Raw genomic sequence first — 144,179 nt, 5'->3', positions numbered from 1 at the left:
GCATTTAAATCAATATATATATCTGTGGCAGCGCTCCGTGCGCTTACCGTGCGCTTACGGTAAGCTTACCGTACGCGTACGGTGCCGTGCGCGAGCGCGTTTCTGATTGGTTGTTAGATCAAAGTAAACATTCGAATCGGTCGAAACCAGGAAGTGTCGGCCGCCATTTTCTCTCTCGCACTCTGAGGGGGGGAGGAAAAACAAAGTTGGATAACATGAAAAGGGGCAGGCTAGACAGCTCCTAACCACCTAGCCATGGTTAGGATGTCCCAGAAGGACCCCAAGGCCAAAAATTAAATTTTATTTATTTTTGAAAAAACGCCGAATTCGCTTACCGTACGCGTACGGCAAAAAATTAATTAAAAAAAAACAAACTCCACATATTCCCCCCCCCGTGTGCAAAAGGTTCCCGCAGGGCACCTTTTGCGCATGGCATATCAATATGATTTGAACATTTAATAGATAACCTTTCACAACGAAGGGCATAATATGTCCTCCGTGTGCGGACGGTGCGCGAAGCGCATCGTGCGTACATGGCCCATCCAGCGTAACGTGGGCACGCGGTGCGCGTAGCGCACCGCTTGCCCACCGTGCGTGCACGGCACTAACTGCGTAAAGTGGGCGCGTGGTGCGCGAAGCGCACCGTGCGCGCACGGAACGAACTGCGTGAAGTGGGCGCGCACGGCACGAACGGCGTAAAGTAACTTAGCATTTAAAAAACCGTACAAATTCACTGAAAAAACCATAGGTTTCACACACGTTATAGTTAGGAATTAGCATTTAAAAAACCTTGCAAATTCACTGAAAAAACCATAGGTTTCACACAAGTTATAGTTAGCTGTACATTTCACTCGTAAAAAACCAATGAAATTCCACGTTATAGTTAGTGCAGGCAACTATAACTCACGCGACCGCAATCCTCTGCTGATGCTAATACTGTATTTAGACACTTATTTGCCCATGTCTTCTTCCATTAAATTTTAGCTATACATATATTACAAATATTTTTTTTTCATAAAGACACATATGTCATCAGCAGAGGATTGCGGTCGAGTGAGTTATAGTTGCCTGCACTAACTATAACGTGGAATTTCATTGTTTTTTTACGAGTGAAATGTACAGCTAACTATAACTTGTGTGAAACCTATGGTTTTTTCAGTGAATTTGCAAGGTTTTTTAAAAGCTAATTCCTAACTATAACGTGTGTGAAACCTATGGTTTTTTCAGTGAATATGTATGTGTGTATATATACATACATATATAAACATATATACATTTGCATATCTATATAATAAATACAAATATAAATGCATGCATACATATACATATATGCATGCATATGCATGTTATGTACATGAAAGTTTGAAAGACACTAATAAAAGCAAAGCTAAAAAGCCACCTAGTTACAAACAGAATTGCTTTAGCTTAAACGAGGGAGAGACGTATTGCTTTTTCAATGCTTGTGTTATTAAATCGGAAAAGAACAGCTAGGTGATACTGCCACCTACAGGTAGTGTTTACAGTCAGTTTGTTTGCTTGTGATCCTGATGCCACACAGGTATGAAGTTGAATCGCTGCTTGGTTGAAATTAGGTGCAAGGCGTGTGCGCGAGCCTACCGACCTGAGATTGTGCCTGAACCACGCTCAATTACATCTTCAGAATGTTCACCTAGTATATCTGCGGTGAGCCACCCGGTCAGCTATGACGCTCTGTGTGACGCTGGCGCCCACGTGGAACAAGGGGACACACACACACACACACACACACACACACAGCCTCATTCCATTTAACTGGAACTCTGCATAGCTGTGGTATACAGTTTTGCTCTCTCGATTATCTTGCGAGCCGCGCCTCATGCAAGCATTTACAAACTATACAGATTTAATGAAAGTTGGAATTTATTTGTATTATTACAAATGGCATTTCAATGTGCTGGTTTTTGCTGGACGTTTCTGAAGAGGTTCAACATGTTATCTCTCAGCCCTGTACGTCATAAGACCATTTTTAAAATGTATTTACCATATAATTGTTTTAACAATCTAAAGGCGTGCATTTTTGTGCCTGTGTGCGATTAAATGTAATGGTGGTTTAATAACTCATATAACCATCATCTAAATATTTGCAGTTCTCAAGAGAAAAAAATAATTTATTTGGTAACATTATGAAGCAGACGCATAAACTTTTACTTTTTTTTTGCAATTTACTTTATTACTGTATTTCATAACATATGTGTTTCCTTGATGTGTATAGTTTGGTGTGCCACAGAACTTTTAGTGTAGCATTTCTGGGGTAAATTGGTGAATATTTTAATTGTAGCATGGGATTGAACATAATGCACATACAGTTCACTTTAATTGTATTCAGTTTTGCTGATGGTCTCTTCCTTCCCTGTTTCACGTTGGATGTTAGTACCCTGTTCTATAGATAAGCTGCAAGTACTGAAGCGAGCCCTATTTGTTGTGTGTTCTCAGTGTGTGAGAATACTGTAGATGTGTAGGTGTGAGCTAGGGTTGCTTTGAACTCTGTTTCATGTCATTCTCCCTCAGGGGCAGGGAGGTGCTTGGGTTGTGTTAATCTCTGTTTCACATGATTCGGCCTCAGTGGTAAGGAACTCCATTGCTAAAACACAAGATGCCCTTTTGTGGGATGAGTGCGTGGGGTGAAAGAGTCCCATTTCTAAAACACAAGATGTCCTTACATGGGATCAGATTGTGAGTTGTAAGATACCTGTTGCTAAAACACTAGACACCCTTAGAATGGATAAGTGTGTGGGGTGAAAGATTGCCAGTATTAAAACATAAAATGCCCTTTCGTGGAATGAGTGTAAAGGAGTGAAAGATGCTTGTTGCGAAAACACTAGATACCCTTATGCAGGATGAGTGTGTGGGATGAAAGATACCTGTTGTTAAAACAGTAGACGCCCTTACAGGGGATGAGTGTGTGGGGTGAAAGATTCCCAGTCCAAGATGCCCTTTTGTTATGAACCCCAATGTACCCCAATCTAGGCCTAGGTAGCTACACAACCTTTTACCTATATTTGTCCTACCTTGCTCTGCATAACGGTTCTAGCACTGATCTTTTACCCAGTTATGTGCTGAATAAATGTCGATCAGTTTCCTTGAAACTGGCCTCATTTATTATGCATAAGGATTCCTAGTATCATATCTTAATTTCCTGCCCAGGATGTACACAGCAGGATTAACATATATTGTGAATAATAGCTTTGTACAAAAGTCACTTCTATTGTCATCCTTGGACGAGAGGCCCTCTGTACTGAATGGCAAACCATTACATATCTAGGTAGTGTCAGAGTCCCCCCAAGGCTTACCTTCTGCTTGGTGGGGTGATCCTGCAGAGGCGACAGGAACCACCACCCCGTTCCCCGCCTTGCCCTAGTCGAGGTTGAGCACCGTCTAGGATAAGGGGGTACCCGGGGTGGAAGCCAGATAGGAGCAAGTCTAGATGGCGCTGGACACCAAGCTGTGAGGGAAAGAAGGGAACACGGTTACCTTACTGCCCGTTCCTTCTCTTTCCTCCTCCGTGTCGTGCCCCGCCTATGAAACCCTGGTGTACCTGTTGCGATGTCGCGAGACCCCCCTAAGTGACTGGCCTTCACTTCCCGGTTCCGGAACGGCAGTGGCCGCAGGGTTGACGTGCAGCTCCACAGGAACCGAAATGAAGAAAACGAAACCAGCGCTCCTGCGCAAATGAGAACGTGCCCAATCCTGCTAGTTCAGATTAGTAACCAAAATCATGTGGACAAAACCAGCGCTCCTGCGCAAATAATAACGTGCCCATTCCTGCTAGTTCAGTTTAGTAACCAAAATCATGTGGACAAAACTAGCGCTCCTGCGCAAATAATAACGTGCCCAATCCTGCTAGTTCAGTTTAGTAACCAAAATCATGTGGACAAAACCAGCGCTCCTGCGCAAATAATAACGTAGGGTGAGAGACCCCACTCCACCGTACACCCTCCGGTGTGCAGTGGTCAGCCAAGTGTACAGAGTTAAGATGGCAGAAACAGCCGTCCCTCTAGCCTTGACGCGCCCTCGGTTTAAGACCGTACCTGTGCCTTTTGTAGTCCGCAGCAGCGTCCTTCCTTCGGCGGTTGTTTGTCTTCTCCGGATTGGCGTCTCTCCTTCCGTGGCGATGGCGAGAATTCAAAGCGGTGATTAGCCGGAGTTCCCGGCTGTTATGCGCGACCAACCGGAAGTGAGTCTTTCGGCCTTCCGTTGTTGTCCCGCAAGAACTAGACCGCTCACCCTTCTTCCTCGAGTGGCGGGTGGCTCGCGGAACCATGACAGGTAGAACGCCTGAGGGTACCTCTAGGGTATAAAAGAACCTTCTTCACTGGGTAACCAGAGGAGAAGCTTCCACGCTGACATAAGACACTGTGGTCCCTGCATTCAGAAGCTCCAGCACGCAGTGGTCTGACATCCCTTGCGGGGTGTCCAACTTGAGACCAAGACAGGGTCCTCTGTCTCTCCCATTGGGTAATAAGGGTGTGCTCTTTCCAGAGGGATTCTAGGCTTTACACCCACATACATTCTATGTATACTTAGGTACACTTAGATAGGGCCGCATAGTAGGAGTATGCTTGATTACTACCATGTATCTATATACCTGCATATAGTCACTGCTCTAGCACCATGGTAAAGTTCTACCTTTTATTTACTCTGACGGTGCTCATAATCTTATACATCTGTTTCTGTCTAATGATTATTGCAGCAAACATGTTTTATAATAGAATGACGCTGGTTCAATAAGTGCTTATTGAAAATGTCCTCAATGTTTATTCTGTGTATCTCTCTGAGACCAAGTGAGCATGAATGACTGAGCGAAAAGTACTGTACTGTTTCCATGATCCCTGAAGGATCAAGGGTTGTCATGTTCGATGGTTGCCAGAAGCTATTCGCTCCTTGGTAAGGTTAGGGGGCTTATAGTGGCACTGTGAGCTAGCTAGTCTAAAGGCTAACATATCCTGCAGGGGTGTCCGGAATCAGTCTTGACACCAATCCCTTAGTTTATGTTGTCTATACATGCAGATCCTACATACTTTTAGGAACTACACAACACTTTCATGGGAAGAGTGTGTGGATTGAAAGATACCTGTTGCAAAAACACTAACTGCCCTTACGTGGGATAAGTGTGCAGGTTGAAAGACACCTGTTGCTAAAACACTAGATGCCCTTACAGGGGATGAGTGTATGGGGTGAAAGATTCCCATTGCTAAAATACAAGATGCCCTTTTGTGGGTTGAGTGTGTGGATTGAGATATTTCTATTGCAAGTAAACAATGTATGAATATTGAAAGATACCTGTTTTTATGTCTGCGTTGTTTTCTTGGTTGTGTGAGTGGTTGTGTCAGTGTTTCTTGGTGTCTTGCGGTACTTAATTGTTTTGGAATTCTGTGTTCTACCACTGAGTTATGTTCATCTAGTCAACTGGTGTAATTTGGTGGTTAGTTGTAATAGTGGCATATTTTTGTGTTGCCGTTTTTACATGCACCTTTTTATGATGCTGTGAAATGTTGCATAGTCTGGTGTTGTTGTGGTCTATGTTTCCATTGTGTTTCTTAAGATGTGACGCTCTTCCTTTCTGTTTCAAAAGGAAGAAGATGTGTGGTGTCGTGTTGGTCAGATTACCCAATGACGTCTTGGAATGTCAGGGTTATGAGGGTTCCCTGGAGGGTGGTTGAGCCAGGCAGACCAGGGCTGAGCATCTAACTACATCTGCTCCTGGTGGGGTCATTTATGTATCCATTCAACTTACAATAAACACTCTCCTAATCTACTGGCGGTGTCTGCGTATTTCTACGAGCCAACCTGCATCACAACAGTGAGTTCCTTTGTCATTCCTGATCCGAAGAAGGATTGCAAATCGTTCAGAGTAGTCTCAATAGAGTTGAAGTAGGCTGCAATGCAATGGGTATCTGTGCTGTGGACCATGCTGTGTCGATTTACATGAGCGACATCATGATATAGTCAAGCTAGATTCTGGAGGAACACTTTGGAAGCAATCCTTCTTCCTTGTTAATCACTCCACAAACCGTCGGGTTTCAGAGTTATGTTTAAACAAGGGTCTCTTTTCATTGTCTGAGGCACACTCTTGTAACTCAGCAAGATCCTTTAAGATAAGAATGTGGACGTGGGCATGAGGGGATGAGTGATTTAGACATATATTCAGAGATCAGAACAGTTTGATGAGCAAAAGCGTTACTATTGGAATCTTCCTCTTGTCTGGTTTGGTGAGCAGCACATTTAAAAAATAGTAACTTTAGATGGCAACTGGACAGGGAACAAGCAAGCCCTTTATATAAAAACAGTTCTTGATTGGGGCTCCTGGAAAGGCGAGGAGCCCTCAAAGCATCTAGAAAAGCCCAAATCATCAGCAATTTCGAAGGCATATTTTGTGTGAGTGAAAATTGTTACAGTTCTCTGTGTAACTAGTATGCAAGCAAGGGAGAGAGCTGTAAAATCAGCCACTTAAGCAGAGTGTACATGGGGCAAACATTGAGTCACAAGAGCTGTGTCTATTGTACAAACCACAAAACCAGCAACCAGGGCTTCTTTATTGTTTTTGAGGCAAGAACCATCAACATTGTATTCAAAATCACAATTCGGAATAGGTGTGTCAATTAGATCAATGTGAGGCTTAGTTAGGTGGGCAGTGGTGAGTAAATAATGATGTGCCTCCCCATCGAGAGCCAGAGGGACAATTAAGGAGAGTGTAGCAACCAGGTGGGCAGTTGCCCAACCACGTGCAAGTGGAGGCAGCACTGAAGCAACATCAAAAACAGACGAACAGTAAACAAACTCTTTTTGCCCATATTCTTATACTAACACTCCCCAAGCTCATGACAATACAGTGTGAAAGGGTTACTGTAACTGCGCAGACCTAATGTCGGTGCACAAGACAGTGCTTGTGTCAAACACCAATGCAAAAAGAACAATTGATGGACAGACCCCAGTACAGAGACCTTGGCCTAAATCCATCGTTTTTGTGCTTCGCATGCCTTTTCAGTTCAGACCGAGCCCTATGAAAATCAGTCTTGACCCTGTTCTCCATGGGATCAGTCCGGCCTGAGCTGCCAGGCCAGGTCCTCCCTGGACTGGAAACAAGCATCTTGGGACCGGTTTTGGGGCATGAAAATTTCTGCGAATTTGCTGAAAAACTCAGTCGAATTCCGTGGAGTTCCGTGCGCAGGCAGAGCATGGCTTGGTCACCCCTTGTTCTCAACGGGGAGTCTCCTAAGAAGTTGGGATGGCCCTAAAGAGATTCGGCCTAGCGCCACGGGGGCTGCAAGAGCGTGCATTGCACCCCTGGTACCACCAACAAACAAGACAAAGACAACTTTATCACATAACCCAACTCAAGTACTCACCCCAAGTCTTTCGGCACCGCTGCATACCGTCCGTTAATCTAGTATCAGCGAGACCATTTCTTTCTGCGGCTCCTGCAGGTTGAGGTCACGGTGGTGTATTGGAGGATGTTGTTGGGTGGTGACAGTGAGCAGCCAGTGCAGCGTGCGCCTGGGCTGGTGCATCCTCACCTGGGGCTTGTTTCCCCGCCTCTGTTGTCTTGCTGGACTTTGGCGTGGCAGGCGGTCCCGCTGACACGGTACTCTCTTGGCTGCCTGGCTGTGCTTAGTGTTACTGCAGCTACGCTAGGCAGGTGGCTGCATGACCTGTGACATGGCATTGCTATTAGCCGTTCCCCGGGACACTGCAGCATCATCTTTGCAATCACACTCATTCTCCTTCTTCATGTCTGGGGCGGGCAGTTTTCCTCCGGGACTCGAGTCGGCAGTCGGGAAACTCTTCCTCCTAATTGGGAAAGTCGGACTCTGGACAGGGGCACTCAGCTTCACTGTCCATTTTGTCCATGTATGGCAGAGATTCAGCCATGCGCAGATGATGGGGAGCAGCAGATGTGGATAAAGCAAATGCAGTGGATGAAAGGAGGCCAGCTCACAAGTGCTTGGATGACGCACTAGACACACGGTAAAGACCAGATGGCTCTTGGTGTCAGAGCACGCCAGTGAAGCTGCTGGAGAGTAGTGTAAAAAGTTTAGCTTGCCATAGCATTGGGTGACATCAACATAGCGCCGAGTGCGCACCGGTAAACTCTGCTCCGCCAGCAGTTGGCAAAGACTTTCGCCCACCTCCGCGCTTTAAGCGGAGTGCGGAGTGGCCAAAACTCTTTGAACTCGGCCAGCAAAGCAGAGCCTGCCATGCATCCCTAGTTATTAAAGAAAAACACTTACAGTGGGTGCCACACCCTTAAGGTTTAGCTGAGCAGATATGACTGGGTGGATCCCTTCCTCTGCCTCGGGGTACGATGAATGTTGTGGTATGCAAGGAAGTTTCTTCAGCCTAATTGTAACTGGTTCAGCAGTTAAGACACATCATCACCCTATTTAGTGGAGGTGCCCAGCTGTCGACAGTGGGTGTGTAGGTGATGTGCAAAGGTCCCCAAGTCCAGGACTGCCTATACTTGTGTTCTCAAATAATACTATATCGATGATGTTGCATAGGAAACAAGATGGTGAGTAAATGGATCTGAGTCCTGTGCCTTGTGGGGCAGGCATGGATAGAGGCAAAGCTGTCTCATCAGGTAACGGTCCACAGTGCGGGCAGAGACGGGTCGAGAGGTTGAGGTGTGGATATGTTGATGTAGTGGCATGGGAAGGAGCCTATGATTTTTTAATGAGTAGAAAATTCATGTATCCTCCTGCTCCGCAGCAGCATTAGCAACAATATCAGCATGGGAATGAGTACCGTTGGCGGAAGGGGAATGGTCTGCGTGTGCAATGATCCGTACAGAGATGTGGACAGTGCCTTAAAAAAGAAACAACCAGTTACAGTGCAGACGAAGGCCTAGCACTGGATGGTATGATAAGCAGAAGAAAATCCAGAGAAACAACCCTTTAGAGGAGTGTAGAGTTGGAACATTAGTCCTTCCACTATCTCTACCTCAGGTTCCTAGCTTATCACCAGTTACTCTAACGAACAACATGTTATGATTACATTTGTTTGGTCTCAGCATTCTGCATTCTTTCTCTATGGTTGCCAACCTTGACTCTCTTCAGTTGGCGTTGGGAACCGCCGGAGAGAGACCTACAGGGTGTGGGCTCCTTAACATGGAATAAAGAAGACTTCTTTCTTTTTATCACTGGAAGGCTTCAGACTCTATACTGAAGGTGAAATCCCTCTTCATTTGGTGACGAGGATGGGATTTTCCCCAACAACCACTGACAACACTTCTTGGATTTGAGCAAACGGTTTAAGAGGTGGAGATAGAGACTTTTCTCTAGGTCATCCCTTTAACATCAGTTATTTAACAGTCAACAAAACTTCATCTTTATATAGGGAACCCCTCTTCATGGAGACAAGAAACTATCTCCACGGCTATTGCTAAAGGGGCTATGAATTGTTAGGAAAAGCGAACAGATGAGATGCTCCATTCTGCGAGGTAGATGAAAGCAGTTTCACAGTGAATAGTATTTCCTCTTTATGGTAATTTTGGGTTGTAGCCCTGTGCTAAGCAGAGTATACACCAGGGGATAATGCCTCTCTAGAGTTCTCTGCTGTAAGAAATTGTGTGCAATTCTTATGTAAGCACTACAGGGTAATAGGATACTTCCTGGTAGGTGTATTAATTGGGGGATTAGAATGTTGCCAATGGAGAATGGATAAACAGCAAGGGAGTACCTCTTTGGCATGGTGTTGTGACTATCGGGCATTAAATATAAGGAACATATCACTTTGACTCACCCATAATTTAGTGAACCTCTCTCTTATGACTCCCGGTGCTCACATGCGCTTGCTCACTGCCCCTTTGGGTGCTCCAACACCACAATGAGTAGCGCCACCCAACTAATGCCAATTATACCCAAACCATTGGGCTCAGACTTAGCCCACCAATACTCTCCCATACCGTCGGTGAGCTTTAAGCCCTGCCAATGAATAAAATGCTGAGCTGTTAATAGATAGAGACATTTCTTTATTCTCTTAAATTATTAACCATAAAAGTTGTTAATAGGAAACAATACATTGGAAAATGGTTTCACTTTATCGGTATGACCAGGGTCGGACCGGGACAAACAATAGGCCCCGGCAGCAAAATAAAAGTGGCCCGCATTAGTGTATTAGTTAGCTAAAAAAGTGGCCCTTGTTTGCAAATTGGGCCAGTTTTGACCTTGTAAAGACTCTTTATATGTTTTGAGAGGTATGGAAGACTGCATGGATTTGAGCTTGCTATAGACAATGTTTGTTTTAATATCAGGGCAATTAACAGTAAAACCTGGCCAAGCAGACCATAAAACAGGCCCACAAACAGCCAAAAAACGGCACACACACTGACCTGTCAGACCAGCACATCTGGCATTGCCTGATTGCCAGTGGTTAGTTTGTAACACAATAAGTGCCATGGCCCTCATCAGTAGGACATGGCAGCCTGCACCATCCACTGCCACTGCCAGCGCTACCAATTACATTACCAACACAACTACTAACAGTTCATACTATTCAAGGCCCCCAAAGCTAAAAGAACAGCTTGGGTGGCACGTATTAGTGGTTGTTAATGCATATTAAATTAATAAACAGCTGTTTTGAATTCATGCCCAAATTTGTCAGACAGTGCCACCATGTGGCAGACTGTCACAAGCGCCAGTGCTAAGAATTAAGTGCCGAGCTCCGGAAACCACAGGCTCAAATTAAGCACTGCTGATTGCCCTATAGGCCAATCCTAACCTATGAGTAAATGTATGCGTATTACCTTTGCTTAGTTCTTTAAAAATATTCTTCAACTTTGAAATATATTTTCTATGTTATGTACTGAAAATAGGGGACAGGTTTCCTGTTGTGCAGTTTATATTCTGTGAAGACACATCTTTCAACTCATCCTCGTTTCCACAGTGTCATCCACCTTGGAATCATTTTCATTCTCACTATAAGCCAAGTGGCACCAGCAAACCTGCACGCATTAGGTGCCAAGACAAACTTGTAAACAGCATTCGTGTAACCCTTCAAATGCAATCAAGAAATTAGGTTTCTATTTGTTGTAAAAATACAGCTCAAATATCTCTGCAACCACTATAGATGGATTCCTTCTCAGCAGTGCTGTATAAAGTGTCAGCAGCAGGTTACCAACACCAGTCATAATGAGACAGTGCAGAAAGTTGAATGTCTGCAGAAGAGAAAAATGTGCGGGCGTGTAGGTTGTAGATTGCAATTCCAGTAAGATGGTTTGGTGGGATAATATAATCTCTGCAAACATGTGCATGTATGCAAGTAAAATCAAGGTTGCTTTTGTTAGCAATTTGATATAACATGAACATGGTGCAGCAGAGTGTACAGAGAATAGTTTTTTGTCATGAGGAGCATTTCATCTTAAAGTGCTGCACATACAACAGTATGGTATGTGCCGGGTCTCTCTTCATCCATTGGTCTGTTGTTCTGTCATTCACATTTTGCATCTACACACTACAGCTTGTAGTTTAGGGCTATGGGTCAGCCTATTTTAGCCACTGGCTAATTTTACTTTGAGTGACTGTATTTAGCCCTTCCAGAAGGAGAACATCTGCACACAAGGTTGTCCCCTTCATCGCCAGTTCTTTTGTTTTTTACTTTATAATTATTAGGTCTGGCGTTAGGCAAGACCTTTTGATTTTACTAAAATTATATGTATAATATACTTACTTACTATTAGGTCTGGCATATACGATATACTTACTTAACGGGACTTTCAGACACTTCTCTTCATCCAGTGGTCTGTTGTGTCATTAACATTTAGGTTCAACCCGCTACAGCACACAGCATAGTGGATCAGTCAATTTCAGCCACTGGCTAACTTCACTATGACTACATTTAGCCCTTTCACAAGAAGCAAATCCGCATACAAGGTAGTTCCCTTCAGTGCCAGTGTTTTTATTTTTACTTTATTATTGTCTTTGTATGTAGAGCCTGATGTGATAGCAGGCCACTTTTCACCAGATATGCACACTGGGCACAGTCCAACTTCATCAGTTCCTCTCTCCTGCCAATGCTGTTGTAAATTCCTTTCGAAGTAGTCTTTGTTTATGCAACTGCTGCTTTTTCAAACTATACCAGACGCTCACATCAAATCTGAATATATACTTATGAGCAATGTTCCTCAAATTTGTTCTCTCTGTGTGCGGCAGTGTAAGGTCAATGTGCGCTGCAGTCAAGGCTATGTGCGCTAAGAACCCGACCGCGTGTGTGGGTGCAGCCACAAATATCATATCAACTATCTATATGGGCCTCAGGATGGGGGGGCAGGTAGGTGGTATGTAACTTAGGGCGGGGGTCGGAGTAGTGGCGACCTTAGCCACGCATACCCCTTTACCATTCATGCCTTTACCATGAAAATGCATGGTAAAGGCATGCGTGGTAAAGGAATATGTGGTTAGGATGCATTTGTGGTTTGGGCTGCGTGGTAGAGGAGTGGTTTAACCATGCGTGCCTTTATCATACAACCAGTCGAAGTGAATTAAAAAATGTATGGGAACTGTGGTGCTGTGTGAAAGGGGGCCGGATGAGTGAGGGTGTGGACGTGGCTAAAAAGCAAAACATTCGGTACATTTTTATTATTTTCATCTTTCGATAACTACATATAAAATAACACACAGCTTAAATGAAAAATAATAAGTTAATCATTGGGAAATACACTATCGTACACTTTGAAAGATCTATCACTTAATGCATTGCACCAAATTTTGGTTAATTCATTGGAGAATGATGACTTGTGTATGTGTAATGCTACAAAGTCCCAGTCTGTGACAGAATGCACTGTGAACATGCAAGTCATTATTTTAAATTTGCATTACACACAGTATAATACAGGCTGCTACAAAATGTGCAAAAGGTTTATGTTAAACAGCGTTTCCAAAATATAGGTTTTTTGCAGACAATACATAGGGCAGTTTTTTTTAATTACTCTCTTTTAACCGCACACACTTCACATCTTAGCAGGTAGCTCCCTTACAACACCTCTCAAAATTAATAAATGTGTGTCACCAGAAAGCTTCAAGTGATTCCATCAGTTAGAGCCAACATCGAGTTCCAGAAGCCCTTTACACTTGCAGATTGAGCATTTGTGCATATTTACATTTCATTGCCACTTCTTTCTTTATACTTCATCTGCCAAAAAGGGTTTTTTAGCTGTCTGTCCCTCCTTCAGTTTCACAGCTCAGGAGGCTCCCTGCATAGCACTTCAGTTGAAGTTTTTCAACTACTGAAATTAATCGTTCTGGGATCGATGACCGTTGATAAAAACTAGGGGAACTTAAGTCCTAAAATTAAAAAGGTAATGGCATGCTGAGCCCCTCAGACACCCCACCCCACCCCACCGCCCTCACCCCACCACTGCTCTAAGGCCTAGTAAAAATCGCCCTCTGTTTACGATCCCTGCAGCCGCCTCCTGTGAACAAAAGATTTGCAACAAGTCTACAAGCAGGTGTGCGTTCAGATGATTCTGAAAGCACACGTCCTGTTTGTAGACTTGCTGCATTCCTTTTGTTAATAGAATGCTGCTGTGGGTTGATTGTGTGCTTTTGTGAAACTATTCATGTTAATTTCAGCGCCTGAGCACTGCAATAAACATGATAACTTTCACAAAGTTACACAATCACCCACAGCCGTGCTCTATTAACAAAAGGAATGCAGCAAGTGCAGGAGCCACTTGCTGCTGAATGCATGCCCCTCCTTACCTGCACAGTCTCTCGCAGGATGTGCACTTGATAAAAACAATGCAGGCTTGGGGGAACACCTTATAGGGAACTTTAGTGTCGTCATGCCTGGCTCCGGCGCACAACGTCAGGTCAAGAAACCGGAAGGGAGGAGCTTGGGGAAGAGTTAAGGGTTTTGGAGATGTAGAATAAAGACGTGTAAACCCTGCTTGCCTGTCGGTCTCATTATTCATGTGGAGACACGAAAACTGGCGACGAGGGTGGGATTGGAAGGACCCACGAACCTGCGTGCATTCGGACAACGCACTACACTGCCTGCTGTGCGTCTAATTTCTGTTGCTGACGACGTGAACGCCCGCTGTGCAGTGGACCGCGTCGGTGTCGGGTGCATGCCGATGCTATCATCACGGCCAGCACCTGCAGTCACAATGAGTTTGCACTAATTCATGGACTCCAGAGCCCTCAAATGCAGCATGTGTCCAGCGTAAGCCTCACTACCACGTGCTTTGCCTGTAGCCTCGCACATGTCTGTCCTCGCCGGCGGCCATATTGAAGTCAGGCCCCATTGAAAAGACCCTGCCACCTCTCCGGCGGCCATCTTGCAACCAGGCAAAGAAGAGAAATACCAATATTTTCTGCAGACTGATATAAATGTGATACTGCTCCTGAGCATCATCTTTGCACTCTGCACCCTCACATTGCCAGACGCCTGCTCAAGATACCCTGCTGAGTTGTGGGAAGAGTATACAGAATCATTTGTACGTCATCATGTCAGTGTCCCCAGGCACCTCACAGAATGCGCAACCAGGCCCCATGCAAAACACGCAGCCAGGTCTAGTACTCCTGGGGGTGTCATTCCTACGCCCTCCAGAGCCTCTGATGTTAACATCTGGCAACAGAATGGGTCCTAGATGGCAAAGCTGGTTAGAAGACTTTGAAGACTTCATGAAGGGATCGCGAGTCATAGACCCCAACCAACAAGTTATCGCCTTGCGCAATCTGGTGGGCAAAGACGTTGGACAAATTATCAAAGAACTGTCACTGGCCGCATCCTCCTCCTATCAAGATGTAAGAAAGACGCTAAACAGAAAATTCCTCCACAAGAGAAACCTGGATTACAAACGCTACACATTCAATTTAGCGTCACAAGAAAAAGATGAACCGATAGGTGATTTTATTACGTGCCTTAAACGCCTAGCTCGCTACTGCGAATTCGACAATTTCCCTACCCAGGTTGCACTTCGCCTACGGATTATAGAAAGGTGCCAGTCCAAATCTCTATGCCGTCGCCTGCTGAAGAAACACTACTCACTCGATGATATTGAAGAACTCACACAAATAAATGATCAAGCTGAAGAACATGCAAAAAAGGTGGAAGTAGGCAGGACAGAGAAACGTGAACAAGCTTTCCGACTGCACTCTCAAACAGATTCACGGCACCAGGCAGACTACAAAAAACTTTCAAAACCCACAAGCCAAACTCGCAGTAGTAGCAGGAACAGCGATAATCAGAAACAACAATTGCAGTGCTATTACTGCGGTCAAGACTACCCTCACACAGGCCCATGTCCTGCTATGGGACAACAGTGCCACCGCTTTGGGAAAGAAAATCACTTTGAAACAGTGTGTCAAACCTCTTGCAAGGAGTTAAAGCCAACAAAACGAAATCCTGGACCTCGTCACCACGCTAGAGCGATAAGGGAGAGGAGAGACAGGTCAACTAGCTCATCAAGATCCAGTACACGGTCACACCTCACATATCGGTCTCGACGATCGTCCTCAAGAGAATCCTCGGCCCTCACTCCCATATCTCAAGACAGCGATGAATATGTATGCATGGTTTTGGACCCTGACAGACTAAAGAAATACCCAAGGCTGCACATTCAAATGGAAAATCACCCCGCAAAATTCATCTTAGACACTGGTGCGTCACTCAACTACATATGCGCAACAGAATACAAGAAAATGAATCCGAAACCTAAACTACAGAAGGCCGCTGTGCGTGTTTATACATGGATGTCCAAAGAACCACTACAATGCCTAGGACAATTGCGCACGTCTCTGACATATGAAAACAGAACAGTTCATGCACAAATCCATGTCATAGAAGGACCCGAAGCGGCTGACTGTCTTCTTAGCCTACCCAAAGCTGAGCGCTTAAAGCTAGTGTAAATACTGTACAAAGTTGACAACACGCCAGACATCATCAGCAAATTTCCAAAATTATTCTCTGGACTGGGAAAACTAGCTCAATTCAAAGTCCGACTGCACATAAACGAATAAGTAACACCTGTGGCTCAAGATCACCGGAAAGTACCTTTTCACCTCCAGCAAGCAGTGGATGAAGAGCTACAAGATCTACTGGGAGCAGACATCCTAGAGAGATCAACCAGGCCTACCCAGTGGGTATCACCAGTAGTAGTAGTGTCCAAACGGGGATCAGAGAACAAACTGCGTCTTTGTGTGGATATGCGAGCCCCAAATACAGCCATAGAACGTAAATGGCACCCGGGACCTCATATCAGCGACAAGATCACTCGCCTAAACTGAGCAAAAGTATTTTCCAAATTAGATCTAAACAAGGGGTATCACCAGCTCGAGCTCCATGAGAAGTCCCGGTACATCACCACCTTCACCACGCACCAAGGGCTTTTCAGATATAAACGCCTCAACTTCAGAATTTCCTCGGCAGCGGAAATATTCCGAGAGGCGGTGAGGTGCGTTATCCAGCACATTCCAAACTCGTTTAACTACAGTGATGATATTCTGGTGTTCAGTGAAACTGGCAAGGAACACGAGAAAGCTCTAGATCGTGCGTGTCACGCTCTTCTAAATGCCAACCTTACGCTCAACTGAGATAAATGCGAGTTTAATAAATCTACATTAAAATTCTATGGTCACGTGGTGGTAGTGACCTCCAATATATGAACCTTGGTACAATGATCACTGCTCTGACTGTTACTGTACAAGAAGCTCTGTAATTTTCCGTTATTGTAATAATCTTTATTTCCTCTTTTTTATTTTCTCCTTTTGTCTGCAATCATGTCTTTACCCGGGCATTGTACATGCTGTATTGGTTATATATTTATAAAAATCTAAATAAAAAAATAAAAAAGAATTCTACACTCACATCTTCTCCAGTGTCGGAATGGGACCTGATCCTGATTAAGTGTTAACACTAGCTGACACACCGTGCCCCCGAGATGTCAGCGATGTAGATCCTTCCTGGGCATGGCCAGCTACTGCGCCCGCTATATCAAGGACTACACCACCATCAGCTGTCCCCTGCGGGAACTCACCAAACAAGGTCAAATCTTTCAATGATCAACCACTAAAAGTGACGAGTCGAAAAGGAACTATGATCACGGCTGCATCTGAAACCAAGAGAACCACGCGAAATGTGTCACACTTCAAGAAATGCAATCCCACAGTATACAATCAAGCAGAAGAATCAGAACATGACACGGATGAATCAAGCCGAGAAACTGAGAACTGTGAAAAACCTGAAATTACAGCGAGCCCAAGAGAGTCAAGAGAGGGGCGCCTCTCACGCCGACCAAAGAGGACTATGAGGAGACCTACCCGGCTTATTGAAGAACTCTAAGTGAGTTAGAATTAAACATTTAAAAAGGGGGAAGATGTAGTGTTATCATGCCTTGCTCCGGCGCGCGATGCCAGGACCAGGCACGACAGTAAGAGGAAAGGAAGGAACCGGAAGGGAGGAGCTTGGGGAAGAATTAAGGGTTTTGTAGATGTAGAATAAAGACGTGTGTACCCTGCATGCCTGTCGGTCACATTATTCATGCTGAGACACAAAAGGAACAGTGCTTATGAGGGTGCTCTATCTCTGCACCCCTGTCTGTCTGTCATTTCTATTTTTTCCCTTTTTTCCTTCCTTCTTTTCTTCCTTCCTTCTTTCTATCTTTCCTCTTTCTTTATTACTCATTTCTGTCTTTCATCTATCTTCCCTCTTTCTTTTCGTGATTCCTTCTTTCTTTCCTTCTTTGCTTTTTTCTTTCATGTTTCCCTTTTTACTTTCTTTTCGTGATTCCTTCTTTCTTTCCTTCTTTGCGCCTTTCTTTTATTTTTCCCTTCTTCTCTCTTTTTTCTCTCTTTCTCTTTCCCTCTTTCTTTCTTTCTTTCTTTCTCGCTCTCTCTTTGTTTCTTTGTTGCCATTTTAATTATTTTTTTCTTGTCTTGTTCTTTCAGTCTTTCCTTCCTTTTTTGTTCTTTGTTTCTTCTATCTATCTATCTATCTATCTATCTATCTATCTATCTATCTATCTATCTATCTATCTATCTATCTATCTATCTATCTATCTATCTATCTATCTATCTTTTTCTTTCTTTCTTTCTTTCTTTCTTTCTTTCTTTCTTTCCTTCATGTTTTAGGTTGCAAGTTTGCTAAAGACATCTTGGAGACTTTCAGAAAGTTGACCTAGGAATTAATTTCGCCCGTTGCTTACCATTTGCTTTGTGGTTTGAAACTCACATTGTCTGGCTTTCTATTTTCTATCTTTATTTGCTTTAAGCTGTCCAGCTCGAGTTCGCCCCTCCCGCTGCCCTAATCTTGTTTACTGTTTTTTTCCAGGAACTCGCTTTCTGTAAACAGACCTTTAAATCTTGTTCTTATTTTGTCACTTTTGCTGTGCATTCAAAGACAGATGTAAAATGTCAGGCTGTGTCTCCCAGGGAGTTTGTTGTTTATTTTTCTTTCTCCGACTCATGTTGGCTACTGCGGGTCTGCTTGAGGAAGTCAATGCAATGTAAAAAAAAAATTCTAGCACACAAAAACATTTAAATGTCTGTAAATGAACTGCGCTGAATATCACATTAATGCTTTGGGTGATGACATTGCCACACAATATCGTAAAACTGTATGTGAGAGCGAATGTAATTGGCATTTCAATTGAAGATGTATTGTCTCTAATAGCAGTACGCTACCATGCAATGCACACTCCACGTTACCCTACTCCACTCTACACTGCACCAATCCACACCACTGCACTTTACTCTGCACCTCTCCATTCTACGCCACTCAACACTGTGTCACTGCACTCTTATCTGCACCACTCCACTCATTTCTAATCTACACCATTCCACTCTACTCTATGCCAATGTACTCTACCCTACATGACTTTACTATGCACCACTGTACTCTTTGCCACTGCACTCTACACCACTCCGTGCCACTCCACTCTATGCCACCCTACTCTGCAACACTGCACCCTGTGCCACTGTACTCTACACCAATGCACTCTACTCTTACCCCTCTACTGTACGCCAGTGCACTCTATTCTAGGCCCCTCTATGCCACTCTAGTCCCTCTGCACCACAGCTCTCTACTCTAAAACAATATACTCTATGCCACTGCACTCAGCACCATTGCACTCAGCGCCACTCCACTCTACTCTGCAGACTTTACACCATGGCACTATATGCCAATGCACTGTACACCACTTTACTCAAAACCACTGCACTCTACGCCACTATACTCTATGCAACTGCACTTTATGCCATTGTACTGTCACTGCATTCTAAGTCACCCTATTCTTCTCTGCACCACTGCTCTCTAGGCCACTCTACTCTATGCCACTGCACTCTATGCCAATGCACTCCAACCCACTCTACTCTACACCACTGCACTCTTCGACACTCTACTCTGCAAAACTTCACTCTCTGCCACTTTACTCTATGCCACTGCACACTATGTCACTGGACGATGCATCCCTCCACTCTACACCACTGCACCCTATGCCAATCCACTCTAAACCACTCTAATCTACTCTGCACCACTGCACTCTATAACACTCTACTATATACTACAGCACTATACACCACTTCACTCTGCTCTGAAACAATCTACTCAATGCCAATGCAGTCTACTCCACTCTATTCCACTCTGTGCCACTCCAGTCTATTCCACCCACACTATGCCACTCTATTCTACACTGCTGCTCTCTAGGTCACTGCACTCTACACCACTTTACTCAAAACCAATATACTCTACGCCACTGCACTCTATGCCATTCTACTCTGCACCACTGCATTGTATGCCACCAAATTCTATGCCACTGCACTGTACGCCACTCTATACCATTGAACAAATTGTCACTATACTCTGCACCCCTCTATACAACTGCATTGTACACAAATATACACTATGCCACTCTACTCTACACCACTGTACTCAACGACACTCTGCTCTGCAGCACTGCACTCTCTGCCGCTGAACTCTATGACACTCTACTCTTCGCTACTTTACTCTACGCCACTGCACTCTACTCTACACCACTTTATGCCACTTTGCTGCACTCCAAGCCAATGCACTCTACCAGCCTACACTCTAATCTACTGTGCACCACTGTACTCTGACAGTACACTCTACGCCACCTCACTCAACGCCTCTTTATTCTATTCTGCACAACTCTTCTCTATGCCAGTGCGCACCCTACACCACTCTACTATGCGCCACGGCCCTCTTCGCCACTGAACTCTACACCACTCCAGTGTAGAACCACGCCACTCTGCACCACTCCACTCTACGCCACTCCACTCTGCAACACTGTACTCTACGTCAGTGGACTTTATACTACTCTACTCTACACCACTCTACTCTATGCCACTCTACACCGCTGCACTCTATCCTGCATTACTCCACTCCACTTTATGTCACTTCACTCTATGCCACTATACTCCTTTCTGAGGCACTCTTCTCTATGCAATTGCCCCACTATGCTACCCCAATCTACTCTGCACCGCTGTACTCTAGGTCACTGCACTTTATGCCAATGCACTCTACACCACTGTGCTCAAACCAATGCACTCTATGCCATTGCACGCTACGCCAATGTACTCTAACCCACTGTACGTTACCCCACTTCACTCTAAGCCACTCTACTATTCTCCACTCTGACACTCCACTCCACGATACTCCACTCTAGGATGCTCTACTACATTAATCTCTGCCCCACTGAAACTCTACTCCACTCTATGCCACTCAACTCTACAGCACTCTACTCTAATATATGCCATTCTACAACACTACTCCATTATATGACACTCTACTCCACTCCACTCTATGCTGCTGCACTCTGACACTCTATGCCACTCCACTCTATGCCATTCAACTCTACTCCACTCTATGACAATCTACTTCGCTCTGCTCCACTCTACTCTCCAATACTCTACTACACTCTACACAACACCCTCAATGCCACTCTACTCTGCTCTACACCATCCCACGCCACTTTATGCCACTCCAGTCTATGACACTATACTCAACTCTGACACAATACTCCATTCTATGCAACTCGGCTCTATGCCCTTCTACTCTATGACACACTACTCCCCCATGACACCACAACACTGTATTCCACTCCACTGTATTCTACTTTTTGACATTCCATGCCACTCTCCTTTATCCCACTAACTTTTACCCATGCTGAACAGCAGACACTCTGGTGTACAGCATTATTTAAACATATTGTCCAGGCCAATAGCTCTTGCATAGGCAAGACCTATTGGCTTTGTGAATGCTTGTCCTCCCTCCCTCCCTCTCAGGTATGCATCAAGGTACAATGTGCCAGTCCACTTCAGCTGTTGGCTGATTACACTATGAGTTATGACTTGCTGCCGTTTCACAAGGAGCATATCCACACGCAAAGCAGGATGATTAAGTTCCAGGGAGTACTATTGCAATTGGTGCCGTTCTGAGACCAAAACAACATTTTTGCCATTAGCCAATGCATTTTTTTTTTAAATTAGATTAATATGTGCCCGGCAGCTTCCTGCACCATAAAGTTTTGCAAAAACCATGACAAAACGAAAGAAGGCTGGCAGCTACTGCCATGGCCTATTGGCTTTGCCAATGCTTGTTCACATTGCACATATTTACAATTTTTAGTATAAGACGGTGCAGCGATTTGCCTACAATTGAACAGTTTTTTCTCATGTACGTGAATTGTGATTAGAACCTAAGCCAAATGAGTACATTTCAATAATGTAATATTGAAGGATTATTCTATAATTCTTTTCTCAGTTTGACCTCTGTAACTAGCCCACTGTTATTTACAATGCCCCATTTTGCTAACCTTTTTCTTGAAATTTCCTTAGGAGAGATCCGCTAAACCACTCTGTAAACTGCATCTAATTGATTCATTTGTAGGTTTCACCTACATCACCTGCCTAATGGCTTTATAACATGCCCTTTGTCTTACCTATACTCTTACTTGGGAGGAGAGCTTTCAAGTGTACTTCTAATGCACACTTTACAAGTCGAGAGGAGGGGAATTTCTGCATGGCAACATTCATAAATTCCATCGCAAGTAGCCCGGGGCATATTTACAAGGAGTTAACGCCACCAGAACGTCACTTTTTCCGACGTTCTGGTGGCGTTAAGTCCTTTGCCATATTTACAAGGTGGCGTTAAGCCACTTAACGTGGCTTAAGGCTTAACGCTGCCTTATAAATAATGCCCCTATTCACAAAGTACTTAGCATGAAAGGGGCATGCAATGGGTGTTGTAGTGGGTGTTCCGCTGCAACACCCATTACAATACCTGGTCTTAAGAAGGCGATTTGAGGAGAAATGTTTTATTTCTCCTTGTATTTTGCTCTTTTCATGTGTGCTGCCATAGAAACAGCAAATCGCCTGCAGAGATTGTTTATGTGCAGGAAGGTGTCCCTGCCCGCACATCAACAATCACCCCTGCAGCGCAGGCAGCTTTGCAACATGGCGCAAGTGTGCCTGCGCTGGTGCTCGGCAGCTCCAGTAGCTCCAGCGCTAGTGGAAATGCAGTGGTGCACTGCATTCTTGTAAATATGTTACCAATTTTGGCGTAACACCGCGCTCCGCCAGTTTCTAGTAAATATATCCCTCAGTCTTCCCGCAACCGGGGGCATATTTACAAGCACCTATTGCCACGGACGGTCACCTTTTTCTGACGCTCCAGTGGCGTATCGCCATTTTCAATATTTACAAGGTGCCACCTTCTAAATATGCCCCTTTCTGCCGCAGTCCTCTGCGACAAAGAGGCATGCAATGGGTGTTGCTGTGGGAGTACCACCGCAACACCCATTGCTTTTTGATGCTGCCCCAGATTTACAAGAAAGTGTAAATCTGTGGCATTGCCAAAAACTAACGCCATGCTAGTGCAGGCGCTAGCATGGCACACAAGAGAAATGCTTTTATTTCTCCTTGTTTTTGCTTTTTATGTGTGTACTGCAGTCTGCAGCACACATAGAATGAGCAAAAAGTCATTAATGATTGTTTATGTGCAGGAAGGTGTCCCTTTTTGAGCATAAACAATTATTAAATAATGATGATTTGCTACTTCTATGTGTACTGTGAAGTAACAAATCATGACTGCATACCCTGGTTCTGAGGGACCCAGGGTAACCCCATTATATTTATTGGTGAAGTAACAAATAGCCAATATGGATTGTTTATGTACACCTTCCTGCACATAAACAATCAATTACTACAATGCACTATGGTGGCAGGATGCCTATGTTGGTGTTAGGCAGCTAATTTTAGCGCCAGCGCTAGAAAAAAAAAGGGATGTGCTGCATTGTAGTAAATACAGCACATCCATTGCGTTTGAAAATGTTACTGCCATATTTGTAAATATGCCCCTCGGTTTTCCTGGGAGAGAAAATACCAGACCCGATTTTACTGGCTTATAAAACCAGCCAATAACTCACATGATGCTTTGGCTACGAGAGCAGCTAGGGAGGGAATTGCATGCTTCTCCCTGCAAAGACACCCTTTTCCCATTCCACCTTATTCTCTCAACTCTCCACCCTTCCAAGAATCATCATTCCTGGATCTCGGAGCAGGTGGTAAATGTGAGCACTAAAGCCCACATAGTAAAATCCGGTCCGCAGAGTTATTCCTCATTCCATGATTTAACTGGTAATTGTACATAATGGCTGTGAGAAGTTGGCCTGGTATATGCTGTCCACTAGTTCTAGTGGGCACCTTACACCAGTCCAAACAACCCTTATTGATGATTAGGTTTAAGACAACCTTTATTGAAAGCTATCCTAGTGGTAGCTATGGAGAGCAGCCTTCAGGCTAAGTCTTGAAGGAGTGTAAAGCAGCTTGGTTTACCAGATTATAACCTCCTGAATGAGTAAATGAAAGGAGAACCACACCAGGTAGATATATATAAAATATATGTATTTATTTCTAAACACTCTCTACTAACCTCTTTATGAAGTTAGAGAGCAAGGCACACAATTACACAGTTATTAAACGACAGTAAATAGCACAATATACAATGGGTCCCATGGGGAGACCAAACCATATATTAAGAAAGTGGTATAAGAACCACCACTTGACTAAACACCATGCCTAGAGCACGTAGAATCACTGGGACCCCAAGGAACCACCCAAGGCAGTGACACAGGAGACCCACGGGGGACGGGTGCAATGTGAGAACACAGCCGTGAGCCCCGTACAATACAATAGGAAAGTCGCGGTTTGAATTTTAAAGAATAAGGACACTTACGAGAGGACTTTGAGCAAACCCCTTTAGACTTAGAGGGTTCTAGGGCCAGCACCCACGGGAGCACCGGAGTACTCATGTTACCTCACCCATGGAAGTCGGGTGCATAGGTGTCAAATGGTGTCGGGAATTGTCGTTGATTTCAATGGCGATGTGCTGCAAAGTGCTGCTGCCATTAAAAAAGGAGAAGTGTCCGGGGTGATCCAAGCCTGGATCGAAGATGTGAAGAACCTGAAAGCAGAGGGGACAGAGTCTGGGTCACTTGCCAGTGACCAGGGGCACTATAGACGAATGCCCATCAATGTCGGTTGCGTCAGGTGCAAAGAGGTGAAGCTTGACTCTGCAGCCACGAGGACCAGGAGGCGTTGACAACCAGGAGCTGGATTGGAGCTGTCCCACAAAGGATGTCGAGTGCTGCGGTGTTGGTGCTCGGATTGAACACAACAAGCCTTGGCAATAGCAAACCACGCAGGAAGAGTAAAGATGCTTCAGTGCAGACCAGCAAGGTCCTGGGGACTCCCCAAGTGATGGAGAGTCAGGGCATGTCTGGAGCAACCAGAGAAGCCCAATCAGAGTTAAAGTTATCTTCTCAGGGACCCACAGATCGACAGATCAGGGATCGCAAAGGGACCTTGAGAGAAAACTCACAGGGCCAGCTCACGGAACACTTGTGGAGTGTAGGCTGGCAATCTTCGGTGGAGTTGCTGCTCGGGGCCTGGGCTACAAGTAACCCAAAGCTCAGCTTCAGAGGTCGCCTCAAAGCTGATGCTTCTGCAAATGGTCGGTGTGTCCAGGAGTTCGGGTTGCACGGTCTCCACGAGGGATACAGGCCTCAGAGTTGCTGAGTGCACAGATCGACCTCAGAGACCATTGGAACCCACCTCCTGTGTTGCAAAATTCTTCGGAGTCCTCAGGGGCTTCGGAGATGCAAACCGGACAGATGCGTCTTTGGTGCCTGCCAAGCAGGGGAGTATCTCCTTTACTCCAAGGGAGATTCTTCAGTCATCTAGCGCCGTGTAGATCGTCGAAGTTCCAGGATTCTGTGTCAGAGTTTCGTCCAGGTAAATCTAAAGTCCTGTAGCCAGGGGTTCCTACTTTATACACAAGGAAGGGGTGGGACATTCTCTGGGGACCCACCTATGGGAGGGTCAGGAAAGAGGGGTGGCTACACCCATTTTCTTTGACCAGTTTTGCGCCAGAGCAGGGGCTGAGTGCCCCTGCAACCGGTTTGAGCAGGACCATGCACAGGGACACCAAATTTGCCCCAGTGCAGACTTCAAAGCACTCTTGGAGTGCACCAACACAGCCTCAATACACTGCTGGGGCCCAATTTTCTTGTTTACCGTTTATCTCCAAGAACCCACTCTGGCCGATTGAACCTTTTTACCTGCCCAATAGCGTGGAGGGAGCAAACACAATTATCAGAGAGTACTTTCCACAATTTGACATAATTAAGGACTCGAGACCCAATCTCTAGTGTTCTTGGGATTTTATTATCAACATAAACATCTGCAGATAAAGGCACCTCAATACAAGGCACAACAGGTAAATGGGCACTAACACAAATGCTACTCTACGAAGAATCCGCATACGACTAAATATAAACAGAAGTACAAATTCTAGAAGCATGAGGTAGATAACTACCAAGCCAATGTCGATATTAGGAATCATTAAACCAAAGCATCTCTGTCCCTACTCTATGCTAGATGGCATCCCTACTTAGCGTTCCCTTGAGACCCAAGAAATCATGGCAAGGTGTCAGAAGTGAAACTCCCTAAGAAGTCTTCACTTAGTGAGAGTCCGATCTAAAGTATCCCTTCAAGCTCCTCGCCCACCTCTTCTCTCTGTCTATGAGCTACTCTGTTCTGCTCAGCTGTCCTACTCTTGACTGCTCAACCCTCGGGGCGCTGTCCCTAATACGAAACCCCAGAACATAGAACACGCCCTCTGACACACCTCCTCGATCAGGTCTTCTTCCAGTACTTTTCCGACTCGTGCTGTCCATCTTCCATCGTCCATCAGCTTGGCCTTGAGTCCCAGACACCGTCGGCCCGAGGAGTTGCGATTGGAACATTCCAATGCACTCCCATGTCTGGCTTTCTCCATAATTCAACTCTTAGACATAGACCTTTTCTACTAACGAACCAACTGTCCTTGCACCTGCGGTGAGATCATGGGATGGAGAAATACTTCGCATCCTTTAACTTTTACAATTTACTGCGGCCTAAAACTTCTAACGAAATAAATCATTGCGGCCTACCGCATTCAGCTAACATAAGAAAATACCAGGCCTCTTCCCTAGCGATATATGTGCATTCAGGCCTCTACCAGGTTAAACACACTATTAAATCACATCCTAAGCCTTAGTACTTTTACTTTCACATACATAAATAAACGATCTACATGAGTTACTTCAATCAGGTTACACATAGCCTAATACATTGCATTGAACACGAAACGAATCATTATACATTTCATCGACTATATTCACGATGTGGTTTCGTATTTCTAACACTTCTATGTTACAATATGACTAACACATTTACTTAATACATTGTATACGATACATCTCAATATGCATTGATTATGTGCGGGTGCCAACTAACAGTGAATATAATGCACCCCTACAATTTTCAAACCTTTAGGCGCTACATCTGTTCCCCCCTTTGATGACAACTGTCATCACACCATCATTCTCATTCCTCCTGGAATGAAAGCTGATCTAAACTGCAGTCGCTATCATCCCACCATGTCGGATCCCTTCCATCCTTTTAAGATTCTGATATTGACGGTCCTGTAATCTCGCCATTCTCTGCTCATTCGCTCTAAGGGCCCTTTCGGCTCTATTCCCTCTGTACCATTTCCACGCTCTTACGAATCCCCACAAACAGATCACACATACCACTGCAATTATGATAGGCTTCAACACAGATCCAAGAAATCCCATTCCCAAGTTCGCAAACCAAGTTCCCACGCGACCAAATCCTTGACCAATCTTTTCCCACACATTCTCTTCTGTCAGATCTTGTATCTCCTTGTGAATTGTGGTGATATTGACAATGTATTTCTCCAGATCTTTACTATTGTCTGGAATATACGTGCAACATTCTTGAACCTTCAACAATTTACAGACTCCGCCCTCTTTTGCCAATAACACGTCTAACGCAAGGTGATTCTGCAAAACCATATTCCGTATCGATAACATTTCTCCATTCACCAACAACAGTGACCTCGCCGAATTCATTGCCAATTCATCCACCACTGTCGCCAACCTTCTTATTTTCACGTCATTCAGGACCACGCCCAAACTAGGTATAGTCTCTCCATATATATCACCAATCACTACTCCTGCACTCACAGCTCTACGCACTTTAGAATGACGTCCCGTCTCTAGCATCTTCAATCCTCAGCGTGATAAATCTTTGGGAAGATGATAGCCAAGTAACATGAACCATACCAATTCGCAGGCAATCTCACATAGGCATTCTTTCCACATACAAAGTACACGGTCGGAATCACCTGTACCGGAGTTTGCAAGAAATTCTTAGCAGAGTCCTCCATGGTAAAGGTATGATCACACGTACTCTGTCCCACTGGAACCTTCTCATAATAGGTTTGAGGACGAGCAATACACAACTTCCCCTTCTGTACTTCATCTAATGCAATCGGTCCATAACTTCCCTTAGATTTGTGCAATCTCTCCTCATCCGTCCAATCCACTGGACTATTTCCTGTATTCCGTGTTTGAGTCAGTTTTCTGTATCTATCCTCTATCTGAGCTATGAACTTCTGTTCTGTCTCGGACACCCAGCATGTCAAATTATGTCTATGCGCATAAGCTGTATCTAGCTTCACAGTTGGTATGAAATACTTCCGAAGCCTATCTTCAGACTTGTAATAATCATACTTATTCAAATGCTTGTATGCCGGGACTTCAGGAAGTACTGTATCATAATTTGAAAAGAAATACTCAAACTGTCTCCAATCATAAAACAAACTAAGCAATAAGCTACAAGAAATCCCATATGTCAGGGGAAGATGATGATACCTAATACCTTCGTCTACTGAAGCAGGCAACTACATGCACACATAACAATCCTTCGCATCCATCGCATCAACATACTCATACAACAGCTTCGCATAAGCATTGAGTTTAAAATCAGCACGAGACAAATCTATATGAAACAAACGACTCTCCTCAAGCATCTGAGCTCTCTGATCTCTACCAGTGACCCCTCCCTGTCTCGAAGTGGAAGGTGTGGGTGTTCCCTGAACCTCCCCCTCCTGTCTATGGGCCACCATGTATGAAGTTACTACTACTGCAAATATAACGGCTATCACTACCCCTAACAGTGTGCCTATCACTATTTTAGCTCTACGGTGTGTATTTCCAGGTTCCGCCATCTTTGAACCGTTCTCAATGTTCAGTACAGTCTCTGTTGACACAAGTCTCTTTCTCATCCAGCAATGTTCAGTTCAGCTACTCTCTTTATCCGGGGAACCGCTAGCAAAGTCCAATTACTTGTCTTTTCGGTCTGAAAGACTTCCTTACTCTCCAACGGAAATCCCTAAATTTATTCTTCTTCCACTCGGGCCTAGGTTATCTTCTTTTCAACTATATACGCCAAATTTTCAATCAGTCCAGAATAACTGTGGGTCCCAACAGCTGTAGGATCCCTTGCAAGATTTCAAGTTTAAGGGTTGTCAGTTCTTGGGGAGCTGGGATAACTGCAAAAGTCGGGAAGTCCAGCGTTTCCAAAATCAGACCACGGATGATGCTCAGAAGTGGCGGATTCCGAATATTGATGGTCAAGATTCCTTCGATCTCCAATCCTGGGATCTTCAACAACACTTCTACTCTCGGAAACGGAGTATTGCTGACCAGTGTGATCGATCTCAGCCGTCCCGTGGCCAGTAAACCTGTCTTCAGTCACTGAATATGCCCACTCTGGTGAGGCGTACTTCTGGCACGGCACTCTTGTCCTTTTCGATCACCTCAAAGCACCTTGGGGTTGATCTTCGTCACCTTGTTCTGCCTCCGATTCTTCAGAAACTGAGGCGAGATCTGTTCTTGGTGCCAATCTCAAGTTTACCCGTCTTTGACTCACGGGCCAAACCCTTTCTGCTTCGGTGGCCCCCCCAGTCTCCCTACTGGTACCCTGTGCACTACTTTCTCCTTCTGCAGGATTTGACTCGGCACTACCCTCTGCAGCTCTTTCTTCTTCTTCTGTTTCCGAGTCAGCTTCTGTATTACTTTCACGTTCTCTCTCGGCTTGGTTTAGTGCACAACCAGCTGCGTCAGCAACCCCTACAGCTTGACTTGCCCTCTCAGATGGCTCTGCCACCTCAGCTGGGTTTTCATTCCCGAGAGGGGCTGTTTCTTCCAAGGGTGCTGGAACTCCACGGGTATGGGAAGCGTGTATCCAGTTCGGAAGTCCTCCACACTTCACCGCTGTATTCGTAATCAAGATGACTTGGAATGGTCCGCGCCAGCGAGCATCCAGACAACTCTTCCTCACGTGTTTGCGCACCAGTACCCAATCTCCTGGGCACAAGTCGTGGCACAGATCACTTACAGCTGGAACTGTTGCTGTCTGCACCTGCTGAGACACAGAACGAACCACGTCAGCCAGGCCTTTACAATAGTCCAGTATCATATCATCAGTGACCGCAGGTTAGCGGTCTAGTGTTCCTTCGCCCCCTAGTATTTAATGGCAGTATGGAGGAAGCGCAGCGGACGAGCGCAGCGGGAGCGCCGACTTCGCGCCGAAGTCGCGCACAAGTCAAGCCCGTCTGCGCCCGTCCGCGGCCGACCAGGCCCAGGGCCCTGCCATAATGCCCAATTCTACTCATATTCCTCCTCTGACCTCCTGAGACTCAAATCCTCAGGACCCATTCCCGCCCGCGTTGCAAGTATGGCCCAGGCATGTGACATTCTTGTTCCCTCTGGTTGTCCGACACTTGATTCTCCCCCTAATCCCTCTCTCCCAACACAGCAGACCACCACCTCTTTACTCATTTATTACCTTAACACCCGGTCGCTCATCCGCAACCAGCTCGAGATCTTCCAGCTACTGCATCAGAGCTCTATCGATATCCTCTTTTTAGCAGAAACCTGGATCTCAGAAACTTCGGCCCCTGATATCCTTGCAGCAATCCCTACGGGATATTACATCATACACGCCAACCGGCCTGCAGGGAAGTCCGGTGGTGGAGTGGCGGCGATCATCCGCTCGGTTCACATCTTTTCCGAGATTACGGCAACCCCGATCCCCAAAACTGACTACTTAGTTCTAAAATTTACCTCTCCTAAGTTGTCTTTTATTTGCCTTCTTGTTTACAGACCTCCCGACCATATGCCCCTCTTTCCTAAACTTTTCAGCGACTCCATCGCCCAATTGGCAATTAGCCATGCTAACATTATGGTAATTGGCGATTTTAACTATTGGCCTTCGGACATCCATGAAAGCCAACTATCGCTGGAATTTACAGACCTTTTAAAAGGAATGAATCTCTCCCAACACATTCACACTCCCACCCACCAGAAAGGTCACATTCTAGACCAGGTCTGGACGTCCGACCTCGACATCTCACCTCCTTCAGTTTTTCCCTGTTCTTGGTCTGACCATTATTTTATTTCCTTTGTCCTTCACTTACACACTATGTGTCCCCCCCCCCGTATCAAGAATTTTATGGCTCGAAACTGGAACAGAGCGAATTTGTCCGAATTCTACGCCTCACTAGCCTCTACCGCACCTACCTCTTCGACCACACTTAAGGTTCAGGCGGACAATCTCGATACTTGGTTACGCCAGGCCAGTGACAAAGTAGCCCCTTTTAAGAAGATCAAAGCTAAGCGCCCTCATGACGCTCAACGCTGGTTCACGGACCAACTTAAAGTGGAGAAACTCGCCCTGCGGCAAATTGAACGCCGCTGGCGTCGCCACTATGACCCTCAGCTCAAACTAGTCTACACTGAGGCTCTGAAGTCTTACAAACTATCGATCCTGGCAGCCAAAACGGCATATTTCTCTAAACTTATCTTGGACTCCAACAACAATTCGAAAACCATCTTTTCTATCGTAAATGAGCTATCCCTGCCGGATAGGGTTACCCCCCAGCCTCTGCCGACTCAATCCCTCTGCGATTCACTCAACTCTTATTTCATAGAGAAAATCACTACAATAAAAAACAACATTCCGACCCCGGCATCTCCTACTCCCCCTCTCCTTCCCCCAAAAAACACCAGCTCCTTGTTTAAGTTTCCCCCCATCTCTCCACAAGAATTCGTCTCTCTCCTTCTTAAAGTCAGATCGGGCTCCCCTAATGATTGCTGCCCCCCTCAGATCCTGAGAGAAGCCTTCCTTACATGTCCAGGCCCCCCCCTTGCTCTTCTCAACAACTCTCTTGCCACAGGGGAGGTCCCTCTCTCCTTTAAGCAAGCATCCATCGTTCCTATCTTAAAAAAAAACCAACACTGATCCCTTAACACTCAGTAATTACAGACCAATTTCCCTTCTTCCTTACTTGGGAAAAATTTTGGAGACCCATGTCACCCGCTGCCTGAGTTCATTCATAGAGGAATCTGCCTTTTTGGACTCTCAGCAGGCGGGTTTCAGACCCCTCCACTCCACCGAGGCGGTCATAGTAGCAGTCATGGACACCCTTAGGAAGGGTGCCGACAATAACACCTCTCAGGCCCTCGTCCTTCTGGATCTCTCGGCGGCTTTCGACACGGTCGATCATACCATCTTGATCGACCGTGTCCGCAATGCCGGAATCCAGGGAGTGGCCCTTGACTGGCTCAGATCCTTCCTTCACCAGCGATCACAGTCCGTCCATCTCTCCTCTTTTTCCGCACCTTACACTTCCCTCCCTTGCGGCGTCCCACAGGGCTCTGCATTATCTCCTCTTCTCTTTAATTTGTACCTCCAACCCCTCCTAGCCTCTCTCCGCAACTCGCCAGTTACAACTTTCAATTATGCTGACGACCTTCAGTTAATCTTTTCTATCGATTCTTCCCCTTCCTCCCGTCTTAATTTCCAGTCTACTATGTTGTCCATTGCGGAATGGATGTATCATAGTCACCTGAAGTTGAACCCTACCAAGACTGAGCTCGTCTTGGTAGGTAGCCCCAATCATCCTTGGAACTCCTCATTCTGGCCTTCATCTCTGGGGACCGCACCGGCTCCTGTGCGCTCAGTCAAAAGCCTGGGGGTGATCATCTCTGATGACCTTTCGATGAAGCCACAAATCAACTCGGTCACCTCTGCCTGTTTTTTCCACCTCAGACGGGTCCGTAAGATCAGTAGGTTTCTCACCAAAGAAGCCCTGACCTTAGTTGTTATGGCACTCATCACCTCCAGGCTCGACTACGCTAACATACTGTACGCTGGCATCCCTGCCTGTCATCTTCACCGTTTACAGCTGGTGCAGAATCAAGCCGCCCGCCTGATCTTTCACCAGCCTAAATTTCAGCATGTCACTCCCCTCCTTCACAGTCTGCATTGGCTTCCTATCTCCAAACGCTGCATTTTCAAATTGGCATGTTCCACCTTTAAGGCCCTCTCAGACGCAGCCCCGGCCTTTATTTCCTCAAGCCTGTCTCGTTACATCCCTCCTAGAACTCTCCGATCTTCATCTCTCAACCTCCTTGAGATCCCTAAGTATAAAAGGAAAAAACATGGTGGCCTATCCTTTTCTGTTTTGGCTCCCTTCACCTGGAACTCTCTGCCATCTGCACTTCGCATCTGCCCCAAGTACGACTGTTTCCGTAGACTCTTGAAAACCCTGCTTTTCCAATCTGCATACGACTAATTCTCTCATCCTGGCTCCCTGTCATTTGTCATTCAGCGCCAAGAAACCGATGGTGAAAGTGCGCGGTACAAATATTTTTAACATAACATAACATATTAATCAAAGCAGTAGCAGGTATTGCTGGCAAGCGCATCGCCCTTCCCATAAGGATTTCGTGGGGCGATAATCCAGTCCTCCTATCAGGGACACTACGGAGACTCATAAGAACCAAAGGTAATGCATCTGGCCACTTCAGAGATGTCGAAGAACACACTTTTGCCATTCGTGCCTTCAAAGTCCCATTAACTTGCTCCACAATCCCAGAAGCCTCTGGTCGGTAACTACAGTGCAATCTTTGATCTACAAGGCAGCACAAAGCAGCTTGATGATTTCACTGTGGAAGCGCGTTCCCCGATCTGATTCAAAAGAGGTCGGGAAACCGTACCTCGGGATTAATTCCCTCAATAGTAACTTAGCTACAGTGAGTGTGTCACACCTACGTGTCGGGTAAGCCTCCACCCACCTGGAAAAGACACATACTATGACTAATATGTACCTCAACCCATTACACTTCGGCATTTCAATAAAATCTAGCTGCATCCTATTGAAGGGACCACCTGACCTGCCTATGTGACTCAACGTTACAGAGGTCCTCTTTCCTACATTCATCTGTTGACATGTGACACACCTCTGGCACACAGCTTCAGCCACTGCCCGAAACTTCGGATTGTACCACGTCTGACAAAACACTCGCATCATTGCGTCCCTACCAAGATGCACAGCACCATGTATCAGCCTCGCCATGGGGTTCAACAAACATTCCGGCAACACAGCTCGTCCATCATTCGAAACCCATACATCTACATCTCCTTTCTCACATCCAGCTCTTATCCAGCTGTCCCGCTCCTGATTAGAGACTCCATCTTGCAACTGTTTCAGTTCGTCCCATGAGTCTGCCATAGCTAACATCACCTCATAATCTGTTATCTCTTCACTTTCCACAACATAGCTCTCGGTAAAATTACATCCCTGCTCTGCACAAAATCGAGCAACTTCATCTGCGTAATTATTACCCAATGACACAAAATCGTTTCCTTTAGAGTGTGCAGAACATTTGACAACAGCGATTTCATCTGGGCCTTGCAATGCTTCCAACAATTGTCGTACATAGTCCCCATTTCTGATGGGTGAACCAGAAGATGTCGTGAACCCTCTCTCGGACCATAGCTGTCCGAAATCGTGAACGTTACCAAACCCATATTGACTATCCGTGGAAATCGTTACACGGATCTTATCAGCGGCCAAACAGGCACGAGTCAGAACAATAAGCTCAGCCACCTGCGCGGAGTATACACCTTCTAGACAAGCGGCTTCAATCACCCCTGTGATGGTGCACACAGCAAACGCTGCTCTCAATTGACCAACACTGTCTCTTAAGCATGAACCGTCCACAAAGAAAATCTCATCTGAAACTGGGAGCGGTTCATCGACAATATCCGGTCTCGGTTTGGTGCATAGTTCAGTCACATCGAGACAATCATGGTCCTCACAATCTTCATCTACATCTACATTTGGAATCGGCAACAATGTAGCAGGATTTAAAACAGAACACCTCTTCAGCGTCACATTCTCTGCAGCAAGGATAACTTGTTCATATCGAGTCAACCTATTATTCATGAGGTGCTGGGTTTTAGTCCTAGTCATCAACAATTCCACAGAATGCGGTACATGAACAGTAAGTAGATGTCCCATCACAATGCTCTCACATCTTTCGATACTGACACCTGTTGCGGCAACGGATCTGAGACATCCAGGCAACGCAGAAGCTACTGGATCTAAAGTAGCTGAAAATTAGGCGACTGGTCTACAGACTCCCCCGTGACTCTGAGTCAACACTGCTAATGTGCAACCTTCCTTTTCACAACAGAATAAAGCAAATGCCTTGTTATAATCTTGCATTCCCAAAGCTGGTGCACTGCATAAAGCTTCTCTCAGTCTCAAGAACGACTTTAAGCAGTCTTCGTCCCATGGTACCGGATCATTCCCATCCTTTTGCGTCAGCCGCTGTAAGGGCTTCGCTTCAAAGGAGAAGTTCGGGATCCACTGGCGGCAATAGCCCACCATTCCCAGAAACATTCTGACTTCCCTCTGAGTCGAGGGAACTGGCATTCTCAGAATCGCATCAATGCGATCTGGTGACACCTTCCTCTTGCCTTTCTCAATTCGGTGCCCCAAATACTGTACTTCACTCAAACACTATTGCAGCTTGTTTGGAGACACCTTGTGACCATTCTCTCCTAGGTAGTTCAACAGAGCAACAGTATCAATTCTGCAGGCGTCTTCCGTCTCGGACGCAACGAGCAGGTCGTCAATGTATTGCACTAAAACAGAGTTTTGTGGCAACACCAGACCCTCAAGGTTCTTCTTCAAAATGTGATTAAAGATAGATGGGCACTCCGTATACCCCTGTGGGATACGACACCACGTTAACACAGGACTTTCCAGCCGAAATGCAAAAAGAAATCGGCTTTCTTCATGTAGGGGAATCGAGAAAAAAGCTTGACACAAGTCAATCACTGTGAACCATTCAGCTTCACATGGGATCTGAAATAGGATCACAGATGGATTCGGTACCACTGGACAACATGGAACAACTATTTCGTTTATTTTTCGCAAATCTTGCCCAATACTAAATTTACCGCTTGGTTTCTGCAGTCCCATGATAGGCGAGTTACATGGGCTACCCATAATCTCCATTAGTATTCACTGCCTGATCATAGACTCAATCACAGGTTTAATCCCTGCAATAGTTTCAGGAGATAACTTATACTGCGGTGTCCTCGGAAACTCTACGTTTGGTTTAATCTGAATTTTCACTGGGTCTACTCCCTTTACTAAACCAATCTCCTCTCCACTAAGGTCCCACACATCAATAGACACTGTGTCCCTCAAGTCCAGTGGAAGCTCCTCCACTGTCAAGGCTGGATACATTTCCACACACACCCGCTGATTTGCAACCTTAAAGGTCGCATCATTATCTCTCGTTTCTACCTCCACTCCTTTCGGGGTACAGTAAATCGTGCAGTTGAGCTTGCACAATAAATCTCTCCCTAGCAAACAAACCGGATTAGAATCGCACACCACAAACTGATGCCGATCACTGAAATTTCCGATCCTGATTGGAATCGGCTCCGTCAGTGGACTAATCAGTTTCTTATTGGCTACACCAACAACCTGGATGCTATGTCCGGAAAGAGCCAACCTCGGGACCACTGCCGACCTTATAGTCGACCTGGTAGCCCCCGTATCAACCAAAAAGGTTGTAGGGTGACCGTCAAGGTCTGCTTCTACAAAGGGTCCCTTCTGATCTACCTCTAGAATGGCTCTAAGGATACAATCCTTATCTCCTTTCGATGCCAACCGACTAATCTCGCTTTCCACGCTCACTTCAAACATTGGCATTTGCAAATAAGTTCGAGCTCCCTGCTGTACATTCTGTATTCTGGGTGGCTGGGGGGACCTGCACCAGCGGAACACCAGTCCCCCCTTTTACCATTCTAGGTCTAGTCACTGTCTGTATCGCTTCCTTCCCAGGGACCTGAACTATCTCCCCTTCCGACTGTATCTGGTTCCACGGGTTCAGGGGACACTCGCGTCTCCAATGTCCGACCTGGTGACACTGATGACATGCTGTAGTCTTTTTCTTTTTTTTTTTTTTCTTTTTCTTTTTTTTTTTTGGAAACCGTTTATTACAGGTCTTAAAAGTATACAAGTATGGGCCCACAACCTTCCGGCCGGCCGCTAGCAATGGTAGGAACATACGACATACATTTATGGAACACGTGGTATTACAGGAGGAGCATTTCTCAGTAGGTAACAATGTCAAAGCCACATCATCCAGGCCCCATTATGCGGTTTCATTTTAAATTAAGAACAACAAAAATTAAAACCACACCCACAAGGCAACCCACAATCAAAAATAGCAGCACGTGCTCCCCAAGAGGGGGGATCCCAACTATACACAGAAGTGTGAGGAGGGGGAAGAGAACAGAGCGAGGACTGGGGGAACCCAATGCCCGGCAGCGGGGGAATGAGTCGGCTAAGGGGATGGGGCTGGCGAGGCATCAGGCAGCAGCGGTGGTGCGCAGATACCCCCTCGGTAGGCGTTCCAGGGGCCCCATACTTGCACCCATGTCCCAGGCTTACCCCTCGCCACATACACCACCTTTTCGCGAAACATGCACCAGTCCATGTGTTCTTTCCAGGCTGAGACCGTCGGGGGCCTCTGGGATCCCCACAGTTGAGCAATATCACGCTTGGCTATCATATATCCCAGAGTCACCCACCACGTCTGCGGCGCCGAGTAATCAGTCGGTTCCCACACATTCAACAGGCATCTCCTCGCTTCAGGCAACAGCGCCACATGCTTAACCAGTCGCAGCACCTCATGTACACCACGCCAGAACCCCTCTACCTCCGGGCACTCCCACAAAATATGCATAAAGGTCCCCAAAGCACCACACCCACGCTTACACAACCCATCTCCAGCATAGCCCATACGCAGAAGCTTTGGCCCCGTCATGTAGACCCGGTGGAGTATCTTGAGCTGGACGAAGCGAAGGCGAGCCGGTACGGCCACCTCCTTCGGGGAGGCCACCGCGGAGGTCCAGTCCTCGTCGTCCAGCTCCAGCCCGTCGGCAACCCAAGCCGCACGAAGGGCAGTCAACAGGCCCGAGCGGTCGTTTATGAGCTTTTTGTATATAAGTGAGATCGTACTGTCCGGGACGTGCCCATCCAGCATTCTATCCTCCAGGGGGGAATATTCCGGGATGGAGGCGACGTCCGAGAAGACGGAGCCCAGCGCATGACGGACCTGCAAATACCGAAAGTATCCACTGCCCTGCAACTGAAACTCCGCCCGCAGCACATCGAACGTCCTAAATCCTCCCCTCGTCCAAAGATCCCCCACCTCACCGACACCTATTATGTCCCACCTCTCGAAGCCCCCAGAGGTCCACAAGGAACCCAACCGCCCAGACGCGTATAGTGGTGATGCCCGGGTCAAACGGTCCTTCCACCCCATAGCTGCATTGGCCGCGTGCCAGACTTGCACCATGACACACGTGGGGCCCGTCAGACGAGCGTCGGGCGCGCTAGAGCAGAGCGCTCGATTGTAGTCGCCACCTGGCAGGAGCATCTTGTCCATTTCAAATGCCGGGTTTAAGGCGGGCCCGTAGAGGCCATGGTTAATGGCAGCGAGCTGGGAGGCCCAATAGTACCGTTTAATATCCGGGAGGGCAATCCCCCCGTCAAACCATGGGAGCGTCAGCTTAGCCAGAGCAATGCGCGGCCTCCCGTCCCAGAACAGGCGGCGTTGCAGACTCTCCACCTCACGGAAGTAGCGCGCCGGGACCAAGTCCATAGTGTTCTGCAAAGCGTACAGAAAACGCGGCAGAGACATCATCTTGAACAATGCCGCCCGGCCGAGCGGCGAAAGCGGCAGGCGCCGCCAGCGTGCGACATCTACCCGCAGACGCTGGAGGGGGGGAAGCAGATTCCGTTCATACCGGGCCTCCGGGTCCAGAGTAATGAAGACACCCAGGTACCGAAATCCCTGCGGGGCGACCTGGATCGGACAGCCCCGCGGGAGAATAGGAGCCTCCCCAGAGAGAACATATACACACGATTTAGCCCAGTTGATGACGAGACCGGAGTTACGACCAAACGAGTGTAAAACATCAACTAGCACTATAAGTGATTTACGTGGGGAGGCTAGGTACAGAAGGATGTCATCAGCGTATAGGGATACGCGGTCCTCATACTCGGGGGTCCAACGGAGACCACGGATGGAAGGCTCCCACCGCAGCCACTCCGCCAGGGGCTCCAAGGCAAGCGCAAAAAGAAGCGGCGACAAGGGACAGCCCTGTCGCGTGCCCCGGCCCAGCTCAAACGGGGCCGATACTCTTCCGTTCACGACCACCTGCGCCAATGGGCCCGCATACAACAATTTGACCCAACTGATGAATCCTGGGCCAAATCCGAACTTCGCAAGCATCGCCCAGATGTATGGCCACTCAAGCGTGTCAAACGCCATGGTGGCGTCTAAGGACGCCAAAATGGCCGGTTCCCGTATAAATGGGACGCGCGCGAGCACCCCATGCAAGCGCCGCAGGTTAAGGGCTGTGTTGCGATGGGGAATAAAGCCAGACTGGTCCTGATGAACCAGATCTCCCACCACACCGACCAGCCGATTGGCGAGTACCTTGGCGAGAATTTTGGGCTCCGCATTCAGTAGTGAGATAGGCCGATAAGAAGTAACCCGATCCCGAGGTCTCCCCTCCTTGTGGATCACCACGATTGTAGCCAGACGCTGGTCAAGCGGGAGGGAGCCCAGCGAGTGGGCCGCGAGGAACATTGCGCGGAGGTGAGGCGCCAATGTATCCGGTCGCAGCTTATACAACTCGATAGGGATACCGTTCGGGCCCATGGCCTTGCCAGAAGCGACCGAGCGTATGGCGAGGGCGATTTCGTCGGAGGTGGGAGCGGCGTCCAGCGACACCCTGTCCTCCCCGGACAGGGAAGGCAGCGCGATGTCCCTGAGCAGGGCACGGGAATCCTCTTCCGAGCAAGAAGAGACCGGGGAACACACCCCGCGGAAACACCCCGCGAAACAGGAGACAATTTCTTCTGGCCCAGTCACACACACACCACTCGCCCTCTCAATCAGCGGGACCACACGATTCGCCCCCCCCCTCTATCCAACCACGCCATTAGTCCACCAGCCCCATCACCCACATCACACAGCCGCCCCTGCCGCCCTCCACCAAGGCCCCCGGCCGCCTCCGCAACGAGGGCCCCACAAGCCGCCTGCCTGAGCTGGAGGACACGCAGCGCAGCATCCGTCACCCCATCCTCCAGACCACCCTCCAGCCCAGCCACCTCAGCCTCCACCCGGGTCACCTCCTCCCGCTCGCGCCTCCGGGCGTGGGAAATAAGGGATAGGGCCTCCCCTCTAAGCACTGTTTTGAAGGCCTCCCACAGGGAGATAGCTGAAGGCACTGACCCCACATTCTCCTCGAAATAGCGCTGGAGGGATTTAATCAAATCAGCGCGAATGGTGGGGTCGCGCAGGTACCAGGAATTGATTGGGACCACCCTGCTCTCAGCCCTCGGAAAGACATCAAAATGCAACAATAGCGGGGAGTGGTCCGAGATACCCCGTGCCAAATGGCGTACTTCCCCCACCCTCCCGACATGGGCCGCCGGGACAAGGAGATAATCAAGCCGTGAGAGACTACCATGGGCCCCCGAGTGGAAAGTGTATTGCAGCTGCGTGGGATGTTTTAAGCGCCAGCAGTCCACCAATCCCAGTGTATCCAAGAGGCCGGATAGCCACGCCTGTGCCCGGGGGAGGTCCCTAGGGGGGCGACGATCCACAGTCCCAGAAACCACCGCGCCGAAATCCCCCCCCCACCACCAGAAGCCCCCCCGGAAGGCCAAGGAGGAGGCGCCCCAGATCTGCAAAGGTGGCCGACCGCAACCCCGGTGGGACGCACACCGACACAAAGACAACCACCCTGCCCTCCACTCTCCCCACCAAGACAGTGCAACGTCCCCTGTCATCGTGGAGCACCCCATCAATTTCCAACGGGAGCGAGTTCCCCACCACGACACCCACACCCCTTGAACCTGACGCGAAGCCCGAGTGGGCCACGAGGCGGCAGCCACGCCGATCCATGGCGCAGAAGGAACCGCCAACAAGGTGCGTCTCCCGCAGGAAGACCACATCAGGCGAGAGTCGCTTCAGATACTGCAGGACCACACCTCGTTTGATCCTGTCCCCCAGTCCATTGACGTTCCAAGACAACAAAGTTAGTTCCCTACCCCCCATCATACACAGAAACCATCCTTCGTCCCCCCGAGAGCACAGTAGAACCAACACGAAAAAAGGGTTGCCTTGTGATAATAACGAACAACACCCCATCCCTGCCCACCCACCCCAACAAAACTCCCCCCTCCCTGCACCCCTGCATGAGCCCGGACAGCCCCCCCAACGTGCAGTGTGCCTGTCGCCCCATAGATAGTTAAACTAACTAGACCCCCAGAGGAGGAGGGAGAACCCCCAAGAGACCCCACACAACCTCCATAGGAGGGGAACTTAAGCAATCCGACGTATAGTCAAAAGTGGCATCATTTTTGTCCCGAGCGAGGCCTAATATTAGTCCCTCAGTCTTGATCCGGCGAGCCCTCTCCCCCGGCCGCTCCCCCCCCGCCACCCCGATCCCGATCTCCAGACAGAGTATCCAGCCAGTCCCCGGCCGCTTCGGGGCGATCAAAAAAGTGTGTGCGACCTTCCACCTCCACTCGCAGCTTAGCTGGGAAAAGCATAGCGTATTTGAGATTCAGGTCCCGAAGACGGCGCTGGACACCAAGGAAGCTCAGTCTCTGCTTCTGGACCGCAGGGGTGAAATCAGGATAGAAATGAATGTCCATATTGTCAAGTCTAATCGGTCCCTGTAGTCTGGAGGATTGGAGGATAGCGTCTCTGTCCCGAAAATTAAAAATCCGGGCGATGAGAGGTCTCGGAGCGGCTCCGACCTTAGGCCTTCCCCCGGGAACCCTGTGGGCCCTCTCCACAGCAAAGAATTTACTCAGCCCCCGTGGCTGGAGATGGGTAACAATCAGGTCTTCCACGAAAAGGTCCGCCGCCGCTTCCTCACGTCCCTCAGGCACCCCGATGATACGGATGTTGTTCCTCCGGGCCCGACTCTCGGAGTCCTCCAGGCGACGATCCATCAGCGCACTCGCCCGAGCAAGCCGGCGCACCTCCGTTTGCAGGGCCGCCACATCTGTCGTGAGGCCCGATGCGGTGTGGGCCAAAGAATCGACTCGGTCGTTGGTCTTGGAGAGATCGGCCCTTATCAGGCCAACATCTACGAGGACCGAGTCGATCTTCTGCGCCAGTGTGTCAAAACGCTGGCCCACAGAGGCCTTCATCTCGGCGATGGCGCCCATGACATCCCGCAGAGTCAGATCCGTGGGCAGATCGGGGGCATCAGTAGGGCCCTCAGGGGACCTGCGTGGCACCTCAGGAGATCCCTTCTGGAGGGTATAGCGATCCATGCTGTTGGACTGATGGGCTGCGCCACGCCGGGTCGATTTTACCTTTGCCCGATCGCCATCTTGTTTTGTGGCCATGGTCCCAGTCTCCCGATCGCACCAGCCACGTCGTGAAGGGCGGGCAAGCCGGTCCACGGGCTCCGGGGGGGTGCCACCCCAGATCTGCGGGGCGGATCACAGCCGGCGGGCAGGCAGGGTCCCCCAGCGAGGCCACACCAACACACAAAGCCCCGCGACCCAACCTCGCATATACAGCAAGGAGGGTGCGAAAGCGAAAGTGAAAGTGCGGGTTACGCGAGCCACCAAGCCCTGCCCGCCGCTGTTATTCACTTCGTCACTGGATCGCCCCACAACGCAAATCCGGGGTTCGGCTAGGAGAAGGCCGCAAACCTCAATCGGTGCTAGAGTCGGTGTCCGAGGTCCGATTTGGAAGCGGAAAACGGGCGCCACCTCAGCTCGGGCTCACCAACACAGTCCCCTCATCTGGGACAGGATATGTTCAGGATATTCATAGGAGGTCACGGAGGTCCTCGGGAGCCTCGCACCTACGCGGCCATCTTGGTTGCGCGCTGCTGTAGTCTTTTTCAATGTCGCCACATCCATGCCTGTTCTAGGGTCTATTGGCCTTGGTCTTCCCTGCCCCTGAACATTCTGATTTCCCGCCTGATAATTTCCCTGTCTCCTCACCAACGCTCCCCCACTAGGTTGTCCCTGAGCGGTTTGCATCTGAACCAGCAGCAAATTATCTTTCAGCTTCTTATGTTTGATTCAATCTCATCCATGCAATATCGAGCGTACCGCAAAATCTCATCGACGGGCTTGTTCTGCCAACAAATCAAATGCTGCTGTATCATGAGACTACATAGCAAAAACAGAGAACTGTGAGTCTGAAAAAATCAAGTGACCTTGAGGGTGTTTACACTACAAATACTCCAACAAGTCTGAATGTTGACACAAAAGTTATCACACTAGATATGTGTATGCGTTAAAGATCTATGTGTGCATAGAAGATTCCCATCACCCACTGGAAGTGGCTCGCTTCATCATTTGGGAATCCAGGGACTTTAACAGAGAACCATCCACTACCAAATGAACGTAGATGTAGGTTCAGAGTGTGTCCCGGATGCAACTATGAATATGTTGCTTGAATGGAAGGAACCAAAACAAAATGATGCGGGGTGATGTGTGCAGTGCAATTGATGAAAAAGTGTGATCAATTAAAATTGGTTAACAAGGCACAAAGAAATTTTATTTGGGTGCTACCCTGATCCCAAATTTAAAACAGTGCTATAACAGTTTAAACAAATAACTGTGTTGAAAACTGGTCTACATGTTTTAGCTTATGGGTAGATTATACCCCAGCTTTCGTCAGGACCATAACAAGTGTGATAACTTTTGTGTCAACATTCAGACTTGTTGGAGTATTTGTAGTGTAAACACCCTCAAGGTCACTTGATTTTTTCAGACTCACAGTTCTCTGTTTTTGTTATGTTGATCTGGGGATTATACACTGTTTGAGTCTTTAAACCTTATCCCCTAGACCCCCACTCTATCTTGAGATATTGTTTTACTGTATCATGAGACTAACCTCTGGTTTCAATCCCAACACAAGCTTTGAGACGAACTGTCCCATATCTTTCGTCTCCAAGACGTCTAGACCACTATATTGCTTAAAAGCCTGTAAAAGTCTCTCGTAAAATTCATGCACCGTCTACTTAGGTTCCTGCACTGTACTATCTATCTTCACCCAATCAATATCTTGGGGTGAAACTTTCTCCTTCAACCAGGCGATCACTCGATCATACATCCTCATTACCGCTGGTGACGGGCCATTTGTGTATGCATTTCTCTCAGGCTCGTAAGTCGGCCAATCAGCGGCAATCTTGCATGCTGCCCACAAATCTCCCGGAACTACAATATCAAACAAGGTATTCAGGTCAATCCACAATACCTTTGAGATCTTTACAAAGCGATCAACCTGCTTGTACCACTCTGCGGGCTTCTCCCTAAGCCGGGGAAAATCATTCGTAAACGCCGCCAAATCACCCCTGCTCCAGGGTACATGCACATATCCTCCATTCTGCACTTCCCTCAAAGGGAAGTTTCCTATCTTTACCTGCCCTTCACCCGGAGGTGAGGTCCCTCCTATCATTCCCCTAGAGTTTTTCTTCCTGGACCATTTTTCTTCCCATTTATCGAGGGTCATCCATATCCGCATGGCTAGGATCAACTCTCTGCTATGGGCCCTAAATCCAACGACCCTTTTCTCCTCCAATTCCTGGTCACTATACTGCAACCTATGGTTTCCTTGCAACATTTTAGTTTTAGACAAATCTACCTCATATCGCCTAGCCAATTCTGCCAATTTCTCATGTGCAACTCGTGCTTTTCGAGTCACATCCTTCGCTACAAAGAGTAATTCATCTGGTCCATATGTTACCACTCTCTCAAGGGGTAAGCTTCCACTTATTATCTCGTCCACTTCTGCCTTTAACCTTACCACATCTATCATCCCGGCCCCTAGGGCTCCTCTCAACACCTCTTGACATACCACCCTTCCTCTACCGTCGTCCTCGCATTCCTGGTCCTGCGACCTCCCTTCTTCCGATCTATCCCTTGGAAAGGATCGATCTCCGAAAATGACCTGCTCTCTCTCTGCTATCCTTACTCTGGGGTCTTGAACCCTCAAGGGTGGTACCCATGATCGTAATTCTGATGCCGACTCTCTCAGAGACCTCGATCTCTCCGTTCTCTGTTCTACTTGTCCCCTAGAGGAATCTGACATAGCTGGCAATGGTGTACTCCATTCTATAGGATTCGGAGTCCGGGCCATTGCACCCTCTAGACCACTTTCCGCGACCTTCGGTTGTCTGTTCTGAGTTTTCGCCCTCCTCTGTATCTGGGTGGTAAATCGAAACAATGGGTCCAATGGTAACCGGTACTTTAAAGGCATCCGGTAACCTCGCATCTCTCTCGACCTTTACGCTTGCCTCAGACGGGCTCCTTGTACCCTCTGTTCCTATCGAGAGTCTTCCTTCTATTCTCGTCTCCGGGTGGATTGTTACTCCTCTGGTGTCTTCTATCTGAATCAATGTCCCTTCTGGGACCTCTGGATTATACGGAGGTGGTCTCTCTGACAACAATCTTTCCAATAAATCATCATCTATCTCACTCTCATCCTCTTCTTCTGGCTTTACGTTCTTTACCCCCTCCGATGTGATCAATAAGGGGTACAGTCTATCTCCTTCTATCGCCTGCACTCTCCACCTTTTCTCCGCTGCGTCCCATCTGGCATCCTGGTAAGCCCTGATCGACTTTTACACCCTCTCCTGATTCCTTCCTCTATCCCTATCATGCGCTGCTCTAATCCACGCATGTAGTGCTTCGAACTGTGTCGGCCTGGGCATAGGTCGTAACCCTGCCATCACAGATTTCAACTGGTACAGCACTGCTAGCCTGAATGAGCCATACCTCGGGAATGCTAATTCCCCTTCACCTTGTGTCATTTTATGCCAATTCTCAAGCCAAATTATCGTATGCAATCCCACATTCTTTGCCATATAATGTGCTGGTGTATCCTCAGGAGGAGCCTCTTCTCCCTCCCGAGTAACCACATGTTTGTCGACCCTACACATTTCTCGAAAAACCTTAAAACACTTCATGATTAACAACTTCAACTCCACTCACTGTTTTACCTCTTGGTGTCAAACCCTCCAATAACAGCGCGACTAACACCAACCGGCCCATCACAGCGCGGCACTCTCTGACGTCACCTTCCTTTGTTCGCAGCAGTTCCCTGTCTTTATGCTTACATCTCACGCCTTCATTTGTCCCATTCATACACTGAAATAACCGTTTGTCCCAAACAAGTTACTTCTCTGGCTGTCCGTCCACAGCCTCTCGAAATTGTTGACCTCGGTTGGCAACTGTCTGTCTCCGTCCGACCAGACAGATCGGCTCTGATAGGTTACAAGTATTCAGCTTCACATACAGCAACCCACGACCAGCGTTGAGTTGTCATGCACTCACACATTCGCTCCCCCTATCTCGGTCCAGGTGATCGATGGTACCTCACGATCTCCTTTGGGTGATCAACAAAATCTACCACGGGTGTCTTCTACACCACAAGTCCCGGGCTGCGCGCGCTCACAGCCTGATCTCACAATCACTCAACATCCACTCTAACTCCGCAAGACATCACACAACAAATCAACTCCACAATCTACAAAATCTCATCCTGTTCATACTCACTCCAAGAACTGCCGCTTCCTGCCACACTGCTACTCGCCGTCAATGTTCACCGTCTGCCGTCGTCTGCTGCTCACCATCTGATGATTCACCATCACTTATCTTATATGGGTCTCAAGGATCACTTATCTTAATCTAATCGTCCCTCACTATCGGAAGTAACCATCCGTCTCTGCTACCAACTGCTGGGGCCCAATTTTCTTGTTTACCGTTTATCTCCAAGAACCCACTCTGGCCGATTGAACCTTTTTACCTGCCCAATAGCGTGGAGGGAGCAAACACAATTATCAGAGAGTACTTTCCACAATTTGACATAATTAAGGACTCGAGACCCAATCTCTAGTGTTCTCGGGATTTTATTATCAACATAAACATCTGCAGATAAAGGCACCTCAATACAAGGCACAACAGGTAAATGGGCACTAACACAAATGCTACTCTACGAAGAATCCGCATACAACTAAATATAAACAGAAGTACAAATTCTAGAAGCATGAGGTAGATAACTACCAAGCCAATGTCGATATTAGGAATCATTAAACCAAAGCATCTCTGTCCCTACTCTATGCTAGATGGCATCCCTACTTAGCGTTCCCTTGAGACCCAAGAAATCATGGCAAGGTGTCAGAAGTGAAACTCCCTAAGAAGTCTTCACTTAGTGAGAGTCCGATCTAAAGTATCCCTTCAAGCTCCTCGCCCACCTCTTCTCTCTGTCTATGAGCTACTCTGTTCTGCTCAGCTGTCCTACTCTCGACTTCTCAACTCTCGGGGCGCTGTCCCTAATACGAAACCCCAGAACATAGAACACGCCCTCTGACACACCTCCTCGATCAGGTCTTCTTCCAGTACTTTTCCGACTCGTGCTGTCCATCTTCCATCGTCCATCAGCTTGGCCTTGAGTCCCAGACACCGTCGGCCCGAGGAGTTGCAATTGGCACATTCCAATGCACTCCCATGTCTGGCTTTCTCCATAATTCAACTCTTAGACAAAGACCTTTTCTACTAACGAACCAACTGTCCTTGCACCTGCGGTGAGATCATGGGATGGAGAAATACTTCGCATCCTTTTACAATTTACTGCGGCCTAAAACTTCTAACGAAATAAATCATTGCGGCCTACCGCATTCAGCTAACATAAGAAAATACCAGGCCTCTTCCCTAACGATATATGTGCATTCAGGCCTCTACCAGGTTAAACATACTATTAAATCACATCCTAAGCCTTAGTACTTTTACTTTCACATACATGAATAAACGACCTACATGAGTTACTTCAATCAGGTTACACATAGCCTAATACATTGCATTGAACACGAAACGAATCATTATACATTTCATCGACTATATTCACGATGTGGTTTTGTATTTCTAACACTTTTATGTTACAATATGACTAATACATTTACTTAATACATTGTATACGATACATCTGAATATGCATTGATTATGTGCGGGTGCCAACTAACAGTGAATATAATGCACCCCTACAATTTTCAAACCTTTAGGCGCTACATCACAATAAAGCCTGTCTGGGAGGTGGTCACACCTCTCTGTGACAGGAAACCTATTGTCCAGGCCTCCCCTGCCGGAGTTTCGTCCAGCAGCAGGAGGGCAGACTTGTGTCTGTAGCTGCAGCATCCATTTTGTGATGCCAGGGTTCTGTTAAGCTGGTACCGGGTGTACCTGTGCAGTCATGTTTCTCCCTCTAGTAGGGTGGAATCATACCTCCCACACTAGTTACTGGTGTGGAAGTATGATTCCAAGGTGTTTGACACCAAACACAACATGTTTCCATGCAGCCATTCCAAAGTTAGCATTTACCGCGAGGTTATAATGCACATAAGGGTATATGGTCTGAATGCATCACAAACAACCCAGGAATAAAGGTTCCGAAGGCTGCAGAGGGGCTCTGCTCATGCATGGGCACCCTCTCACATAAAACCCAGCACCCTGCCTTCAGGATTGAGAAGGCCTGCCATAGGGGTGACTGATAGGTTTATATGTGCAGTGATATGGAGAGATATAGGGAACCTATATCTCAGTAAGGGGTGCATACACCACTTTACACAGGCTGCTCTAGCAGACCTGTTGTTTCATTTTAAATGGCTTCCCAGGGGTGGCATAATACATGCTGCAGCCCCTGGTAGGCCTCTGGGGTACCTATGCACTGGGTACATAGTATACCATATACTAGGGACTCACAAGGGTACCCCAGAATCCAATCTGGAGTGTACCTAAAGTACATGCAATGAATTTTAGGGAGAGAGCAGATAGACTGGGGTCCTGAATAGCAAGACCCCAGCCAAACTAAGTCAAAAATCAGCAAAACACCAGGAAAAAAGTGGGGTCAACCATGCAGTCAGATTCCACCTTCCTACAATGGCAAGGTGTACATAAATTATGAGTGCTTTGTTTGCACCCTGCTAGTACCTTGAGATCAACAATTAGCACTTACGTGTCTTTAAATCTTCAGACTAGTGTTTTCGATCCGGTGTGCTTTAAACTCTAATATTTGCCACTCCATAACCTGACAATTCACTGGTTAGAATTACTAAAATTCCCCAACAATTCTATTTAAATAGTCTCAATTTTAAACCAATTGAAGTGCCCCAGTGTGCTGTAGATTACCCCAATGATTCTGCAAAAATCATAGGCGTGGACTTCCAACTCCTGTAAATCTGCTTGTCAGCTCAACCACTCTCGGTCACAGTCCAACCAGTTGTGAATTCCTGGCGACGCCTTTGCCTGAGAACTGTCTTTTAGCCTGCAGCCCGAAGGGAAAAGCAAAATGTCATCAGACCAGTCCTGCTGTGGTTTACAAACAGGTTGGGTCACTTCTTTAGAGCTTTTCAGGCGGTCCTGCCTTGTACTTTGGAGGCACATGGGTGAGGCTAGCAAAGTGCTCTGTACCAGCAATGCCTGGCATCCGCCTGCTGGGAGGGATGTCACTCATAAGCTGCAACTCTTTCCAGGAATTGTGGGAAATGTATTTACAGCCGGCAGATGCTGCCTTTCTTTGTGTCCTACTGCACACCGCCTTTATCGTGCCAATTCTGCACCTGGGCCCTTGCTTCAGAGTCAGGAACTCGTACGTGTCCCAAGTTTGACCTCCAAAGATATCTTCTTAGGCGATTTTAACCTACACTGCAAAGATCCCAAGGACCCACATGTCAACGCCATCAAAGACCTCCTGGCAGATCAAGCCCTGACCCAGGCCTGCTCACTACCTACTCATTCAAAAGGGGCAACCCTTGACTGGATCATCTCCAAAGAATCATCTGTCCAGCTCATCTCTATTGACCCATGCATATTAATGGCCAGATGTATCAAACAGTTTTACCCATTCTGTGTCTATGGGAAAATGTGTTCATACATCTGGCCCTAAATGTCTAATCTCTCAGGTTTGGTCCAAATTAGATTTTGATCCCTGAAACTTGGTATTGTCCTAAGTCTATTGCCATTAGTTGCCATTAGATTAGAACCACCTCAGCAACGTCCATTGGTAGGTGGTTTTGTTGGCCAATATAGTGGACTGTACCCTTATATGCTTTACCACTTGCTACCTAGAGGGCCTGGTGGGTAAAGTAGGTATTGTTTTCCTGAGTTGGGCATTCCCACTCCTTAACGGAGATTGGACAATCTGGTTTAATAGTAGTGTGGTTAGCACATAAGTCATTGTGACTTGGCTTAGGCATGTGACAGCGAGGTCTTGGGTCTCGCCCTACTCTCCTTACATGGCCTACACAACACAAACAGATTTCTTCCTAGTGTGCATGATGCAACTGACTAGTTTGCAAAGGATTGTGGTAAAGTTTTCAAGGATTTTGCACTGTACTGAACATTTATAAGAACACAACTTCAGGGTCTGGTTCTCATTTGGCACCCACACTCTACATGCATTATTGCATCTAGTGTGTTAGTCTGCATCCATGAGTGTTTGCTGTCTTATTTTCAAGGGTCACCTTCAACCCCTCACTACGCTCAACTCATAATCACACAAGTGCTGACATGTGCCAGGCCTGATTAGTTTGCCTCAGGACATATAATTGACCTCCACTGGCCACTTAAGCTTTAATACTGTTCCCAGGGAGTCCAAGTGAATGGTGTGGCAGTCTTCCACGTTTGAGAGCTTATTAAAGCTAAGATAGGCCTAAGGTCAGAACGCTGGCCCATTTGCTCCACTTATCCCTTCCTTGTACTTCCCTCCCACACCGTCTCCCTGTTTTTCTGCAATCTAACATCAATGCTTCCACAAGTTTTAAATTGATGACCACTCTCTCTTGGATTCCTGAATCTCATGCAAAAAGGTGGGTTGCATCATTCCATGTATGGTGGATCCCATTGACCCTCTTCTGAAGTGTCTGTGGATTATCCTAGGTGACACCTTTATCGCTTCTGGCTGGGCCCCTGTAGGCCCTTTGCTCAGGTGACCTTGAATTTCCTCAGTGTTCTTCTGCTCTGATCATCCCTGGACCTCACACACACATATCCTGCAGTGCCCAATGAGACGGGGTTAGCACCCCAGCATGCTACTATTCCTCGATCAAGTGCATAGAATAAATGCTTATGATTTGCACCCTATCCCTCTTACATACCTTTCTAAATACTGTTGCACCTACCATAAGCATTACGTTGGCTGCGATGTTACCAAACCAGGGGGCATATGTACAAGCTCCTATCCCCACCACAACGTCACTTTTTCCAACGTTGTGGTGGCGATAGGGGCCTAGCCTTATTCACAAGGCAGCGTTAAGCCAGTTAACGTGGCTTAACGCTGCCTTGTAAATAAGGCCCCCTTTCACGCTATGGTTAGCGAGAAAGGGGTGGGCAGTGGGTGTTACGGTCGGCGTTTTACCACAACACCCATTGATTTTGACGCTGCCCCTATGTACAAAAGCAGCGTACATAGGAGGCAGCGCCAAAATTAAGACCAGGGAAAATGCATTATTTCTCCTCGTTTTTGCTTTTTCCATTTGTGCTGCCTTGTGCAGCACACATTGAAAAAGCAAACTTCCATGGATTGTTTTTGTACAGGAAGGTCCCCCTTCCTGTACATAAACAATCTTTTAAAGAAAATGCCATGTTGTGTCTTTCATGTGTGCTGCATGAAGCAGCACACATACAAGTGACAAAATGGCATTTTACGATTGTTTATGTGCAGGAACGGACACCTTCCTTCACATAAACAATCCTCCCCTGCACGCAGACACCCTTGCACCATTACCCTTGCACTAAGGTGCAAGGGTGCCTGCGTTGGTGCTACACTGCTAAGTGTAGCTCCAGCGCAGGGGGAAACGCAAGGCTGCACCATATCCTTGTAAATATGGTTCCACCTTGCGTTTCTGAAGTGGCGGAGTGAGGCGGTAAGCCATGACGGCTAACGCCTCACTCCGCCACTTCTTCATACATATGCCCCCAGGTGTCAGGAACCTCATGCACATCTCCCAGCCTTCCCACACAGGTCATACCACAACAATGTTCTTCTGCAGTCAAACACAGCGATCACATACAATCACTCTGGGCAGTTACGCAACACGTGTCAGTTGCTTGCAATACAGATGCTATGTTACTGTACTTATCAATAAAAAGACCAAGGCTAATGACTAACCAAGGTCTTGGACCCCTTTCCTCAGTTGTCTCATGTACAGGAGAGTGTAAGGTGGGTCGTAGAAACAGGAAAGGAGAAAACAAACAAGATGGTTCAAGGGGACGGAGCAAAAACTGGACAGAGCATGAGTGAAGCCAATAAATTTCAAAACACCAGAAAAAAAGTAGAAAAGAGATTAAAAGAAATTGGAGGATAAAAACGACCTAGTAAAATAGGATAGAAAGGAAAGAAGGAATAAAATAACACTTGGTGTAGGAGTGTGATAAGCAAGTGAAATATAGTGGAATACAAACACAGTAAAAGGAAATTAATGGAAAGAGAAGAAACAAACGAACAGAAAAGAGGAAGTTATTGAAGGAGAGTATGAACATAAAAAGCAACCAGAGCTTTAAATGAGTGGCACAGATGAAGAGAAAACAGAAAATAATGTAAAGAAAAAACAAACAGCAGCTTAAAATGAGAATGACATACACTAAGGGATTAAATAATGTACCTATTGCAGAGTTATGGGTTTAATCTGCAGGTCAATAATTCCATTCCTTGTTAGATAATTCAGTGGGTAGATATATCCATTGCATAGACCTATTCGAAGCGTAGATCACAGAATGTAATCCCATTGACACAATTATTCGGGCAAATGCATCTACAGGGACAGACCTGGGTGAATCTCTGGGTCACGCATTATAATCCATGAGAGAAAGCACAGTGGATTAATGCACCTACAGCAGAGTTTAGTGTGCAAGTTCGCCACAGAAACCATTACAAGGGAGACAGCTAATTAGGCTAATGCACCGGTGACCTGCTTGCATCTTGCTTGTCACAGGTTCCACTCCAAGTAAGAGAGCATCCTCCTTGGAGTGCATGGATAGTGTGCGCTCTGTATCAGCAGAGACAGAGACATTATGGCGAGGAGTAAAAAAAATCGATCATTTGCTCCTAAAATGTACCCATCTGTCAATGCTTAAACCACATAAAATCTCTCATCACATTAACATAACATGAGTTTTTGTAAAACCCACGTTCGCCTGTAGGCATCTTGGAGCTGAAAAACAGATGTTGATTGATACCCAACAGTACTCATTTTATCGATCTCAATTGGCTAAAAGCCTGAGTGAACCCACCGGGATTTGAACCTGTGACCATGAGGTCGACCACAGACTGCTGCCGAGGATGTATTGGTCCACTTAGCCATTAGACACGGTATTGATCCATATTACTACACACACAAGCCACTCTTTCAAACTTGCCTACGAGGCCCTTTGTCTTATGTCTGCGAATGTTACATATATATATATATATATAATATATATATATATATATTATATATATATATATATATATCATGAATTGGTCACTACTGCTTTTAGAAAACCTATGTTACAACAAACAAATGATGGACGGAATGCTGACAATGCAGACATTCTCCCCCAGTCAAGAGATCTGGGTTAAATCCATCGTTTTTTTGCCCACTACGCCACCCCAGTTTAGACATGGCCATATGCAAATCAGTCTTGACCCTGTGCCTCATGGGAACAGTCCAGCCCAAACTGCCAAGCCATGTCTTCCCTGGACCGGAATCAAGCATCCTAGGACCGGTGTCTGGCTATCAGCCGTCATCAGCCAGGATAGCTTGACTCCAGTGGCGTAGTGAGCATGGGTCCCACGTCTGGGAATACCCTTCCCACTTAGGGCGAAAAGCGTTGCAACAAACAAATGATGGACGGAATGCTGACAATGCAGACATTCTCCCCCAGTCAAGAGATCTGGGTTAAATCCATCGTTCTTTTGCCCACTACGCCACCCCAGTTTAGACATGGCCATATGCAAATCAGTCTTGACCCTGTGCCTCATGGGAACAGTCCAGCCCAAACTGCCAAGCCATGTCTTCCCTGGACCGGAATCAAGCATCCTAGGACCGGTTTCTGGCTATCAGCCGTCATCAGCCAGGATAGCTTGACTCCAGTGGCGTAGTGAGCACAGGTCCCACGTCTGGGAATACCCTTCCCACTTAGGGCGAAAAGCGTTACAACAAACAAATGATGGACGGAATGCTACAGCAGGGAATGCAACACTCCACGCAACCAGTGCACACCCCAAACCCTTAATTAGCAGCATCCCCTATGGAGAAATTTTAAGATTGAAACGTATATGTAGCAGATCAGACGAATTTGAAAGTTGCCAAACTGAAGCTCTATCCAGATTGAGGAAAAGGGGTTATTCTGATAAAGTATTAACACAAGCAGTAATGGAAGCTAGTAAGAGATCCAGGGCATCCCTCCTACCAAATGAGATAGAAGATGAAGGGCTGTATAGTATATCAGAAGACCCACCTAGACTCATTACAACTTTTAGTCGTCAAGAAAGGAAAATCAGAGCCATAATGAATAGAAATTGGCCCATTATCCTGACAGACAATGTTCTCAGTAACAGACTGCCAGAGAAACCCACAATTACATTCAGGAAAACTCAATCTATGGGAGGGCAGTTGTCAAGAAACTGTCCTGAATTCGAACATACAACATCATGGTTAAAACCTAGAAAAGGTTTCTTCAAATGCACAACTTGTCATGCATGCAAGTTTGGAATAAACACAACTAAATATAGTACTCCATTCAGAGAAAACGGGGTAGATATCAAGGGGAATTACAACTGTCGCACTGACTTTGCTATATATGTACTCACGTGCACATGTGGACTTAGGTATGTGGGAAGTACCAAGCTCCAGGTGCACGTGAGGATATTGCAACATCTTCGGGCCATTATCAACAGCGATCCGGCATATCCGGTAGCTCGTCACTTTAAAGAAGTCCATAATAAGGATATTAATTGCCTGTCTTACTTTGTAATCGATTCAGTTCAGGCTCCGCGGAGAGGAGGGAATAGAGAAAGAACATTAAGACAGCGGGAAACTAAATATATTTTAGAACTCGATAGTAAATCTCCTAATGGTCTTAATGACACAGAAGATATGCACACTTTTTTATAATTTGAGAAATTTTGCACATCTATAGGACGAAAGATTTAATAGACCCACTCAGGAGATAGTGGATATAGAACATTATATCTATTCCCACAGGCTTGTGGGATATAGAGTTATTGTACTATTAAGATCATGACCGCTGTCAACAATAGAATCTACATCATAATATTTGTCCAGCCTGCCTCGATTTTAAACATTTTAAATTATTTCTAATCTTGATACACTTTAGTTATAATGACAAGTTTGAATTTGTGAGTTTTTACTTACGTTTTTTGTGGTGTAGGATTTAGAGATATATTTGCACTAGACACTTTAATTCATAAGTAAAACCAAATGCATTTAGGCAGCTATGTATAAATAGGATGGTGCTAATCACTCTGTAATTGTACTCAACATATGTAATCCAACTTATTTATATGCAGAAATGTGCACATACCCTTGCATCAATTGCACAATAGTCCTGCATTTAGGCGGGAAGTTGCACATTCATTTGCATAAGTTTGCACATGCTATATTATGCGTATTTTGCACCAGTATCAGTATACATATATTTATTGCGTAATTTGCACATGTGGGTTGCGTATTTTGCACATATTTGGCAATTATGCTGAAATCTGCACACGGGTACGAATTGTGATAAGCGTGATTTATATAGGTACCAATCCTTGAGATCAAATAATATCGCAATATAACGGCACACATTGCGTAATCAGTGTATATTTGACGCATAATTTATGCAGAATATGAGAAAATCTTGCGTGATTTGCACTTAATATGTTGGTAAAATCATTTGGGGACTATGTGCAAATTTGTACAAACATAAAACTGTGTGTAAATACCATAGACTTAAACGAAAACTAAGGTTATGTATTGTTACCTAGAAGAAAGCCTACACTATAAGTATTTTGTCACTATCCATTATCACGTGGTGTAACAAAGAGAAAAAAAGATGGTATAAATTTTTGAAATCGTACCGCTGTCTCACTATGTGATCAAGGGCACTCGATGCCCGAAACGCATCATGTGAGGAGTGAGTGGAAGGAGAAATAAACTCACCTGTGATTGCAAACTTCCGTGTGGGTCATTGTCTTCCATGTTCGCCGAAGGGAAGTGCTGGAAGTGGTTGCTGTGATATATATATATATATATATATATATATATATATATATATATATATATATATATATATATATTATCTACTGGCGGTCGCCAGTAGATAGTTATAGTTAGGACCGTGTTTCCATAGGAAATCCGCAACATTCTATTTTGAATAACTTTGGCGCCGATTGACGAATCCTCGCGAAATTTTCAAAATAGGTGGGGCGCTCCGCTCCGCTCCTTCCCTGAAAGTCTCGGGGGGATTCGTCAAGTGGGGGCTGAGAAAAAGGGGGGGTCCCAAAACGCGTTTTCCCCATGCATTTTTCCATAGGACCTTTAGTCCAAGCTGCAGCCCGAAAGGCTGAATAGAATTACTTGAAATTTGACAGAGAGGTAGTCCTCAGGTCAGGGATGTGCCTTTTGCAGGTCTCGTGTAAATCTGTTCAGTATTTCCTGAGAAAATAGCATTTAAATCAATATATATATCTATAGGCGCGCTCCGAGCGCGTACCGTAAGCTTACCGTACGCGCACGCTGCCGTGCGCGAGCGTTATTCTGATTGGTTGTTAGATCTTAGTAAACATTCGAATCGGTCGAAACCAGGAAGTGTCGGCCGCCATTTTGTCTCTCGCAGTCTGAGGGGGTGAAAAACAAAGGTGGATAACGTGAAAAGGGGGCAGGCTGGACAGTTCCTGACCCCCTAGCCTTGGTCAGGGGGCCCCTAAAGGACCCCCAAGGGCAAAAATGTATTTTAATTTTTTTACGAAAAAGAAAAATCGCGGCGTGCGTGTAGCGTACGCGCACGGTAGAAACGGCAAAATTCCGCGAACTACGTAACGTGGGCGCGCGGTGCGCGAAGCGCAGAGTGCACTTATATTTAAGTGAATATATATATATATATATATATATATATATATATATATATATATATATATATATATATAATTCACTTTAAAAACCATAGGTTTCACACATGTTATAGTTAGCTGGACATTTCACTCGTAAAAAACCAATGAAATTCCCCTGTTATAGTTAGTTCAGATAACTATAACTCGCGCGCCCGCAATCCACTGCTCATGATGTCACATATTACATCACTCATGACATGGTCAGTGGCATCACTCATGACATCATCCTTGTGATAGAGCGGCGGTCGCGTGAGTTATAGTTATCTGAACTAACTATAACGGGGGAATCTCATTGGTTTTTTACGAGTGAAATGTCCAGCTAACTATAACATGTGTGAAACCTATGGTTTTTTAAGTGAATTTGTAAGGTTTTTTAAATGCTAATTCCTAACTATAACGTGTGTGAAACCTATGGTTTTTTAAGTGAATTAGTACGGTTTTTTAAGTGCTAAGTTATGTATGTATAATGATATTTTTTATATATTTATTTTACAATAAAATACCTATGTATATAGTTATAGATTGACTGTTTCCTGTAATATGGAATGGCTCGTATAAAAAGTTTTTTTTTTTTTTTTAAATGTTTTTCACCGTGCGCACCCCGCGATTTTTTAAAAAAAAATTAAAAAAAAAAATTCGGGGACCCCCTGACAAAGGCTAGGGGGTCAGAAACTCTCTACCCTGCCCCCTTTTCACGTTCGCCACCTTCCTTTCCCTGTCGCATACGAAACAAACAACATGGCGGGCGACACTTCCTGATTTCGACCGATTCGAACGTTGACTGACATGTAACCACCAATCAGAATTACGCTCACGCACGTAAGGGTGCGCGCACGGTGCGCGCTTATAGATATATATGTACTTTTAACTGCAATTTTCTCAGGAAATACTGAACAGATTGACTTCATATATGCAAAAGGCACATGCCTGACCTGAGGACTACCTCTCTGCCAAATTTCAAGTAATTCTGTTCAGCCGTTCGGGCTGTACCTTCGACTAAACGTCCTATGGGAAAATGCATGGGGAAAACGCGTTTTGGGACCCCCCTTTTTTCTCGGCCCCTGCTTGACGAATCACCCCAAGACTTTCAGGGTAGGAGCTGAGCGGAGCACCCCATTAGTTTTGAAAATTTCGCGAGGATTCGTCATCCGGCGCCAAAGTTATTCAAAATAGAATTTTGAGATTTCCTATGGAAACACGGTCCTAACTATAACTATCTACTGGCGACCGCCAGTAGATAATATTCACTGAAAAAAACATAGATTTCAGGGGCGTTATAGTTAGCTGGACTTTTCACTCGTACAAAACCATTGAAATTCCCCCGTTATAGTTAGTTCAGCTAACTATAACTCGTGCGCCCGCAATGCACTGCTGATGAAGTCACATATTACATCACTCATGACGTGGTCAGTGACATCACTCATGACATCACTCATGACATCTCCAATGACATCACTGATGACATCACTGATGACGTCATCCAGTGAATGTGTGTTTTTCTGAAAATTAAATATGTTTTATATATGTATATCTCAAGGTCGATGGAAGAATAAATGGGTATATAAGTGTCTAAATGGATGATTTTTTTTAAATAATTGATTGTATAACTGACTGATTAAGTGTATCTTAGTGAATACATGGCTTAGTGAGTAATGTTTAAATATGTAAATATCTGTATCAGTCTCTCACTTTGTGTATAAGTGGCTGCATGGGTTGGTGAGTAGCTACATGAGTGTCTATATAGGTTATTAGTTGTTTTTTTTAGTATCAGGCTGAGTGTCTGAGTGTCTATATGGTTCGGGGGGGGTATTACGTAGTGCATAGATGCATGAATGAGTGACTCACTGTTTGTATGTGTTGAACACAGCATGTGTGCAGGACTGTATGGGTGGATGAGTGTGTGTATGGGTGTGTTAGTGAGTGAATGACTGTCTCAATAGTGTCTTTATGAGTACCTACATATGTTTTAAACTAGTATATGTGACTATTGGTGTATATAAGTGAGTATATGTGAGAGTGAGAGATTGGAAGAGTTCCTGTATGAATAAGTATGTGTTTCTATAAGTGATTGTTTAAAAGACTAACTATGTGTAAGTTTCTGTAGAAGTAAGTGTGGTGGTGTGTGTATAACTGTATATGCAAGTAAATGGATGTTTGATTCTTTATTAGCATGAGTGACTATGTGTCTGAGTAACTCTATGGATGAGTGGCGTTGAGTAACAGGTTGTATAGATGTATGAGTATATATGATGAGTACATGTATGAGTGACTGTATAGGACTGTTGGTGAATGAGTGGATGTGTATGTGGATCTTAGAATTACTGAATAGGTTGTTGTAACTGGTATTGGTATGTCCATTGTTTTGAAAATGTTAGTTTCTATTTTTAAATGTGTGTATCAAAGGTTATATTAGGGTGAGAGGAGGTCTGCCACTCTATCACAAGGATGATGCCATCAGTGATGTCATCAGTGATGTCATTTGAGATGTCATCAGTGATGTCATGAGTGATGTCACGGACCATGTCATGAGTGATGTAATATGTGACGTCCTCAGCAGTGCATTGCGGGCGCGTGAGTTATAGTTAGCTGAACTAACTATAACGGGGGAATTTCAATGGTTTTGTACGAGTGAAAAGTCCAGCTAACTATAACGCCCCTGAAACCTATGGTTTTTTCAGTGAATTTCTAAGGTTTTTTAAATGCTAATTCCTAACTATAACATGCCTGAAACCTATGTTTTTTTCAGTGAATTTCAAAGGTTTTTTAAATGCTAAATTCTAATTATGCCTACAGAGATAGGACATGTGAGGAAAGAAGAAAAAACGCACAGAAAGAAAAAAAAAGAAATGCAGAAAGAAGCAACAGAAGTCCTCAAAGACGAAGAAAAGTGCAGGAAGAAGGATAAGGTGCAGAAAGAACAAACAGAAGAGCAGAAAAAAGGCTTGTTGCAAAATCATCCTGTACCCTCAACTTTTTCAGACGGATACTGGTGGTAACTGAGTCTGACTACCAGTCCTAGAGCCAGTGCTATGTTAAAATGCACTTAAAATACAGTGAAAACAACTACATACACTAGGGAACACTATGCGTTGGGGACCCCCTGTGATTAGCATGACCTCCTCTGTAAGCCCCTAGTATATAATAGGGCAGGGGGATTAAAACTACCTCTAAAAACCCGCCACAGGGCGTGTTTGCACATGTCACCTCAGGCCCCGTCCCCTCCCTTCCCCACTGTGTAAACATGCCCTGTGGCCGTTTTACGTTGGGAGATTAAGTCCCCTTGAACCCTGAGGGTCCGTAGGGTCCAACTAGCCCACTAGGTACGTCCAGTAAGCGCCATTGCAGAGAGGTCTAAAAAGGGGCATGGCCTGCACCACCTCTCTGCAACGCAGCACAGTGGCGCTTACTGGAAGCACCTGGTGGGCTAGTTGGACCCCAGGGTCCCTCAGGATTGAAGGGGAATTATTTCCCCAACTTAAAACGCGCCATAGGGCGTGTTTGCACACATCACCTCAGGCCACGTCCCCTCCCTTCCCCACCGTGTAAACACGCCCTGTGGCCGTTTTAAGTTGGGAGATTAAGTCCCCTTGAATCCTAAAGGTCCCTAGGGTCAAACTAGCCCACTAGGGACCTCCAGTAAGTGCCACAGAGCTGCGTTGCAGAGAGGTGTAAAAAGGGGCGTGGCCTCAGAACACCTGTCTGCAACGCAGCTCCCTGGCGCATACTGGAGATACCTGTTGGGCTAGTTGGCCCTCAGTGACCCTCAGTATTGAAGGGGAATTAAATTCCCTTACTTACAACTCACCAGGGGGCGCGTTTGCAGAGTGCTGCAAGGAGGGGGCGTGGCCTCCGGCGCGATGCGGGTCGTTTATTTATTTTTATTTTTTTAAGAAGGGGGCTGTGTGGCCCCCCTTCTTTTTATAATGTATTGGCCCTGGGGACCCCATCCCTGAGGGCCTGCCCCCTAATTTTTTTTTTTGAAAAAAAAAATTTAGAAGGTGGCCCCCCTCCCGAGGCCTTAATCAGCCCCAGGGACCCCAACCCCCGGGGCATGGCCTTTTTAAAAAAAATGTAATTCTTTAGGAGGGGGGCTGTGTTGCCCCCGTCCTCAGGCCACTTATGGCCCCGGGGACCCCATCCCCCGTGGCCGGCCTTTGTTTTTTATTATTTTTTTTTATATATATTTATAGAAACATCTAGGACATGCTGGACAAATCGTACGTACCTATCACCATGACGATTTGCGTGATATTCATTAAAAGGCGACTATGCATACAATGAATCCACATAGAATGTATTTACATCGCTAGTGAATCTCTGACGTGTCTGACGCCCTACCGTGCCTAATCCCGGCGCCCCCGCCGGTGGGTACTCTCCAAGTAGACACCTTTGTCGTTTATTTATACAAACATGGGTAGCTATTGACGGGCACATTTAATACACACGCACACCAAGCCAATCAAAGGGGATTTGATCAAAATTCGACCAAAACTATGCAAGAAACCCCCCTCATGGTTAATAAAACACACATGCACCGCCGGATGTGTAATACTTTTTATTTTACTCTCTGGAAAGGAGACGAACCTCACTTGAGAGTCACAGCGCACTCCTGGCTGAGCCCAATGCTGTGTTACACCCACCAGTGCCCGCCGAGTGCCACACACCTCTGTGTTGTATTCCACCAGCTAGTGCGTATGCTATGACACTCTCTAGCCCATGTGCACTGTAACACCACCCCGTGAATATGTCATGCCACACTTGCCTTCGCACGGGTTATTTTGCCCCATCTAACGTGCCTTTCTCGATGCCTATGTTATAACACACAGCGCTATGCCATACATATTACAATCTGGGATCCATATCTTTGTCACAGTGCATATGCAACGTTACACTCCCCAGCACATATTTTATATTACAACTTTAGAGACTAGTTAGGTTACACAACACTGCCCTGTGCATATTACACTCCAAGGTGCATATCGCATAGCACGCGCTAGTGCCTGTGCTATCTCGTGCTCTCCAATGAATCTGTCATTGTGCACAATGTATTGCATATTATATTTCACGCCCCGGTTCATCTTATATCACACTTTTTGGTGCATAGTTTATACCATACACTATATCTAGTTTTCATTTTCAATCGTGCTCTCAGAATTATATTCTATATACCACTGCGTTCACCTACCCTTTTCACAGGCATTACATTTTGCGATGGGGGGTGGAGGGTCAGGGGGTGTTTCTGCCAAGTGAGCCCGGAGTCACAGTCACAAATGTCCTCTTCTTCCTGAATAAAAGTGAGATTATGCTGCATACTTGTTCATATTTTAAGAAGTTCGCACAGACACACATTTTAAAAACAATAAAGTTCCTAATACCCGCCTTCTCTGAACAGTTAGCTTGCTGCCCCATCCACCTCCTCCCTATCCTTTGTTGTCTGAATCCATGGACTAGCCTCCTCCCTCCTGCCATGCATGGTCTGATGTGCTGCCACTGCCCTCCATTTAGCATGATGTACCAGTCCACTCATCCTGCCCTCCATTGCCCAATTCTACGCCCCATCATTGACCTCCTGCTTAGCCTCTGTGCTTAGCTTGCTGCCCCTATTCTCCTTCCCCCTGCCCTCCGATGTCTTTGTGCATGCCCCTGCTCCATCCTTTTTGCCCACCATGTTCCATGGACCTGCCACTCCTATCTACTCTGAGTGTTCTGTTGAGCTGCCACTCCCCTCCCACCTGCCTAGCATTGTCAAATGACTGTAACCTGTCCCTGCCACCTCCACCTTGCCTGTCCACATTCCATGCCCCTATCCCATTCCTCCTGTCCTCCATGGTCCATTTTACTGCCAAACCCTTCTGCCCTCTCTTGTCTGTTGTGCTGCAACTGCTCCTCCTGCCTGCCCCGCGCGGTCTGTCGTGAGGCCCCTTCCCCTGAACTCTCTTGTCTGTGCCCAGGTCCTGACCCTCCCTTCTATCCTCCATGCACCCTCCTTCTTGCCCATCATAGCCATTGTGCTGCCACTAACCCTCCCGCTTGCCATGCATGGTCTTCTGTGCTGCCACGGACCCTCCCACCTTCCCTGTGTGGTCAGCTAGCTGCCCCTGACCCCCTCCCACCTTCCCTCCATGGTTTGTGTGTATGCCATCATAGTCTCACTGTTGCTCTCTATGGTGTGTCTTGCTTCTAGTGCCCATCCTGCCTGACCTCCATGGTCATCTTGCTGCTCCTGCCCTGCCCCCTTGCCCCCAGCCTTCTGTTGCCATGTGCAGACCCCTATTCCCTCCCTCCTGGCTTGTCCGTTCCATTGTAATGCCCCTGATCCGTCTCTCCTGCCCTTTATGGTCTGTTATGCTGCATCTTTCTATCCTATCTGTCCATTATGGTCAGCTAGCTACCATTGCCTCTTTCCCCTCTGTTCTCTGTTGTCCATGTGCATGGTCCTGCCCCCTCCCTATTGCTTTATATGGATTGTTGTGCTGCACTCCTGTCCCGCATGCCCTGTGTGGTGTATTGTGCTGCTGCAAACCCTGATGCCTGCCCTGTAGGGTCAGTTTGGTGCACCTCTCCATGTCCCTCCTGTCCTCTGTTATCTGAGTCCATGTCCCTACCCCAATTCCTCCTGCCTTCCATGATCCAATGTACCATACTTGCGAACATTTTGAACTTGGTAAGAAGGAGATTTTGAAAAAAAACTGGGGTATTGATTTTCCCCTTTGAATTACATTGAAAAAGAGGAGATTGTAGACAGGAGACAGATCAAATAAAGCCCACTTGAGCTTAAAAACATTGGACGTTTCCTGGCTGAATCGGGTCTGTTGGCATGTATGGTTGTACTGCCACTGCCTCTTCCTTCTGCTCACAATGGTCTATTATATTGCCACAGCCTCTCTTGCCAGTCCTGTATTGTTGGTTTGTTGCCCCTGCCCCCCTTTCCACTGCCCTCCATAGTCTGTTGTGCTGACACTGCCCTTCCTGCCTGCCCAGTGTGGTCAAATTGTTGCCTCTGCACCCTCCTACTTGCCTTCAATTTTCAGAGTCCGTGCCCCTGGCCTCTGCCTCTCAACAGTATCCTAATGAACAACTAGATTGCTAACATTCTATATTTATTACAAAAGTGTGGAACGCCTGACGTCATCTTGATGTAATAAAAACTGTAATACCTAGAGCATTTCCTTTAGAAATTACATATATGAGAGGGTCTTATTTGCACAAAAATTATGGTTAGTGCTCTAAATAACTAAAATGAGGACATATTTTCTGAGTTTTCAAATAGCGACAAAGCACTTTTAAATTATTTGTTATCTTTATGGTTTTTTTTATCCAGTTGACCACTTGATTAAATGTTGCACTTAGGGGAGAGGATGTGGTGTTACTTCCAGAGCTGCAGACTTTGAAACTGGGGAACAGGTTGGAGTTTCTGCTTCAGCTCGACATTATGTGATTCTGATCAAATCACTTAATCTCCCCATGTCTACTGCTGGAGTGGGGGTTTCTCTTAAAATCGTATACCCTCTCCATTTTGCATGTTTAAGATTAATAAGATTAATTAATTAATAGTAATTATACTAATGGTTTGCTGTGTGAATTAATCAACATTACTAATATAAGAAATACACGTGGGAATTGCAGTGGCATGGCCTAATTAATGACGTAAACTAAATTTGTATGCATATTAATAATATATATATATTCAGAAATTGCATAATTATATGTTGCTTTCGTGATGTATCTGTGAGTTGTGCTTTATTAATGTGAATATAACCGTCGAGTTATATGTTGTTTGCACGACTTCTGGGATGTAGGAAGTCGGAAGTTTGTAACAGTTCCGTAGCAGAGCAGAGGTAAGCGCTGCTCTCGGGAAAGACAGAATTGTTGTAGCCCTGTAGGTACACAGGGGAAACGTGTGACAAGTGAAGTTGCACGGCGCATTGTCTGGGTTCGATGTGGTGGCATCGTCGTGTGCTGCCATTAGAAATATTCTCGGTGTGAGAGAAGTGTGTATGAAAGCGAAGGTTACCTGTGAAATTTCGGTCTGTAAGTACCAGGAAACCAATTGGCATACCGATAACGCTTATCACTGAAAAGGTAGCAGGTGTTCTCTGAGCTTGTTAGAAGGACAAAATAGAGGGAAGCGCTGCTTTGTTAACGTGTGTCATAATTCTGTAGTAGGACAGACTGTTCGCTGTTCTCAGAAAAGACAGGATTCTGTGCGTATGTACTACATTTTCTTGTATGAACAAGTGTGAATGTTAGGCATTCAGGTTGATTGCGAAACTCTAGGTTTATTTCTAAAATACCAGAGAAACAATTAGCTAATGCTTGCTAGAAGGGTGAAGTAGAGGGATGTGCTACTTTATCAACGGAAGTAACGATTCCGTAGGGCAGAGGTAAGTGCTGCTCTCGGAAAAGAAGGAATTCTTGTGAGAATGGTCTATTGCTATTCTTTGGTTAGCGGAGCAGACAATGGAGATGTTTTAGTGTTGTTACTAATAAAATTGTAAAAAGTTGCAGTAAAAGTTCACGGAGCGGACTTGTAAAGGAGGGGTGGACAGGAGCAGAGCTGCCGCAGCGGCTGCTGACGTCAAGCGACCGCGCTGGGATTGGACAGTGGGTCAGAAGTGTAGGACGCTCCGGATTGGTGCGTTAGTGTAAAGCCGCCCTGGGATTGGAGAAGTACAGGGTGACGTAAACGCTCTTCATTGGTGCGTTAGTGTGAATCGCGCTGGGATTAGAGGACTGTGAAAGTGACGCAGACACTCTTGATTGGTGCGTTAGCGTGAAGTCGCACTGTGAGTGGACAGAATAGCGGTACAGTCGTAAGAGACTAGCGATACACAGAAACTAAGAAAATGTATTACCAGCCACCAGATAGAGAAAAGAAATCCTGGTTTGGTAAAGTTAAAAGGTGGTTCAAGAAAGATAAACAGGTCAAAACAAGGGAAGGACTGTTAATTCCTCCACCGAAAACCCCCGCAGCTCTAATGATTGCGAAGTATGGATATCATACTTGTATTTGGGTAGATAATTGGGTAAAATATACCAAGGACGATGGAGTCCTGGCATTTCCAGAACATGGTTCCTTTAATTTGGCTGTTTTAAGTAACTTGCGCCAACAGATGATGTACTTAGAACCAAGACCTAGACCGACGCAGTTTGAGGCATTGACAGAGTGGGAAGACGAAGCACATGACTAAGAGTGTGTGGGGAACGCTTAGATGTACTGTATTACTGTTGTACTGTTTTTAACGAACAAACTCGCTATTATTGCTGCTAAAATTCTTTTAAATTGAGATAAGGAAAAATTTGTTTTTAAAAGAGTAGTGCATCTTGAGACATTCTGCTGCTATCTGCTGCTAATTTCTTTTGCACATTGAATCGTACATCGCACTTTCGCTGTTCTAAACTTAGTTCGGCTAAATCGGAGTTTGAGCGCCATCTTCACTTAGGAAGGTTAGCGTTAGCGCTCTAGTGGTCCGTGACTTCCGGTGGGGGAAAGATTAAATCGGATGCAAAGACGGACGTGCAGCGGACGCGCGCAGCGGGCACGCCGCTGGCGCGCCGAAGGCGCGCCTAAGGCAAGCCCGTCTGCGCCCGTCCGCGCCCGACCGGGCCAGGGGCCACCCATGCTGCCCCTCTTACTACATACACTTCGGACTCTCTTAGAGCATTACAGCAACCCCTTATCACCCTAAGTCCCACTATTGTTAGGCGCCTGGACACTGTAGGTATCAATCGCCTAGCTATTTCCAACCGCGCTGAGGCAAAGCCCCCTGTTCACGCCAATAATAGCGAGACCACCATCAGGGTATTATACCTGAATACTCGGTCCTTAGTTAACCACCAGTCTGACATTTTTATTTTACTCACCAATGAAAAACCGGACATTCTCCTCCTGACAGAAACCTGGCTCACTGCTGAGTCGCTTCCTGATATCCTGGCAGCTCTCCCCCCAGATTACTATATTCTTCACGCGGACCGATTGGGAGACCGCTCTGGTGGTGGAGTAGCTGCCATTATATCTAAACGTCTCAATTCTTTCTCCTCCTCTTCTCTTTCCATACCAGGGGTGGATAATCTGCTCCTTAGTATAGGAACCAACACAGGTGCCCTCACGCTGCTTCTCCTTTATCGGCCACCATATCCCATGAGCAACTTTGCTACTGTGTTAAGCGAGCATTTGTCCTCCATTTTGACACATCATACCAGTTTCGCACCTGTCGGCGATCTTAATTACTGGTATAACGACCTCAACGCCGGCTCTCACGCCTTTGAACTGTTTGAGATGCTGCATAGTCTGAACCTGACGCAACAGATCCTTTGCCCTACCCACCTTAAGGGCCACATTCTGGACCAGATTTGGTCACATAATTTAGTGCTGTCTCAGCCTATTGTCTCTCCTTGTGTCTGGTCAGACCACTTTTTAGTCGATACGGTTATTACCCTCACAGGCAGGTTCCCTGCCCCTCGTATGGCTGGCGGGCTCTCTCGAAAGTGGAGAGCACTGGATCTCCAGGCCTTCCTTACGACCCTAGCGGACACTAGCCCAGCCCGGGATCCTATAGTCTGTTCCGATATCGACATATTAGACAGCAACATTATCAACTGGCTAAAGTCGGCTAGTGACCAATTTGCCCCGCTGACACGATTCCCCCCCACCAAGCATTTCACCTCTCATAGATGGTATACGCATGATCTCAAATTGCATAAATTAAAAGTACGCCAACAGGAACGCATCTGGAGACATACCTATTCTGACTCAGCTGGATTACTCTACATCACTGCTCGTAGAGAATACAAAGCAGCTATCACCTTAGCCAAATCAGCCCACTTCTCGGATAGGCTCTTTTCAGCAGCCAATAAATCGAAGGAAGTGTTTAAAATTATGAAAGAGCTTACCACCGATGATAGAACTCTTCCTGCTCAGACCCCTTCTCAAGAGACATGTGATGCCCTTAACCTTTTCTTCATTGAAAAGATTATAAAAATTAAAGACTCGATTCACTCTCCTCTCCAGCCATTCTTTCAGGACTCCACACCAGTCAATAGTTCGACCATTACAACGTTCCCTGCCCTTAATGCCGATTCACTGGCTCGACTCGCAACTCGAGTCAAATCAGGTGCTCCCAGCTACTGTTGCCCGCCCTCAGTTATGCGGGACATCTGCCTTAAGTTACCGGATTGCATCCTTTCTCTGTTGAACGGCTCCCTTAACAGCGGTACTGTCCCTGCATCCTTCAAGGAGGCAATTTTGGTACCCCTTTAAAAAAAACCTGGAGCAGACCCTGGGGAACCCTCTAACTATCGTCCCATTTCCCTCCTTAACTATCTCTCAAAGTTACTGGAGGCTCATGTTACTCAATTTCTTTCACACTTCATTGAGTCCTCCAGTTACCTTGAGCCCAACCAAGCTGGGTTTAGACCTGCCCATTCGACCGAGGCGGTCATTCTTGCAGTTTTGAACACGCTGAGAAGTAATGTGGACGCTGGTACTCCTCAAGCCTTGGTGCTCCTGGACTTGTCTGCTGCATTCGACACGGTGGACCATAACATCCTTCTCCGCCGTGTCGCACAGGCAGGTATCCAGGGCATCGCCCTCAATTGGATTGGGTCCTTCTTAACCGGCAGAACACAGGCTGTACGTTTAGGCCCCTATATGGCCGGGAGAACTGTAACCACCTGCGGAGTCCCTCAAGGTTCCTCTATTTCACCGCTGTTGTTCAACCTCTACCTTCGCCCACTCATCCACTCACTTAGGAACTGGGACATCATGGTGTATAATTACGCCGATGATTTACAAATCATTTTTCCACTCAACTCCCCTAATGCTGCTAATACTTTCCATTCTGTCATGATTCACATATTGGAATGGATGAACATCAATCAACTAAAGTTGAATCCGGGGAAGACTGAACTACTGCTCCCTGGTCCTAGTTCTGCTCACTGGGGCCCGCAGTTCTGGCCTACTGAATTGGGCCCTCTTCCGGTTCCACTTAAATCTGTGAAAAGTCTAGGCGTGATAATTGATGCAGAACTTTCGCTAAAAGCCCAAGTGGGGGCTGTTATTTCCTCTTCCATGTACCAGCTCAGGAAGATCCGTAAGATCAGCCATTTACTCTCATTCCCTGCATTAATTCAGGTTGTCATTTCCCTGGTCCTGTCCCGCCTGGATTTCTCAAACTCTATTTATCATGGTCTCCCTCAGTGTCTTCTGCACCGCCTTCAGGTCGTTCAGAACCAGGCGGCTCGTCTCATTTACAAAATCCCTAGGTGGCAGTCGGCAAAATTATTATTACAGCGGCTTCACTGGCTGCCAATTGGACAAAGGGCAGCTTTTAAGGTGGCGTGTATTACCTACAAAGTCCTTCATTGCACTAGTCCTGCCTTCTTGCAATCTTTAGTCACGGCCTATCGGCCGTCACGTAACCTTCGCCCTGCTCATCTCCACTTACTGACTGTTCCCAGAGTTAAAACCAAGAAGTTTGGTGGCCGTTGTTTTGCTCTTCTGGCCCCATCCCTCTGGAATTCATTACCTCTCTCTATTAAATCGAGTCCCTCCCTACTCAACTTTAGGAAACTGTTAAAGACTTCTCTTTTCCCTCTTCTTTGTCAGTCAGCTTACTGCTTTATCTTTTCTGTTGCCGTTATCACTCCTCTGTTGTCAAGCGCCAGGAAACCTTTGGTGTCAGTGCGCTATAGAAATATCACTTAACATAACATAACATAACATGAGCGAGAAAAACAGAGAAATGGTAGAGGTTACAGATATTTGTTTGGCAGGTCATATGGACATGAAATGCATGATGATCAGATGAAAAGATGGAGGAATGCAAGTATGACTGAGGGTTTGTTTCCTGTAAGAGCGGTAGGAGAGAATGAAGGTAGAAAATGTGTGGAAAAGAGGAATAATGTGGAATCAAGAGGTTACGGAGCAAATGATTCGGATGATGATGTGTTGGATGATGTGTTTTATAAAAATCCACCACCGTACCGACCAGAACCAGAAATGTTGACACCAAATGCCCCAATGAGAGAAACATTACGAATTATCAAGACAGAGACTATGTCACCAGATTTAGAAAAAAGAAACTCCATTAGAGAGGTAGAAAAGAGATCGGAGAATAAAATAGATAACGCAAATTCAGCAGAATTGGCAAAAACCACTCTAGAATTAACAGAGAAAATAAGAGAATTAACTAAGAATCTAGAAGCTGTAACAGTCCCAGTGACTATAGGTCCAGTAATGCCCATTTTCGAGAAGCAAAAAGATAGCGAACATTGTTTAACGGTACCATACCGGAACAATAATGTGATTGAGAATCCAGAACGGAGAGAAATTGAGAATCCATGGGGACCAACAGTAAATATGTTTGAACCACACGTTTCAAATAATCCCTTTATAAATCAGAATTATGCTGAAAGGAGTAGAATGACAGTAGAAACTTTGTTAGAACCCCAGAGAAATCCAGAACAGAGTAGTGTAAAGAACCCGGTAGGACCATCTGTGGAAGAACTGAGTGAATGGTTAAAAGGTTTGCAGAGACCAGATAAAGATTCCCAGTCAATAGATGTGGCTAAATTACCGATGGTATTAGAAGAATTGATTGTAGGGACTATTCCGGTAGAAAAATTAAAGTTTTATCAGGATGAGGAGCTGTTATTCCTTGGTAAAAGTGTGACATGGAGAGCGAGGAATCTGCATGAAAGACTAGGAGAAGTTGCGAATGAAATGGGTATAGATATTGATAAGGTAAAAGCCTTACAGAAACCCTATCGAGTGGATTTTACTGAAAAAGACATTGAAAATCTGAACACCACAGGACAAATAGGTCAGATTAAGGAAATAATCATTGTATTGAGAAAATGGGGAAATGTGGATAAATGGAGAAGTAAATGGTATAGAAAACGTAATGATGCCCCAGACAGGACAGTTTCGGCATTCCCTGTTAGAGAAAAAGAAAAGGTAGTGACTGAATACCCCATGAGAGAGATCCCAGTAGGAGGATATGTACATGTCCCATGGACAAGACAGGACATTTTGTCATTTACGAATGATTTCCCTCGACTACGCGAAAAGCCCGTCGAGTGGTACAGACAGGTAGACAGATTTGTAAAATTATCAAAAGTACTGTGGATAGACTTAAATAGTCTGTTCGACATAATAGTACCAGCAGATTTGTGGTCTGAGTGCAAGTTGATGATCAACTGGCCAACTCAGGAGTACCCTGGGGATCCTAAGACAGGAGCCCCAGACCCTGAAGTAATGAAAAAGTATGAACAGGTTATGGTATTTTTGAAAAACAAAGTGCCCCCTAAAGAGACAGATTGGGTAAAGATTGATCGAACGCATCAGGAAGCAAAGGAATCAGTACATGCATACTATGAGAGACTAATTCAAGCCTTTAAACAGTTCAGTGGAGATGAGAACCTGAGTGATAAGGAATTGAGTCATTTCGTATACAGATTTGCATATGGTTTACGCCCAGAAATTGGTGACATGATAAAGCAGCATACAGTTGATTGGCAGAATAAGAAAATAGATGAAGTACTGAGACATGCTAAATATTTCAGTGACGAGATTGAGGCTAAACAGCGAAAATTAAAAGAAAAGGCAATGTGGGCACAAGTAAAGGTAGCTGAAAGGCAGGAAGCTCAGTTGGTTGAACAAGCAAATAACCCAGGAACTAAACCGAGATTTGGCCCAGGAAAAGGCAAAGGTAATATAGAAGAAGCTAAAAAGAAGTTCCCATGCCATAATTGCGGTAGGTTAGGGCATTGGAAATCCGAGTGTAAATACCCTCCAAATACTAATAATGAAAATGCATCATTGAATCCGCAGGTGCAGAATGAGGTGTGTGGTCAACTGCAGCAACAGCAGCAGGTGGTTACTTCACAGAATCAGGTGCCAAAACCGCCTTTCCCGCAGAGCAGAAACATTCAGAAGTATAGTAATGAATCGGGATTCTACAATGAAGAACAGGTAAATAAAACGCCGCGCTCTCGCGCCGTTTCACAGTATTGGCTGCAACGCAATGAGAGTGACTCAGAGGAAAGCTATTGGCGGTGCCGAAAGGAGGAAGAAAAGTGCGTACTTGGCGCTACTCTAGAAGTAGACCAGACAGGACCATTTGTAGATGGGAAGCTTAATGATGAAAATATTACTTTCCTAGTGGATACTGGTGCTACTCGATCAACTGTTAGATCAGCTGATGTTAAGAATCTTCCTCTTTCGGATGAAACAATTCAAGTGGTTGGTGTGTCCAACAGACAGTTAAAAACATTTTTGACAGAACCAGTGAAAGTTAGTATAGGGAAATTTACAGAAATGCACCGCTTTGTTGTGTGTGACACCAGTCCGGTGAATTTATTAGGTAGGGACCTGTTGTGCAAGATGAATTGCACTATATTCTGTACTCCAGATGGAATAGCATTTGAAACACCGGATGAGGATGTGCTATATAAAATGACTATAGCTAACAGAGAAAATGAGGTAACTGAGACCTATGCAATATTCAACCCTGATGAATTACCAAATGAACTAAGACAGTCAGTAAAGGCAGAAGTGTGGGATTTTACCGAAGAAGATGTAGGGTTAATGAGAAACGTAGATCCAGTCAGAATAACTGTGAAGGAAGGAATGAGTTATCCAAATGTCCCTCAGTAAAGATTGACACCGGAGATAATTGAAGGGGTTACTCCAATAATTGAGAAAATGATCAAGCAAGGAATTTTGAGAGAGATTATGAGTAGTACATGTAATTCACCGATAATGGGACTGAAAAAGCCTAATGGGAAATTCAGGATAGTGCAAGATTTGAGAAAGGTAAACAAAATGGTGGTACCATGTTGTCCTATTGTGCCAAACCCATCAGTAATTCTGTACCAGATTCCCCATGATGCGGAATGGTATACAGTAATTGATCTATGTCATGCATTCTTTTCTATTCCATTGCACCATGACAGTCAGCCAATTTTTGCATTTTGTTTGGAGAGCGGATTTTGGCATGGTGCCGAATCCCACAGGGGTATACAGAGAGCCCCTCAATATTCAATCAATTGTTGAAGAAATCTTTGGAAAGTCTGCAAATGCCTGAAAGTTCAGTACTTGTGCAATATATTGACGAACTTTTGGTGCGTCAAAAACACGTGAAGCTTGTGAGGTAGACACAATAGCACTACTGAATCATTTGGCAGACGGAGGTTTGAAAGTGTCCCCAGCAAAATTACAGTATTGCAAGAAAGAAGTGCAATATTTGGGACATAAAATTGAGAAAGGACTGAGAAAATTAACAATAGACAGAATCAGAATTATAAAAGGAATGAGAGCCCCCATGACCCAAAGAGAGGTGAGAATGTTTCTGGGAATGGTGGGGTATTGCCGTCAGTGGATTAGTAACTTTTCCCTGATTGCAAAGCCCTTGGTGCGATTAACAAGGAGTGATGTAAAAGATCCCCTTGAATTGAACAAAGAAGAATTGGCAGCATTCAAAAAATTAAAAGAGGGATTGTGTGAAGCACCAGCACTGGGCATGCCTGACTATGAGAAAGAGTTTTAGTTGTACTGCAGTGAGAGAAATGGATGTGCACTCTCCGTGTTGCTCCAGAAGCATGGAAGATTGAGGAGACCAATTGCATATTTTTCCTCAATGCTTGACCCAGTGGCTGCAGCTTTACCTGGGTGTCTGAAAGCAGTGGCTACAACATGTCGAAGTTTGGAGCAGAGTGAAGGTATTGTGATGGGGTATCCATTGAAAGTGTTTGTACCTCATGATGTGGCGATTCTTTTAACCCCTTCGCTGCTAGGCCTTTTACCCTCCTGTGCTAAGCCTTTTTTGGGCTATTTGGGGTAGTGCGCGCTTAGGCCCCTGCAACTTTTTGACCACATTAGGTATCCACGCCAAATTTGTGTCCTTTTCTTCCAACATCATGCGGATACTAAAGGTACCCAGGGTTTGTGGATTCTCCTAGAGGGTTCCCAGAAATTAGTCAAAATACAGCAACATTTTGTTTTATTTGTGAAAAATGGGGAAAAGTGGCTGCAAATGAAAGCGTCTGGGTTTTTCTCTGCAAATGATATCAAAAAAGGGTTTGTGGGGCTGAAATCACCATTTCTCCAGCTTTTAGGGAATGACAGATTTTTGTCAGAAATCCAACATTTTTTACACAGTTTTGACATTTTTCTGGGACATACCCTATTTTTGCAATTTTTTGTGCTTTCAACCTCCTTCCAGATAATGGTAGAAATGGGTAGAAAAGCAATAATGGATCCTGGAAAGCTATACATTTTTAAAAAGTAGACAAAATTCTGAATTCAGCAAGGGGTCATTTGTGTAGATCCATCAAGGTTTCTTTATAGAAACTAACAGTTAAATATAGGAAAAATTAAAAGTTTGTTGAAAAAAGCAGCCTTTTGTGTCAATGTTTTCACCTGTAACTTCTTCTAATTATGACATCTCTTTGAAAGCAATGTACCGTTGCATCCACTGGACCTTCCTGGTTGTGGGGATATATAGGACTTGTAGGTTCACCAAGAGCCCAACAAACCCAGAGTAAAAAACTGAGCAGCATTTTGTAATGTTTTTTTTTTTTTGTTCCGGGTATATAGCAATTATTGTGTGAAAATGTATACATGGAAAAATTGGTATGAAAGACACCTATGTATTTCTGAAATGGGAACAAATTAAAGAGTTTAGAAACAGTGCATATTTGCACATTTTCGAAATTGGGAATACTCATACTTGCATGACAATTATTGGTCATTTTTCAAAATGACTTTTTTTTACACAATGTCTTTCATTTGGAAGGGAGAAATGCATCAAAAATCAATAGGTACTTTACAAATCTGAACTACCCTAAGTCTCCTGATAAAAATGGTACCTCACTTGTGTGGGTAGGCATAGTGCCCACGACAGGAAGTGGCTCAAAAACTAAGGTGAACACACCACATTTTCACACTGAAAATTTACACATTTTTTGCGAAGAGTCTAGCTGTAGTTTTTGAACCCTAGCTCTGCCGGCACCTAGGGAAACCTAGCAAACCTATAAATTTTTGAAAACTAGACACCCAGGGGAATCCAGGATGGGGTGACTTGACTGCCTCTCACCAAGATCTGTTACCCAGAATCCCTTGCAAACCTAAAAATTTACAAAAAAAACACTTTTTCCCCACATTTCTGTGGTGAAAAGTTCTGGAATCTGCGTGGATCCATACATTTCCACCCACCCCGCGTTCCCCAAAGTCCTACGAGAAAAATGGTACCTCACTTGTGGAGTTCGGCCTAGTGCCCACGACAGGAAACGGCGCAAAATGCAACGTGGGCACACCTCAACTTTGCAGTGAAAAATGACCCTTTTTTGGCAAAGTGCCTAGCTGTAGTTTTTGAACCCTAGCCCTGCCGGCACCTAGGGAAACCTAGCAAACCTATATATTTTTGAAAACTAGACACCCAGGGAAATCCTGGATGAGGTGACTTGACTGCCTCCCACCATGGTCTGTTACCCAGAATCCCTTGCAAACATAAAAAATTGACAAAAAAAACACATTTTCCCCACATTTCTGTGATGGAAAGTTCTGGAATCTGCGTGGATCCACAAATTTCCACCCACCCCGCGTTCCCCAAAGTCCTACGAGAAAAATGGTACCTCACTTGTGCGGGTCGGCTAGTGCCCGCGACAGGAGACGGCGTAAAACGCAACGTGGTCACACCTCAATTTTGCAGTGAAAAATGACCCTTTTTTTGCAAAGTGCCTAGCTGTAGTTTTTGAACCCTAGCCCTGCCGGCACCTAGGGAAACCTAGCAAACCTATATATTTTTTAAAACTAGACACCCAGGGGAATCCAGGACGGGATGACTTGAGTGCCTCCCACCATGGGTTGTTACCCAGAATCCCTTGTAAACGTAAAAAATTGACCAAAAAAACACATTTTCCCCACATTTCTGTGATGGAAAGTTCTGGAATCTGTGTGGATCCACAAATTTCTACCCACCCCGCATTCCCCAAATTCCTACGAGAAAAATGGTACCTCACTTGTGCAGGTCGGCCTAGTGCCCGCGGCAGGAAACGGCGCAAAACGCAAAGTGGTCACACCTCAATTTTGCAGTGAAAAATTACCCTTTTTTGGCAAAGTGCCTAGCTGTAGTTTTTGAACCCTAGCCCTGCCGGCACCTAGGGAAACCTAGCAAACCTATATATTTTTGAAAACTAGACACCCAGGGGAATCCAGGATGGGGTGACTTGAGTGCCTCCCAGCATGGTCTGTTACCCAGAATCCCTTGCAAACATAAAAAATTGAAAAAAAAAACACATTTTCCCCACATTTCTGTGATGGAAAGTTCTGGAATCTGCGTGGATCCACAAATTTCCACCCACCCCGCGTTCCCCAAAGTCCTACGAGAAAAATGGTACCTCACTTGTGTGGGTCGGCCTAGTGCCCGCGACCGTAAACGGCGCAAAACGCAACGTGGTCACACCTAAATTTTGCAGTGAAAAATGACCCTTTTTTGGCAAAGTGACTAGCTGTAGTTTTTTAACCCTAGCCCTGCCGGCACCTAGGGAAACCTAGCAAACCTATATATTTTTGAAAACTAGACACCCAGGGGAATCCAGGATGGGAGGACTTGAGTGCCTCCCACCATGGTCTGTTACCCAGAATCCCTTGCAAACATAAAAAATTGACAAAAAAAAACCCTTTTACCCACATTTCTGTGATGGAAAGTTCTGGAATCTGCGTGGATCCACAAATTTCCACCCACCCCGCGTTCCCCAAAGTCCTACGAGAAAAATGGTACCTCACTTGTGCGGGTCGGCCTAGTGCCCGCGACAGGAAACGGCGCAAAACGCAACGTGGTCACACCTCAATTTTGCAGTGAAAAATGACCCTTTTTTGGCAAAGTGCCTAGCTGTAGTTTTTTTAACCCTAGCCCTGCCGGCACCTAGAGAAACCTAGAAAACCTATATATTTTTGAAAACTAGACACCCAGGGGGGAATCCAGGATGGGGTGACTTGACTGCCTCCCACCAGGTTCTGTTACCCAGAATCCCTTGCAAAAGTAAAAAATTGACAAAAAAACACATTTTCTCCATATTTCTGTGATGGAAAGTTCTGGAATCTGCGTGGATCCACAAATTTCTACCCACCCCGCGTTCCCCAAAGTCCTACGAGAAAAATGGTACCTCACTTGTGCGGGTCGGCCTAGTGCCCGCGATAGGAAATGGCGCAAAACGCAACATGGTCACACCTCAATTTTGCAGTGAAAAATGACCCTTTTTTGGCAAAGTGACTAGCTGTAGTTTTTGAACCCTAGCCCTGCCGGCACCTAGGGAAACCTAGCAAACCTATATATTTTATAAAACTAGACACCCAGGGGAATCCAGGACGGGATGACTTGAGTGCCTCCCACCATGGGTTGTTACCCAGAATCCCTTGCAAACGTAAAAAATTGACCAAAAAAACACATTTTCCCCACATTTCTGTGATGGAAAGTTCTGGAATCTGCGTGGATCCACAAATTTCCACCCACCCCGCGTTCCCCAAAGTCCTACGAGAAAAATGGTACCTCACTTGTGTGGGTCGGCCTAGTGCCCGTGACCGGAAACAGCGCAAAACGCAACGTGGTCACACCTAAATTTTGCAGTGAAAAATGACCCTTTTTTGGCAAAGTGACTAGCTGTAGTTTTTTAACCCTAGCCCTGCCGGCACCTAGGGAAACCTAGCAAACCTATATATTTTTGAAAACTAGACACCCAGGGGAATCCAGGATGGGATGACTTGAGTGCCTCCCACCATGGTCTGTTACCCAGAATCCCTTGCAAACGTAAAACATTGACAAAAAAAACACATTTCCCCACATTTCTGTGATGGAAAGTTCTGGAATCTGCGTGGATCCACAAATTTCCACCCACCCCACGTTCCCCAAAGTCCTACGAGAAAAATGGTACCTCACTTGTGCGGGTCGGCCTAGTGCCCGCGACAGGAAATGGCGCAAAACGCAACGTGGTCACACCTCAATTTTGCAGTGACAAATGACCCTTTTTTGGCAAAGTGACTAGCTGTAGTTTTTTTAACCCTAGCCCTGCCGGCACCTAGGGAAACCTAGCAAACCTATATATTTTTGAAAACTAGACACCCAGGGGAATACAGGATCGGGTGACTTGAGTGCCTCCCACCATGGTCTGTTACCCAGAATCCCTTGCAAACGTAAAAAATTGACAAAAAAAACACATTTTCCCCACATTTCTGTGATGGAAAGTTCTGGAATCTGCGTGGATCCACTAATTTCCACCCACTCCGCGTTCCCCAAAGTCCTACGAGAAAAATGGTACCTTACTTGTGCGGGTCGGCCTAGTGCCCGTGACAGGAAACGGCGCAAAACGCAACGTGGTCACACCTCAATATTGCAGTGAAAAATGACCCTTTTTTGGCAAAGTGACTAGCTGTAGTTTTTGAACCCTAGATCTGCCGGCACATAGGGAAACCTACCAAACCCACACATTTCTGAAAACTAGACACCCGGCGGCTTCCAGGGAGGTATGGCTTGCGTGGATCCCCCAATGTTTCCTTACCCAGAATCCCCTGCAAACCTCAATTTTAGCTGAAAAAATCACTTTTTTCACACATTTTGGTGTGGGAAAGTTGTGGCATCACCGGGCTCACACAAATTTACCACCACCCAGTGTTCCCCCAGGTCTCCCGGTAAAAATGGTGCCTCACTTGTGTGGGAGGCCCAAGTACCCGCGGCAGGCAAGGGCCCAAAACATAGTGAGGCGACATCAAAATGGCCTATCGCAAAACCACCTGGTTTTGCAAGGGGGGGTCACTTGGGTTTTTGGCCCGGTGCTCGGCGGCCATCTAGGGAAACCTACCAAACCCACGCATGTCTGAAAACTAGACACCCGGTGGCTTCCAGGGAGGTATGGCTTGCGTGGATCCCCCAAGGTTTCCTTACCCAGAATCTCCTGCAAAACTCAATTTTAGCTGAAAAAATCACTTTTTTCACACATTTTGGTGTGGGAAAGTTGTGGCCTCACCAGGGCTCACACTAATTTACCACCACCCAGCGTTCCCCCAGGTCTCCCGGTAAAAATGGTGCCTCACTTGTGTGGGAGGCCCAAGTACCCGCGGCAGGCAAGGGCCCAAAACGTAGTGAGGCGACATCAAAATGGCCTATCGCAAAATCACCTGGTTTTGCAAGGGGGGTCACTTGGGTTTTTGGCCCGGTGCTCTGCAGCCATCTAGGGAAACCTACCAAACCCATGCATTTCTGAAAACTAGACACCCGGTGGCTTCCAGGGAGGTATGGCTTGCGTGGATCCCCCAACGTTTCCTTACCCAGAATCCCCTGCAAACCTCAATTTTAGCTGAAAACATCACTTTTTTCACACATTTTGGTGTGGGAAAGTTGTGGCATCACCGGGCTCACACAAATTTACCACCACCCAGTGTTCCCCCAGGTCTCTCGGTAAAAATGGTGCCTCACTTGTGTGGGAGGCCCAAGTACCCGCGACAGGCAAGGGCCCAAACATTTTTTTGATAGGCAATGTTGATTTCGCCTCACAACGTTTTGAGCCCTTGCCTGCCGCGGGTGAGAATTTTGGAACAATATTGCAATGAAAATGTGGCAGGACATTGGGGATAAAAAAACTTTTTGAATTCGCAAGAGAGACATCACCATGAACTCCCAAGGGTTTTCAACAATATCTACAGTTGGTGGGTTATTCTTACATAGAAAGTACACCTTGGCAGATAAACTAAAGACAAAGATTCCTGCACAACCATCTATTCCTCAAACACACACATACTGGTTGGATTTGGCACGAGGGCGAGTCATGGTTCAGTGTATTAAATTTTATTAACAAGAGATTTCACAAAAATTAAATGCACTGTCAATAATTAAATTCACAAAAAACCAAACCAATGACTCGCAGCTCGTGAGCTGTAAAGCCACGTCAAGGCACCAACCACTTTACAGGCCATTCACACACCTTTCATACATGATACAAACAAGACCATTCGCACCACCAGGCACAAAGGCAAAACACATTACAAAATTCACAAAAAGGGACAAGGTACACCCTGCTTCAGAAAGACAAATATTACTGCACAGCCATCTAATCCTCAAGCCCACACACATACTGGTTGGATTTGGCACGAGGGTGAGTGATGGTTCAGTATATACAATTGTATTAGCAAGTGATTTCACAAAAATGAAAAGCACTGTTAATAATTGAAAGGGCGAGAAACTGAACCATTGACTCACAGCTCGTGAGCTGTAAAGCCACGACAAGGCACCAACCTCTTTACAGGCCATTCATACACCTTTCATACGTGTGAGACATACAAAACCATTCACACCGCCAGCCGCGGGCCCATAACAAAACTGACACCAGCACACAGTGCCATTCAAGGGCCCATCACTTTCACACGCCCACATTCCTGACACAGCAACTACACAAGCTGATGGATTGCGTGGAGTGGCACTCAGCTAGCAGTGTGTATAGTGACCAGCAGCAAGTCACTACTCACACACAGCCAGCCGAGCGCCAGTCCACACACACCGCTAGCAGAGCACCTGTCCACGCACACCGCTAGCCAAACACCAGTCCATGCACACCGCTAGCCAAGCGCCAGTCCAGGCACACCGCCAGGCAATCGCCAGTCCAGGTACACCGGCAGCCAATTGCCAATCCACGCACACCACCAGCCAAGCTCCAGTCCACGCACACCACCAGCCAAGCACCAGTCCACGCACACCGCCAGTCCACGCACACCACCAGCCAAGTACCAGTCCACGCACACCGCCAGCCAAGCACCATTCCACGCACACCGCCAGCCAAGCACCAGTCCACGCACACCGCCAGTCCACGCACACCGCCAGCCAAGTACCAGTCCACGCACACTGCCAGCCAAGCACCATTCCACGCACACCGCCAAGCAAGTGCCAGTCCACACACACCAACAGCCAAGCGCCAGCCTACACACACCGCCATCACATTTAGGATTTTTAAAGACAAAAATAAAAACACAAACAAATCGCAAATAGATACAAATCTACAAACACAAATTCACCAACTAAATACATTGCACTAACGCCAACCTTGAAACAGAATCAAATTTTCAAAAGAATACAGACCAGGCAGTTCACTTTACCACTCATGAATGCTCCCAAAAATTATTTTGCGTGTGGTACGCTCTAAAACAAGCCGGGACACACAGCCCAGGTTTAGAAGGACAGTCGGGGCAGTACATACGAATCTCCTTCCGCATACCTCTTCGCCAACAGACTCTACATCTCCTACAGGGAAAATCTTTTGAGGGTGTGGGAGGAATGTGATCAGGAAAGTGGTGATCTCTCAATCTAGCAACATCCTCCACCACTCCAACTCTAGGAACACTTGCCTGTTCCACTACAACAAGGCTGCCTATTACAGACTCCTGAAACTTAGCAAAAGTCATCTTTGACTCAGGGCAAGAATCCTGGAACACAACAAAAGCATTAAACATTGCCAAGTGGAAAAGATGGATAGCCAACTTCTTGTACCAAATGTAAGCCTTACGAAGAGCAGCGTAAGGTTCCAACCTCTGATCTACTCTGTCAACACCACCCATGTGCCTATTATAGTCTAAAATGCACACAGGTTTGCGCACTTCAGCGACCTGATCCCAAACAGTCACAGGTGCAGTTCTTTCATCATGGATGGTAGTCAGCATGTAGACATCTCTCTTGTCTGAAAACTTCACAGCAAGAAGCTCCTCGCAACGCACTGCACTGTCCCCGCACAAGCTTTTGACAAACCAGTTCTTTTGGGAAACCTTTACGGTTAGAGCGGATTGTGCCACAAGCAACAGTGTCCACTTTGGCCAATTCCCTGAACAACCGCACACCAGTGTAGAAGTTATCTACATATAAATGGTGGCCTTTGTTAAAAAATCCTCTACCAAGTTCCCAAACAATTTTCTCAGTCACTCCAAAAGTGGACGGACAACCAGGGGGGTTAATCCTGGATTCCTTACCGGTGTACACCCTGAAATTAGAGACATATCCAGTCCTACTGTCACACAGCATATACAGCTTAATTCCATAGCGTGCCCTCTTACTAGGAATGTATTGCCTAAAAACCAAGCGGCCCTTGAACGACACCAAAGACTCATCCACTGCAATTTCTTTCCCAGGAGCATAGATCTCAGAAAATCGATCAACAAAGTGATCAAGGACAGGCCTAATCTTAAAAAGACGGCCACACTCAGGGTGATCTCGTGGCAACGCTAAACCATTATCAACAAAATGCATCATCCGAAGCAGAAGCAAATACCTCTCACGACTCATGACTGACGGAAAAATAGCAGTTCCCATCAAGGGACTAGTAGACCAATATGAAGACATTGATGGCTTCCTTAGTAAGCCCATCAAAAAAGTTAAACCCAAGAACTTCTTCATCTCTTCAAGATTTGTGGGAGTCCACCGGGTAGCTCTAGAGTGTGGCTTAAGACTGGCACTGTTGTCCCTCAAAAACTGTTCGGCATACAAATTAGTCTGCTCAACAATCTCTGCCAAAAACACATCGTCCATAAACATCTGAAAAAAATTTATCGGCAACAAATTTTCAGTATTGACTCTACACCCTGGAACACCAGTAAAGTCTGGCAATGCCGGCTGCACCATGCCAGGGGCAACCCAGAGGTCATCACTTTCAAAAGGAAACCTTGCAGCCCCAGCCTGCAGCCCAGATGCCTCTTGCCGCACTACACCAACGGGAAGCCTTGCAGCCGCAGGCTGCAGCGCAGAAGCCTCTTGCCGCACTACACCAACAGGAAGCCTTGCAGCCCCAGGCTGCAGCCCAGATGCCTCTTGCCGCACTATCGGCACATCAGTCTCCTCCTCTAACACAGGCACTTCATCCGCGCTAAGAGTATCTTCATCATCTGATGACTCCATATGGAGACAAAACTCACTGCCAGAATCGTCCCCTGCCTCCTCTGCCTCAGATGCAGAGTCAGTCTCTGAACCATGGTCAGAGGAAGACTCAAAAAGCAAACCAACAACCTGCTGAGCAGTAATCCTGCGGCTAGCCATTATACTTACTAAGATAGAAGACTGCACATACAAGTCAACAACAACCAACAATGTGCAAACCAAGTAAGTAAAGAAATGTGTACCTTTATCACAAAGATCAATGTACTCAAAAACTATAGAATTCAATTACAAGAGACAGCTACACTCACCAGAACTTACTCTGCAGTGACACAGCAAAAACCAACGAAATCCAACTAGAAAGAAGGAAAAAAACAAATTACTCACAAGACAACAAAATACACATCGAGCACAAATGCAAACAGTTTTTGACACTCAAAAACCAAACATACTGCTATTATTATACCATTTTCAAAAATAATTCATGCAGAGAAATCAAACACATTTACATTGTACAAAAAAAAGTCTCTTACCAAACTACACAAACAGCAGAACCACCAGTAACGAAACGGCAAACTGGAAAGAGCAAAAGCCTTCACCTAGAACAAAAAAGTTTTTAAAAAAACATTGCAATTGCAATTCACAAAAAATATAACAATAAACATTATAACATGCTATGTTGCTACCCAAATGGTCAATCGGGTTGTGTGCCAGGTGGGGCAGAAAACAGCAGGAAAAAAAAAGGCTACTCTGTCCCGGGGCGGGTGGGCCAAATACATATTATAAAAAATTGCACCCTGAAAGCAACCCTTGCCCAAGGGGTCACTTCCATTTTTATTTAAACTAATTCCCTGGTGTCTAGTGGGCTTTTCTGCCCCCCCTGGGAACAGAAACGGCTACACAAAAGACCGATCTGCTCCCAGGGGGGGGCAAAAAAGTCTTGAAAAATATTTGGGCCCCCAGAAAGTGACCCTTGCCCAAGGGGCCGCTTCCTTTACTCAAAAAAACACATCCCTGGTGTCTAGTGGGCTTTTCTGCCTACCCTGGGAGCAGAAACGGCTACACAAAAGACCGATCTGCTCCCAGGGGGGGCAAAAAAGTCTTGAAAAATATTTGGGCCCCCAGAAAGTGACCCTTGCCCAAGGGGCCGCTTCCTTTACTCAAAAAAACACATCCCTGGTGTCTAGTGGGCTTTTCTGCCCACCCTGGGAGCAGAAACGGCTACATAAACGACCGATCTGCCCCCGGGGGGGGCAGAATAGTCTTAATATTAATGTGGGCCCCCAGGAAGCGACCCTTGCCCAAGGGGTTGCTTCCTTTACTCAAAAAATATCATCCCTGGTGTCTAGTGTGCTTTCTGCCCCCCCTGGGAGCAGAAACGGCTACAAAAAAGACCGATCTGTCCCCAGGGGGGGGCAGAAAAGTCTTAATAACATTATTGGGCCCCTGGAAGCGACCCTTGCCCAAGGGGTCGCTTCCTACCACAACAAAGACATCCCTAGTGTCTAGTGGGCTTTTCTGCCCCCCCTGGGAGCGGAAACGGCGACAAAATCAAACCGATCTGCCCCCAGAGGGGGCAGAAAAGTCTTCTAAAGAAAATGGGGACCCAGGAAGCGACCCTTGCCCAAGGGGTCGCTTCCTACCACAACAAAGACATCCCTGGTGTCTAGTGGGGGCATCCCTGCTCCACGATCGCAACGCTGTGCGCGATCGTGAAGCAGGAATGCCCAGCATTGAGACATCAGGGGAGAGGAAATACTCTTTCCTCTCCCCCGATGCCTCAATCGTTAACAAAATCACCCCCGCGGCCCCACCAGCCAGCAAAACTTACCTCCTCCTTGCTGGGACGCCTGGAAGCAAATGGCTTCCAGGCGTCCCAGCGCTTCCCGATGACGTCGGCGCGCGCTGTGCACGCTGACGTCATCGGGGGGGTTCGGGTGGCAGCGAAAACACTTCCGCTGCCATCCCCCTCTGTGGGGGCAGGATCGATGCCCCAGGGGGGGAGCGCCAGCGCTTCCCCCAGGGGCTGTGCTCATGACGGAGCGGTTCCGTCATAAGCACAGCCCAACCGATGCTCATGGCGGAATCGCTCCGTCATGAGCATCGAAGGGGTTAACAAGGAGTCGTACTCAATATATGACACATAGTCGGCTGACTAAGTATGAGAAGGTCATATTAGGTGCAACGAATGTGAGCCTTGCGAGATGTGTAAATGTGAACCCTGCAACGTTGTTACCTGATGCTGAGAATGTGGAAGTGAGAGATGAAGCAGATCATGATTGTTTGGATGTGCTTGAGTACTGTACAAAGCCACGACCAGACATAAAGGATGTACCTCTGCCAGAAAGTGATTTTGTGTTGTTTGTTGATGGGTCATGTTTGAGAACAGATGAAGGAGTGCTAAGCGCAGCATATGCAGTATGCACGGTTGCAGCAGTGATGGAAGCATCTTATCTGAAAGGAGTGAGGTCAGCCCAAATAGCTGAACTTGTTGCTTTGACCAAAGCATGTAAAATTGGGAAAAGTGTGAGAGTGACTGTGATAACTGATAGCCAGTATGGCTTTGGGGTCGTCCATGATTTCGGCCAGCTTTGGCTGCAAAGAGGTTTCCTGAACTCAAGTGGAACCCCTATAAAGAATGCTGAAGTGGTTGGGAAATTGATTGAGGCGATACAGCTGCCTAAACAATTGGCTGTGGTAAAATGTGCTGCCCATAGTCAAGGAAGTGATTATATCACTACTGGGAATAGGTATGCTAATGATATGGCACAGTATTGTGCACGGAACAATAATTCAGTCAATCGGGCCAAGGAGAGAGAAATGTCTTCTTGCTCAGTAATGTTTACTAACACAGTAGGAACTTGGGAAGAAGTGAGACAATTGCAGGAAGAGTCAGGAGATGAGGAAATGAAACAATGGATAAAAGCAGGGTGTGCACCAAGAGAAAAGGACCGTGTGTGGGTCTATCGAGATGGAAGACCAGTAATGCCTGATAGCATGATTGATGTCTACAATAATAATAATAATGTTTACAATCAAGCAAAATAGATCATCATAGTTACCTATTCTGGCTAAAAGGCGCCCTCTAAGTCAGAATCTTGGTCTTCAGTTCATACTGTCAGAGTCTTTGGAAAACAGCTGTCCTGCAGTGTCACTGTCCTCTCCGTCAGCATAACGTCAGGAAATCCCAAATCTTGTGAAGGGTCTTGACCGAAATCTCTCAGAATAAAGAAGGTTCCCCAACCTCTCTAGTCTACCATTTTTATAGTAAATTTACATTCCAAAGTGTAACGATTGATATTTTGAACAAGTTTGATTGGTCCGTTGAGAAAAGTTCGACTCCTTTCCCCTACATATAATGTGTCTTTAGATATAGTTCCAATCCACGCAATAGTATCTTTTCATTGTTTCTTTCAGAGCAGCTGGCCGAAAGCCCGGGAAATAGCCTTGGTTGTCACAGTGGAGTCGGGGTTGTGTAAAGGCCGCGGCAGCTGATGGCGACGCATGCGCACTTCACCCAGAGATGCTCATAATGGAGTTGTTCTCGTCTAACAGGGACGTCGGCCATTTTGTGGCCAACAAATGGTCAACTTAAGCAAAGAAACACAAAAATGTAATTAATAAATAGAAATGACTAATAATCTGTTATCCCCTTACTAATACCCATATGTGTAGGTATTTATCTAGCAGAAGCAACACTTAATGCGGGTTATATTCACATTAATAAAGCACAAATCACAGGTACATCACGAAAGCAACATATAATCATGCAATTTCTGAATATATATATATTATTAATATGCATACAAATTTAGTTTACGTCATTAATTAGGCCATGCCACTGCAATTCCCACGTGTATTTCTTATATTAGTCATGTTGATTAATTCACACAGCAAACCATTAGTATAATTACTATTAATTAATTAATCTTATTAATCTTAAAAATGCAAAATGGAGGGGGTATACGATTTTAAGAGAAAACCCCACTCCAGCACTACAACCAAAATGAATTTGTTCTTGTGTGATGTAACCAATGCTCATGTAAAGCACTCCAATACCTGACAAGTCTGCACTATATAAAACTGCAAAAACACAAAAAATAAAAAGTGTTTTGCACACTTCTGTCATTGGGCTACATGTGGGCTACATCTGGGTGATATTTGTGCTGCATTTGGGCTCTTTTGTCTCTGGTGGCAATCTTGGGAGATTTATTTGTTATGAAGTTTCCTATTTTCCTCATTTACTGCAGTCTCCTCAGTAGGAAATGCTTTCAGTTTTTTACTTTGATTCCATCAAGAAGGTATTCAGATATGTTACACATTTGCCATAAATTCTGAATGTTAGCTCTCTAGTTGCTCATTAGTTCACTGTAGTAAAGCTACTGTTCACCACAGAAGTCTGCTGCTGGTATTAAAAGTGCATGTTTCAGTCTGCATGTCAGAATTTTTTAATGAAATAGAAGAGGATTTGAGAAGTCACTCAAAATGTGCCCTAATTTTTCTTTCTTCAGCACTAATCATAATTTCTATGGCAGAATGAACCCCCTCATTGTGTTCCTTTTTAAATTAAATGCTTTAAGTGTTACCAGTTTATTCCAATCAAGATGTAAATGTGTTGTACTTGTATAGCGCACTGTTACCCTAGGGTGTCCTGGTGCTGTACTCATACCGCTGTGGAACTCTTCCTGGCTTTTCCCTGTGAAATGTCCACTCCTGGGCACCCCCAAGGTGAAGCCAGGCATCCCACCGCTGTTGGGGCCGTTGTGGAGATTAAGCAAGCTATTACCCAGAGTTGCAGAGTGGGACCCATGCTTAGAATAGGCACCGAGGCGAGAATTAACAGGTCCGAGGAAATTGAGCCCAAGACCCACCGAGGCGGGAATTGAACCCTGGTCCTGGACCAGACCTCGGCATCAGGGTCTGCCACTCTAAGCATTGAGCCACACTTCTCCACTAACTAAGATGGCTTCAGGTGTGCCATACTTTTGTCATAAGTAAGACAGTAAGCGCTCTAGTTGTTCTTAAGAACACTCTGGGACATTCTGTCATTGGGCTAAACTTGGGCTACATCTGGGTGATATTTGTGCTACATTTGGACTCTTTTGTCTCTGGTCGCCATCTTGGGAGACTTATTGTTATAAAGTTTCCTAATTTCCTCATTTACTGCAGTCTCCTCAGTACTTTCAGATTTTTACTTTGGTTCCATCAAGAAGGCATTCAGATGTGTCACACATTTGCCATAAATTCTGAATGTTAGCACTCTAGTTGCTCATTAGATCACTGTAGTAAAGCTACTGCTCACCAGGGAAGTCTGCTGCTGGTATTCAAAGTGCATGTTTCAGTCTGCATGTCAGAATTTTTTAATGAAATAGAAGAGGATTTGAGAAGTCACTCAAAATGTGCCCTAATTTTTCTTTCTTCAGCACTAATCATAATTTCTATGGCAGAATGAACCCCCTCATTGTGTTCCTTTTTAAATTAAATGCTTTAAGTGTTACCAGTTTATTCCAATCAAGATGTAAATGTGTTGTACTTGTATAGCGCACTGTTACCCTAGGGTGTCCTGGTGCTGTACTCATACCGCTGTGGAACTCTTCCTGGCTTTTCCCTGTGAAATGTCCACTCCTGGGCACCCCCAAGGTGAAGCCAGGCATCCCACCGCTGTTGGGGCCGTTGTGGAGATTAAGCAAGCTATTACCCAGAGTTGCAGAGTGGGACCCATGCTTAGAATAGGCACCGAGGCAAGAATTAACAGGTCCGAGGAAATTGAGCCCAAGACCCACCGAGGCGGGAATTGAACCCTGGTCCCGGACCAGACCTCGGCATCAGGGTCTGCCACTCTAAGCATTGAGCCACACTTCTCCACTAACTAAGATGGCTTCAGGTGTGCCATACTTTTGTCATAAGTAAGACAGTAAGCGCTCTAGTTGTTCTTAAGAACACTCTGGGACATTCTGTCATTGGGCTAAACTTGGGCTACATCTGGGTGATATTTGTGCTACATTTGGACTCTTTTGTCTCTGGTCGCCATCTTGGGAGACTTATTTGTTATAAAGTTTCCTAATTTCCTCATTTACTGCAGTCTCCTCAGTAGGAAATACTTTCAGATTTTTACTTTGATTCCATCAGGAAGGCATTCAGATGTGTCACACATTTGCCATAAATTCAGAATGTTCGCACTCTAGTTGCTCATTAGATCACTGTTGTAAAGCTACTGCTCACCAGGGAAGTCTGCTGCTGGTATTGAAAGTGCATGGTTCAGTCTGCATGTCAGAATTTGTTAATGAAATAGAAGAGGATTTGAGAAGTCACTCAAAATGTGCCCTCATCTTTCTTTCTGCAGCACTAATCATACTTTCTATGGCAAAATGAACCCCCTCATGTTGTTCCTTTTTAAATTAAATGTTTTAAGAGTTACCACTTTATTCCAATCAAGATGGCTTCAGGTGTGCAATACGTTTGTCATAAGTAGGACTGTTAGCGCTCTAGTTGTTCTTTAGAACACTATGGGAAGCTGCAGTAGAACACAAAGGAATCAACTGACAGTCTCTGCCCTTGTTGGATGTACATGTTTTACTGAGAATGTCAGACTTCATTCTCACATGACTGAGAAAGATAATGTGAATTTACAGAAAATATGCACTCAGTTTAGCTTATAGATCACCTTCCAAACCTCTGTGGGAAAAGCATGAGAAAATAGTTTTCTCTCAAACATGGTTCATGATATCCCAGCAGAAGGCTTTTTCACATGGTAAAATCACCTTAGAACACACCACAATTCCTAAAATGAGTATGGTACCATCAACAAATGATTTATAATGTAACTAAAGTCTTAAAACCTTCTATTAACTGCAATGCTTTTTAATGAGGTGCTATCATGTATATTGGTCCCAAGATGGCTGGCAACACTTCTTGGATGAAGTGCTGACAGCCAATCAGATCTCACAATGAGATGTGTGGTTAGGCTCCCCCCAGATATATATGTGATTTTACTTTTGATTTTCTCAGAAACTACTGAACGGATTTACACCATTTAACCAAAAGGCACGACTGTGTACCAAGGGCTACCTTTTTGCCAAATTTGGTGTAATTTCCGTTCAGCAGTTCGGGCTGTAGCTGCGATTAAAAGTTCCTATGGAAAATTGCATGGGGAAAACACGTTTTGGGGCCCCCCTTTTTACTCGGCTCCCGCTTGACTAATCACCCAGAGACTTTCAGGATAGGAGCGGACCGAAGCGCCCCACTAGTTATGAAAACTTCGCGAAGATTCGTCAACCGGCGCCAAAGTTATTCCAAATAGAATGATGCAGATTTCCTATGGATAATAGGTCTTAACTATAACTACCTACTGGCAGACATATTTTTTTCTCTTGAATGTGAGTTTCTGATTTTTTTTTTAACATACCAGGTGTTATAACCCATTGTATCCATAACTCTGTGTCTTGCCCTTTCCAGGGGGCTCCTTGCTCTCTGTTGGGTGTCAACTCCCACTGGAGGAGGTTCACCGCATAAACTGGTCCATGGCCAGGCTCTGGGCCCAGCCCTGTGCAGAAGGCCAACCAAACTGCTTTTACGCCAGGATGTTTTGTAAGTACAATTTCTTTTTTTCTAGACATAACTATTTACAAATACTGGTAAGCCGCAATTTGGTAACCACAATTCAAATTAAAAATTTGCAATTACCAAAAACTATTGCGTTTACTGTGGAACTATTGAGATTGGCTCCATTTAAGTCATTTGTTTGTTGCAACATGCGACATTAAGATTCACAAACCAGATTGCAGCTGATTTGAGAATTGCAAAACCTACATACATTTGACTCTCAGCTCTTGAAAAAGAGAGAGAATGCATGTTCATACTCACGTTCACACAAATCCTCCTCCAAAAAATCTAATACACATGATTTTTGAAACAGCACACTCACAAACACAAACAAAAAATCACAACATCTCACACATGTACTTAAACACTGATTAAGAGTTAGGGGAGTTTCACATGGACACTCCCTTTAGCCATAATTACCATTGCTGTTCGATATCTCCACATGGAATTCCACCTTTTATGAGTAAGACCCCTCCAAATGAGGAATAACTGTGTGGACACGGACAGGATTATGATGTAGATTTTCGAGCTGTATTATTTAGTCCAATGGGTTTAATGCTCTCTTTTACGGTCCAGGGCTTGAGTCGAGGGAAAAACGCAGGTACACGGCGTCCCCCCACTCTTTTCACAGGGTGGACGCCGCCCCCCGCCAAGAAGTTGGGCCCCACAGAAGTATGCTGAACTTGTCCCGGAGTAATTTTCAGACACAGGGACACGTTCAGCAGCACCTGCACGCTGTCTGCTTTCCATTCCCAGCAGCAACGTGCAGGCAGCGAGGGAGCCTTTTTAGGTCTCGCCTGCGTTGCAGCGCATGCGCTGCTCGCCTTGGCGAGAGCTATAGTCGTTGGTTTTGTGTCCCACTTCTTTGGAAGCGGGGTTTGTGTCCGCCCTGTCTCCCTTGGGCCCCGCCCACCCTGACTGGAGATTGTGCTCACGCACGGCACCAGTTAGTGCAGGCATGAGCAGTTTAGAAACTATCAATCCAGTGAAACGAGCTGAAAAGCGAAGCGCTTTCACATTTTATAGAGCGAAACTTTTTTTAAATTGGAATAGAATACATAGTCTGTTCCGCATGACGTCTACAACAACTTACTGTTATACACATCGCCGCATGGGCCTCAGGTGCAGCGGGTCGCGTCACTTCGCTTACGCCTCTCGTCACTGGGCTTACGCCTCGCGCAGACCTTCCTCCCGCTCTTCTGTGCTCAACAGCTGACAATCACCTCGCGGGGCATCCTAGCCTCTTGCGTAGCAGGTGTTTGTTCTCATGGTTTCTTCATCAGGTGAACCGCCTTTACCCTCATGAAGGCGACCGGGAGGTGTTAGGGTGCCGGGGACCATCTGGCCGCTGTTGCGCTGATTGAGGAAAAGTTAACGACCGCCTTTTGCGTCCCATATTGCGGTAGAAGGCGTCGGGACAATTCTTGTGCAAATACAGATTGTTGCTGTGCAGTACTCTTAGAGGCCTGCCTTCGGGCGACGGTTAGAATTTGGGAGAGGGTAGAGATAGTGGTTAGAGATGCGTCGTGGGGAGTAAAACACTCGCGAAGGACCTGCCGGTTATGGTGTGCGAGAGCCGTGGGTTGGGAAAAGGCCTTCTGCTGTGGATTTTACCTGGAGTTTGACAGCTGCATGAGTAAGCCAGGTAGAGTGCAGTGCAGGTAGGAGAACAATACCTGCAAGCTTTTATTTTCAGCTTTATCAGACAGTCAAATAAAGGAATGCACTGCTTTTTCTGGGCACACCTTCCGCACTTGACTATGTTGAGGAATACACAATGGATACCAATTTTAAGACAGTAAGACATGGAATTGTATTTATACACTGGCTTATATGTACAGAAGCGGTTATTAAATGTCTCCAATGTGACTCAGCACTTGGAAGTCAGTGCCTTCAATTTCAGTGAGAAGGAAATTATTTATTTCAGATTTTTCACATTGTTAGATATTTTATTGATATAAAATATATATTGATGTAATATCATTGATGCTCTATTTCTCTCAGGTTGTTTTTGTTATTGGTGAGACTTTCTGGTAAAACACATTGAGTTTTGGCTTTAGAGGAACATTTTTTTTCCGTGGGACATGTGTGTGGTTCAGTCAAAGCAAAAATATGTTTGCTCTGTATTTTGATAAAACGGACAAAAGAGCTGCAGCTAAACACTAAGTTATGTTAGGTGCATGTATGTCTAGACTATGGCCTGCAGGCAAAGTTTACTTCTCTCATAGTGTGTTTTACCTCAAATTTACTATACTATCAATACCCAATGGAGAAAAACTCTAGCCTCTCGAACTGAAACCTTACTGCTTCATTGTTCACCAAGTGGCCTAGGGGCATATGTATCAAACGATTTTGTATTCGCAAACGCTGCGAATCGCAAAAAAACAGCGTTTGCGAATATAAAATCGCAAAATGAGATGTATGAGGCATTTCAGCCTCGCATTCTTAAGGAATCGCTAATTTAGCGATTTCTTAAGTTTGCGTAAGCATTTAAGAAATCGCAAATTGCGATTTCTTAAATGCAATGTAACACGCACCCAAGTTGTGCGATTTCTCCTTAAGAAATCGCAAATTACCACTAACTTCAAGTTGGTGGTAATTTGAGATTTCTTTGAAAAATGCACTTTTTGGCATGTTTCAAAGTGCCATGTGGCGCACATACATGTCCTTAGGGCATGTATGTGCGCCATATGCGCACAAATGCTGATTTCAGGGGTGCATCAGGGTGTCATCATGACACCCTTGCACCTTTGAAAATATTCTCAATTTGCGATTAGCAAATAGCGAATAGCAAATTGAGAAGGACTTCCCATTCATTGCTATGGGCCTCCTGGCCCATAGGAATGAATGGGAAGGTATTCCTTAATTGCGATTTCGCAATTTGCTAATCGCAATTAAGGAATTTTAAGAATTCGCAAAATTTGTGCGAATTTTGAGATACATCCCGTTTTGCAATTCTCAAATAGCGATTCTCAAAAAATCGCTATTTGAGAATCGCAAATGGAGATATTGATACATATGCCCCCTAGTGCTGAGAAGTGTCTCCAAAAGCAACATTACAGCGCTCTTTAAAACAAGTAAAAGTAAATAAATAAAATGCACAGTAACATTGACCCAAATAGACATAAAACAGATTTTTTTTATTTATATTTATGGACGGTTTCTTTTTTAGCCCATTTAAAATATATTTGCACTGTTTCAGCAGCAAGTAATTACGCACTGCCCTTCTTGGGGAAGTATGAGGCGCAACGTTTTGTTTGCAAACTAAAAATGCCATTGTTGACGCACTGTGTAAAAAGTAATGAATAGCATTTGTATGTATGTAAATCACCAGTTCCTTATGCAGAGTTTGTTTGTTCTACTTATTTGTATTTATCAGAACTGATAAAGCTGTAGGTATCTTGCATATTTGAACATAAGTTGAAAATCTGTACCTAAAACTCTTGTAGTTTGCAAGCTTCTTTGGAGATTTGCATAAGATTCCAAAATATTTCTCAACTAAAAAGAGACTCTAAAGCCCCATAGGAATATTGGAATTCGTTGCACTGATTTGCAGAAAATGTACTTAAGACAGTGGCATCCCTTCAAGGGATGTTTAGAGCGGGTACACAATCACCGCCAGATAAAACAATTTGGACCCCCATACAATAGACAACTGGACACGTGCATTTTTAATATATATATATAATTAGGGCTCCCGGTTTTATGGTATTTATTTTTTTAACACTTCCATCTGTATTTATCAATATATAGTTTTTTTCCATCTTATTGGAATGTATCCATGTTTATTTTGTGTTTGAGAATAAACACAGTATATGTCCACATTCATTTAACTGATAAACATGCACTCATACGTTGCTGCCTGTCGCGTTTTAGCAAACTAAGCAGCAAAAAATAGCCAAACCTTACACCCACAGGTAAATATCAGTATTATAACACAGTATATTTCCACATTCATTTAACTGATAAACATGCACTCATACTTTGCTACCTGTCACGTTTTAGCAAACTAAGCAGCCAAATATAGACAAACCTTACACCCACAGGTAAATATCAGTATTATAATACAAATGTATGCTAACACATGCCTGTATTCAGGAAAATTCGAACTTGTTTTTTACCTTCCCATTCTGTGTATCGGCTCAGTTGTTGTCCTAGAAAGCACGAAAGACAGCATAGAAAGTCACCCACAAGAAGCATAATTTTCCGTATTTTTCCACTTTTAAAATTAAATACACACAGGAAACACATTGTTTTCTGTCTGTATTTATCTGTAAAAATCAGTAAAAACGGAAAACTGGGAGCCTTATATATAATATATGTCATTGAAGAAACCAAGGTTAAAGTGATAGTTATAGTTAGATATTTTTTTTTTTTAGAAATTACTGAAAAGACAGTGGGTTAAAGGGATGTTATAGTTGGGTGAAAATGTCAGTTAAAACATACTGTTTTAAAAGATCAAAACCACTGAAATTCACCAGTTATAGTTATCTCAAGTAACTATAACTTGTGCCCTAAAGTAACTATAACTTTCCAGGGAGGAGCTGAGGTCGATGAGACTTTTGTTTGGAAAGTATTGTGAATATTTATCAAACTGTGCCAAAGTTATTAGGATAACAACCAATGCTTTTCCAATGCGAATGTGGTACTAACTATAACTACCCAGTCACTGGTGTGTGTATGTATATATATATATATATATATTTCTCTAACAGAGTTTTTTACTATAAGATTAGCACAGTGCCATCCATACCAAGCTAGAAAGTGACAAAGTATTTTGTCACATTTACAGCAAAGTCTTTAAGCGTAGGATTAGCATAGAGCTATCCATGCCCAGCGGAAAAATGACAATAGCCTTTTACCACATCAGGCACAGTATTACAGCTTTGGGTTTGTAAAATACCACCCTAGCCACCTGAAATTAATAAAAACAACCACAGATACGTGTTTCGCTGCCATTACAGCTCTTCAGAGAGCTATAGCTTTGTCCAGACACAGGAGCACTCTGTATAAATCAAAAGAATGAGTTTTCAGGTTTATAGGCACACATAAATTATGCAAAAAGGGAAGCAGGGAACTCTGGGTCGTTCCCCAAAAAACTAAAAGGCTTTTTCATTTGAGGTGAGAAGAATGTTGGTGGCATTACAGGAGGCTCTATATAGGAGCTGCTCTCCTTCAAAACTAAAAAACTGCCCAGAGTTCCCTGATTTTATTTCCCCGAAAGGTATTGTTTGATGTATGTGTGTGTGCAATTATGCACACATGGACATAAAGTAATATCTAAACATTTAAGCAGATCTGTCTGCTCATATAGTTCCTCAAATAGAAAAATTGATGTGTGTAGAAAAGTGTTTTTTGTTTTTTGTTGCTGCCCGGCACCATGCTGCATCTGTGGTGTAAGGGCTTGGGGTAGTAGCACAATGGAGCTGGGCATGAACCCCATCTAAACCTCCCAGCGAGAGACAACTCCTGCTTTAGATAGAACATCAATGGAGAGAACATTTGTAGGAAGAGTGGGAAAGGTGTGGGACAAAAATGGGTGGATGGATGAGGCCTGAGGAACATAGTGAGGTAAAGTGCAAATTATGAAAAAAATACCGATAATTATATGTGCAAACATTATTTGTCTAGGAAAAGTGCACTCTACTCTGCAGTTACACAGCTTAGTGGGCTAACTAATTGTATTGCAGCATTTTTGTACTGCTTCATATCCCTGACAAGACCCCAAATCACCCAACTGTGCTTCAAGGTGCTGGGGGCTCTTTCAGAGTGCGTGGCTGAAAATGGTGTGGGTTGTTAATTGATCTCTGTGGAAGGTGTTGAGTGAATGGATTGAGGTTTAGAAACATGCTCTAAACGTGGTGTTTTGGCATTGCTGCACTGTTGCTTTGTGTATGAGATTAGAGGTAGTTGAGTAGATACAGGGACGCCCCTGCTGAGGAGATTTATATTCAAACTACAATTCAGAGGTTGGATTTTCAGCAGAACTCATCCTTTCACCCATCTGAATTGAATAAAACTCCATGTGGTTTAAACAGTATCTATCATTCTAAGGTGCTGTCTCACTGTTTTGCAAAATTTAGAATGTCTTTTTGGCATAACAGTTTAAAAGAAATTCCCATGCTTAGAAATATTAGGTGTCGATATTTGCTCATTTATGGCTCTAAATCCATGAATTGTGGAAGCATCAAGGACTGAACCTGCCCTGCAGGAATTCAAATTTATGACAGATGTCAGCAATGCGCACTTAAATATCCATTTGCACAGTTCTAATGGACTCAAAATGTAACAGTCCCTACTATAGCTTTCCCTAACCCACCTTCAGAAACCCTCTGAGGATGTAAAACTATATGCCTCGCTTCTTCCACATCTGGTCTAGTTAAGATAACATTTAATTAGATGTTAAATCTCTTGGTGGCCTGTCAATGCTCTGTCTGGTCTGTAATGCATCCGTGACAACAGTAAAAGTTATGTTCTCCGTGTGCTAGAATCAACAATGAAGATTTCAGCACAGGAAGAATAGGGGTCCATAGGAAATGCAACATGACATTCCTGTAAAACTTCTTCTGGGGCAGATTTGCCCATACACTTCTGGGAATGTTTGTGAATTGAAAAAAAGTTCAATCATTTTAAGCTGGCGATGGTTATTCTCCGTCTATTTTTTTACATTAGTTTAAATGTATCTGGCCCAGTGCCATATACAGTCAGGAGTTATAGATTTATTGGGGGCCAAACATCCATCTGTTGCGTCCAAGCAGTTCTGAAGGGGAACTGGTCCTGTATTCCAAGATTTCAGTTTGGCCACCATACCAAAGTGCCTTATTTCTTAGTAGCTGGCCTGCGACAAAAGAGATGTTCACCTATCAGAACAAGCATTTGCAATGCAAAAGGTCTTTCATTACTGAAAGTTTTAGCTATTGTTGTTGAAAATAATAATGTTTATTAAAAAAATTTAGATCAATAAATATCCCAGCAGTAACATCAGTAATAAAAGAAAATACACAAAGCAAGAAAAGGGTGCTATACCACAGGGTGTGACTAGGTGTCCCTTTGGAGTTCGACAGGAACCTCAATTAGCCACATGAAGTGCTGCATCCTTAATGCAATTATAAAAATAAACATTGCAGCTCAGCATACCTTTTCATTTGTTTTTCTTGTATTACTTATGCTACTGCTATGATATTATTTGACAAAAACAAAAATCTAACAAGCATTAACATTTGCAACGGCAATAGCTCAAACTTTCACTAATGCGAGACCTATTACATTGCAAATGCTTGTTTCACCTTCAGCTGGGCCGAAGTTAAGAGGCCATCCTGCCTCCTTTTGTTTGTGTATGCTGACTGGGAGCCGCCTGGATCCTTACATTTAAATGCAAATTCCACAGAGTGAATCAAAGGCACACAGCTTGCCTTCTCTTCACAGGTACTTAAGAGAGGCATGTTATGCCTTTGTTCTATCCCTGTATATATAATTGCAGACACTGTAAGACTGTCAGACGGATTAGTCTGTCCCAGTATTTGCACAAGTAATTTAAGTAGCACTATTTTATTTCTTTTAGAGCACTACGTCGTGACACCATGAGGTCATTTGCGTATTGTCTTACTTTGTCAGTCCCCCACTGGGGTGGGGCGGGGGGGGGGACTGCATCAGCAACTTCCCTGCCGGGTGGAGTTGGAGGAAGGGAAGTTGGGAGAAGAGGTGTGGTAAAGAGAAGAATAGTGTTGGCACAGCAGAGCATTGTATCTCCCCTCTAACCAAAGATAAACTCTGTTTGGTGGTCTGGTGCAGGTGAAGAGGCTTGGCTGCTGTTGCAGCGAAAGACTCGTGAATTTACCAGGCAGAATTGTAGCTGGTAAAATTGGGTTTGTTGCAGGATCACTGGGCCAGTTGGTGATCAGGTGGGGCTGAATTCAAAGGGCCAGATGTGATTAGGTGGAGCTGAATTCCATGTGGTAATTTTGCTCACCTGACTGGGAACAGTGGCCTCTTTCTCACCACACATTCACACATATGGGACCGGTTTCGGGGTCCCAGGATGCTTGTTTCCGGTCCACGGAGGACCTGGCCAGGCAGCTTGGGCTGGACTGTTCCCATGGGGAGCAGGGTCAAGACTGATTTGCATATGGCTGGGTCCAAACTGGGGTGGCATGGGGAGCAAAGAAACAATGGGTTAGGCCCAGATCTCTCTCCTGGGGTGACTGTTTGATATTGTTCAACGATCTGTCCATCAATTGTTATTTTTGCATTTGTGGGATGGGTATGCCCAGACGTGGGTCCTGTGCTCTCCATGCCACTGGAGCCAGCTGGCCAGAATGATGAGGGAGTAATCCCCCGAAACCGGTCCCAGGATGTTTGTTTCCGGTCCACCGAGGACCACAGCTGGGTACTTACTTTTATGCTTTTCTATACTGTAGCAGAAACATTTCTTAACCTAACTCTGCAGAAGCAGCCAATCAAGAATGAAACATGAACTTATATTGTTGTATTTACCTCCACTGATTGCATGGGATAATTTCAGGTAAAATAATTCAGAATGGTTAATACCATTATAATCTTTGATCTTGGGGTTTTGTATATAAATACATTTATATAAATTATCATGCATGTACAGTATTTTATGTAATGATAACAGTTTTTTGTATATATGCATTTTTACAGCTCTTATGAAGTCCCCTGTATGGGATGAAACTCGCTGGTTGGGCTGAAAAACGTCTTATGGTTGCTATGTATCTTCAATAAAAGCATTTTTACTACATATGAAGGCAAGTACTGAGACCTGATTTTTATACCATGTAATCTTGTAACAGGAATGCAATTGGACTTTTCCGAATAGATATTTGTAAAACTTGTGTTTTGAGAGTGATTTCTCCATAATGGGATTTTTACATTATATTAAATAATACACTCAGTTAATAAAACATGGTTACTGTGCTAGCAAGTCATATTGTTATCTCCTGATAGAGACAGAAAAGGAAAGACAGCATGGACCACAGTGGTGACAGGGATTAATGGTTAAGGGTATTGGATCAAGGAGAAGTAGAAAGGGAAGAAGGTCTAACAGTGGACCTGCTTAGAGGGAACATGCTTACAGAAACAGGGTCCTCAGCTCATATTCAGGTTGAGAATTTAGCATCATGTAATTAAAGACTCTAAAAGAAAGGGGTAGTGGATAGGGTTTATTGCACCATCTGTTTCTGATTGAGGGTTGCTTTGACTCTGCAAGCTAGAGTTCCTAGCATACTTAGCATGCTCGTGGAATTTATGAGCATGTTTTTTCAAACAGGTGTCACAGCGTCTGCCCCTTTCAGATGCCTGGTTCAGTTGGAAAAGTCAAGATTCTCTAAAGACTAAACAAAAAAGAACAAACGGCAAACCAGGGTCAAGCACTTCCAGTCCATGTATAGTTGTAATTTGTATGATGGTGCAAACTCTTCCCACACCCGCCGTCCAAGGGTGTTATATAGAAGCCAAAGATAAAGTAGTTGGAAGGTGCACTCGTTTCAGAGTCAATGAGATGAAGTGAGTCTCTTATTCCTTATAAAAATCCTTTTATTCAACAAATTCTTTCAAAACTGGCACACAGCCAACGCGTTTCGTTCCCATTTCATTGCTAGTGGGAACTTCATCAGGGCTGTAACATTATAGATAAAAGACAACATAAATATCACGTAACAATTAACAACACAAAAATAGTAATTACCACAGAACACAAATATCATACATATAGATGACCCAACAACAAGCAGGGGAAACAGTCTTTTGTATATTATGTTTCATACCCATAGGATGAAATAATATGAATACCATGTGGGACAAAGCATAAATGACAGTATTTAGATGACAATTATATTAAAACAGACATGTAACAACAAACACATATAAAATATTTAAAACCAATTACAATCACATTGAAACGAAAAAAGAGGTGGGGGGGAGGAAATACAATTTTTTTGGGGAGAAACAGTCTTTTGTATATAGTGTTTCATACCCATAGGATGAAATATTATAAATACCATATGGGACAAAGCATAAATGACAGTATTTAGATGACAATTATATTCCAACAGGCATATAACAACAAACACATATAAAATATTTAAAACCAATTACAACACATTGAAACGAAGAAAGAGGGGGGGGGGGAAGACAACGGGAAAAGGGAAGAGAGGGAAAAAGGGAGAAGGAAAGGGAAGGGACAAGAGCAATGCATTTGAGACATAAAAGGACCATATAAATATATGGCAGACCATTTGGGTATAGGGAGACCAACCACATATTACCCTATAATCGTGTTATAGTACATATCACCGTCTCAAAAACAATAACAAAGTGATTACAAAATTGTTACACTTAAGTTCACCACATATCCGATAACTTCTTTTAAAAAGTTCTCACCTCCAAAAAAGTTAATCCACAGTTGGCCTCAATTGTGAAGGACAAATAAAGAGCTGTCTCAAACTGAACAAGTCCCAATCAAATTATATAACCAGACTTATCAACTCACTATTATAAGGTGAGATGAAGTGTCTAAAACGAGGAAACAAAAAGAACGTAAGGAGCTGCATAAAATAAAAATAAAAATAAAAAATAATTATTTAACTTTAGAGTAGAATCACTAACAGAAAACCCATTTGAAAAATTCTCACCTACTAAATCGTTGATCCACAATTAGCCTCAATAATAAAGAGTAGATATAAGGCACTTTCAGTCTGGAACGTCCCAGTCGAAATGCTTGAAAAAACTCACTTATAGTAGGTGAGAAGGAATATCTAAACAAAGAAACAGAAGAAAAAGAAAAAGAAAAAGCGCCAAAAACTTAAATGTAATCAAACAGATGTTCGTGTAATATGTAGTAATTGGTCACGGGGCAATTCTGCTAAAGACGATATCATAAATTAATCACTGGAACACTCTCTTAAGTCGTGCTGATGTATCTACGTTCAACATAAAAATGCTCATGCACACAGTTGAAATATTAATATGCCACAACATGTGTGAGGCACGGATTCCCCCAATTTACGGGGCATTCTAAAAAGCTACTTCATAACTGGCGATCTGAACAAAACAATAGTAAGAATACCACCATCTCACTTATGTACTGTACATAAACAGTGAGGCTAAAGATCAAATACGCATTTAACACAATCACATGAATAATAAAGTCCAATATAACTTCTATAATAGGAGCTCTAAAGATAAAATCACTCGTGGCAGTAATGATCATTTCTTAACTGTCATTTTATACAGAAACGAGGTAAGTGAAAAGCATTACAAAACGTGCATTGTGCTTGATATTTGAAAAAACTGCCGTAAGCTAAGTACTGAGAATACTCGCAAAGGTGATCATTTCATGAGTGGCAGTAATGATCATTTCTTAACTGTCATTTTATACATAAATGAGGCAAGTGAAAAGCATGGCAAAGAGAGCATTGTGCTTGATACTCGAAAACAACTGCCGTAAGCTAAGTACTAAGATCTCACGAAAAAAAAATCCTTTCTTGAGTGTGTATTTACTAAGAATTAGAACACAGCAAGAATAAGTTCTCACAAAAGTAAAAACGGAAATTCTAGAGAACGCATTATATAGCGAGCAAGCGAGCATTATGCTAAATGCTGGATAAATAGTCACGAGCCAACAATGCGACCGAGAATAGGTAGCTGTCAGAGAGTGTTCCAAAAGATCATTTACCTGTAGCGAGTAGAGTTTCAAACAGCATGATATCCGACAGTAATGAATAGAGGGAAACGCGCTCTTCTTTTAAACCCGTTAATCATGGGTGTGAGAGCGGAATCGACGAGTCACATGGTCAGAGGAATACCCAATGGGTGAGAAGCAGCCGAGCTACAAGTAACCTGAGTGAGAAATCACAGCGGCCATCTTGAAATGGCAAAGAGGAGTCAATAGATGAATAAGAGACTACACCAATCACTTAACAACTGTAAAGAAACAAAAGAGACGGAAACTATTTTAAATAGTTGTAATTCAATGCCAATAATAATGAATGGCGGCCATCTTGGAATGGTCAAAAAGAAAGGAAAATATTACGCCTGAAAAGCCAAGACAACCTCAAGAATAAAACTAGCGGCCATCTTGGAGTGGTCAGATAGAAACCATAAACTCATGAAGAGAATCTCTAGATAAATATCCTATTACCAAAAAAGGAAGGTGTTTATAGTAACAAAATATCTATTGATGTGAGGGGGCACCCTAAATGTCTTGAGTAAGGGAAGTCAGATGTTCTCAAACAAAAAAGTCCCAAATAATGGGAGAGTATATTACTTCATGTTCAGAAACTTAAAAATAACAAGCAAGGAAGGAAAAAAATAGAATTATAATGAATAATAGTGCCCTCTATCCAATTCATTCAAAGTGATCAATCGGAGGAAAGGTAAACTATCCAACAGTGATCATTCTAAGAAATAGTGTAATTCATTATCAGTATTATGGCCCATAGAAGTTGCTCGAAGGCGACAAATCCATTTTGCTTCTCTTTGCCTGACCATAAGTTCATGATTGCCACCCCTAGTTCTTGCTGTGACATGTTCAATGCCATGGAACCAAAAATTGTTATTGCCAGGGTGTTTTTCTTTGTAATGAGTTGTAAGTGGATAGCGGCTATCAGATTTCAAAAGCGCCCTGCGATGTTCTTGAATGCGCACTTTCAGGGGACTTGTAGTGCTCCCAACATAAATGATGCCACAGTCACAGCCCAATACATAAATCACATGTGTGGTATTATAATTTATGAATTGTGAGATTTTATAAGGACAAGAGTTATTGTAGGCAAGGTCAGTAATCTTATTTCACCCAAAGGGGCAAATATTACAAGAGGTGCATGTGTAGAAACCAAATGGTCTGGATGGTAACCATGTATCGTGCTTTTGTTTATTTGTTACATAGCTGGGGCACAGAGCGTCACGTAAAGTTTTTCCCCTGCGATAGGTTATCAAAGGAACCTCAGAAATACAATTCTTGAGGCCTGGCAAATCCAGCAGTAAGCCCCAGTTCTTTTTTATAATATTCCGAACTTTAAGGCTATTAGTATTAAACTGCGTTACCAGAGAAACTCTTCTGTTCATGGTAGATTGTTTCCGTTTCTTAGTAGTCTCTCTTAGTGTGAAGTCCCTAGTCAGGTTTTTTGCCTTAACCAAGGCCTTACTGACAATGTCTCTTCTATATCCCCCCTTGAGAAATCTCATTTCGCAATCCTGCAAGTTCTTATGGTAAGTGTCCTCCTCACTACAATTTCTACGGATACGTATTATTTCTCCGAAAGGGATATTATTGATCACCGAATGCGCATGTGCGCTTGTAGCGTGAAGAACACTATTACACGCTGTATCCTTCCTGTATAATATGCTTGCAATAACATGATCTTTAATGTAAAAATGAATATTCAGGAAATTAATCCTGGCTTTGTCACTATTCATAGTGAACCTCACATTATATTCATTCGCGTTCAGATAGTCAAAGTACTCCAGAAGTTGTTAATTGGAGCCAGCCCAAAGACAGATGACATCGTCTATGTACCTCCCCCAGAACACGATGTGTTCCGTCCAGGGGGAGGCACGTCGGCCCCAGGCATGCTCCCTCTCAAACCAACCCATAAAAAGGCAGGCGTAAGAGGGAGCAAACCTGGATCCCATAGCAGTCCCTAGTACTTGCTGAAACCAGCAATTATCATGGAGAAAAAAATTATTTTCTAAGATGAGATCGATCATATCCATGATCATCTCATTGAATCCATACAGATTAGCACTATCAGTATCTAGAAAAGTTCTTACTGCAAGAGTGCCAAAGTCCTTTAAAATACATGTATAGAGGCCTACAACATCAAATGTCACAAATGTAAGTTCATCCGACCACTGGAAGCCATCAAGTTTAACCAATATATCTTTACTATCTCGGATAAATGACGGCAGGCTTGTCACATGTCTCTGAAGTCGGGTGTCTACGCATTCAGAGATCTTTTCAGTGGGGGACCCAACCCCCGAGATGATGGGGCGTCCTGGAGGGAAAGGCCCTCCTTTGTGGACTTTTGGCAAAATATAGATACAGGGATAAGTCGGACAATGTACTTTAAGGTACCCAAACTCCTCATCTGTGAGCAAACCTATCTCTTTCCACTCACTCAACTTGATGTTAATATGTTGAGTGAGATTCTGGGTGGGATTCATGGTGATTTTTCGATAACATAGCTGGTCACTAAGTTGCCGATCTATCTCTGACATGTAGTCAGAGAGGTTCATAACCACAACATTACCGCCTGTATCGGCTTCCCTAATCACGATATTCTTATCTGACCTTAGTCTATTAAGGGCCGACCTTTCCTTGGCTGTAATGTTGTGGTTAATAACGTTTGAATGCTTGTTCGTAATCTCCATCTTGTAAAGATCTTTGGTAACTTTATCATGGAATACATCTATGTTCGGATGATAATTATGAAACGGTACAAACTTCGACTTTGGTTTAAAGTCGCTACAAATGTATGGCTCTTGTTCAATATCTGTGCGGCCGTGAGGGAAGCAGCGTGAATGGAAGTCGCACGTAGAGCTGCAGGAAATTAAAGAGTCATCCCATATGAGAGAACTATCAACCTGCAAATACAGAGCCGATACGCTGCGATCACAACAAAAGAAAGAGACATAGAGGACAGCATTAGAAGATACTTAGAGGTAATGACCAGATGACAAAACCAAGGATGACACCGTAGCGGAATCTCCACTAGCAAGCTGCAGTATCCTCAACTTATGGGAAGCAACACCCATCTTATTTCAAGAATATGAAGTAGCTCTAAAGATAAATTGTAGAGCAGTGGGAACGCGAATGAAATCAAAGAGAACACTTACTGTTGCCCACACAGCTACATCATCACAGAAATATTATCCCCCACCGACCTGCCCGTTACAAAGTCACTAAGTAACAGGTCCTGAAGAAGATGGCACTTAAAGAGGATTAAGCCATCGAAACGCGCGTCGACCAGTTTGTATGACACGCCTCAGCGCTCAGCACAACATCAGAGGGTTGAGCACCTCACCCCTGTTAGCCTGTCTTTGTGCATGCTGCTTAGTCCTGGGATGTGTAGGATGTATGTGTTGGATGTTAGTGAAACGAATGTGAAGTGTGCAGAGGTATAAATGGTATGGGGATTTGTTGGATTTTTGCCTTTTTGACTAACGCTAATATCTGTATGTTTATTTCTTTGGAATCTTTTTGATATAAATCTTGTTTCTCTAAAATTGTATATATATGTATAGACTATTATATCTGTGCAAGATTAGGATTGTTTTGCATATGAAGAGAACCCTTGGATGTTCCCCTTTTTCTATATAAAAAAATGTGATGAATTGCATTTATATGCTTAAATGATGGAAAAAAATAAATACATTTATAAATAGACACAATGAAAATGTGTACATAAGGGTGTTTTTTGCTTGGTACATATGAGCCCACAATAATTTGGATATAAAGAAATATAGGTCTAGAGGGATACTGTGTTTCGTAGTTTTCTGTTTTTTCCCCCCTGTTCCTTGACCCTAAAATTAACAGTGTAGGGGGTTGCCTTTTCTTTATTGGTGAGGAGGACACTTACCATAAGAACTTGCAGGATTGCGAAACAAGATTTCTCAAGGGGGGATATAGAAGAGACATTGTCAGTAAGGCCTTGGTTAAGGCAAAAAACCTGACTAGGGAATTCACACTAAGAGAGACTACTAAGAAACGGAAACAATCTACCATGAACAGAAGAGTTTCTCTGGTAACGCAGTTTAATACTAATAGCCTTAAAGTTCGGAATATTATAAAAAAGAACTGGGGCTTACTGCTGGATGTGCCAGGCCTCAAGAATTGTATTTCTGAGGTTCCTTTGATAACCTATCGCAGGGGTAAAACTTTACGTGACGCTCTGTGCCCCAGCTATGTAACAAATAAACAAAAGCACGATACATGGTTACCATCCAGACCATTTGGTTTCTACACATGCACCTCTTGTAATATTTGCCCCTTTGGGCGAAATAAGATTACTGACTTTGCCTACAATAACTCATGTCCTTATAAAATCTCACAATTCATAAATTGTAATACCACACATGTGATTTATGTATTGGGCTGTGACTGTGGCATCATTTATGTTGGGAGCACTACACGTCCCCTGAAAGTGCGCATTCAAGAACATCGCAGGGTGCTTTTGAAATCCGATAGCCGCTATCCACTTACAACTCATTACAAAGAAAAACACCCTGGCAATAACAATTTTTGGTTCCATGGCATTGAACATGTCACAGCAAGAACTAGGGGTGGCAATCATGAACTTATGGTCAGGCAAAGAGAAGCAAAATGGATTTGTCGCCTTCGAGCAACTTCTATGGGCATAATACTGATAATGAATTACACTATTTCTTAGAATGATCACTGTTGGATAGTTTACCTTTCCTCCGATTGATCACTTTGAATGAATTGGATAGAGGGCACTATTATTCATTATAATTCTATTTTTTTCCTTCCTTGCTTGTTATTTTTAAGTTTCTGAACATGAAGTAATATACTCTCCCATTATTTGGGACTTTTTTGTTTGAGAACATCTGACTTCCCTTACTCAAGACATTTAGGGTGCCCCCTCACATCAATAGATATTTTGTTACTATAAACACCTTCCTTTTTTGGTAATAGGATATTTATCTACAGATTCTCTTCATGAGTTTATGGTTTCTATCTGACCATTCCAAGATGGCCGCCGTTTTTATTCTTGAGGTTATCTTGGTTTTTCAGCCGTAATATTTTCCTTTCTTTTTGACCATTCCAAGATGGCCGCTGTTTTCATTTTTCATTGTCTATGGTTTGTCAAGGCGAAATAATGGATTTTCACTGTTCATTATTATTGGCATTGAATTACAACTATTTAAAATAGTTTCCGTCTCTTTTGTTTCTTTACAGTTGTTAAGTGATTGGTGTAGTCTCTTATTCATCTATCGACTCCTCTTTGCCATTTCAAGATGGCCGCTGTGATTTCTCACTCAGGTTACTTGTAGCTCGGCTGCTTCTCACCCATTGGGTATTCCTCTGACCATGTGATTCGTCGATTCCGCTCTCACACCCATGATTAACGGGTTTAAAAGAAAAGCGCGTTTCCCTCTATTCATTACTGTCAGTTATCATGCCGTTTGAAACTCTACTCGCTACAGGTAAATGATCTTTTGGAACACTCTCTGACAGCTACCTATTCTCGGTCGCATTGTTGGCTCGTGACTATTTATCCAGCATTTAGCATAATGCTCGCTTGCTCGCTATATAATGCGTACTCTAGAATTTCCATTTTTACTTTTGTGAGAACTTATTCTTGCTGTGTTCTAATTCTTAGTAAATACACACTCAAGAAAGGATTTTTTTATCGTGAGATCTTAGTACTTAGCTTACGGCAGTTGTTTTCGAGTATCAAGCACAATGCTCGCTTTGCCATGCTTTTCACTTGCCTCATTTATGTATAAAATGACAGTTAAGAAATGATCATTACTGCCACTCATGAAATGATTACCTTTGCGAGTATTCTCAGTACTTAGCTTACGGCAGTTTTTTCAAATATCAAGCACAATGCACGTTTTGTAATGCTTTTCACTTACCTCGTTTCTGTATAAAATGACAGTTAAGAAATGATCATTACTGCCACGAGTGATTTTATCTTTAGTGCTCCTATTATAGAAGTTATATTGGACTTTATTATTCATGTGATTGTGTTAAATGCGTATTAGCTCTTTAGCCTCACTGTTTATGTACAGTACATAAGTGAGATGATGGTATTCTTACTATTGTTTTGTTCAGATCGCCAGTTATGAAGTAGCTTTTTAGAATGCCCCGTAAATTGGGGGAATCCGTGCCTCACACATGTTGTAAAAACCAAAGGAAATGATGGACGGAGTGTTGAACAATGCAAGCACTCACCCCCAGTCAACTGATCTGGGTTTAATCCATCACCGTTCTTTAGCCCACTTTGCCACCCCAGTTCAGACATGGCCATATGCAAATCAGTCTGACCCTGTGCCTCATGGGAACAGTCCAGCCCGAACTGCCAAGCCATGTCTTTCCTGGACCGGAAACAAGCTTCCTAGGACCGGTTTCTTGCATTTCAGCCATCTTCAGCCAGGCTTGCTTGAATCCAGTGGCAAAGTGAGCAAGGGACTCACGTCTGAGCATGCCCTGCCAACTTATGGTGAACAAAGCAAAAACCAAAGGAAATGATGGACGGAGTGTTGAACAATGCAAGCACTCACCCCCAGTCAACTGATCTGGGTTTAATCCATCACCGTTTGTCAAGAATTCCTGTCATACGAGGGGAGGAAAACGGTAACCAGCGAAAACGGACTACATCTCCCAGGATGCTTAGCGGTTGAGAGGTTATGTAAACAGGAGAGCTGTTACATAACTCAAGGGAAACACGCCCTTATGTAAACAGGAGAGCTGTTACATAACTCAAGGAAAACACGCCCTTATGTAAACAGGAGAGCTGTTACATAACTCAAGGAAAACACTCCCTATAAAGGGAGGAACCGGGAGGTACAAGGCTGTCGGATATTGTGTTTACACCGACGTACCTGCTTCGTGAAGAGCAGTGTTCCGGAGTGGTGCTCCAGTAAGGCAAGAACGGAGGTAGGTCGAGTCGTTACTCCCTGGGCCGTGTCTTGCCCCCATCGTCACCTGTGAAGGACCCGGAAGCTCTACCGGTCAACCATTGAGCTTCGCTTTTTGACTCGGCTGAGTCCAAGCGCAGTGGCGCTTTTGCTGGTTGGAGTCGTAACTCCCAGCCCGACCAGAGACACAGGGACTGCCAGCTGTAACGCACACCAGGAGGTGTTTGCCGCGTTACAGACTCGGAAGTCCACAGGATCGATCGAGCGGCTGCTCTCGGTTCAGTCTTCTTGCTTGTGATTGGGGTATCGGTGACACATCACCAGGAGGTGACTCCGCGTCCCGGTGCAGTCTGAGGAAGAGGTTGAGCGGCTGCTCCCTTCAGGTAGAGACCCCGGCTGGGTGTTTCCCTGACTCCTCGATTCTCCCCAACACTCTTCGTGCCCCTCACAGCCTACCGATTGGCATTGTCGGCCATTTCATTTCTGCCCTCTGTTGGCATACGCCGGGATCGGCGTATATGCAGAGGACGGTTAGGACCATCCGTGCTGTGGGCTGGTAACGTACTTAGCCTGGAGGATTCCAGTGACTATAACTTTTGTTTGTTCTTTGTATTTTATTTGCCTTCATTAAAAGAACTAACCCTTCACAAGTGGTTGCGTCCTCATTGTCGTGTCTGTTAAACGATCCTGAGACGTTCAGGGCGTTACAAAATATCCGACCTTAATAACACTAACTGTCTCTCGGTCGATAACAGACATGGCAACACTTGATGATGTGCTGGCTGCTTTAGCGGCCATGCAAGTTGAAGTGGCTGCCTCTAGGCAAGAAACAGCCGATGTAAAAGCCAGACTGGATGCTATCCAATTGGACCCGCTCACGCCCAGCACCTCCCTCACGAACCAGACCCCTGCGGTAGTAGTGGAAATGCCGGTAGCCATCCCCTTGGCAACACCAGAGAGGTACAGTGGGGATCCTAACACAGTGCAGGTATTCCTCACACAAGTGGCGCTACATTTATCGTGCAAACCAAAGGCGTTCCCCACGAGTCAGGCTCGTGTGGCTTTCCTTATATCCTATTTGGCTGGAAACGCGGCACAATGGGCCGTACCTCTGGTGAGCAGGGACGACCCCCTCTTATGTGATTGGGGTGCTTTTCGCGAGGAATTCCTGAAGGTATTCGACAGAAGGGCTGACTCGTACACGGCGGACCGTGAAATGCTTGAGTTGAGACAGGGATCCAACGACCTGGTGCAGTATCTCAACGCGTTCCGAAGGCTGGTTGCGGAAACCAAGTGGCCTGTTGCTAAACAGACGGCGCTCTTCCATCAAGGGCTGTGCGATGAGCTCAAGGACGCCGTGGCTCATATTGACCCTCAACCCAAGACATGTGAGGGCCTTATCAACCTGGTATTACGGCTGGAACATAGGCTAAGTGAAAGAAAGGGGGATCATGGGAGAAAAGGAAAACCCCTTCCATCCTATGTGACGGTGGGAAGTCCTGAAACTTCCACCGCATCCAAGGGAGAACCCATGGACATCAGCGCAATACGAGCGAGCCTCACAGCCACGGAGAAAGAGTCACGCCGTAAACAAGGATTGTGCCTATATTGTGGCAAAAAAGGCCACTACGTACGTGAATGCCCTGCCAAACCGAAGACGTCACGTTATCGGGCCAACCGGTCGGTAACAGCCGTGGTGGACATACCGGCGGAAAACTAGAGGACTCCAAGACCAGAGAAGGGGCATCTCGGAGTCACTCATCCATCCCTTCACTTTCCAACTCGGTCACTAAGGGACAACGACACCTGTTTATCACGGTGCACGTGGGAGTGCATGACCAGTGGATACCCGTTGTGGCCATGGTGGATTCAGGGGCCACTGGCATGTTTATGGACCACAACGAGGCATGCAGGCTAGGGCTAGTGCTTCTTCCCAAAGCAGTACCCGAAGACGTCTATGCGGTAGACGGAAGGCGATTGGTGACGGGGCCCATCGGACAGCACACGGGGGTCCTTCCGATGAGATATGGGAGGAACCATTTGGAACAAATCGATTTTAACATCATCCGAGCGCCCCAATATGGCGTCATATTGGGATTGCCGTGGCTACAGAAACACAACCCCTTTGTGGATTGGCCAACACATCGCATCGAAATGACGTCACCGTATTGCATCCTGCATTGTGGAATAAGAACGGAATCCCTTGACGCAGATGAGAGCGGGAGTCAGACGGTGGCTACAGCGGCAGAAAAAGATGTGGCTCTCCCCCAGGCTTATCACAGTTTTGAGGATGTATTTGATGAGGTGAAGGCGGAAGTGCTACCACCACATAGACGGTTTGACTGCCAGATCGACCTGGTGCCAGGGGCCAGCGTTCCCAGCGGCAGGCTGTATGCCCTGACGGAGCCTGAAAACGTGCATCTCCGGGGGTACCTGGATAAACTCCTCAAGCTAGGATTCATCCGCCCGTCCAAGTCTCCGGCCGCCTCGCCACTCTTCTTCATCCCGAAGGCTAATGGGGAGCTGAGAGCCTGTGTGGACTTTAGGGCATTGAATGCGATAACCATAAAAAATCGGTACCCCTTGCCTCTCATCAGTGTACTTCTGGAACAGGTCAAGAAAGCTCGTATCTACACCAAGTTGGATTTGAAAGGGGCATACCATCTGGTGCGCATGAGGGACGGAGACGAGTGGAAGACCGCCTTTAAGACCAGGTTCGGCCTTTTTGAGTACCTCGTCATGCCGTTCGGTCTGTGCAACGCCCCGGCAGCCTTTCAGTACTTTTTGAATGAGGTATTCAGAGAGGAGTTGGATATCTACGTGGTCGTATATATCGACGACATCCTCATCTATTCGTCCAGTGTGGAGGAGCACGTACACCACGTCAAAGCTGTGCTCCAAAAGCTGAGGGAAAACATGCTGTTTTGTAAACTCAGCAAGTGTGACTTCCACGTCACATCCGTGGAATTCCTCGGAGTGATGCTGAGTCCAGAGGGACAGGAGATGGCAGAACGAAAGATCAAGGCGGTGAAAGAATGGCCGGTGCCCCAAAGCGTGAAGGACGTCCAAAGTTTCATTGGCTTCGCCAACTTTTACAGGCGGTTTATAGATGGATTTTCAGGAGTGGTGGCCCCAATCACACAGCTACTGAGGAAGTCCAAGGAGTTTGTCTGGTCCCCTGAAGCGAACAAAGCCTTTGAGGCCCTGAAAAGCGCCTTTGGTAAGGCGCCGGTGTTGGCTCACCCCGATCCGGATCTCCCCTACGTGGTGGAAGCGGACGCGTCGGATGTGGCGCTGGGGGCTATCTTGTCCCAACGCAACCACGATACAGGGGTGCTTCATCCCGTTGCGTACATGTCCCGCAAACTCAACGACGCCGAACGCAACTACCATATTGCGGAGAAGGAGCTTCTCGCAATCAAGGACGCCTTCACCGAATGGAGGCATTGGTTGATGGGGGCAAGACATGTGGTATCGGTGTACACGGACCATCGGAACCTACAGTTCATGACGGCCACTAGACACCTTTCTCCCAGGCAGCTGCGGTGGATGATCTTCTTTGCGGGGTTCAACTTCCGCATCACATATCGGCCGGGGACGGAAAACCGGAAGGCGGACGCCCTGTCCCGTCAATCTGCAGTTAAGGAACCATTGCCTGCAACCGAGCATTCCATCATTTCCCCGAGGATGGTATTGGGGGTTATCCAACCGGATACTTTCCTGAGGGGAATAAAGAGAGGGATCAGGTCATTCGCATGGCGGAGGTGGCTCCTCAGTCACAGAGAATGGCAGCTGAAGGACGGGATACCCCTGAAGGGCAGGTGCCTATTGATACCCACGCCTAGGCTAAGGAAACAAGCATTCATCTGGTGCCATGACTCTCCATGCGCAGGTCATTTGGGCTTTGAAAAAACGGTGGCTAGCATGGGACGGCATTTCTGGTGGCCAACCATGAGAGTGGATGTCAGGAGGTGGGGACAGGAGTGTCCTACGTGTGCTACCATGAAGGCCGACCATGGCAGAACCCAAGGGCTCTTACATCCACTTCCGACCCCGGATAGACCATGGGATAGCATATCACTGGACTTCGTGGTGGGCCTACCGGTAGACCAGGGGATGACGGCAATACTGGTGGTGGTGGATTACTTGACGAAAATGGGGCACTTCATCCCCTGCAAGAGAGTCCCTACGGCCGCGGAATTGGCGTCACTACTCCTAAAGAATGTGGTACGACTGCATGGATTACCTGGGGTGATCGTGTCGGACCGGGGGTCGCAGTTTACTGCGCAATTCTGGAAGACTTGGTGCACTGCGCTGCATGTTAAGACCGCCCTGTCCACCAGCTACCACCCTCAAACGGACGGCCAAACCGAGCGCCTGAACCAAACGCTCAAACAGTATCTGCGATGTTTTGTGGACCAGGGCAGGGAAGAATGGGTCGACTTGCTATGGGTTGCAGAGATAGCCTATAACAACGCCACTCACAGCTCCACACAGTCATCTCCGTTCTATAGCAACTATGGCCAACATCCCAGGTTCTTGCCATTTCTACATCCGTTCAGAGAGGACAGGATTCCCGCCACAGCGGACAGGGTGGCACACATAAAAGACACGTTGATGCGCTCAAGGGCTGTCCTAATAGAGGCCAAGAGAAGATACAAGGCTGCGGCAGACAGGAAGAGAAGGCCCGGGCCACTGTACCGCACTGGAGACTACGTCTGGATATCCACAAGAAACATGAGGTTTCGAAAGAACAGTGTGTTCCATCCCAAGTACATGGGCCCCTATCGAATTACCAAGTGTATGGGTCCCGTGAACGTGAAGGTGTGCTTGCCCCAGTCATTGCGGATACACCCTGTCTTTCATGTATCATTGCTCAAACCAGCACCCTCCAAGCCGTCTGGGACACCTAGGCCGGTATGCGTGGAGTCGGAGGTGGAGTATGAAGTGTCGGGCATACGGGCGTCCAAATGGCGCAGGGGGAAGCTGTGGTACCTGGTTGCGTGGAAAGGCTATGGCCCGGAGGAGCATTCATGGGAACCGGCTGAAGGGGTTCATGCTCCGCGCTTGGTCTCCTTGTTCCATCGGCGTTTTCCTGCCAGCGCTGGACCCGTGGGGAGCCGCTGAGAGGGAGGATGTACTGTCAAGAATTCCTGTCATACGAGGGGAGGAAAACGGTAACCAGCGAAAACGGACTACATCTCCCAGGATGCTTAGCGGTTGAGAGGTTATGTAAACAGGAGAGCTGTTACATAACTCAAGGGAAACACGCCCTTATGTAAACAGGAGAGCTGTTACATAACTCAAGGAAAACACGCCCTTATGTAAACAGGAGAGCTGTTACATAACTCAAGGAAAACACTCCCTATAAAGGGAGGAACCGGGAGGTACAAGGCTGTCGGATATTGTGTTTACACCGACGTACCTGCTTCGTGAAGAGCAGTGTTCCGGAGTGGTGCTCCAGTAAGGCAAGAACGGAGGTAGGTCGAGTCGTTACTCCCTGGGCCGTGTCTTGCCCCCATCGTCACCTGTGAAGGACCCGGAAGCTCTACCGGTCAACCATTGAGCTTCGCTTTTTGACTCGGCTGAGTCCAAGCGCAGTGGCGCTTTTGCTGGTTGGAGTCGTAACTCCCAGCCCGACCAGAGACACAGGGACTGCCAGCTGTAACGCACACCAGGAGGTGTTTGCCGCGTTACAGACTCGGAAGTCCACAGGATCGATCGAGCGGCTGCTCTCGGTTCAGTCTTCTTGCTTGTGATTGGGGTATCGGTGACACATCACCAGGAGGTGACTCCGCGTCCCGGTGCAGTCTGAGGAAGAGGTTGAGCGGCTGCTCCCTTCAGGTAGAGACCCCGGCTGGGTGTTTCCCTGACTCCTCGATTCTCCCCAACACTCTTCGTGCCCCTCACAGCCTACCGATTGGCATTGTCGGCCATTTCATTTCTGCCCTCTGTTGGCATACGCCGGGATCGGCGTATATGCAGAGGACGGTTAGGACCATCCGTGCTGTGGGCTGGTAACGTACTTAGCCTGGAGGATTCCAGTGACTATAACTTTTGTTTGTTCTTTGTATTTTATTTGCCTTCATTAAAAGAACTAACCCTTCACAAGTGGTTGCGTCCTCATTGTCGTGTCTGTTAAACGATCCTGAGACGTTCAGGGCGTTACACCGTTCTTTAGCCCACTCTGCCACCCCAGTTCAGACATGGCCATATGCAAATCAGTCTGACCCTGTGCCTCATGGGAACAGACCAGCCCGAACTGCCAAGCCATGTCTTTCCTGGACCGGAAACAAGCTTCCTAGGAACGGTTTCTGGCATTTCAGCCGTCTTCAGCCAGGCTTGCTTGAATCCAGTGGCAAAGTGAGCAAGGGACTCACGTCTGAGCATGCCCTGCCAACTTATGGCGAACAAAGCAAAAACCAAAGGAAATGATGGACGGAGTGTTGAACAATGCAAGCACTCACCCCCAGTCAACTGATCTGGGTTTAATCCATCACCGTTCTTTAGCCCACTCTGCCACCCCAGTTCAGACATGGCCATATGCAAATCAGTCTGACCCTGTGCCTCATGGGAACAGTCCAGCCCGAACTGCCAAGCCACGTCTTTCCTGGACCGGAAACAAGCTTCCTAGGACCGGTTTCTGGCATTTCAGCCGTCTTCAGCCAGGCTTGCTTGAATCCAGTGGCAAAGTGAGCAAGGGACTCACGTCTGAGCATGCCCTGCCAACTTATGGCGAACAAAGCAAAAACCAAAGGAAATAATGGACGGAGTGTTGAACAATGCAAGCACTCACCCCCAGTCAACTGATCTGGGTTTAATCCATCACCGTTCTTTAGCCCACTCTGCCACCCCAGTTCAGACATGGCCATATGCAAATCAGTCTGACCCTGTGCCTCATGGAAACAGTCCAGCCCGAACTGCCAAGCCATGTCTTTCCTGGACCGGAAACAAGCTTCCTAGGACCGGTTTCTGGCATTTCAGCCGTCTTCAGCCAGGCTTGCTTGAATCCAGTGGCAAAGTGAGCAAGGGACTCACGTCTGAGCATGCCCTGCCAACTTATGGCGAACAAAGCAAAAACCAAAGGAAATGATTGACGGAGTGTTGAACAATGCAAGCACTCACCCCCAGTCAACTGATCTGGGTTTAATCCATCACCGTTCTTTAGCCCACTCTGCCACCCCAGTTCAGACATGGCCATATGCAAATCAGTCTGACCCTGTGCCTCATGGAAACAGTCCAGCCCGAACTGCCAAGCCATGTCTTTCCTGGACCGGAAACAAGCTTCCTAGGACCGGTTTCTGGCATTTCAGCCGTCTTCAGCCAGGCTTGCTTGAATCCAGTGGCAAAGTGAGCAAGGGACTCACGTCTGAGCATGCCCTGCCAACTTATGGCGAACAAAGCAAAAACCAAAGGAAATGATGGACGGAGTGTTGAACAATGCAAGCACTCACCCCCAGTCAACTGATCTGGGTTTAATCCATCACCGTTCTTTAGCCCACTCTGCCACCCCAGTTCAGACATGGCCATATGCAAATCAGTCTGACCCTGTGCCTCATGGGAACAGTCCAGCCCGAACTGCCAAGCCATGTCTTTCCTGGACCGGAAACAAGCTTCCTAGGACCGGTTTCTGGCATTTCAGCCGTCTTCAGCCAGACTTTCTTGAATCCAGTGGCAAAGTGAGCAAGGGACTCACGTCTGAGCACGCCCTGCCAACTTATGGCGAAAAAAGCAAAAACCAAAGGAAATGATGGACGGAGTGTTGAACAATGCAAGCACTCACCCCCAGTCAACTGATCTGGGTTTAATCCATCACCGTTCTTTAGCCCACTCTGCCACCCCAGTTCAGACATGGCCATATGCAAATCAGTCTGACCCTGTGCCTCATGGGAACAGTCCAGCCCGAACTGCCAAGCCATGTCTTTCCTGGACCGGAAACAAGCTTCCTAGGACCGGTTTCTGGCATTTCAGCTGTCTTCAGCCAGGCTTGCTTGAATCCAGTGGCAAAGTGAGCAAGGGACTCACGTCTGAGCATGCCCTGCCAACTTATGGCGAACAAAGCAAAAACCAAAGGAAATGATGGACGGAGTGTTGAACAATGCAAGCACTCACCCCCAGTCAACTGATCTGGGTTTAATCCATCACCGTTCTTTAGCCCACTCTGCCACCCCAGTTCAGACATGGCCATATGCAAATCAGTCTGACCCTGTGCCTCATGGGAACAGTCCAGCCCGAACTGCCAAGCCATGTCTTTCCTGGACCGGAAACAAGCTTCCTAGGACTGGTTTCTGGCATTTCAGCCGTCTTCAGCCAGGCTTGCTTGAATCCAGTGGCAAAGTGAGCAAGGGACTCACGTCTGAGCATGCCCTGCCAACTTATGGCAAAAAAAGCAAAAACCAAAGGATATGATGGACGGAGTGTTGAACAATGCAAGCACTCACCCCCAGTCAACTGATCTGGGTTTAATCCATCACCGTTCTTTAGCCCACTCTGCCACCCCAGTTCAGACATGGCCATATGCAAATCAGTCTGACCCTGTGCCTCATGGGAACAGTCCAGCCCGAACTGCCAAGCCATGTCTTTCCTGGACCGGAAACAAGCTTCCTAGGACCGGTTTCTGGCAGTTCAGCAGTCTTCAGCCAGGCTTGCTTGAATCCAGTGGCAAAGTGAGCAAGGGACTCACGTCTGAGCATGCCCTGCCAACTTATGGCGAACAAAGCAAAAACCAAAGGAAATGATGGACGGAGTGTTGAACAATGCACGCACTCACCCCCAGTCAACTGATCTGGGTTTAATCCATCGCCGTTCTTTAGCCCACTCTGCCACCCCAGTTCAGACATGGCCATATGCAAATCAGTCTGACCCTGTGCCTCATGGGAACAGTCCAGCCCGAACTGCCAAGCCATGTCTTTCCTGGACCGGAAACAAGATTCCTAGGACCGGTTTCTGGCATTTCAGCCGTCTTCAGCCAGGCTTGCTTGAATCCAGTGGCAAAGTGAGCAAGGGACTCACGTCTGAGCATGCCCTGCCAACTTATGGCGAACAAAGCAAAAACCAAAGGAAATGATGGACGGAGTGTTGAACACATGTTGTGGCATATTAATATTTCAACTGTGTGCATGAGCATTTTTATGTTGAACGTAGATACATCAGCACGACATATGAGAGTGTTGCAGTGATTAATTTATGATATCGTCTTTAGCAGAATTGCCCCGTGACCAATTACTACATATTACACGAACATCTGTTTGATTACACTTAAGTTTTTGGCGCTTTTTCTTTTTCTTTTTCTTCTGTTTCTTTGTTTAGATATTCCTTCTCACCTACTATAAGTGAGTTTTTTCAAGCATTTCGACTGGGACGTTCCAGACTGAAAGTGCCTTATATCTACTCTTTATTATTGAGGCTAATTGTGGATCAACGATTTAGTAGGTGAGAATTTTTCAAATGGGTTTTCTGTTAGTGATTCTACTCTAAAGTTAAATAATTATTTTTTATTTTTATTTTTATTTTATGCAGCTCCTTACGTTCTTTTTGTTTCCTCGTTTTAGACACTTCGTCTCACCTTATAATAGTGAGTTGATAAGTCTGGTTATATAATTTGATTGGGACTTGTTCAGTTTGAGACAGCTCTTTATTTGTCCTTCACAATTGAGGCCAACTGTGGATTAACTTTTTTGGAGGTGAGAACTTTCTAAAAGAAGTTATCGGATATGTGGTGAACTTAAGTGTAACAATTTTGTAATCACTTTGTTATTGTTTTTGAGATGGTGATTTGTACTATAACACGATTATAGGGTAATATGTGGTTGGTCTCCCTATACCTAAATGGTCTGCCATATATTTATATAGTCCTTTTATGTCTCAAATGCATTGCTCTTGTCCCTTTCCTTTCCTTCTCCCTTTTTCCCTCTCTTCCCTTTTCCCGTTGTCTTTCCTCCCCCCCTCTTTCTTTGTTTCAATGTGTTGTAAATGGTTTTAAATATGTTATATGTGTTTGTTGTTATATGCCTGTTGTAATATAATTGTCATCTAAATACTGTCATTTATGCTTTGTCCCATATGGTATTTATATTATTTCATCCTATGGGTATGAAACACTATATACAAAAGACTGTTTCTCCAAAAAAAATTGTATTTCCTCCCCCCACCTCTTTTTCGTTACAATGTGATTGTAATTGGTTTTAAATATTTTATATGTGTTTGTTGTTACATGTCTGTTTTAATATAATTGTCATCTAAATATTGTCATTTATGCTTTGTCCCACATGGTATTCATATTATTTCATCCTATGGGTATGAAACATAATATACAAAAGACTGTTTCCCCTGCTTGTTGTTGGGTCATCTATATGTATGATATTTGTGTTCTGTGGTAATTACTATTTTTGTGTTGTTAATTGTTACGTGATATTTATGTTGTCTTTTATCTATAATGTTACAGCCCTGATGAAGTTCCCACTGGCAATGAAATGGGAACGAAACGTGTTGGCTGTGTGCCAGTTTTGAACGAATTTGTTGAATAAAAGGATTTTTATAAGGAATAAGCGACTCACTTCATCTCATTGACTCTGAAACGAGTGCACCTTCCAACTACTTTATCTTAAGATTCTCTAAAGATTCTTTCCCTTATCCAGGATGATGCCCTGTGGGAACGCTGATGAACATGTCAGTTTTTGTGTTGTTGCCATGCTTTCAAATTGTGTCTTGTGGAAGCACGGAGGTCTCTGAGCGTGTTGTATAAAGGATATAGTATGGCAGTTGCCACCCTAGGATGTCTTTTTGGATGACAAAGTGCTCTGAAAATGCACACGTGTCAATGGCCTCCTGCGTGACTTATAGCGTGGTGGCCAGTGTGCATCAGAACTTTTAAACAACAGGAGAGGTCTGAGGAGGAGCTTTCTCATATTCCAGCCAAAGGTGAACACAACCATGCTCATCAAGTGTTCTTCTACTTGATTGACCTCTAGAGAGGATTCACTTGCAGATCCAGGCAATAGCAAGGTGGAAAAAGCTTTGAAGCACAGTTGTGCTGCACCAAACTTTAGAATTCAGGATGGTATGTGTGATGCTTATGTTGCTCAGTCGTTGCTCAAGAGACCACCAGATTGTGTTCGAGGTTCTACAAAAGGGCAAGCATCAGACTGAGCCCCAAGCAACCAACCATGGAAGTGATGGCTTGGTTCCTCAAAAACACACTATTTTTGATATGCGCAACTTAACTTCACATTTGATTTTTCTTTAAGACCTCAAGTGCTCAAATTGTTAGCCATATTCTTTTCCACTTCAAAGTATTATACAAGATTCATCTCTGACTTCCAGCAGAGGCTCGATTTATGGTTATTCTACTGATAATCAAAAGCCTGCTTGATTACTGCAACACTTTCAACATGGAACATCTTCAGTATTTGATCCAGCGGTTGAATTAGTTTATCACCTTTATTGGGACTTCGATGCAAAATTCTTGTGTCGGTCTGGCTGATCAGAGTCTGAATGCACTTGCAGTATTTTCTTCCTCTACCAAGATATTTCTTCGATCTTGATGAGGTCATCTTTTTCTCTTCCTCTTACTTTGTAGACAACCTCCACCACCCCATTTTCTAGAAGCAATTAAAATCTTGTTTTTTTAGCCTGCAATGTGCACTGGCCTGTTCCCCCATAGAATCCCAGTGCCAGGGCAACTTAACAAGCATTTGCAAATCATTCAAATAAATCCATTTGTAAGAAACGTGATTATTATTTGAGGGGGAGTGACTGCTTACTTAAGGAATAATCACAACCCTTGTCAGGGCGAACTCCGCGATTCACTAAATTAACCTAATCTCAACCCCCTAGTAGCTATAGCACAGAGCAGATAGGCTTAATTTCGGGTAAAGTGTAAAGTATTTTTTAGTACCAAAACAGCCATAAAGTCAAAATGTAAAACAATATAAATCCCTAACCGAATTAGGGAGGTAGAAAACAGTTTAATTAACAAAATGACAAAAATCAAAACAGGGGAACCTGAGATGTGAGCTTTTAAAGATTTGTGGGAAAATAGTTCCAAAAACCAAGACTGTGAACAAAGCACAATTTCAGGCTGTAATCACACAACAAATTCCAAGGCCTTGATTAAGAGATTCTGTTAAATCTAAGCTACCCAATGAATAAAAGACATTTTCCTGGGTATACCATAATATATTTTTACGACATATCTGGATCTCTGCTATAATCCAGCCTTCATTTATATAAGAACCCCCAGCACTGGTTGAGTCTGCCAAGGTGGTATTTACTTACCTCGTTGTGGAAAAATTGCCTATGGTGAAGCATTCCAAAATAAGTTGTGAGTGAGGCTATTATTATTTCTCCAAAATCCTTAGGGTTCCTGCAGATTTCAAAAGAATCTCTTATTCAAGGGCTTGGCATTTGCTGTGTGATTACTTGACGTAAGTAGTGCATGCCTTGGGCTGCTTTCCCTCCATTTGTATATTCACAATTTCAGGCTGACACCGAAGACGAGCAGGTCAGATACAATAGGTGCTGATGTTAACATCCAGGCCCTTTGCAACATTTGGTATCATATTCTAGAGACTTATAAGCAAGTTAATAATTCGAAATAGGAGTATGCCAATTCAATCACGTTTAAAGGGGGAGCACAGGCACTTTACCACTAGTTAGCAAGGTCAAAGGCACAGAGTCATAAAACCAGCATAAACATAGGGTCCCCAAAAGGCGATAAATCCAGGGTGACCACGCAGAAAAATCAGACTTCCCACACCTATTATCATAAATAGTCTGTAGTCACCGACTGCATCCTTTGGTCATCCCAGGTGGACAGGATGCACTTGTGGCTCAACCTGAGGAAGCTGATTGCATGGCCGTAGATGGTCATTAATCACCTCCTCTGTTTTTTTGCTTCAATTACTTGGGTCCAAACAAGCTCCTCCAGCAGAGAAATTCTTCAAGGTGTATGGTGGATCTGTGAATGGTCCCGGCTGTTACTATCGGATTGAATTCCAATGTGCCCTCCAACCTAGAGGCGTCCCTTTCGTGTTCAATCCTGAGACTGAGGTGATGTGGTTGCTGAAAGAGCCTGGACTCACCCATAGTCACCTCAAATGCCACCCAAGGCATCACAGTCTACATGCTGTGAGAAAGAGCGTCCGTACATGGATAATCCAGATGTTTTATCCAAAATGAGCCTCTTTTGTGAAGGATACTTAGGTTTTGTGCATTGTGAACTCTAGATATTTCCTTATAAGTCAGAGCTACTAGAAAAGATAGCCTCTGTCTCTGATCTTCAGAAGGGAGATTCCACCCGAGTGTAGAGACTTCCCCACAACTGCGGGCCAACCGCCATGAGTGCAGAGGCCCTTTCTGAATCAGGCCCAAAGGTGCTCATGTTGTTAACCTGTTAAATGTGATCCTATATATGCTACTTACTCTGATCTTGAAATGCAGGGACCTGACAGTGACAATGTACCTTGCTCTGATGTTGGCAATTTGCATCACCAGTGATGATTGAATATGACCGCTGATTGCAACCGGGCATAACTGTCGATAATATGGAGAGGTACATGTTCTTTACGCTTATGAAAACCCCAAAAAATATGCAAAAAAAATCTCTCTTGGCCGCAGAATTATTGGCATTGGCAGTGCTTGTGGTATATATTTAAAGGTTCCAGATCTATTATTGTTGGAGAGCACCAAAATTGTTAACAGTTTGATAGAACAAATTATCATATGGAAGTGCCATCTAACTATTTCTTCAAATTAGCTCCAGTGATTAATGACTCTTTTGACAAATAAACGTGATTTCCGCCCACATATCGCAGGTATCTTTCTTTTTGGATCTATGAAATATCAGTATTTACCAAAATGTAGCCAATATGACAAGAGGAGATGGGAAAAGGAGGAAAAACTAACTTTAACTAGCTTTTGATCTTTGTAACAGGTGTGGCCCAGGATTTGGGCAGATGGATAGAGGCTGGGGCCAAATGTTGCATCATACAGTGATTTGAACACATGGTACGTCAATTACATTGGTCAAAACATTTTTAGTATTTAAAGACAACTTTAAGATGATGGTTTTAAAGTTTTCCCAGAGATTTTAGCAAATTCTACATTTGGTAAGTAACTCAGTGAAACTGAAAGACTGCTTTACAAGGTGACAACCAACTAAGAGCCTTACTCACCAATCTACACCCTGACATTTATGACTGCTTATGGGTGTACATTTATCCATTTCTGAAATTCACAATGGAAAATGTTGGAAGTGGAAAGTTTTGCATGGGTTTACATAAGTTGTATTGTTGGTACCATTGGTGAACCATACTGTAAGGGAGGGGGTAACAACCTCTTACCTGGACAAGACAGAAATGTAAAGGTTACGAATACGAAGTTAAGTTGATTAGATGTTAATAGATGCAGTCATAGGTTGCAGGAGAAATTAAGATTACAAAATGTAGAAGAGCAGTACAGTAGGAAGTAGATAGTTGTGTAATTAGGTATGAGGGGGGACATTAGGGGTGGGGGCAGGTAAATATATGGTTCATGTCTTGTATAGTGAGGTTTTAGTGTTGTAAGGCAGAATGCCCAGAGAAAGTATTGCAATGAGCACCTGTTTCAATAAAGAAGCCTTTTTCACATAAAATTAAGTGGTCAGTGGTCTGTGCTGCACCCTTCTCTCCCAATATGCAATTATGACCCTGTGGAGCCATTTCCGTAAGCACAGTTATATGTAGTGCACAATTGCGTCATCACATTTGTGTAAATGCAAAAAGAACAATTGATGGACAGAATGCAGAACAATGTCATACATTCACCCCGGTACAGAGATCTGGGCCTAAATCCATCGTTTTTTTGCTCCCCATGCAATTCTACTTTGAACCCAGACATATGCAAATCAGTCTTGACCCTGCTCCCTATGGGAACAGTCCAGTCCGAACTGCCAGGCCAGGTGCTCCCTGGACTGGAAACAAGCATCTTAGGACCAGTTTCGGGGTTTCACCCCTCATCAGCAAAGCCAGCTTGACTCCAGTGGCATGGAGAACCATGGACACACGTCTGGGCATACCTGTCCCTCTCGGGGTGACAAATGCAAAAAGAACAATTGATGGACAGAATGCAGAACAATGTCAATCATTCACCCCAGTACAGAAATCTAGGCCTATATCCATTGTTTTTCTGCTCCCCATGCCATTCCAGTTTGAACCCAGCTATATGCAAATCAGTCTTGACCCTTCTCCCTATGGGAAGAGTCCAGCCCGAACTGCCAGGCCATGTCCTCCCTGGACTGGAAAAAAGCATCCTAGAACCGCTTTCAGGATTTCACCCCTCATCAACCAGGCTAGCTGGAATCCAGTGGCATTCCGTCCATCATTTGTTTGCGTAGCACTTTTCGCCCTAAGTGGGATGGGTGTGCCCAGACGTGGGTCCCTTGCTCACTGTGCCACTGGATTCAAGCTAGCCTGACAGATGAGGAGTAATACCCCTAAACAAGTCCCAGGATGCTTGTTTCCGGTCCAGGTAGGATCAGGCTTGGCAGTTTGGGCTTCACTGTTCCCATAAGGAAAAGGGTCAAGACTGATTTGCGTAGGGCTGGGTCTAAAATGGGCGGGCATGGTGAGCAAAAGAACAATGGATTTAACCCAGATCTCTTGACTGGGGGTGAATGTATGATGTATTCAGCCTTCCGTCCATCATTTGTTTGCATAGCACAAATCACATTTGTGCAAGGCATTTTTGCATCCATGGGGGAAATATCTTCCTCATCAAGAAAGTACTTCCCCTCCACCCAACAATACTGGGGGTGCACATTCAACTTCTCACAATGGAAACTGATTTAATCTCCAATCATTTCCACAATGGGAATGGCTCAAATAAAAGTTTGAGAATACTCCAGATCGAGCTATTGAGTGTTCCCACCGTGTCGAGGAAAACACTGATTTGGAACGCCCACTCCCCAACCCTTGAGTAGGATATAGTTTCATGTAACATTACATCACAGTGGTGGCCACCACAAATAAAGGGTGGTAGGGTGGGTGGAGGGAGCACAGGGGGTTGTGCAGTGGGGTGTGGAGGTGTTAGAAATTTAGAAATAATAGATTAAAAAAACTAAACATACCCTTAACCGCCGGCCGCGTCCAGCCGAGAAGACCGGGCAAACACACAAGAGCACTTAGGGAGTGGAGTGCACGTGGCACTCTCCCCTCCCCCCCCCCCCCCATGCCTCGGGCCTGCCCCTCCCTACAGCTCTGGCTAAGAGCCGGCAAATGCAAAATAAAACAATGCAAGAACATCGTTTTATTTTACATTTGCTGGCTCTCAGCCAAGCAGTGGGGCGATGCTTCTCCACCATTGCGGAGGAACCGCCGCTATTACATCATGCTAGGCAATATTGAGCAAGTGTAAAATAAAAGTATTTACGATAGCCAGTCCCCTTTTGTGAATACTTTGTGCTTTGAAAATGAGCCATTTGCACGCGTAAGTGGTACTTTGTGGCTCAGGCCCACCTTAGCTGCAGTCTGATGCCACTTTGCAATCTGCAAAATGTTCCCGCCATGGCCTCCCAGAGCCACAGCCGTCTGGTCCTAAGCGCAGGAAGAACACATTAGTACCTTTTATGACAACTGCATTACCAGCGAGCAGTAGCCTTCATAAAATGCAGCATGTTTATAGCTGCATCATTGCACATGAATTTTTAATAAACTGACCTGAAAATGCCCTGGTCCCTAGCTAGTGGGGAAGCAGGGTGTGCCCACGGCCCAATGCTTTACTCTCACCACAACACAAGATTTAGTCCAGAAATGAGTCTATAATTTATTAGTTAAAGGGGCCTCATGTATTTCTTGAAATCTAAGAAGTTTTCTCCTGAAGCTTTGATGGAGGGATATAGATTTTCAGTCTCGTAAATAATAGTTCAGAACAAACACATTAATGTTCTGAGAGGAGTACTGGTGTACATCTAAACCCACTACAAATGATGTTGACGTCAGCCATCTAGTCCTATTAATATCTGACCGTGTTCTAGCAAGGAAACAACAATACTCATGATTAATAAAACACTCAATCAGTTGCATGTTAGCTCACACATAACTCACACATTCAAATAAAGTGTTGAAATTCAATACTAACAGAAATGACAATGCCACAGCTACCCAATTTTTATTTAATGAATGGCTCTGAACTCAGGCTGGTTGGCTGACATATTATCCGGGATGTTTACATAAAAATGTTTCTCCCCAGCATAAACACTTCTAACTGCCTGTGAGATAGTATACCCCACTAGATTCAAATGGTGAGCCTTGGTTATATAAGTATCACACTCTAGGAAAATGTGTACACTTACTGCGTCCAATCCTCTACATAGATCCATTCGTTAGTGAGGCAATAACTTTTTGTAGACTTTGATAAAGGATGGAAAATTCTGTCAACAAAGTGAACCAAAAAAAAGACTGGGATCACTTGCCTGTTTGTTGTACATATAAATCTATGTTTAACTGTTTCCTTTCATCAACCCTGCGTAAGCAATACTTGTCATCTGGGAAGTTTTCAGCTTCTCTGGATGGGAAGTAGAAAGAACATCTATATGCCACCATCGATACATCAATGGACCTTGAGTTCACACATGTAGAATTTTTGTTTGAAACTCTGTATTTTAGGAAGTTGACCAGGTTACTTAACACTTTGTATGGTGTGATTGAGTAGATTTTATTTACAGGAACAAATGCACCCTATCACACAAGCTACCACCTCCTGTTCCCCGTTCCAATCTCTGAACAATGGGGTATCTCACCTGCTGACAGACCCTTTCACCTTTCGATCCAAAAGTCAAAAGAGGGTCTAAGTATCTCTACTCCTTCTCTGAGATCTACCTCTCTTGATGTCTGTTGTTGGACGGTTCCACCGAGTTTTCTTTTCCAGGGTAAGTTTCAGTTTATTTTCGTTTTTGTCAGTAGAGCATGCTAGCACGAATGTCTCTGTACTCGTTTACTCTTTGTCCCTATCCTGTGTGCTGTGCTAGTTCACTAACCCTCAGCAAAGGACCAAATCAGTTGCAACAACAAGCCCATTGAGGGGCCTTTGGGCAATCCCCACAGAGTTAGCATCAATTGTTTGGCTGCAAAAAGCATATGGAATTTGAATTTGCCTACCCTGGAGTATAGAGGACACGCCGCCTCTGATGGGAAGTTGTATAGCACCACCTCTGTGCATAGTGCTGTTTGTGCTCCTGTTTCCTCTTTCACTGTCTCCAGAGCATCCTTCCAGAAGTCATCAATCATCTACCATGCCCATTTTTTCTAGCCACACTTAGTTCCCTGCCAGTATGACCACAGTACTCCCTTATAACTCCTGCTACTACCTGTCTTGGTATGTACACATTCCAAATGCATGCCCCCAATTACCCCACTATCAATGTACCTGTGGCCATCTCCGCAATGGAATGTGGTGTTGTGTGGAAAACTTCTGCTGAATGTTATTAAATTAACAAACTGATTTAAGAGGAAGAATAAATCTCTGATGGGGCCCTTCAACATCACTCATCGCCCTTCCTTGGTCCTCCTGCAGTCCTGAATCCAATATGGGAAGAGATAGACCAAAAGTATACCCGTGCCACCAGCCTTTTTTTTTTTAAGAAGATGGTAAATAGTGTATTGGGAACTGCCGACATGGCAACTTTCTTTGACCTTCCTGTATGTATAGGTTTTTTTAAGACAGCTTGTCAGTTTTTTGCTACTGCCAGTTTGTGCAAATTTATATCCAACTTGACTAAGACCATTCATTTTTTTTTTCTTTTGCTAAAGGATCTCCTTGCCCTGCCTGTGCGATCCGTGTACATGTAACTGGTCAGACACACTCTCCCAGGAGCCATTTCAGATCCACCTATTTGATTGCTTCCAGATTAGCTCAATGAGTTACTGGTCGCCTCTGTCATCACAGTGGGGTAAGCAGGCCATATGTTTGGTTCCCAATAGGGCAGTTTTTTATTCTTTAGAAGTCAGTAAGTGGAGTGTCAGTCAGTTTGGTGGTAGTGGCACCTGTTGTTTATAACACTTAGATATAACATCACTGTGAACATAAGTTCTCACCGCCAACGGCACCCTCTCCACCCGGTACACCTGCTCGTCCTATGAGCTATGCCCCAATGCATTAATAATGTGTAGCTGCGCAGTCCTATGATATGCTTGCATGTCGGGTAATAAAATTCCCCCTTTATAGAGTGAGTGGTACAGTGTCTGCAGCGCCACTCTAGGGGTACCCCCATCTCAGAGCAAAGTCCGGAGTATATTGTCAAGACTAAGAAAGTACAGGGAAGCTCTGTCCATTAGTGTCAGGGGAAGCGCGCACCACCTCTCCACATCCGCTCTGAAAAATCAGAGGACTCTCCCTAAATTTAGTTCCAGGAAATGCTCAATCTCAATAGTAACGTCTATGCCCAAATATTGGAAACCAGTCCTGGTCAGCTGGAGTGCATATGGCAGAGCTCGCTGGCCCTTCCTTTCTCGGAGTTGATAAATTATTGACTTTTCCCAGTTAATGCGGTACCTTTAATAAGACTCAAATACCCGGAACACCGACAGTTCCGCCGGAAGCTACCACTTCGGATTTGCCACATACACCAGCACTATGTCGGCATAGAGGGACAATTTTTCTGGGGCATCCGTCCCCTGGGGGAAACCCACTATATCACCTCTACAGCACATCTAGCAAGCCAGCATTCCAGGCAAAGCAAAAACAACAGAGGCTACAACGGACATCCCCATCTCGTACCAGCCCAAGTGCAAATGACTCCGAAACCACCCAATTCACCCACATCCCCACGGTAGGCGCCTTATACAGAAGGGCCACCAAATGGCAAAATCGAGGATTAAAACCAAACTGCTGCAGATTTTCAAGCAAGTACACCTCAATCAATGGTATCAAACGCTTTCTCCTCATCTAGGGCCAATATCGCTCTGGGTTCACTTTTAGTCTTAATCTTATCTAATCACAGCTGCAGTCACCGAAGGTTTAACCACATCTCCTGTTCTAACATGAAGCCCGTCTGCTCCAGATTAACCAAACCAGCTATCACCCCTATAAAGATCTTGGCCAGCATCTTACTCTCCATGTTTGGCAAAGAAAAAGGCCTATAGCAAGAACAGAGGTTTGCCCATCTCCCTTGTTTAGGGATCACCACAATAAGCGCATGGTTAAGATCTGGAGGCAAGTTCCCATCATTTTGCACCACCTCAAATAAATTGAGGAGGTGGGGTTAAGAAAGGAGGCCAGACGTTTATACAGCTCAACAGGGAAACCGTTTGCCCCAGGTGTCTTCCCGGATGACATTGCCTTCACTGCCGCTCCTATCTCCTCCACCGTTAAACCCACCTTTAATTCCCCACGACTGACCTCCTCTAGGACCAGAACCTTCCCCAGGAAGGCCTCAATATCACCCTCTGTGCAGTCCTGAAGGAGGCATATAATGCACGATAATACGCCATGGCCTCCAGGGCTAAATCAATACCAGTCCGAGCGAGCCGTCCTGGAAGCAGCCATTACAACATGGTTATAACCACATGAAGCCGTTACTACAAAGCTATTACCATGCATAAACTTTTTTTTAAACTTATTTTTATAATAGCACTGCATTATTGTCACAATAATTTGCACATCTTACAATTCTCATAGTCTGCTCATAGGGTTATTAGCGAGGTTTACATCTCTACAATGCATAAACCTTTACCACGCATGCCTTTGGCGACGGATATGCCTTTACCACGCATGCCTTTACAAAGATTTTCTAAAGGCATGAATGATAAAGGCATATGCGTGGTAATAGCTATGTAGTTATGGCATCGCAAACAAGCAAACTGTTTTCAGTTTCTATTCTGATGGGGTTTTTTCAGTGTTTTCAAGTGATTTCAATACCTTTAAAAAACAGTGGTTATCAGTGGTTACACATTTTCGCGCCATTAAAAACAACAGAAACAGTGTTTTTCCGGTGTTTATGGAACTTTTTGCTTTTATTATTGCCTGCTTTCTGCACTGAAAGTGCATTGTATATAGACAGTGTATGTACAGTCTAAATAAGGCTAAATAAATTTTTACAAGTCAAACTTATCGTAGTACACCATACAATACTTCTTCAGTGAGTCTTTGGTCATGCAAGCTCAATCTTTCCTTCCCATGTAAACTTGTATCTGTGAAAAGTCCCTCTCAACATTGGCACTTGAGACAGGCAATGCCAAAATAGCCAGTATACAATTTGCTAACTCTGGCCACTGACATAGCTTTCCATGCCAATACTGGTGCACCTGAAGATTGTGATTCTCTGCAAAAGGTTCTGCAACATATGCGTTGAACTGGGCGCATATACCCTCAGAGTTATTGAAGTGGTCAAAAATGAGGCAGCACTTTTGAAACTCCGGAGACAATTTCCCTTTACGGAAGAGATCTTTGCTTACCAAGTGGCAAGCACTCTAACATGGAATGTGTTGCAGTGCCAAAGTCACTAAAAGTGTCGCCCAGCCTACTCTCAAGGAGATTTTTCACATCTACACCAGTTATGCTGAACTCTTGGTAGACAATGGTGTTTTCAAACTCTAGCTTTTTAAATTATGTCCACTACAGCAGTCATGCTTTCCTGTAAAAATCTAAGAGTGCAGTAGAGTGTACTTTTTTTCAAATCACTATCAATATGTGACCAAAGATCCTCACATTTCTAGCCTTTGGCATCATCACTCAGGAAAAGTTCTGTAAACGATTGCCACATGAATAATGTAGCAATCATGGCCTCTAGGACTAAGAACCACCAGCTAAATGACACAGTTGGGATGACTCTTTGGTTGATGCCACACAAAGCACAAAATTAGAAATATTTGCGTTTTAGTTTACGTGCATAGCAAAACTGCACCAGAATGGATTAAAAAGTCAATAGCATTCTTTATTAACTCTGAAGTTGTAAAGATGCTTTCAGCAAACCATCTAACAAGTGGCAAGGATCTCTTACAGGGAAGCACTTCAGCTCAGGTATCGATTTTGACAGCTCATCACACAACTTTTTGATATACGTAGCTGAATCACTGCAAATACAAAACAAAATCACTCCAATCTTTGTTGAACTTGGTAAGAACCTTTTGCAGCAGCATTCCAAGTGACAGTGCGTTCCATGTTTTCCAAAAGTCTGGTGTCATGTTTTCACCAGTATCCCAGATGCTTTGTGAGTGCCCCTGCTGGAGGCGCAAATTACCATGCATGCCGAATTTGGTGCACGTATATGCCTTTACCAACTATGGCTTTACAACTGAAATTTCATAGCAAAGGCATGCGTGGTAAAGGGATATGCGTTGTAAAAAAAACACAGTAAATACCTGTGTGGTATTAATGCATGCGCTGTATTGACACCACAGTAAAGGAATGCGTGGCAATTGCATGTGTGGTAGTGTCACACAACCGTGTTTGTGGTGCTCCCAAGGATGCTTGGAGTTGTGTTTGTGTTGAGGGCCTTGTATCATGTCTTGGGCTGCCAATTTTTGTTCCTGCTTATTGTTCCTGACAGTGACTCTCCCCTAGGGTAAGGGCTTGTGATTGTCTCTTTCCTGTGCTCTCATTCTTTGCTCGGACTATAGTGTGTTTACTCTGCTGATGGATGCTGGTGACATCTGTCCCTGATCATTATGTTGCTACCTTTTGGTCTTCTCGCTAAATAACTGTCTGTGTACGATTGGATCTTTGACAGGTAGCTATCTTTGACTTCCATGCATGAGTTCCTTGCCTGGCCGATGGCTTTTACTTCTCTTGTCCTGCCATGGTCAGCTTTTGCTGGCATGCGCTTTGTTTCTGGTCTGCTCCTATGGATGCAATTGTTATGTCTTTGTTTTTAGGACATACTCAACAGCTTGCTTTGGTTATCATGCTTAGAGCCATGAAGGCCTATTGGGCTTGGTCCTTCCTCTTTTTTGTAATGACTTTGAACTGGGTGAAATCCGTCACCACCTGGATGAAGAACAGCTGCCTGTAACTCAACTCAGAAAAGACAGAAGTCCTCATCCTTGGCTCTATCCCCTCCACATAGGATGACTCCTGGTGGCCCTCCGTCCTCGGATATCCCCCCACCCCGACTGACCATGCATAAAACCTTGGCATCACATCATACTAGACTCATCCCTCACAATGAACTCCCAGATCAATGCTGTATCCTCGACCTTCTTCAACACCCTCTGCATGCTTCGCAAGACTTTCAGATGGATCCCAACCGAATCCAGAAAAACTGTCACGCACCCACTCATCAGCAGCAGACTGGACTAAGTCAACACTCTCTACGCCGGAATCAACAAGCAACTCCTTCGCAAACTCCAGACTGTCCAGAACGCAGCAGCCAGAGTGAACCTTGACAGCCCCCGTTTCAGTCACATCACCCAACACCTCTGTGATTTCCACTGCCTTCCAGTCAAAAGAAGAATGACCTTCAAACTCCTCACCCATGCATACAAGGCCCTTCAGAACACCTGACCCGCATACCTGAACAGCCGCCTCTCCTTCCACACACCCAAAAGACACCTCCAATCAGACCAGTTCTCTCTGGCCACCGTTTCATGTATCAAAAAGACCAGAACAGGAGGAAAGTCCTTCTCCTACCTCGCGGCCAAAGCCTGAAACACCCTCCCCCTCCACCTCTGCCAATCTCCCACATTGCCCCAGTTCAGGAAGGCTCTCAAGACCTGGCTCTTCGGATGACCCCAACATCCAACGGAGCCGCCCCCCAGTGCCTTAAGACCCTCACAAGTAAGTAGTTGAGCTTTACCAGCCCTGATTGACTGACTTTGCCATTTCTGGTTGGATGCCTTGGTCAGTGATTGATGCCAACACTGATGTAGGAAATAGGATAAGGAAGTGATAAAGAGTTAATGCTTTGTTTACTTTTCTATAAGTTCATTATTCCAATACTTCCTTATCCCAGTCCTTAGGACCCTCCCTACTGTGTTTTGGACTTCGATCGCGCTCTGTTGGGCTGCTTTGGTGGTGGACTCAAAAGGATTCTGGTTAGGGTTGATTCTCTTTTAGACACACCTTGAGGTGAAGGAGTTTATATAGCCATAGGGATACTTACCTCCAGGGTATGAGCACACCATATGATGTATGGACTAAGACACAGAGGAAGAATTGGAGTAAGGACATTACACCTAGATGAGCAATAAACTAACTTGTCTCTTCCTCCTTTTAGTCCTATCTTATCCTCCCTCCTAGCCAGTCTTTCAGTCTTTGGCTGACATGGGTATTGCCTGGCAGAACTTGTGGAGAAAAAGGCGGGAACCCATGTTCACTTATGCTTAATTGTGGAAAAGATTAAACTGGAAGAGGTCTTCTACTGCATTGTACTGTCGCATTTAAATAGCGTTTGCCACCCCCAAATGTGGGAGCTGAAGTGCTTATCTATACTAGTGTGTGGTGGCACAGCTCATAGGTTAATGACTGGGATGAGGAAGAGATGAGTCCTTGTAATAACGTTTACCAGCCATTTTGTGCGCCCCTTTATTTTGTTTTCAGATACAAAATGCATCTTGTCCTGTGTGTTTTACTGTTTCACGGGTTGCATGGGAAAGTAAAGCAGAAAAGGGTAAACAGATGAGAGAAAATATCAAATATATGTGTAACAGTGTTTGAATCTTTACGATTTAATTGTTCCTCAGAGTGCATACACAGAAGAGGCAATATAACTGCAAAAACAAACAATCTTACAGCAAACAAAGAAATAAACTGTGAAGCAAAAAAGGGAAGAAAGGTAAAAGTGGTGAAAAAAGCACTAAGGCCAGCTGAAGAAAGTGTGTTTGACGTGACTAACCCGCCCAGGAAAACACAAAACGCGCTCTGTCAGGGAAGGCTGAGTGAGTCTGGCACAGTCCAGTAAATAAACCGGTTCCGTTCACAGAAAAATAGCCACGCACTCCGACGCGGGAAGGAAACATAGGCTTCAAATACCAAGGATTGTAACAAGCATTGGTAAATGTATTAGGTTTCGCCTATGTGATTAATAATAAGCTGTTTATTGTTCTAAGTTGTAGTTTGCTGAGGATTTGTACAATATAAGACACAGAAAGTCTGTTAAAGTGTTAATGCTTGTTTATTTACACAAAAGCAATATATTGTGCTGTTACTAGTAGAATAATGCGGGTAAGTAATACCAAAATTTTGAAAAATGAAATGAAAGAGGGAAATAATAAAATTAATTGATGTAATAGCAATATATGTGTTTAGAAGAGTTCTGACAACTCTTGGGCCCAGTGCCACTGCACCTGCTGCACCATTCAAATCATGCCCCTAGTACCTGCAAGATAACTGTATTTGTGACTGCCTGTTTAGTGGTAAAATATATATTTGGTCTTTAGAGGAGTTCTGACAACGTTTGGACCCGATTCCACTGCACCTGCTGCCCAATTCAAATCAAGACACTGGCGCCTGCAAGATGACTGCATTTGTGATTGCCCGTTTAGTAGGAAAACATAACATAGCTCTTGTATATTATTATTAACGTACAATGTTTATTGCAACATTTAGAATTTGATCATAATGACCAAATAGATTAAGTTGTCAAAATTGATCCGATAATACCTACAAAGTGCAAAGAAGGGTCTGAGGCATGAATAGGAAATCCACAAACGTTCTAAGGCTAAAGCATTGCTTTACACAACAAAATAATACAAAAACAAGCATTCCTGCATACTGTTAGTAGCTGTCTGCCTTTTCCATGAGAAGAGATCTTATCTTGACAGTAAATGGGACTTAAACAGTGTGAACAGCTTTAGTAGAAGATAAGTATCCTAAATGTGTACAGCCGGGGGAAGTTAACAAAAATAAACTTTCACACAAAAGTGGTTGAACACAGTAATTCGGCAATGGGAACTGATAAGAGCCCCCTTTTAAGATATATTGAATACAAGAGATTTCAGAAGCTTGATCGCTGTGCAGGTGAAACCTAAAAATATGATTGGCTTTCATATTGTACATGCTCACAAAGGCAGAAGACAAATGGCCACATATGCCCACTGCGAGCATGTAAACGGATCAAGCCCCGTACAGATACCCATTTCCACAAAGTCATACAGACATACAGCAACCCACACCCAAAGAATAACAAACGCATAGGCATCACTGTGCACAATCCAACAGTCATGCATTGTCCTCTGTAGCAGAGGCCCCTGGATGATGCCATCAGCCGAACACAGGCGAATGTGTAATAGAGTACAAAAGATGATCACATTTGGGGTCCACTTTGTCATAGTTACTATGGGAGCACATGGTGAAGTGCACCAGAGCACCAGGGCAGTTCTGGATTACCAAATAGGCAAAGTAGGCACCGGTCTATGGGCCCCACTCCTCTTAGGGGCCCCGTGACCACGGATCAAAATACAACTTAAAGTACATGAACCAGAGACATCAGATACACATAACAGTTTGTCTCTTTAAAGCTCATCTTATGGCAGGTGTCAGTTTGTAAAAATATCCGGTGCATTGGGTATTAGGAGATAATTTGCGAGGGGGGGGGCCTGAAATTTTGACTGCCTGGGGGCCTCCACAGGGTTTAATCCGGTACTGCACCAGAAGAGCACTAGTGATACATTTCCTAAGGAACACTGTGTGCTATGAATTAAAGTAGCAATGAGTGTTGCATGTGATGAGGTGATCACTGGGTGTTGTGCATCAAGGAGAGCAACTGGTGATGTGCACTTCAATCCTGAACTTTTTGTACAGATTTGTGTGCATCGGGGGAATATAGTTACGTGCAATAGGTGAAACACATCAATGCTTCCATATCATGTATAACATCTCCAACTAGTCCTTCTTTTTGCCAGCAGCAATTTGCACGCTGAGATTTTAAATCTATACTTATAACCGCGAAAGTAAAATTATAAGTTCAAAAATGCAAAGTTCTGTTCTGTAAAAAGTGAGAAACTAAGGACGGTGTCGCACGAGAGCAGGGCCATTTGGTATCTAAGCAAATGGACTTGTGTATGGAAAATGAATTAATATCCATTTTATCTTTATGGTAAGTTAAGGCAGTGCTTGGTGCAAACACTGTATCACTGTAACACTGTATCGCTTTATCATGGTACAAACACTGTATCACTCTAACACTGTATCGCTTTATCATGGTACAAACACTATCCTTAAAACAGGATTCTGGAGATGGTATGGTCTGAAAAGAATGTTTGTGCATATGTTGTGTGTGGCTTCTGTTTTGGGGTTGATGAATTCCTTTTCTGTTGTGCTGCTGTCTATTTTGCTGCATCATTGTAATGTGATGTTGTTGTGTTGTACTGCATTTGACGTGTTTTGCTCTATTTTGACTGTTCTGTGGTAATGTGCCCTGTTATGTTTTAATTATTCTGTTATGTTGTTTTCTGTATGCTATTGTGTAATGTTCTGCTGTTTAATTCAGATTGGTCAACAAATGCTTCTATTGGTCCAACCAAAAGCAACACATGCCTTGGAAGTTGGTCTGACAAGCAACCATTTACCTCTAAGTAAGTATAATAGTGCTTCTCTTCACAATTTTCATATCAGTCAGCTCAAATTTGTGGCAGAGACTGTTCCTTAGCTTAGCTCTCTAAGTGATCACTCAATGTGATTTGGTCCCTTGATTCCAGGGATTTCTGTGAAGACTAGATTTCTTTCCAACAATGCCACACTGAAAACATCAGATGTATACCAAAAGGGCTGGCCGCCTTTTCCTGTGTACGATGCTTTCGTGATTCTTATTCCTAATCCATCAAACAGCCAGCAATTCTCGTAAGCACACTGAGTCCCTTACTCTTATTATCTTCATACGATTATAGCAGAGGACTGCCACAAGCTTGACAGATAAATGCCACAGGAAACATCCATTAAGCCAAACCTGAACATCCCTGTAGAATTACTGCAGGTATCCCTCAATCTATTTAACAGCAAGTGTGAGAAGGACTGGATGGAGACTGGATTTTCTGTTTCTGTATGTTAATCACGCCCAGTGGTACAGGTTGCTTGGAGGCTGGGTTTCCTATAACAGCTGTAGCTTGTTTTGCTGGAGAAGGTCAGGCTGGTTGGATTACTTATATGATACTACCCAGATCCACGGCGGTACTTCTATACTGTATGTTATATTCTGGGCGAAGGACTGGTATGGAAACATTGACATTGTCAAGGAGAAGTCGGTCAGAAAAGATCAGACCTGCTCTAGTATTTTACTCCTTAGACCGAGATCCATAGTTCTGTAAGCAAAATGTCATGGACAATGATGTTCACAGCCACTGACGGGTCTAACAAGATCAAGGCCCTGAGAGGGTTGTTGTCCACCACCACATTTAAACCATCCAGAATCAACGTAATGACTACCTCTGTGCCTTAGCCCGTTCTAAACACTCCTAGGAGGCATTGAGCGACTCATGCACTCCAAGCATTGTTGGACTGAATTATAAGCACACATTCAAGCAGCTTATCTGGCAGATTGGAAGTCAGATAACACAACTAGGCCAGGTTGAGTGTTTTCCAACAGCAGCGTCAGCCCAGCTCTTTTAAGATTTCCTCCAGTTGTTGCCGTGGCAAAAGAGCCACAAAATGGCCTGTCTTAACACAACCTTTACTGGGCTAATAGGGAGGGTTATTTATTATCTAAGGCAGACTTATGTTTATATGGAAAATTGATATGGTTGGTAAAAATCTAGCCCATTGCAAAGTGGACCCTTAGAGTCCTGAAATGAGGAGGTACTGGGGGATCTGTAATTCTGGGTCCTGCAGTAATTCCTTATTGTTTCCTAAATTTTCACACACAGATTTCAGCTACTTTCACCAGACAAAATGTCGGCCAAAGGCGAAAACTGTTGTTTCCTGCCCCATCGGAATTGAAAGGCCATACATAAATAGGGTCTTAGACTCTATACCTGAATATACGCTCTAAATTGGGCAGGCAGTGCATCCACCAATTATTGGCGGTTTGCCAGTATCCTCCAAACATTAAATGATTCCTTAAATATTAAAATGCTTGGATCAGGTTCCTAAATATACATAGTGACTGGTTTACCAAATTAGTAGTAAATCCGCACCTGTACAATTACTCCTTGAATGAGTGTAAATTGACTACTTTTTGGAACTCACAAACCTCAGCAGTAGTAGGCTGGTATCCTGCACCAGTCTTGAGTTTACAGTCATGCCACTGGCAATCAAATACCCAAAAAGTGATGGGATAAATGCATACAAATAGTCTAACCAGTGGCAAACCAACCCATTGTTTTTCGCCGACTGTGCCATTCTACAAAGAGGCCCACCTAATGCAATGCAGTATGAACCCTGATCCTCATGGAAACAGTCTGTTCTATCTATCTAGCTCTCTCTCTCTCTCTCTCACTCTCTCTATCTCTCTCTCTCTATATAGATATACATACATATACACACATATTTATATATATACACATGCACATATACAGATATATCTTAAAGGTATGTAGATGTGGAGTGAAGAATAGTAAATCTATACTTACCTATTTGCACTTATCTTCTCGATATTTTGGTTCTAGCTATTTTTTGCAACAATAATCATGTCATACCATATTTTTCTCCTCGATAGTCAGTCATACAACCACCAGCATTTTTCAGCAGCAACCCATTCTGCAGTAATGAGTGCAAGCACTTCTATATATTTCCATTTCAAGGACTGGTTGCTGATGTTTCTCTTCATGCATTTTTTGAATTACAGTATAAGTAGATGTAGCTTGGAGTGTTGTTTGTGTTTTTTAGTATTTCTGAGGTTTCTTTTACAGTGTATGCAGGGATCCCTGGATGGGTAGATGTAGTTTGCGGTGTTGTGTATGTTTGAGGGTTGTTTCTTTTCAAGTCCATATGTTTACTTCTGGATGGGTAGGTGTAATTTGGACTATTATGTATGTGTGAGGGTTGTCGATGTTCCTTTTCCAGTGCATATATAGATTCCTGGCTGGGAGACTGCTATTAAGAAATGATTGAATTTATATTTATATAGCGCATGGTTACCCTGAGGCCTCCCAGCACTGCGGACTGACGCAAATGGATAGCAGACAGAGAACTTAGAAAGAGTCCTTAAAGAGGCAGGTTTTCAGAAGTTTCCGGAATGCCAATAAGTTTGGCTCCTTCCGGAGATTTAGAGGAAGGACATTCCAAAGATTAGAGGCATTAAAAGAGAAAGAGCGTCCGCCCCATCTTGATCTTTGTATTTTGGCAGAGACAGCAAGAAAGGAGGAGCTAGAACGGAGATTCCGCAAGGGATGGTAGGGGGTGATGAAGGAGTGGGTAATGACCGGGCCCTTCCTTCAAAAGGCTTTGTGAGCCAGACACATGGCCTTGAATTGTATTCTTGCCCTAGCGGGGAGCCAATGAAAGCTTTTAATGGGACGCCACACAAAACAAGTTTCGTTTACCAAATTATTATTGTTTTTTTTTTTAAACCTTAACAGCCCACAGGTTTAAGTCTGAAAAAAACAATCAGGGGGTAAGTATTTTGCAGCACGTTTCTTGTCCTCGCCTTTTACAATCATTTTATTAAGTGACTGACTTCCCCCACGTATCAAGCTGCAAATGGAGAAGGGTATGCAAGTAAATTAAAAAGGCAAGCAGAGCTATGGATAAAGCTTGGCTCTAAGAGACCTTGCACGAGCCGAGCCATCACAACATTTAGCATGTATACTGTGCAACAAAGAATGTGAAAATATGATACAGTCTCCTAAAAGTTAAAAAGAAAAAGTGTATTTTTTTTAACATGCTGAAGCGGTTCACTATAGTACATAAGATTATATCAATGCATAGACAGACATTTATTAAAAGTGATAGTTTTCAGAAACATACATGGCCAACCCCAAGGGACACTGCCACTAGTGAACTAAGAGGCACGCCAGTAATCATGTAAACCCTAAAGGTGGCCTAGATTGTTGTCATAGATGGAGCAACATTACAGTCTATTAAATCAAATTAAGAGGTGCTTATACTGTGAACATACCTAAATCAAGTATTTAAAAGTGTGCTCATATGTAATAATAAAGAAAAAGGAGGCTCTGTGAAATCAGCTATTTGCCTGGGATCACACAATTTGGACAAGCAGGGAAGATGGTATGATTGATTGTCTCTCTCTCTCTCTTATTCCTTTTATTCTTGGCTCAGGGCGAGAAAAAACAAACAAGCATTGGCATAGCCAATAGGTCTCGCTTTTGGGACCTTATAAGTGTTTAGCCATGCAACAGTTGCATAACTAAATACTTATAAGGTCCCAAAAGCGAGACCTATTGGCTATGCAAAGCAGCCGTGCGGCCGCGAAAGTTAAAGTGATCGCGATCACGATCAAACATCAAAGCGGCCATGCGGCCGCGATAGTGAAAGTAATCCCGGTCAAGCGCGGCGTGCGCGCCCGCGCACATGCACTGTAGCTCTAGGCTGGCCTGGTAGCACTTTTTGGAGCCCTCTCAATAAGTCTTGCCAGACCAGCTGGGTCAGGCGAGAGCTAAACAGAGATAGCAGACCACAGTCAAGCCCCTAGACCCAACTATCAAGCTAAGAATGCATTCATTAGGGGTGTCACACCCCAAACTCTCCCCCTGAAGCTATGCCACTGCCCGTAGAAACTTACTTTCACAATATTTTGGTTCTCGATATTCCTGCAACTGTATTTATGTCACACAATATTTTCCCTTCATTTTTCTGATCAAACACTACTTGTCCTCTTAAAGCACTGCCACCAGCCCTCAAAAGTACGCAATCCCACAAACTACATCTTCCCATACAGGAATCCATCTATGCACTGAAAAAGAAACAACTCAACCCCATCTAACCATCCAGGAATCCTTACACAACTCCCTGAATTACACCTTCCCACCCAGTAAGTCACATTTGCATTAGAAAGGAAACATCAGTAGCCCTTACACATACCCAACACCCTGAACTACATCTACCCATCCATGGATGCACAAAATGGACTGGAAGAGAAAATCAACAATCCTCTTACATACACAACAGTCTAAAATACACCTCCTCTTCCAGGAAACAGAACAATACAGCACTGTAAAAACCGCACAATAAAAATGTAATATGACAAATGCACACACACACACAAACACACACACATGCACGCACACACACACACACACACACACACACTCATATTTAACTCCATCAACCTACCCACCACAGTGGAATGTTGAGACCTGCACAGGGATTGTTAACAAACATTCAACCCTTATGTGGGTACTTCCATAGAAGGGAAGTTGATGCTCAGACCAGAGATATCTGATATATCCAGTGGTATAAGTGGTTATGTAGTCTCGGGTGTCAGGTACTGAGTACCTGCACTTCTTTAATTTAAAAGGGAGAGTACGAGCAGGTTAGAGTAGCAGCACTTGTCAATATCAAACAGGTATGCAGAGATAGTCAGCAGCTGCACTTTTATATTACTATTTCTAGCACTGGTCACACCAAACAGTGCCAGCGCTCAACTCAGCTGTCTCGTATACACAAACTCTTGATGTGATACACAAAGCAGGATATAACCGAAGAGGGCGGGCGGTTCGCAAAACATTTTCGTTTTTGTGCAATTACATGTCCTTGCTGGTAAATAAGGAAGTGAGCGGTAAAACACCCTTCCACCGCTATGTGGTGGCAGACTTTTGGAGTTGAACTAATGAATGGAAAGGTGCACCCGGCCATATTGTAGTTCACAGAGATCAAGTATGTGTTTCAAAGTATACTTATTCTTTCTATAATCCATATCCATAAAAGAACATCCGGCCAACGCGTTTCGTTCAAACAGGTTTTGAACTTCGTCAGGGCTTGAGTGGATTGAAGTTCTTTATACTCCTGCTGCGGAGAGTTTTTTTCTTTTGAAATAAATCCAAATAATTCATAGAGTTTGTAGGATAAGTGCTAATATCAGAAAGACCTCTTAGTCATGGAAAGAGTCCAACCAGGCAAACATGTTCGTCCAGTCAGAAAATATTCTAGGAGGAGTCTCTCCATGACGATACCTTGATACGTATCATCTTTCAGGTGCTGGGTTCGTCGTATAAACAGGTATGCAGAGATAGTCAGCAGCTGCATTTTTATATTACTAGTTCAAGCACTGGACATACCAAACAGTGCATTTGCTCAACCCAGCTGTCTCTTACACTCAAACTCTTGATTTGACACACAAATCAGGATATAACACTAGAGGGCGGGGGGTTTGCAAAACACTTTTGTCTTATGCAATTACATGTCCTTGCTGGTAAGAAGGGAAGGGAGTGGTGAAAACACCCTACCACCGCTATGTGATGGCAGACTTTTGGAGGTGAACTAATGAATGGAAAGGTGCACCGGGCCATATTGTAGTCCACAGAGATCAAGTATGTGTTTCAAAGTATATTTATCTTTTCTATAATCCATATCCATAAAAGAACACCCAGCCACCGCGTTTCGTTCAAACGAGTTTTGAACTTCATCAGGGCTCGAGTGTATTAAAGTTCTTTATACTCCTGGTGCGGAGAGTTTTTTTCTTTTGAAATAAATCCAAATGATTCATAGAGTTTGTAGGATACGTGCTAATATCAGAAAGACCTTATAATCATGGAAAGAGTCCATCCAGGCAAACATGTTCGTCCAGTCAGAAAATATTCTGGGAGGAGTCTCTCCAAGACGATAGCTTGATACATATCATCTTTCAGGTGCCGGGTTTTTCATATAAACAGGTATGCAGAGATGGTCGGCAGCTGCACTTTTATATTACTATTTCAAGCACTGGACATACCAAACAGTGCCTGTGCTCAACCCAGCTGTCTTTTACACTCAAACTCTTGATTTGACACACAAAGCAGGATATAACACAAGAGGGCAGACGGTTCGCAAAACATTTTCGTCTTGTGCAATTACATATTCCTTGCTGGTAAGAAGGGAAGTGAGTGGTGGAAACACCCTACCACCGCTATGTGATGCCAGACTTTTGGAGGCGATAATGTGTGACAAGATTATATGTCCAAACTTCATGTGTTGCATTTTGTTGTAGTATTGATATGTTTAGCTGGTTTTTGTTCTAGTTTGGCTTTGTGCTAAGATATTATATGTGCAAAGGTTTCCCCTAGGTACTTTTAGGTCCAAGAGGAGGGGAGAAAAACAAATTAAAGAGAGAGACCTCTTATCTGACCTATCTTTTTTTGTATATCGTGTTAATCACTAATTCTTTACAAAAACCCCAGGAAACAAAGTTATTTCAAAAACATTTTCATTCTTTTTATTATTTTCTTTTTTTTAGATAATAAAACATTCATATATGTTCTTTTAGTGTGTGATTTGTATACAGTTCAAATATTACTACACAGATGTTTCTTTACTGATTGATTTACATGAACAAATTTGAAAGGCAAAACAGTTTAAAAAGCTCATACAAGGAACCCCCAAAATGATCGTTTCCAAAAGAACATTGCATTCACGTTCTCACCTATCAATCACTCTTACGTACCACCAGACATTCTACACAAGAATAAGGGAAAAAAAGAGAACAAAAAAAATGTAAGTTTTTTTTGGTAAAAACATGAACCAACTCTGGTATGAGATCCTACTATATTGCAATCCAAGGAGTTGGATTTTGAATAGTTCGTACAGAATCCTATGATTGTATAGTCAGGACGTTGACGTTGGATTCTTTCTATGGGTCTCCCAGATGTATGGTTGGTACTCTTGGTCTACGTACGTTTCAGAGACTATGTGCAATTTTCGCGTCTCCTTCTTCAGGACCAAAGTATATTTTGGAGGTGTCTTTGTCGTCGATACGATGAGAAGAGTGGGGGTTCTCTGTGTATTTATTGACGTTGCCTCCGGTTCTAAAAAGCTTGATCCATATTTCAAATAGGGCATTAGGCACAAAAGACTTCTTGAGGGTAATTCCTCTTAGAAATGGGCAGGCATGGAGAGTTTTGTGTCCTGATACCTTAGACTATTGATCATCCTACGTATTTCGGTAAGACAAAATGAAGAGGTAAGGCCACACTGTGAATGGACCTTATATAGATTCCATCTAGACTGATTAGGTGCCTGAATCCTCAACAAAACACCCTTCGTGTTTTCTCTTACTGATGGGGGCGGTTGAG

This window comes from Triturus cristatus, chromosome 9, assembly GCF_964204655.1.
Source record: "Triturus cristatus chromosome 9, aTriCri1.1, whole genome shotgun sequence".
Classification (NCBI taxonomy): Eukaryota; Metazoa; Chordata; class Amphibia; order Caudata; family Salamandridae; genus Triturus; species Triturus cristatus.
This window is presented reverse-complemented; position numbering follows the sequence as displayed.